Source organism: Pholcus phalangioides, unplaced genomic scaffold (genome assembly GCF_987345545.1).
Source record: "Pholcus phalangioides strain wild (caught in Gottingen) unplaced genomic scaffold, Ppha-v1.0 ptg000004l_1, whole genome shotgun sequence".
Lineage (NCBI taxonomy): Eukaryota > Metazoa > Arthropoda > Arachnida > Araneae > Pholcidae > Pholcus > Pholcus phalangioides.
In genome coordinates, this window is record NW_028301597.1 from 14,358,315 (window position 1) to 14,462,082 (window position 103,768).

At 35.9% G+C, this 103,768-nt stretch overlaps 4 protein-coding genes and 1 pseudogene across 4 annotated transcripts; 2 read left to right on the forward strand and 3 right to left on the reverse strand.

Annotated features, from left to right (window-relative positions):
* Positions 1–13,344: 13,344 nt before the first annotated feature.
* LOC149086582 (uncharacterized) lies at positions 13,345–14,112 on the reverse strand (annotated as a pseudogene).
* Positions 14,113–18,826: 4,714 nt separating this feature from the next.
* On the reverse strand, positions 18,827–43,964 carry LOC149086583 (polyadenylate-binding protein 4-like). The gene is made up of 10 exons (XM_089230948.1): positions 43,466–43,964; positions 41,056–41,249; positions 38,772–38,890; positions 35,820–35,979; positions 35,492–35,566; positions 34,640–34,873; positions 32,758–32,964; positions 31,125–31,284; positions 29,255–29,802; positions 18,827–19,308 (listed from the first exon to the last, which is right to left on the reverse strand). Exons 1-10 carry the CDS (start codon positions 43,656–43,658, stop codon positions 19,231–19,233), a joined length of 1,968 nt encoding a protein of 655 aa, XP_089087074.1. The 5' UTR covers positions 43,659–43,964; the 3' UTR covers positions 18,827–19,230.
* A 284-nt stretch (positions 43,965–44,248) lies between these two features.
* Positions 44,249–56,859, forward strand: LOC149086584 (endoribonuclease LACTB2). Its single transcript, XM_089230950.1, has 7 exons — positions 44,249–44,573; positions 48,374–48,537; positions 48,727–48,844; positions 50,086–50,188; positions 52,228–52,452; positions 53,965–54,046; positions 55,141–56,859. Exons 1-7 carry the CDS (start codon positions 44,452–44,454, stop codon positions 55,185–55,187), a joined length of 861 nt encoding a protein of 286 aa, XP_089087076.1. The 5' UTR covers positions 44,249–44,451; the 3' UTR covers positions 55,188–56,859.
* Positions 56,860–57,294: 435 nt separating this feature from the next.
* On the reverse strand, positions 57,295–59,732 carry LOC149086585 (uncharacterized). The gene has a single exon (XM_089230949.1). The coding sequence runs from the start codon at positions 59,604–59,606 to the stop codon at positions 57,954–57,956; it is 1,653 nt and encodes a 550-aa protein (XP_089087075.1). The 5' UTR covers positions 59,607–59,732; the 3' UTR covers positions 57,295–57,953.
* Positions 59,733–60,234: 502 nt separating this feature from the next.
* LOC149086586 (uncharacterized) lies at positions 60,235–103,008 on the forward strand. Its single transcript, XM_089230952.1, has 9 exons — positions 60,235–60,348; positions 62,241–62,320; positions 65,806–65,971; positions 69,052–69,256; positions 72,408–72,780; positions 73,367–73,608; positions 76,227–76,371; positions 99,020–99,179; positions 100,016–103,008. The coding sequence occupies exons 2-9, from the start codon at positions 62,295–62,297 to the stop codon at positions 100,274–100,276; spliced, it is 1,578 nt and encodes a 525-aa protein (XP_089087078.1). The 5' UTR covers positions 60,235–60,348; positions 62,241–62,294; the 3' UTR covers positions 100,277–103,008.
* The last annotated feature ends 760 nt before the right edge of the window (positions 103,009–103,768 follow it).

The window sequence follows — 103,768 nt, forward strand, 5'->3', positions numbered from 1 at the left end:
GCTCGAACATTTGTCTCAGGATGGGTCTCAAGATTCGGCATCCCGTCTAATATTACCACAGATCAGGGCAGACAGTTCGAGTCCAACCTCTTCAGGGCACTTACAGCTCTCCTTGGTGCCCGGCGCATTAGAACAACTCCATACCATCCGGCATCCAACGGCTTAGTGGAACGGTTTCACCGTTCACTAAAACAGTCTTTAATGTGCCACTCCAACAAGCGTTGGACTGAAACACTACCAATCGTGTTACTAGGTCTCCGCTCTGCCTACAAAACCGATCTTCGCAGTACTTGTGCTGAACTAGTGTATGGCACCACCCTTAGGCTACCAGGTCAACTGTTGTGCTCGTCGACACCGTGCCAAGCTGAAGATCCCAGCAGCTTTGTTAAACAACTGCGCCACACTATGGCCAAGTTGCAGCCAGTACCAACTTCAACTCACTCTACAGGTTCTACTACATGTTTCAAACATCCAGCACTGTCAACCTGCACTCATGTCTTCCTCAGAGTTGACTGCGTCAAACCTCCACTAACTCCACCTTATGATGGCCCGTATCCAGTTGTGTCTCGGACTGACAAACTAATCACCCTGGATGTAAATGGCAAGAGATCAACTGTCAGTCTGGACAGAGTTAAACCATGTTTCTTGGACATTGCAGAAACCAACTCCGACCAAAACCAACCATTAACTCTAACGGCATCAAATCTTCCGAACATGACTGTGAAGAACAAAAAGGACTGCGATGAAAAAAAATCTGGTGTCACGACTCGTTCAGGACGAACTGTTAGATTTAATTTTAAATATCGTGATTGTGTCTAAACATTGTAATCATCCTAATTTCTCTGTACCTCCAGTATACATTGGGGGGGAGTACCTGTGGTGTGCCGGCGCCCTCAGTTCATATTTCACTCGCCAGATGGCGTCGCCATACCATAGTGTACTTCCATACTCAGTACAAATTTTTCCTCCTTGTACGAAGTGTACAACTCCACGATGGCATGTTTTTTTAATCAGTTGTCTACACACGCCAGAGACGGAGACACGTTGTTATCTCGGGTCGCGAAACGATCCTTACGTTGTAAATTATTAAATACGCTTTAATGTAATACTTCTGATTCTCTTGGAGTCGTCAATGTGCCTTACAAGTACTTGTATATGTCAGAGATGTGAAATGCTCAGCAGAAAGAACAGATGCTTGAGTTGGATGCCAAGACTTTCTGTTCATAGCTTTCATGAATTGTTTAAGAACTTCTAGGTTTTGAAGAGACCTTTATTTAAAAAAAAAAGTGTATTCATTACCAGACTTCAAGAAAGCAATAGAAGCAATAAATCATTGTTCGTAATAGTAGCTTAACAATGATAATTGTTTGATAATTATAATACATTGATAATGTTATTAGATATTATAAACATAATTATAACACTTTGATGATTATGATACATTTATGATTTTGCTTATTTCACTTTTAATATTTAAACAAAAACTGATTATGTAAATAATATTAATTGCATTTTACCACGCCTCATTCTAACATTATCTTCCCAAAATTATTTTTACCAGAAATAGAAAAGTTTAGGTCCTTCGTTCCTTTAATTTACGAGGGATTACGGAATGCAATTTTGAATGAAGCATTTATATATTTCGCCAGTTTTTCTGTCATAAAAATTCTAACCCAAATAGTAATAAGCAATTTCTACACGATTAAAAAAAAATGTTTATGAGATTTAAAATTCATGTGAAATTAATTTGTTATTTCGAATTAATGCTTCTCAAACAGAAATTGAATGTGAAATGAAAACTACATGCATTTAATTTTACAATTATAGTATAAAAATGAATGCATCTTTTAATATAAAACCACGTGCACTTACCTATGAAACCGAAGTTTATTTCCATCTTCCTTCAGTTTTCTCCGTCGGTTGGTGCAAATATAGGCAGAACACGATATCAGCATTTGTGTATGTGCAGATGGACGACTATACTAATCAAATAATATGAAAACAACTGAAAAAAATTTCCCCCATTGTTTACATGCTGAAATAAGCAATGTTTTGCCTATTTCGCTCCGTCACGCCCACTTTTGTATTCCTCCGCGTCGGCTCGCGCACGTCTGTGTTATTGTATAGGAAGTCTTCACTCCAGTTTACTTATAGCTCAGTGTTCCAAACAAACATGTGCTGAGCGAGATTATGAAGGAAAACTCCATAGTACGTAGATGAGTCTCTGTTTAAATTATTTTTCTAAGAAAATATGATTAAATAAGATTGTGAGCTCAGGGACGCAGGAACATATCTGCCTGTGTTGCTAAAGCAATACCAATCATACCAATTTGAATCACCAGTTGAACATAGCTATAATATTGCACTGAAAACACATTATTTTAAATTAAAATTTTTGAAGAAATACCCTTTTCTCTCTTGTGAGTAGTTGCATAGCTGTAGCTCTTTTTGTTTGCTAGTCATTTCACGTCCAAAGGAGAATAAAATGAGCATCATAGAATCTGAATACCACAACGGTAGTCACAGCAATAGACTTGAGACAGTACGTTTCATCGCTGATTTCAGACGGATCTGAACCCTTTGAGTGGCATTGACAAGATATCTCGCCTTGTTATTTTAGCACTGGCAAGCCCAAATATTTTGTAAAGTTAATCCCTCTCTCAGTAGAACACTTTTTCCTATACCAATGATTCACAAACTTTTGTCGATCACTGTTCCCTCGCCTAATTCATGATTTGTCAGTGGCTCTTCAGGATAGATTAATAGATATTTTCCCGTAACTTCTTCAAAGCATAAATAGATGCACAAATCAATATCTCAAGCTCGCCGCGACACCTCGCATAAAGGTTGGCGATGCCCCTAGAAACAGCGACACACACTTTGAAAAAGCTGCTCTATATCATAGGCGGAGATAAACTTGGAAGCCTGGGGGGCACGGTCATTATTGCTGGGGTACGATGATAATGATGTCAATTTCTTTTCAAATATATACATTAGATTATATATATATATATAGTCGACTCCACCTTTAATGCTGGGGGGGGGGGGGGGCAACCATGTATCTATATATGTATTTATCTATATATCTATATACTATAATCTCTATATACCCCACGTATCTTCGCCCATGCTCTATACCCATTACTTTTTCATTACTTTATACTCATTTACTGCTGAAAATCATAAGGAAGCTTATTGCTATTATGCCGTGTAAAAGGGATAAAAAACATCAATCAATAGTCTCATCTATGTAGTTAAAAAATAAAAGTCGCTGAGAAAATAAAACTTGTAAAATAAAACAAAAAAAAATAATAAATGTAATAATGACATAGCTTTATTATCTGAAGTTTATACCACAAAAAAAAATCATACAACAGAATTTTTTATTCCAGCACTATTACCAAAATTAAAATTCAAAGCTCAACATATAAGTATAAATAAACAAATACACACAGAAACATGTATTAAAAAACATCTTAGTAAAATGAGATTCTGTATATTAAGATTCAAAGACAAAGGAGAAATGGTTCGACGTTTGTTTTTTCAATTTTTCACGACTTCTGACAGTGTGAGGAAGAATTTGTGATGAAGAAAAAAATACATAAATGACTTCAAATATATATAATATAATATATATAATATAATATATATAATATAATATATATAATATAATATATATAATATATATATATATATATATATAAAAAGAAAAGATACACAATGTTTTAATTATAACCATGAAGTTTGAAGTTATCGTCGAAAACACCAGGAAACCTCTCCGCTACTACTTCCAGAACGCATGGGAATAATCATTTCAGCATTCTATATTTACAGAAGACAAATCTCAACGATGATTCTTGCGCATGAAAGAAAAGATGATTCGATAAACGAGATCAAACACTGATTGCATGCATCATGAAAATTGAGACAAAAATGTCTCGTGCATCTCTTTTCTGGACATACACAAATTATACATCATGTTGTACAATGGAAAAGTGAAGGAAATTTTTTTAAGTAAAGGAAAAAAGTATTCTAATTAAATCACTATATTTATTTTAATTTGCGTGTTTTCTTTTCATTACTTTCCCGCACTGTCAACGGTAAAAGCCACCATCCAACCCCCCCCCCCCACGCAGAACCTATGAATTCATAGCACCAGAATCAGAATTTTAAGGTGATGCCTGGCCCTATTTCGGGCCATAAGTCACCTATTAATTCATGTTTGGGAAGTCTGCACACTTTTCCAGACGTCTGGCTTGCTCATTATCCCCTAGGGTTGACAAAACAGAATTTTGCTTAAAAAAGGACACCATTATCCAAATGTCGTTGTCATTTTCTTCCCACCATTGTGATTTGCGTTGTGGTATTCAAAATCAAATTCGGCACCGATGCCCACGGGTACCACGGGGAAATGGGAATTGCGAACGGATATAGCTTCTTTTTCCCTCGGAACCAAATATTTCTATAGGGAGAGGAAAAAAACTTTTTGCAGACCCATTCAACACATGCGTTCAATTAACAATATTTTAGCTGTCTGTCTTTTTACTACTCAGCGAAGAAAGCCGCTAGTAGTATAAGGCCCGGTATAGAACTGGAAGTGACGTCACACTTCCACACTTCCGGTGGTGAGATATAGTACGAGGTGTCTTATCGCACTTCCGGTGTTTATTAAGTGACATCTGTTGTTCATTAAGTGACTTCCAGTGTTCTCAACGGAACCCAGAGTTCAAAGAATGCCGACATCCGGTCATTAAGTGACATCTGCTGTTAATTAATCGACTTCCGGTTTCTTATCTCTATTGACCTCCAATGCCTTACCGCTATCGACTTCCGGTGTTTAAGTGACATCTGTTGTTCATTAAGTGACTTCCAGTGTTCTCAACGGAACCCAGAGTTCAAAGAATGCCGACATCCGGTCATTAAGTGACATCTGCTGTTAATTAATCGACTTCCGGTTTCTTATCTCTATTGACCTCCAATGCCTTACCGCTATCGACTTCCGGTGTTTAAGTGACATCTGTTGTTCATTAAGTGACTTCCAGTGTTCTCAACGGAACCCAGAGTTCAAAGAATGCCGACATCCGGTCATTAAGTGACATCTGCTGTTAATTAATCGACTTCCGGTTTCTTATCTCTATTGACCTCCAATGCCTTACCGCTATCGACTTCCGGTGTTTAAGTGACATCTGCCGTTCATTAAACGACTTCCGGTGTCTTATCTCTATTAAGAGACTACCGCTGTCTTATCTCTATTGGTTAGGGGTCATTCAAGTATTACGTCAGCATCGGGGGGGGGGGATTTACTGCCAGCGGAAGTGTGTTTCTCGCCAAGCGAGATCAAATCTTGCCAAACATCGGCGGCTTGGCGTGATATACAACAGAGTATCCCCCCCCCCCCCAGCGACTTAGTCACGATAAAAGAAACATTATATAAAAACAATATATATGATACAGCGCAAATAATGTATGAGATATGCGGTATAAACAAAATCTGTGCATGAAATGCTATACATAATGATATTCGTAGCATTTGAGAATGAATTTGCAAATCAATATTAAATGTAAAATGCCTGAATTAGCAGAGAAAAAAAATATATACGAATACAGATATGATTAGCGAATGCAAAAATATGTATACTGAATGCAAAAAATAGATATAATGAATGAGTTGAAAAATTTAAAGCATACAAAACATATTCACTAAATCTCAGTAGTAGTAAGTGAGTCTTTCAGGAAAATGAACTTTTCTTCCTGATCTTGTCACGGTGTTTATGGGTTTTACAATATTGGTGTCAGTTGTTTTGGGAACAACCATTGAGGGACTTGGCAGAGTCGGTGGTCGAATATTCTCGTCAATAACGTAAGCGGGTTTCACTCTGTCGATTGACACTGTCACAGGTTTATCACTTATCTTGATAACGAACTTCTTGTTGTCGCGTTCCATTACCTCATACGGTCCTGAGTAGGAAGGCGTTAGAGAGGGACGGATGTTGTCCACGCGAAGAAAGACATGCGAACAAGACGATAAATCCTTGTGAATGTACACACTTCTTGTGTTGCGACCAGAGGAAGAGAGAGGTGATAGCTTACGCATAATCTCGCGCAAACGCGAAACAAAGTTTCTATATGCCTCGGGAGAAAGTAGGTCAGCTGGAAGACGAAGTGTTGTACCGTAAACAAGCTCGGCGCTTGTGGCTTGAATGTCGTTTTTGTAAGCAACTCGCAATCCTAGCACAACTATTGGTAATGATTCTGTCCATCGAGTGTTGTTGTGGGTTTCAAGGGCACTTTTCAGAGTACGATGAAATCTTTCGATCATACAAATACAAATACAAATACAAATACAAATACAACGCCACAACAGGCAAAATGCCCAACGAGGTGGCTGATAAAAAGATGCCCATAAAAATATGGATGTCATATGTTTCAAAAATACAGCAACCCCATTAAAAATGCAATTAACACAAATTATAAACAATATATACGCATGATAAAATATTATACAATGCCCATAAAGAATACTTATGGTTGTCTTATTCTAAGAATGGATAGCTTCTCGATTTACCCCAACATGTTTATCGTATTTCTTTTTAAACGTGTCAATTGTGTTACAATTTACTACCTCCGAGGGTAAGCTATTCCATTTATTAACCCTATTAGAGAAAAATTCCCTGCGACACCATAACCTTGCATTGTCCCTCACCAATCGATACTGGTGTCCCCTTGTAAAAGCAGTTGATTGGCGGTGTACTAAAAGTTCATGGTCCATCCTATCCATCCCATTGAAAATTTTGAACACTTCGATCATATCTCCTCGACACCTGCGTTCATCCAATGTAAACATATTCAAAAAATGAAGTCTCTCTTCATAACTCAAGCCCTGTGTGCCAATAAGGACACGCGTAGCTCTTCTCTGCACCCCTTCAATCAAGTCTATGTCCCTCTGTAGGTATGGTCTCCAAAACCTTACAGCATACTCCAGTCCAGGACGAACTAAGCCTCGAAAAAGCGGAAGAATGACTTTAGGAGAACGCGAAGAGACTTTTTTGAAAATGAGACCAAGCATTCTATTCGCTTTTTTGACAACCGCTGAACAATGTTCAGAAAACTTAAGTCGCTCGTCAATGAGAATTCCCAAATCGGTGACTCTAGTTGCATCCGGGATAGTGACACCATTCAACTCGTAAGATAACCATGGGTTGTTCGAACCAAAATGAGCGACCATGCACTTATCTACGCTAAACGTCATGCCCCATTCATTTGCCCATGCTGCAATCTTGTTTAAGTTGGTCTGGAGCAAGGGCTATATCTCCCTATCGCTTTCATTCCCGATTACCCCCATTAGCTTCACATCATCTGCGAATTTGCTAGTAATTCCATCGATACCCTGATCGAGTTTGTCGATAAAAAGTGAAAAAAGTATGGGGCCAAGGACACTTCCCTGAGGAACCCCACTTGTGACGTCTGTCCAACCAGAGAATTCCCCGTTCACCATAACTCGTTGCGACCTATCTCTTAACCACGATTCTATCCAATTCAGCAAGTTGCCCCCTATTCCAATCTCGTGTAAACGCTTCAAGAGTTTGCCATGTTGGACCCGATCGAATGCCTTCTGGAAATCAAGGTAAACAACGTCGACATTTTTGCTCTTACCCAAAGCCTTAGTCACGTAATCATAGAAGCAAAGGAGGTTAGTTACACATGACTTCCCCTTCCTGAACCCATGCTGATTATCCGACAATACATTATTCTCGTCTATCCACTTCACAAACTGCCTTTTGATGATAATTTCCAAAATTTTCGAGAGGGAGCTCGTCAAACTCACTGGACGATAATTAGACACCACTTCTCTACTACCCTTCTTAAATATCGGAACAACGTTAGCCAGTTTCCAATCTCTCGGGACGATACCCTCAGCAACACTACTCCTGAATATCTGTGCGACTGGCCCCAACAATTCATTAGCACCTTCCCTGAGAACCCTGGGATAGATATCATCTAGTCCTGGTGCTTTGCTTGCACATACATTTCTTAGAAGATTTAGGACCTCCACGTCTTCTACTTGAATATCGTTGAGGGTTTTATTACCCCATGCAACACCCGTATATCGAATATCATTATCTCCATTAAAAACAGACGCGAAAAAGTCATTGAAAGCACTACACATGCCTACATTGCTCTCTACCTTAGAGCCTCCTATCGAGAGGGGGCCAACTGTCCCCTTACATCCATTATTGACGTATCGAAAAAATGATTTGGGGTCAGAGCCAATGTTATCTGCCAACCTAGATTCAACTTCCTTTTTACTATCCCTTATCGCTTTCTTCAACAGTCTTCTTTTATCAGTAAACAATGATAGGTCACCACGTCCACTTTTATACTCTCTGAATGCTCTTTTCTTTTCAAGATAAAGGTTCCGCACGCTATCCGTGAACCATAGAGGGTGTGATGTACAAACACGCTTTTTCCGAACAAAGGGTATGCGTCGTGCAAAACAGAGGACAGCTTCGTACTAAATTCTTCCCATTGACTTACCACCCCTACTGATTCCAACCGGTCTTTGAAAACTTCCGCTAACCTTCTTCTCAAAACATCAAAGTTAGTTCTCCGAAAACAAGGAACCAGTCTTTTGTTATCAACCTTACCCGAGGAAAAGTTACAGTGAAATCTGACGATACGATGATCACTGGAACTAGTAAGAACTAAATCCAAAATAGCAGTACCCCTAGTGGCTTCTGATACATGCTGATACAAAAAATTTTCGAGCACCAACTTAAGAAAGCCTCTTTCATACTGATTTCCAGATGAAAGGTTCTCCCAATCAATACCCGGGTAATTGAAATCCCCTAGTATGAGAACCCTCTTTTGCTTACACATGTAAGAAATTTCATCATGCATTTTGGCAATGTAGTTTTGATCCCTATTCGGTGGAATGTAACAAACCCCAACAATAAGCTTATGACGTCTTTTGCTCTCAAGTTCAACCCATATGGTTTCAATATCACTTCTCTGCACGTTACACTCTCTAGCCTTCAAACAGGATTTCACGTATATCAACACTCCACCCCCTTTCCTATCAGATCTATTTCTCAAAAAAGTATCGTATCCTGAGATGTGTAAGAAAGATTCATCCCCATCCTTTGCCCAAGATTCTGTAATGGCTATAAGATCCAAGCCCTCCACAACTATCATAGTTTCTAAAAAATATTTCTTATTACCCAAGCTCCTGGCATTTATTAACACACATTTTAATTTGCCCGGTGATTTAGTGTCAATCGAGAAGCCATCCAAGTCAGAGGTGGGTAATTTTCCGTCAGTACTGTTGTGATTATCATTAACTAACCCGCATTCCCGACTACGTGGTCTGGGAGTAAAAAACGTGACCTAAGACTATCGTAAACCTCCCAGACCCCTCTCTTATTTAGATGGATCCCATCCGAACGAAGCCACCTATCGGTAAATGCGGGAAGCTCCAAGAACCTGACCCCAAGTGAGGAGCAAATGTCCTTCAGGCCTATATTGAATTGGTGGATCCTACTCCTATATCCCCTACTACCCCTTGGCAGCACTGGAATCACTGCCACATCTGAACCCCCCTCCCTAGCGGATAATAGTAAATCCCGGTATTCTGACAGAGACTCACTAATATTCGCTCCTACCTGATTTGTTCCCACCCACAGAATCACCCGCAAGGGCAACTTTCGGCGATGAAAAACGTCTCGAACGTTGCCAATCTTCTCCCCAGGAAGACAACAGCGCTCGAAACCCCGAAAATCCCTACACACTCGGTTCCCAAGTTCCCTAACCATAGAATCGCCGATGATTAAACCCCTATCACTATCCCCCTCTACCTCATCCACGACCACCCATTCGCCCTCTAAAATGTCGTTGTTCGTGGAGATTGCTTCTTCATCAACAGGTGGCTCGACGACCAGAGGCTCCGTTATAACCGGGCCCTCTAGCACCCTAACTTTTTCCCGTAAAGCTTCGACCTCGAGTTCCAGCCTTTTCCTAACCAAGCACCCTTTACAATTGAAACTATAATCAGGGTATAAATACCCCTAGACCAGGGAAACCTCCCGTCGCAAGCTCTACACAACACTAGTCGAGGTCGAGGCATACTAACACTATTGCTAAAGCTAGATAATAATAATAATACTTAAAAATAGGAAAATGAGAAACGTTAACTGGAAATTAAAATAATGTAAAATACATTACTATGCAAAATATACGTAAGAGATTATACGAAAAAATTACGTAAAGTAGAATGCTCAGCACTAAATCAAGAAGAATAAAATAAATATGTATATAAAGAATACAACACCCTCTAAAAAAAGTATTAAGTTACGAAGTACAATTTATACTTATTAGAATTAGCTAACTATCTCATCACACTTACACTACAACAATAGGCCCAAATGGAAGGAAAACAAAGTTATTGAGAGTACCCGGGAAAAAGTATACACTGTTTGCTAACACTAACGTCCAAAAACCTACGAACTTATATCAAAGAAGCGAGCGAACCTGGCGAAAAAACAACGAAAATGAAATGCGAACGAGAAAAATAAATTAAAGTCGATCGAAAATACACAACGAAAATTAAAAAAAAATGAGAGCAATATAATAAAAAAAAAACCACTTATCTCACAATCCAACGTGCGCTGAAAAAAAGAAAATCACCGCAGAATATGACCCAAAAATAAACAACACGCTAAGTAAAACTCACGAGAACGAAGAAAAACACAAAGAAAGACACAAAATGGCGCACTGGCGTGACGGTAATCCTTCGGTAATCCCCCGGCAACGGTTTCGGATAAAACTTCTTCTATTGGTCGGTGAGCGGAGCGCGATAATAGCACGTCCGTTCCCAACGACGGCGAAGACGAATATCCATTTGATTGAGGATGGTATGCAGTTGTATGTATTCTGTGAGTGCCGAGGATTGTGTTCAACTCACGGAAAAGTGTGGATTCAAAGTTTCGTCCTTGATCGGTTGTGATGGTAACAGGAGTTCCGAATCTTGACACCCATCCATGAATGAGAGCTTTAGCTGTAGTTTCAGCTGTCATGTCTTGCGTTGGTATACATTCTGTCCATCTGGTAAAGCAATCGATGATGGTCATACAGTATTGGTACCCTTCGGATGGTGGCAGAGGTCCAATGAAGTCGATATGGATATGGGCAAAGCGAGTGTCTGGTATAGCGAATGTTCCCAGAGGAGATTTCGTATGGCGGAAAATTTTGCATTTCTGGCATTTTACGCAACTTCTGACGGCTTCTTTTATAGATCTTTTCATGCCAGGCCAAACAAATCTTGAAGAAATAAGTTGCGTAGTTTCCAAGGCTCCTGGATGTGACAAATCATGTAGGTGATGAAATACTGCTGTTCGAAGACATTGCGGTACAAATGGTCGAGGACTGGTCTTCGACACATCGCAATATAAATGAACATTCTCGATAGGAAAATATTGTTTTACGATTTGCAAAAATGAATTGGTTGATGCCAAAATGTTTTGCAATTCCTCGTCTTGGGTTTGAGCGTCAGAGAGTTCCTTGTAATTCAATGGTGGTAGTTTAGATAGAGCGTCGATCTCGATCCTGGAGAGAGCATCTGCGACAATGTTATCTTTTCCCTGAATATGCTGAATGTCCGTAGAGAATTGCGAGATGAAGTCCAAATGCCTGAGCTGTCTAGGAGAACATTTATCAGGTTTCTGCTGAAATGCAAAAATGAGAGGCTTTTGATCGGTATATATGATGAACTCTCGTCCTTCAAGCTTGTGCCTGAATCGACGGACACATGTGTAGATGGCTAACAACTCTCGGTCATAGGTTGACCACTTTTTCTGACTTGTTGTGAGCTTCGTCGACAAAAATGCAATGGGATTCCATCGATTGTCATGATATTGCACGAGAGATCCACCGATGGCAACGTCAGACGCATCAGTCCACAAACTGATTGGGGCATCTGGATTTGGATGGTGAAGTAGAGTTGCTTCAGCCAATGCAGATTTCGCTTTGTCGAATGCATCTTGGCATGTCTCATCCCACGGAAGAGGTTCTTCACACTTTTTGCGGTGGATGGCGCAGGATATTTTGCGATGGCTTCGACTCGATCTAGAAGAGGCTTGATGCCAGTCGGCGAAACCTGTACTCCAAGAAAGTCAACTGTGGAAAGTCCAAACACACACGTGGAAGGCTTCAGCGAGAGACCATAGTCGTTGAGTCGCTGAAAGAGTGCTCTTAGATGATGAAGGTGCTCCTCAGGTGATGACGATGCAATGAGAATGTCATCAACAAAAGCATACGTGAATGGAAGATCGCGCAACACCTCATCGATAAAACGTTGGAAAGTAGATGCCGCATTGCACAGATCAAAAGGCATTCGTGTGTACTCGAAGAGACCAAATGGTGTTGTGATGGCCGTTTTGTGTATGTGGTCGGGAAAAATTGGAATTTGGTGATATGCGGAAACTAAATCCACGTGAAAAAAAATATTTTTCCCGTGAAGTTCCGCAGTGAAGTCTTGAATGTTCGGGACATTGTATTTATCCTTGATGGTACGAGCATTTAGGGCTCGATAGTCTTCTATTCGCCATTGTGATTTTCCGTAATCTCAACAATATTTGGCAACTTTGTTTGGTTTTGACGTCGTTTTTGGCGATAATTGACGATGTCCCGTATTTTCCCATATTTGGAATCCCGATGTCCCGTATTTCTCTCGAAGAAATATGGTCAGCCTAAATATGACCGAGATTGAGAATTTCTTGAAAAGCTGATTTGGCCAGTTTCATTTTCGCTGGATCCAGCCTGCGAGCTTTAGCAGAGACTGGTACACCAGAAGTTTCAATGTTATGCATGGTATTGTGCTTAATGGGCTGGTCGGGACGCGGTGGCTTCGTGATATCGGGAAATTCAAGCAATTTGTGATAGATGCTATCTTCGGATACCACTTTAACAGAGTGAAGATCCGCGTTATTTAAATGTCCCGAAACTTCCAATTTGGTATTTAAATCAACTAATTTTCTACTTCTAAGATCGGGTAATAAGTTGAAATAATGAAGGAAGTCGGCTCCAATGATCGCACATGACACATCACAAATGAAAAACGAAAACACAAACGGTTTCCTAAGGCCTAATTTAAGGTGAGTAATCTCCGGCCATATACTTTAATTCCGGTGCCGTTTGCAGCTTTGAAATTTTGAATCGGTGCTAATTTGAAATAATTTTTGGTTGCCAGTATGAGGGAACAGTCACTACCAGTATCAATGAGAAAGCGAATGTTCGTTTTACGATCGCGAATGAATAGGCGAAGGGAACTTACCGGCAAGTGGCATGTCGCCGCTACCCCTGGCCGTTGTCGTTTCCCTGATAGGAGCATGGCTTTGTACACTTCCTCGCGTTGGAACGGAACTTGCGATGACACCAACATACGTCAGAAACACTCGCGGGACTTTTCCGTCGAAAACGGGACTGGTTTCGATCACGAGAATGACTCCTGGCTTGTCTCAAGACAGCAACTTCTTTCCGCAGTTGTTGTATTTCCTCCATCAGTTCATCATTCAAGGAAGCTGCACTAGCTTGAGGGACTGATGGCTTCGTAAATTCCTTGATTTCGATCGGCGTTGACTTCAGGATGCGATCCGCGACTTCAGCTGCTTTCTGTGGTGTGAGTGGCTGTATGGCAGCTAGAATCGAAGTAACATTCGGCGGAAGCTGCTGTAGGAACAGTTCCAAGAGAAGAGAGTCGGCAATGTTGTGATTTTCCGCACGACGCTGCATGATTCGGAGAAGTTCGGACGGTTTCCTATCACCTAGCTGTTCCCCGGAGAGAAGACATCGGATTTCTTGCGTTTTCGATTCGCCGCATCGTTCGATGATGATCGCTTTCAGTTCTTCATACGGGCTGACTTTCCCGCTCTGCATGATGAAATCGCGTACCATTGTAGCTATTTCCGGTGGCAGGTGAGAAACGCAGTGGTTTTACACAGTTTTTGAGTCCGTTATCGGCTTCGGTGTTGCGAGTTCGAAGGTAGCTTCGCACATTTCCAACCACAAGGCGGGATCCGACGCGGTAAAAATTGGTATCCTTATCACCGACGCTTCTGCCATGTCGAAAAAGGAAAACGATCCCGTGAAACCACGAGGCGAATGAGAAAACGATGGAGAAATTCTTCACATACCTAAAAGGCTACGTCCGGGTCACCATTATCCTGTTGGTGAGTGATGGAGGTATAATTTATAAACTTAACAAAATTCAGGACGGTTGTTATTGCGTGTTCATTCCGCGGTTACTGCCAGCGGAAGTGTGTTTCTCGCCAAGCGAGATCAAATCTTGCCAAACATCGGCGGCTTGGCGGGATATACGACATACTCGTCTCAAATTAAAAACAATTTTAGAGCGGGAAACACCATACTTCATCCGCGTGTTTCCATGTGACATGTTACCTGTGCATATTCAAACTTATCCGGCGTCTTCAGTTGTGAACGCGGATAAGCATGCAGAACCTGGTTCTCACTGGATGGCGATCAACATTCCGGACAAGACACCTTGGAATTTTTCGATTCTTACGGACAGAAACCAGAGACTTACAGAAAAGAAATTGCATCATTTACAAGAACATATAAAAAAATTTTGTGGGACTGGATCCGCTACAATCACCTACCTCCAATGTATGTGGACAGTATGCTGTGTTCTTCGTGATACAGAGAAGTAGAAATGTAAGTTTAGGAAGTATTGTTAAGAAACTAAACAGAAAAGGAAATGATTTTGCTGTTTATCAATATGTGGAAAAAAATTTTGCTGCACGAATGTTTTTCAAAAAGTAATAAAGGGATTTTGCCGATACATTGTGTTGTCTTTTATTTTTGTCGTTTGAAGTTTTTTATTAAAATATTATGTGTGTGTGTGAATACCTCGCGTGTAGTAAAATGAAACAGACTACAAGTTCATTCAGTTTAAATATTTATTCATATCAAGATATCGATTTCATGCTCGATAAGTTTATACATCTGTCTGGAATTTAAATTAATTCCTTTTATCGTCGGTGCGTTATTAACAAAAACACGAATATAATAAATTGTAATACATCTCGTGAAAAAAAAACACCATCACCAAGAGATTTGGAACGGGAACAGTTCCGAATAAATTTAAAGCTTGGGTCGGCGTACGCAGTCAATGCAACGCTAGATAAAGTGATAATTATAATCACGGACACCACGATGATCCCGATTAAGGCTTTTCCGGTCCTTTCACGGCTAAAAAATTTTCTCTGGGCCGTCACAGCGATATCCGTCTCCTGTTGCATAATGGAACATTCTGTACGGAAAATGAAAAGAAAAATGACGACCGATACAAAAAAGACACCGAAAGTTTGTAGCGATAAGGTAGCAGTAGTCAATAGCGATACGATACCGGAAGTCGTTTAATAAACAACAGAGGTCGCTTATTGACCGGATGCTGGCATTCTGAAGAGATAAAACACCGGAAGTCTCTTAATAGAAAACAGATGTCACTTAATAAACACCCGAAGTCGAAGCGATAAGGCATTGGAGGTCAATAATCGGAAGTTGGTTAATTAATAGCAGATGTCACTTAATGACCATAACACCAAACATGGCCCCCGTTCTGTCCCTTTCACTTAATGACCGGATGTCGGCATTCTTTGAACTCTAGGTTCTGTTGAGAACACCGGAAGTCACTTAATAAACAACACAGATGTCACTTAATAAACAACGCAGATGTCACTTAATAAACAACACAGATGTCACTTAATAAACAACACAGATGTCACTTAATAAACAACACAGATGTCACTTAATAAACACCGGAATAGAGATAAGCACCGGAAGTGCAATAAGACACCTCGTACTATATCTCACCACCGGAAGTCACTTACTGAATGACACCTGTCACTTAATAAACACCGGAAGAAAGATAAGACACCTCGTACTATATCGCACCACCGGAAGTGTGACGTCACTTCCGGCTTTATACCGGGGCCCTATACTACTGCCGCTGATAGCATTCAATTATTTGACGGCCTGGCTGCTCCTTGAATAGATATGCAGTATACCTACCATATGAAGGAAAAAAAATCGTTTCTGCTGTACTTCCTATGGTGTATAATTTTTTTCCCGCTCATCTCTCTGTCGGATGACCAGCTACATGTAGAGAATCGAACCATTCCTTGCCGTTCGTGTAAGATTGAACTATTTATGCCAGATAGTAATAATCACAAATTTTCTCTATTGGAATAATGAAATGCTCCTATGTGAGCAAAAAAAAAGCTTAAGATTTGTTTTTTTCAAAGTTCAAAGGATTTCATAGTGACATATTGATGAACTAGATTCTACCCTACGTAAGTTTTCTTTTATCTAAATTACATTTTTTTTTTTGCTTTATTTTTTGTAATTAGCTGTAGAAAAACCATCCGCTGTCGTTTAAACTGGGAATGTTGCCAATAATTTTCAAGTTGAACTCTTAAATTCGGTAAAATTGTTGTGCAGAGGTTGACGCCCGATTTCCAAGTTCGGCATTGACCCCAGAAGGGAAGGGCTGACATGGGAACAGCCGTGGGGCCTGAAACAATTACCCTAATTTTTTTTGGGTTCTTTTTTCCAAGCTGTAAATTAACTACATAAGGACCCGTGAAAAGTTTTGCTTGGGGCGCAGATGCAGATAAAAGTCAGCTGAGGCCCCGGACGCAAAAGCAAATACTGGACCCCTTAAATTAGAAAAAAGTGTAATGTATGGGTTTTACGCGGCTCAGGATGTGCCCGCCCTTAAATCCACCTCTACTTGGGCCCACCAAAAATCCCAGCCTATGGGATGTGAGGGCATAGCCCAGCCAACAAAATGTAAACAACAGATATTCATTGACTAGCCAAATATCTTTTCACCTTATTCTAACCCCCGTTCCCCAATTCTTGCTTTGCTCCTCAGTGGAGAAAATGGTTGAGGCTGTCAAAGAGAAATGAGGAAAAAGTAATTTTCGCAGTGAAAGTGAGAGCCGAGGAGTGTGCGACAGGAGCGGTCGCACTGGGCACCGTGCTTTATGGGCCCCCGTACTCACGGTAAACTATTGGAGACTCATGAATTCTGAAATTACTTCTTGCATTAATTCTGAAGTTTCAACAATTCTAAAATTCTCCCCCCCCCCTTTTGTTTAGTGCTGGAATTATTTTTGATTCATCAAGTCCAAAATTTTTATCAGTTTCAGGATTTTTTTTCTCTCATTTGTTTACAATTACCTTCAGTGCTGAATTTTTGCGTTAATTTATTGAATTGTGTATTCAACATTTTCTGTATGGGTATTTGACGGCATTCTTGTATATTTTGAAATAATGGATGCCGATTCCTTCACTTCCCCCCCCCCCCAAACAGGGCCGCAACTAGATGTTTGGTTACCCGGGGCAAGTGCGCATTTTGGTGCCCCCTTGCAATGTTGAAGACGTTTGAGAATACAATTTGCGTCCCTTCTGGTCCAGCACCCGGGGCACGAAATCCGCCTGCTCCCAAATATATAAAATCGGGCAAATATTTTTCGTCTCCGAAATTGTTGAGACGCATCGGGCCCCTTAGGTAAGGGCGGGAATGTCAAAAAGAATGGGTCCATCCAGGCACGTCTCGGGGGTCCAAGAGAAGAGGAGTCTCACAAAAATTAGATCTGGTTGAAACTTTCGATTAATTTGCCTAATAGGGCCTCAGAAAAATCACTTGACCTGGGGGCCCGTCAACGATCCTAGCGCAGGCAACGTTGGGGGAAGTGTGTATCACTTTCTGTTTTTAATGTAAGCTTCCCCAATATTCTGAAACACTATACTCAAATTTTCCGCGACTTTACTCTGTGGTGATGGTTATCAATTTAAATTATCGGAGAACTTGAAATGCGAATCCAACTAATTCAACAATCCAATCCAAAAAACTGTAAAATACATACGATAGAATTATTCGATTTCAGAATACGCATTAGAGAGGAGAGAGAGCATGGTTTTAAAGAACTGATGATTAAACCCATTTTCCACCACTTCAGTTTATAATAAAATTTCAGTTTTATGTGAATATCATGAGGGGGTGGGGGCCTTAGGAGAAAAAAAAGCCTCACAAAAATGAGATATGGTTGAAATTTTCGAAAATTTGTTTGGTAGGGCCTCAGAAAAATCACTTGGTTCGGGGCCCCACGATGCCCTGTGCACGGCTCTGGCCCAGAGACATTTAGATTAACAGAAATTGAGAAATTTCTGTATTTTCTTTCAATATTTTAATTCATTGAGAAAAATAATTTTAATTTTTGGTTGTCTTGGGCAGGGCCGTCCTTAGAGCGTCATGCGCCCCCAGGCCAAGTGATTTTTCTGAGATACCACCTGGCAAATTCTCGAAAAATTTTAACTGGATCTTATTTTTGTGAGGCCCCGGACCGTTCCCAGGTGGGCCCATGCGTTAAGACGGCAATGGTCTTGGGGCAGACACGGTACCCCTATACCCCCTCCTGCATAGGTTTGTTACATTTCACTGTGGTAAAACTCTTACCACTACTGCAAAAGTAGGTTGAAGAACGGGTCATCACTGAAATCGAATAGATTCAAAACAAAAAAAACGGGACACTACTTCAAAAAAGGACGCATGGTCAGTGGAAAATATATGTAAATATCGTGGCCTGTATAGAGAAATGTCTCGCATACTTTGAGCAACACCTATCATTTTTGACTTCCGGCGTCCGTCTTGCACAATAAATTGAATAAGCGTATTTAAAAATTGAATTAGCATATTTAAAATTGTGGAATCAATCATATACTAAAGTCACTTTAACGAAACAAGTTTAAAAAAAAGGTATAATTCTTTATTGAGCAGAAAAGAAAACCCAAAGCAAAGAAAGAGATAACACCCAGAAAATAAAACTTAAATGTTACATTCTCGAGCTCGAATGCATAAAGTATATAATATATATATATATATATATATATATATATATATATATATATATATATATATGCATATATATGTTTCAATATCATTTAGAGATACAGGATTTTTCTATTTTGCAATTTTTTTCGCATTTTGTTTTTTTTTCTTTCAAACATTTCACGTGGGTTGTTTTTTTTCATTTGAATTTTTCAACTTTTTTTTGTCCTTTTTCAAACTATATTGATGATAAAAAAAAAACTAAAATTTGAAAATTTCTTTTCCCAACTTAGCATTTCTGACGTTACATATATCTAGATGACACACTATTCTTTTTTCATAGCTCCAGCAGCTAGGGTCTCTTTCGCATGGTGAGCCTGAAGTACAGCAACAGCTTCCTCAACCTGAGCAAATTGAAATAAATGAAAAATATAAGAATTGACAAACAATGTGTGTTCACGTGTGACATGTATACAAGGGCTGGACAAATTTACATGAACAGTCCAGCATGTAACTTAAAAAAATACGTGCCCCAAAAACATTGCTTAGTTTTCCCCTTTGAGCAAATTTTCTTTTTAAGCATTCAAAACGAATGTGCTGCTATGGATGAAAATATGCAAATAGTATTGAAAATTCAGAGCATTGCACTACATCGAAAAAAGTTTCAATCAAATTATTCCTTTGATGAAACACTAAGATTTTCTACAATACTAAGAAATTCCCTACATCAGTGTTTCTCAACCACCGGGCCGCGAGAGATTCATCTTTGGATTATTTTAATTGTTTATTTGCTATGCAAAGTTTTCCTGAACGCAATAACTGCATTATTTCAGGAACGTCTTTTTTTCATAAGCAATACATAATTCAAATCTGTCCACAGAATTCATTACATCCGAATATAAACAAGTGAACGATTTCCGCTGCGACAAGCAGGAATAGTCGGGGGGGGGGGGGGGCGCTTTGTTCAACTCTAAACGCATGTTTACACGCACCGTTTTGGGGAAAAGAGGGAGTGTCTGCGATAAGATGGTGTCGTGTAGACGGAAAAAATCGAAGGTCAAGTGGTTCAAGGTCGCGTCAAAAAAATCTGGTGACCGAACAATAGTTTTCCCGTGAAATCCTACGATAAAAGGGTGCGTGTAGACGCGTTTCCGTTTTGTCGTCAGTTTTTTCCCTCCTCGCACCCTTTTTTATGGAATGAATTTTCGTGTACAGTCGATCCCGGCTACAACGTTCCCATTTATAACGTTTTCCCGCTTGATGCAACTAATTTTGGGGGGTCTAAGTAATTCTAATTGAGATTTCCCGTTAAAAGCGTTTTCCCGCTTACAACGTTTCCTCATGGCGGTTTTTTGAAAAACGTTATAAGCGGGATCCACTGTATTTTATTTTAATTTCCTGAATTTATTTTTCCCAGTCAGACCTATCTATAACGATCGCGGTTTTAATGACAATTTTTCTATAACAACAATTCTTGGCGGAATGACTAATTCCCACACAGAAGAATTTTCATGAACGTTGCTTACAACGTCGAAGAAATTCAACGCCCTCGGTTACAACGATTCATTTTTTTGTCACTCTTTCTTTTGTTTTTATGGCATGTCTTTTTAAGAAAATTCTCAATTTTTCCCAATTTTCGATAATTCTACCTACAATCGGTTATGTTTTTAGCAAAAATTGGTGATGCCTCGTATTTATGATCCCAATTCACCGTACTGTTCTAGATCAATTATGGTCAATGAACACTTTATTTACATTATATTTGATTTCATCTGATTACATTTTTGATCCAAAAAATAAGTACGTCAGCCTCGCTTGTAATGACTAGAGCCCGGAAGTTTAGGCACTAAAGATGGTCGAAATAGGCAGGCAAAAAGGCACTAAAAATGAATAAAATAGGCACAAAAAAAAGACAATTTTAATGAAAAAAAAAAAACTACAAATAATTAAAAATTAAGGTATTAAGGGCCCAAAAAATAGCTGAAAAATCGATTGTACTTAATCCGTCTATTATTTTAATTACAATGTATAATAACTGCATTATTATTTAAGTTAAATGGATTTCAAGTCAAAAATAAAATGTTACTAGACCGTCAGGATTAGGCCAATTCCAGGGCCACGATTACCAGACGCGGGATCTGTAGGATAATAATCTATGGAGCTATCTCGAGTTGCGAATGATTCTCGTTTATTTGTCGTATCATTTTGAATAATCATTATCATTTCTATAGTTGAAACATGGCTATCGTGTTCTATTTTTGTAAAAAGAAAAAAATATTTTTATATTACTACGTATACAAGACTACTTCAAGCGTGGGGCCCTGCATGACCGCATCTGTCACACACCCATGAGGGGGAACTCTAGTCAATTTAATTGATTTTAAATGTGCATGTTCAATAAATAACCATGGTTGTTTGCAGTGCATTTATGGTGCAAAAAATAAAGCCAAACAACATGGGCCCCAGAGCTCTGTTTGCTCCTATTCTGCCTTCCATAAGCCATGTTGCCAATTCAAGACCCTTTCGGACAATCATCGGTCCACTATACACATACAACGCAGTCGAATGCCTGAGCGAGACATATCATATGAAGCCTGTGAGGAGAAACAAATTTCTAACTTTACTCCGCTTTTCTAACACGGACTGCGTTCATCTGAAACAAAATCATTCACGGCTAATATCATCCAGTCAAAGCAAAATTAATACATGCCAACACCAATCTCCCAGATCACTTAGTTGCGTCTAAATGGGGCTGGGGAAGGGGGCTTTCTGACGATAAGTAATACTGAGATTTGTGAAATTTTAAAAAGAGAGATTTTTTTTTTTAAGTTTTCAATGCCCGTAATATTCAAGTTTTACAGATTATGCCTCTGAAATTCACTAATAAACTTAAAACTGGTAAAATAGGCATTTATGGCACAATAATTTCAAAAAAGGCATTTTTACCGGAAAAGTTTAAAAATAAGTAAAAAAAAAAACATTTATGTGGCATTTTGCCTGAACTTCCGGGCTCTACTAAGGACGAATAGTTTGTACCAAAAAAATTTCGCAGAATCTTCGATATCATTTTAACCGTGTTTGGCTGTATAAATAAAGTACTTTTTTTAATTATAACTTTGCGATCTGCAATTGCTGAACTGGTCAAAAACATTTTTTGATCAGTATTGGCACCTAAAACTTTTTTTATGTAGATACGGAATTTCGGGCTGAGGGTAGTACGAAATGTTTTGCAAGCCGTAATCCATTTTGCTTATCGAGAAACTTCTGAAAGTGGTATTTTAACTCAAGTAGAGAGTTACGGCAGTCTCTCGATAATTCAAGGAGGATCGGACAGAGGCCACCTCGGATTAAGTAAACAATTACGAAGAAAACAGTCAAACTTTTTGCACATCTCTCGGCGACCCCCGAAAGTTGAAATGGTCTGCGCCCATTCAAAGGAGTCTATAAAATCCACGTATCAGAAGACATATTTCAGGGCATCTTTTACCTTTTACCGACCTCAGTTGTACGTATTTTTCTTGCCCTGCGCATAGGCGGATATAGACTTGGAAGTCTGGGGGGGAAGGGGCATGATGATAATGTCAATTCATATATACGCATATACATTATATCTGTCGACTTCAATTTTGACGCTGGGGGGGGGGGGGGGGGGTTTGCATCTGACCCAGGCGTACCGCCACCCATGGCAGTGCGCCAACATTTTTTTGTTGGGTAACTTTTGTTTTTTGTGAATAGTGTTTCTTTTTTTTTATTTTGATTTTATATTATGTTCCCTCCACTTCATAGATTCTTTAATATAGTAAATTATGTCTCTGACCTGCGATTTCTTTTATTTTTCTTCCTGCTCTTCTGCAACTGATATAATTGGCAAAGAGTGAATAGCAAGAGTGCCTCTTCCATTGTGGACATCCATCAACAGTCACAAGCTGGATCGCAAGATAAAACGGTTGAAAAATCGTTGCGTGTAGACACCCCCCAAAAAATGACACGATTTTCAGACTGGTTTGGTCCCCCCCAGAACGTACAATAAAACTGTGCGTGTAAACCGGCCTTTAGGCCGGGACATGATTCCTAACCTGGGACCTAAGCACCCTTATTCCAGATGTTATTGAATGGCTTTTAAAGATGTTGCTATTGTCGTTTGAAAAATATTATCTAGAACATGAGGACCCAAGGGAAAAATAAATGTGGATCATGAATCCTTTTCTTGAATACAAAACAGCACCCCCTTTCTTATCAAGAAACCCTTGAGATAATTGAATTGTCATCTGACAAAGAATTGGAAAGTGCTCGTAATTCTACTAGCCTAGCAAAATTCTGGATAAAAGTAAAAAACGAATTCCCAAATTTGCATGAGGCAGTGATGAGACTTATTCTTTGTTTTTTCTACTATGACAGTGCTCATAGTAGAGCACTGCTCTACTTACTGTTCGTGCTCTTCTTTTGAGCACGAACGATGCTGCAGAATGGGCCAAACAGAAAAGTCGGCGGTGGCAGAGCATGCGCTATACGACAACCACAGTGTACAGTTCAGCAAAACACAGGTAATAGCTAATGTTGACCACTTCTTCCCACGAATCTACAGAGAGGCTATTGAAATATACAAGCACAAAAACAGCTATAATAGAAGAGAAGAAACTTTGAAATTGAGCAGATCCTGGACACCAGCTCTCAGAAGAACAAGAACCTTCCCCTTCAAGGTCCAGCAACAGAATGATGACAACAGCCAATCAGATAACTCCACATCTCTCGGCCAATCAGGTTCTACCAGCATAACAACTGTTTACAATACGCTGCCAGCCATAGAATCAACTGACCAATCGCAAAACAATAGTGTAGTTCAAGCCACTTATGTGCATAAATACAACCTGAGACTCCGGAAAACTTGACTTTTTCATAGACCTTCTTGGTCAGTACGTATGCCGACAGTCGTCCCCAAAACGGATGGGAATCGGCTCCAAATTCAATTCTGGTCTGGTCTGTAAAACTTGACTTTGATCCAGTTTATCAATTCTCCTGATGATGCCAACCACTAGTGTTGGGGAAACGTTGAGAACAAACTCAAACGGACGACGGTCTTCGAACCCGAAAAAACAATTTTTATCAAATGAGCATATTGATTGCATTTGTCAAGTTTCGTAAAAGAATTTTCATAAAACTTTTATAATGTGAGTAAAGAAATTTCTCTTTTCATAATATTTTCCCCCACACATTCAAAACAAATGCTTTACCATCTACTAATGAAAATACTTACTGAAGAATTTAATACAGTGGAACTTTGGCAGAACAAATTAAGCTCATTAACCGATGTGCTCATTATACGAATCGCTCGTTATTCAAATCAAACTTGATCATAGGAAATAATGGAACATTTTGTAATTCGTTCCACAATTATTCATTCATATGAAAATTAGAGATGGGAAAAAATTATTCGGCCCTTTTATCGAATATTGATTAGGTATTCGGACAAATATCTATGTAAATCTTAGCACAACAGGCTAATTAAGAAGTTATGTTAATTGAAATTTTTCACATAAATCAACAATTTACAGATTATATTTTATTGTGTGGTGCATACCTATCCCTTTCTGTGCAAGACGTTATGACAGGAAGAATTTCTAGGAAAAGTAAAACATGAAGAGGAAAATAAAATCCTACTGCAATAATGTGGAAGTGAGCATGAAGTACAAATTCACTAACTGAAGGATATACCTAGAGAAAAAACGTATTGAGCTACTGAAAGGGACAAAGAACATCTGGTAGGGGTGGGGGGAAGCAAGTCCTACATTTTATGATGCATTATTACTTGAGTAAAAATAATGGTTCACATTTTCGTAATTAGATGAAAAAAATTTTTTTATTCTCTATAATACCTCGGCTAACGAATGCTTTGGCTTACAAATTCTCCAGCTAATTAAGATTTTTTGTGATTTTTCTGCTTTGGCTAACGAATACAGATTCAGCTAATGAACCTATTTGTGACGATATGTATGCACGCACTAACATAAAATATTTGCATCGTGAGTTGAATTTTTGCACCAATTGTGTCATCAGAATTACTGTCAATAGGGCCCAGTTAACTCATGTGTCCCCCTCAGAATCTTTTTTTTCCTTTCAGATGTGCCTAAGCTTCTCTTTCTGAAATTCTTTGAACCATTTCATATGAAATGAAAGGTTCAGCCAAAATAGAAAGTGTATTGAAATAAAAAAAGGTAACTTATGTTTTCAGAGCATGCATTGCATTCAGTGCGAGACTCATCAAGCTGAACAGTCTAAAAGAAATTCTTTTCCATCTGCACGTAACAGACACAGAAAGAAGTTGACCAAATCACAAATGGATGGGGACACTTGAACTTGATTGGGTTGTGTCAACACCAGCTTTAGTGGATTAAAGCTGGTGTTGGTTGCGTTACATGAAGGAAAATAAAAAGATCAGCATCTCTTATCTCCCTGTATATTTTCATTTATACAATTTTGAAGCTGTTCATTTTAGCCTTCAATCAGTTTTTATAGCATCCCTCAGCGTAGCACTAAGAAAATGAATCACAGTGCATATTTCACAGTCAGCAGCATTCTTAATCTGCGGAGGCATTTTAAATACTCACAAACTTAAACATGGGTGAATGTTTTCGTAATGGCATCTGTAGTTTGCCAACAGATGTAGGTACACAGAGCGCATATGCTGAATGCTGACCACAGTGCTGCAGGATTTCAAAACAGTACTTACTTAAAAACATGCTTCGCAGATACAAATAAATTTCAATATAATATTGCTTTAACAAAACTCGCCTGACTAAGGTTCATACTTTTTAAAAGTAACAAAAACATATTCAAGGGCACTCAAATTTGAATCACAGTCAGTAAAAATAGATTTTTTTTTTCAAAAACTCAAATTAAATTTTTTCTAAAATCTATAATCAACATTTACTCATTTATATTTTAAAGCATGAAATTCTGATTTTGACATGCACACAATATCTAGTTTTAAAGGTCTTTTTAAAAAAACCAGCTGTAGCTTAACAAATGGCATCTAATTATTTAATGTGTGAAATTTATACTCCATAAAAAATCAGAAATCACCAAGTCATACATGCAATAAACATTCATTAATAGGCCAAAATATTTTGAAGCAACATCCCACGTGCAGTGTTTTACTGCCTCCTTTTAACACTCTGATGGTAGTGCTGGATCAGAGAGAGATACGCTTGTATTTTGTTGATATATGCTTGCACTTTGTTCTGCCTCCACAATGAGTTTGGCGGTGTTAAAGCCTCCACCACTTTTATAACAGTTGGTGGAGTTGCATACATCTAATTTATTCTATCACCTTTTCCAGAATATGATAAGTATTTGTGATTGCATGATCAATTTTTCATCATGTATCTCAGATACCATGCTATCATTGATGTTACTCCAGAGGTGCCACCATCGGATGTGAAATGTTAAGCACAGAAATACCTTAAATACACGTGGCTACAAATCCTGCAACTTGTTGTTGCTCGGCTCAATTTCGTCTCTACTGAACAAAGTTTAGGCTGAAGGCAGTGTTATCCAAAAACATAATTTGGAAGTATAATTTCACTCCTCTTCAAAATTTTAAAGGGCATTTTTTAAAAAATAGTTTTTTTTATCGTAAGAAAAAATAAAAAAAGCTTAAAATTTGGAATATTTTCACTCCTCGATGAAATTCGGAGTAAAATTGAATTTTAATTTGTGAATCATGCATCCAGTTGCCCGCTAGAGAACACTGGAGAGAGGGGACAAAAAAACTGATGAAATTCCCTTCCCCCAAGGAATTTTCAAAGAGTACAAATCCTGCTGACTATTTATAGAGAATCTGCAAAAATTAGATTAGGTAGCACACATAGTGAGGCGACCAAGAGGCACGAGAATGTAAAATAGGGATTAGCAACGAAAACAGTTGTATTGTTTTGTTATACACTGCATACACAAGGAGCGAGACAAAAGAGAGAAAAGACAACTTTACAAGATAAACGACTTGAACAAGTTTGTTTTTGTCTCTATCTGCTGATTGGTTCCCCCCCCTTTTTTCCTCTTAAAAAAAATTCTGTGTGACCATCACCCCTTACTTTTCAGAACCCCTCTAGTAATTTTCTCTATCCTCCTGCCTATGTGCAAATATCCCATCCTCCACCCCTATGCATTTTTTCTTCTTCCTAGTCGCAGGGGTGCAAGTGCCCCTCATCAAAAAAGTTTTCCCAAAAAAATGGTTGAGAAACAAATAATTCTAAATAAATTTCCTTCACAAATTAAAATCCATTTAAATTTTTTCTGAATTATCTTATCTCTGTCACTACTAAAACATGCATTACTGAAATGACGAATAAAAATTATTAGACTTTTTTCAAATTAAGCAACATGCATACTAAAAACCTAGGCAGCAAGAATCTCTCTGCTTGAACACCAAAATCTTATTCATCCTGATATAGCAAAAAAAAATTGCGTGCAGAATATAATAAGGGTTTCTGTGAAAAAAAAATTAGCTTCTCACAGAATTTAAAAGGAATTAAATTTAAAAGCAAAATGCAAAATGCAAAAAAAAAAAAAAAAAAAAAAAAAAACCAAAAAAATATAAATAAAAAAATACCTTATTTACTTAAACAATTTTTCAACCTAATATAGCATGTTAATAGATTACGAATCTCGAGTCGCTATCAGAAGTTCAGCATCTCAATGACAATTTTTTTTCAAATTTTTCATGCCCTTCAACATAAGATTTTGTATGTCTTATTCCATTAAAGCATTGGGTGGGCAGATTTTTCCATGTTCGAACAGGCTTTTATTTCTTTGTTAACAATGAACTCTCTTCCACTGTCTGCGTTACCATGTGGTAAAAATAAAAAAGCCTTCACCAAAACTGACAAAATTTTGAACTTTGGGTTGCTTTCAAGGTTACAAAGTTTGAATATGTATGCCCAATATCTATCTATTCTCTTTACTGATTTCACTTCTTGTAATTCTTTGCATTGTAGTGCAACACATTCATCACACATAATAGATAGTTCTGTTGGTGATACAATGTTAAGCAACATCCCAGCAATACTTGAGGGAGTGCGAAAAACAAGAAAGGGTGCAAACGTTTCATTCTCGCCAACAACATGTTTTGGAAAGGAAGGACATTAATATAAAAAAGGTATCTCACAGAAGTTATGTAAAATGGGCATGTTCCTAGTGCAAACTCCTTCCTTTGACTATTGTTAAGCGCATGCCCCTCCCCCACCAATGCAGTAGCGGACAGTGCGGCCATATTGGCGCCACTCTAGGAGGGGTGCCAAATGGAATTGAAAGGGTGAAAAAAGCTTTGTTGACCTAAAAAAAGTTGTCAGTAGCACCAAAAATAGATTCCGCATGGGTAGAAATTTTTTTCCTCGAACCGCTCCTGTTCACCAAATCCGGATTTTTACAATGTGAAATTGTCACGATCGGCAACCGCTGACGATAACCACACGACCGCATAGTGGCTAGATGACAAAACTATGAATATTTTTTGAAATGATGAATATTATATCTATCTCCGCCTATGCGCATAATGGCTAGATGACAAAACTGTGAATATTTTAGCTGGAGTTTTTACAGATCCCATTTTTTCCCAACGATCTTTGAAAAATGTCGGTAATTTAAACGAGTAAACCAATCCCCCTTTTCGATACATGCCGTCTTTGAATGCAGGTTGGCAGTCGCAAAATTACCGTTATTTTCGGTATATAACCCACAGGAGAGAAAATGGTCTCCGAAATCTTAAAATTCGGCATATTCATTGAGGGACTTTGATAGCCCGACGGTTAACCAATAATAGTATAGGACTTTATACTTCAAGGTAGTAGAACTACTTCCCAAGGTCAAGAGATAACGCATTGTGGTAGATGATGGGAAGTGAAAAAAATTGGAGTTTCTCACTCCATATATTTTTTCCGTGTCTCGGAAAAAACGAGTCCGAACTCCTTTGAAGCGTGAACAAAATTTTCACGCTTCTTTTTCCCAAATTCCGGTTATCTGACGCTCTACAGTGCATTAGTGGTACCTCCGCGAACCACAAACAAGAATTGGCTCAATTGCGCAGGGATTCGGCACCTTGTAGCAAGAGAACTGTTTCGGCACAGTTTGGCGCAGCTCTTGCACCCCTGTAGTCACCATTCTCGTACCTCTTCATCCCAGTGTGTGTGGGGGGGGGGGGGGGCCTTACTCAACAGGCAGCTTATCATAGTAATCTAAGTATTCTAAAAGTTCAATGATTGATATCTTTGAGTAATTGTGATCATGTATGCTGAAAGAAATTGAAAATTAGATGTCATGATGAAGGATACCATACAATTTCGTAAATGAACTTGCCTTGGCTTTGAGGGACTCGTGATGTTCCAACATATGTAGCAATTCTGAATTATCAATTTCCAACAGCATGCCTGTGATCTTTCCAGCCAAGTCGGGGTACCAATGATGAATGATAGGGAACAAACGCTCCCCTAGCATTTGCTTCTGCTCCTGGGCATTAGCATCAGCAAGCATTGATGCAGTGAGTGGCTCTTGCCCCTGAATGTGCACAGCTTGTTGCGCAACAGCCTGCTGCACAGCTGCTTGCTGAACTGTTACAGCTTGAGGAGGATTTCTCATATTAGCATTGAATTTGAAAGCTGCAGGGCGAGCTTGAGCAACAGTGCCAGCAGGAATACCAGCAGGTCGAGCTGGTGTGACAGCAGTAGGCCCAAGTGCTGCAACGCGACCTCCAGCAGATGCAGAAGCTGCTGCGGCAGTTGCCTGCTGTCCGGTAATTGGTCGGGCACTCATACTTGCAGCTCGCATGCTTGCATTCTGGGAAGCAGCGACTGTTGGTCGTGCTGCTGCTGCCCTACCAAATGGACCAGACTGCATGGCCTGGAATGCTAAATTGGAGGGAAAAAGAAAAAGAGTAATTATAAATTCATGTAAATCAAATCACTCGGAAAAGTTCAATTTATTTTACAAAATCCCTAAAGTAATCCCCAAATTAAGTTGGGGAACAATCATGATTTTTTGTGATCATGCTACCTCCACATAATTTATTTATTCATCAAAGGATTACTCAATTGCACACAAAATATTAGTCTTGTTTTTGCTGTTCCTTAAATATGCAGGTGCTTCAGGCTTTTTTTTTTTATACAAAAGTGACTACTGCTACCAGACATACCAACATTGGCTTAAAGCTTGTCAGTCGTGATGAAAGTTCAGCTTTGCTTACCATTGGGGGGTTTGTGGGGGGGGGGGGGGAGGAGGAGGAGGAGGAGAGAAGGGGTCCCTCCTAGGACAACATAATCGTAGTACAATAAAAAATAATCACCCAAAAACTTATTTATTTTTTAAATTTTAATTCAAAGTTCATTAGATATAGCACCTCAGTGGCACTAGAACCTAGACGGCTCAGGCCACGAGTCCCCCACCTCTCCCGAAGCAACGTTCCGAGGTCGCAGAGTTCCTTAATAATTCATGAATATTCAATACACTCCCCATCTGCACTTATGGGCCACATATAGACGCCTAGCAACCTTAGATCCCCAATCCCCATTTTCTTCGAATCAGAGCTCTCACGTTACCTACGACGAAACATTCTTTCCAACACAAGTTCCGTGAGCTCGAACCATGCACTATGCAAATGAAGCTGGGTCCGGGCCAGCCATGCTGAACCATTCAAAGACCCATTTTTAGCCCACAGTGTGGGGCAATTTGAACAGAAAACTGGTTTTTGCATGTTTGGGCAAGTAGAGCGGCAGGTTTAGAGGCGGCTTTACAGATTGCCTACCGCACACAGACAAAACAGATCAGCTCCAAGTTTGTCTTCTCTCAAACTCTCTCACATTACGTATATACATTAGTTCAGTAGCCTCCACCTTTGATGCTGGGGGAGGGGCGCATGCCCATGCATATAGATCAATGAATAGCAGTAAAGATCAATGAAATTTTATAAAAACAATAAGTAAAACACAAGACCCAATTTTTTTCCGTAGTATTGAGTGTCTCCCATAACTCTGTAGTTCATTGTGACTGCCCGTAGAAACTACGGACAATCTGTAGCAGTTGGCAACTGTGTACTACTAAACCACATATGCACCCTGTAAACATTTCTCTGAGAAATCTTTTCAATTGAAAATGACTAAATAAAGGCTTGGAGGTTCAACCATTGATTAAAATTACAAAATTCACAATTGGTTTTACATAAAATTTTGATTACCTGGAGCAGGTTGCGCTGCTGGTCTTAAAGGTGGTTGTGCCCATCTAGGTGTAGTTGGACGAAGTTGGGCCATTTGCGGTGGGAAATAACCTCGCTGGGCTTGAGGCATAGTTGGTACAAAATATCCAGCATTAGTCGGATTGAACATCTGTCCAATATGCTGAAGAAAAAAGATACGCGTCAGATTATATTTAACAATTATGATGAAGGAAGCTATTTTTATATAATCACCTTCATTCTAAGATACAGAACCGTTTTCTTTAATGCATATACACTTAAATTTCTTTAAAAGTTGTGCAATTCAGCCCTGTTGGTTTAAATTTCTTACTTTCAAACTTTAATATTGTGGACTACAAACTTCAATATATCCATCTTCTTGACAAGAAGAGAAACGGGGACAGAATATTCTCTCAAAGGACTACTATTATAAATTACTAGAGAATATATTTTCATTAAAAATAATTATTCTCAAGTTATTTATTATAATACATGTTAATAACACATATTCTTGATAATACTCTCTGGAAAGATTTCGTAACTGAAGAATATTCGCATTGAGGGGAATATTCTCTGGAAGGACTATTATTAATAACTTCGGAATAATTCTTATTATTTTGTATAAGAATATTCCCCAGAAATTTATGAAAGTAGTCCTTCCAGAGAATATTCTCAACGATATTATATGTAACTATATTATAAATAACCTAAGAATATTTTCATCAATAACTTATAAGAATATTCTCAACTTATTTATAATAGTAATTATATAAATATATAATATAAAATAAAAATATATAATAAATAAACCAGAGAATATTCACAAATATTCTCCTCGATGAGAATATTCTCAAAAAGATTATTCTTGAGAATTTTACATCTCTAATCAAAACAATCTCTGGAATCCTGGCTAGGCACGGATTCAAAAGGTGGATTATCATCTCTCCCAGAAGTCAAATTATATGGCAAAAAATGGTCTGTGTAAAATATGAGACGATCTAATGAACCTGCACAATAAATCGACCCTCCCAACACATTAACCACTGGGGGCACCTCCATACTTAGCTGGAAGTAACAGCTTATATATGAAAATCATAATACCAGATCTCATATAGTGCAGTGCCTCTGCCTCCATTATAGTCATGAAGACCCAGGTCATGCCCACATAGACCCAAGGGTTAAGATGGCCCTAGTTCTATGGACAGATTTGACAGATTCTGAAAGTAGTAATATTTTTCAACCATGTTTCACTTTTAAAGCTATTTTTCTCTTCACAGCTCTCCATTACTCCCTTCACCACCTGTCGTGGTTCACCTTTCTTCTGATTTTCTCTCTTGGTTCCACTAGAATATCCCAGGACTGCAAGGGAACCATATGGCCCTAGGTTGAGAATCACTGGTTTAGAGGATTGAGTTGAAGGGGGGGGGGACAAAAATTGAAGGAAGAAATTTAAACAAAATAATTTTTTTCAATCACTTATAGGCACTGGAGAATCATTTGTTTAAAAGGACTGCAATGATTTTTCAAGGACTTTTAAGACTTGAAAATAAATTTTTTTTCCAAGGACTGAACGAACCTTGAATTATAAAGAATGCTTCATTGATTCAATATTCAGCAAGCAATTTCAATAACCCACCTGCATACGCATTCCTGCCATTCTTTGCATATACTGTGATGCAAGATGAGCTTTACGATCTTCCTTACGCTGAGCAAGAGCAACATATAATGGTTTAGATACTACTATACGACCATTCATTTCTGTTACTGCCTTTGTAGCTTCCTCTGGTGCACTGAAGCAAACAAATCCAAATCCCTTTGATCGACCATTGCCATCACTCATGACCTGTAATAAAAAATTATATTTTTGCATTGTTTTTAAACATTTTGCTTGCTTATGTTCATATGAATTTAGATATCCAGTTCACGAATAAAATGATAAATGTGTCTACATTATGAAAATCACAACTGCGTGGATTTAAAAATAGCTATTTCATAATTTGCAGCAAACTTTAAGAGAATAATTAATGTAATTTTGCTCTACATAACTTATTGAATTTTAATAAATTTGTTTAATCAGGGTTCATACCCATTTTCGTAAAAAAATTTCCCCGACTTTTCCAGGTTCTCCAGTCAAATTTTCAAAAAATTCCAGGTTTTTTTTTAAAATCAAAAAATTGATATAAATTAATAAAAATTTAGAAAAAATGAATTATATTATAAAATTATTTATATTAATTATAAAATAAATAATTTTAATTACAATATCATAATGACATCATAATTGTAGATTTTTTTACACGCATTTATGCTTTTCAAATACACCTGATGGAGAAGAAAAATGGAACACAATTAAGAAATGAAAGATTTCCCTTTTCGGCAATTTCAATGCCCACAAGATTTAAACCTTTACAGTTGTTTCCTTTGTGACATAATTATCAAAGATGTAGTTGGTTTCACTGCATCAAAATTCTTTACAGTTGGTTTCACTGCATCAAAATTCTTTACAGTTGGCTTGCACTCGCGTAAGCGCTAAAACCGAGAAGCTACACAATCGGGGGTTGTTCACTGAACTCTGATTTCACATGCTTGGCATAGTTCTGGATAACTTATCTGCCCATGTTGCGAGTTTTACCGCAAAGCTGCCACCATGCTTTATACGGGTCATTTTTGACTGCTTCGATCCAATCAGCCTACTGACGATCCTCTCAGACAAGTTTTCTTACAACATATTGTTTTTCAAATAAAAATACCCACGTGGAAAATCAAAACATACCCGTGCGTCATCTGTCCCCCTTCCTAACTGAAGTCAACTTACGAAATTATCGCAACTGAGCTTTGTACCCATGGCTTTCTACGATGCGTAGTTATGATGTTTTTGGGGAAGCACTAGAAAAGTTACGATAAAGTCGTAGCAATACGCTTTTCCAAGCGGACTTACGAAATCCTCGTTCCTCCTTGGCAGTATTTAACGTTTTTTGCGCTATATCGCAATATTTTACGGATTATCAATATTTACGATGTTATCGGAATTCCCTTTTTCATCCCGATGGATTTTTTTTTCCTTATTATTCTTTTTGATCAATCTTTTTTCCCGATCAGACGACAATCGTGACGATTTTCCAGGTCGTTGTCTGAAATTTCCAGGTTTTAAAGCAAAAATGGGCCATTTTCCCTGACCCGTACGAACCCTGTTAATGCAAAGAGGACTCTCAATAATCCAGCAGTTCAATTATCCCATGTTTTCAAGTGCATTTTCTTTAAAAATAAAACAAAAAAACATGCCACTACATGTCTGTATGTATAAGTTCATGTCATTTTAACGGGATTTTTCAATTAACTTCCAGCAATCTGGCACACACTGGTCTGAGATGTGCCAGATCAGCGAGAGTCTACTGTACGATGTAAACTGCATATTGAATTGGTTTGGAAAAACTTTTAAAATTAGAAAATTGAGATGTTTGTAAATTGAATTCTCTCGCACACATCTGATATTAAATAAAGGAAATGAGGTGTTTCACCTTAGCACTAGTGATTGTTCCATATGGAGCAAATTCTTTTCTCAACCTATCATCATCGATTGCATCATCTAAGTTCTTCACATAAAGATTTATTCCTTGGTAACGATTTAGGCGTTCAATTTTCTGCAGTTCAAAACGACGCTTCAATTCAGCAAGCCTTTCAGACTTTTTCTGAGCTCTCCCAACGTACAAAGTTCTTCCATTCACTTCTTTTCCATTCAAATCATCTACAGCCTATGATGGGAATTAAAATTCATTCAATAATTTAAAAAAAGGTCTGATTATCACAACATTACAAACAAGAAATATTACCACACTTATTGAGCAAGATCTCAAGGTAGGTTGAAGTTGACATAGCTTATCAATTTGATCATAAAATACTCCATGCAGAGCTTGACAAAGGCAAGGTTACCCTGGCAACTAAAACATTGGTATTCTGAATGGGATTGCTAAATTGAGATACAAGGATGATAAAATTTTCTGATTTCATGACAGCATCTTTCAATCGGGGATAGGGTCATTAAGCCCTGGAGAAATATAGAACGCATTATCAAGTTTCACTTGACAGAAACCATGCTTGAATCCCAAGAAATATATATATGGCTGGCAATTAATTTTTTTTTCTATCTGTCAAGCCCTGCTGAACTGTTCTTATTGAAACCCACAAATGTATAAATGATAGAAGCTTGCTGAAATTCATGCAAATGTTTTGCTTAATAAAATAATTTTTCTCGATCACAAGAATACACCAGCATTAAAAATTAGAATGATTTTCATGTGAACAAAAAACATGAAATTATTTTACACTTGTAAAGAAAAATACAATTATGAAATACATAAAACAACATTAACCTTTTCAGCAGCTTCTGGATCCTCAAAGCTAACAAAACCAAAACCTTTGGATTTACCGCAGTCATCAGACATCACCTGAAGTGACAAAAATTCCAATACATATAATTTTTTAAATTAGATTGTTGTGCTTATATTTACACATATGCTCGGCTGAATACGTAAGCATTATTATTACTCATACTCAAATTTTTTTTTTGTTGCTTCTACTTTGTCTCAATGAGGTTCAACTGTAACAATACCTTTCCTGCACATATTATATTAGCATTGAAAATAACATTATAGATAAAACTACCTCACTAGATCTAAATATTTAAAAATTTAGAGATACCTTGGCACTTGTTATTTTGCCATATTTTTCAAACATTTCTTTCAGCTTATCATCATCCAGCTCATCACCAAAATTTTTGATGTACACATTCATAAACAGACGAGCTTTTTCTCCAAGCATCTTTTCACGTTCTTTACGTGGGATGAATTTACCTACATACCTATATAATGAAAATTGAAAAAAAATTTATAAGGGACTGGAATGTTTATTCATATTGAATCAAAATACACATCTAACTCGGCCCAGGGTCCCAAAGCAGAATGTTTTGCATTCAGATGTGCCAACTTTTGGAATCCAGAAATATGGAGATTCTCCCGAGGGGGAGGGCCTCCGGCACTTATAGGCTCGATCAAAAAAAATTTTTTTTAAAAATCGATTAAGAAAAAGTTTCATTCCCCCCCAAAGGTTCTGCGTTGCCCCTGAGCAGAATATAATTCCATATCAGTCTTTCCATGCAGAATAGAGAAATCACATCTACGTACTGTTCATAAAACATAAGTGTTTCCTTTTGTGGATGCTATCAGTGCTTGATAATCTTGGGCATATGAACTCTTAAAAGCAGTTTTATATTTTCTTTCTGAAGACATATTTAATCAGAGGAAACAAAAAACTTCAAAACACGCAGCTGCTGAAAAAAAAAAAAACTTGTGTTTACAGCATGGCTGTTAATGGAATACAATAACAATTGTACAGGAATTTCAGCAACCAAGGGTATCCCACTGATAAATGATTGCCGAAAAATACTACGTAAACCAATTTGTGTGGCCGCAATTTTTGCCGCTGTGGTGGTCGAGTGGTTATAGTGCCGGACTCGTGATGCGAGGATCCGGGTTCGAACCCCACAGCGGTGGTCGGCTGAAGTTGGTTTTCTGTGGTTCCCAACTTCAAGGCGCAAATGCGAGCCGATCTCCCCGTTAAAAAGTCTCGCCACAGAGAGCAACAGTCCTACAACGGTAAATAATTCAACCATAACACTTCACTCATAGTTAGAAAAACTGGGGGCAGATGACAGCACTACACATAACAAGCATTACACCGAAACAAACTTTACGTCAGGTTGCACTACACGTACACGCACATTCCCGCATGTACCGATTTGTTGGGGGGTTCCGCGGGGGGGGGGGGGGGGGGGGTGCATGTGTGGTGTAGCAGTAGTAGGTAGGGCCTCCAAAAAATGCCTCGGGGATCCATGATGTTCTTAAGTCAGCCACCTCGTTGGGCAATTTGCCTGTTGTGGCGTTGTATTTGTATTTGTGTCTTTGCCAGTTGCGGTCACCAAGACTTTTTTATAGCTGCTCAATGAAAATGGCTACGGCTGTTTTCCCTAACAACGACGGTGGTCATCGACGGCATGACAACGCGAAAGCTCGCAGAAAATCTAATTTTCTGCTGAAATCCAGAGAGCAGGAGGAAGGGTGAAAAATCCAGAGTTGGCAAGTCTGTGCATTGTTCTGCAATGATCCCTCAACTGACTGGAAATATTCTGTGGAAACAATTCCCATAATAGTGTTTCCTACACTTTTCTTAGAATTAATCCAGATTATTTTACAGTAGCATTAATTGCTCTGTTCAACTGCTTCAGGTACCCAGGGTTTGCTAAGTTCTGGAATGAAATTACCATATTTACTGTTCTGCCATAAACCCCCTCCTTATAACTATATATGCAAAAATAATATGTATAAAAATAGTTATAACCAAATAAAAAATTATGAAATCACAAATAATGTTTTTGTGAACAGTTATACGACTGATATTTTATTATACAACTTTCAGCATTAAGTCATCACCTTGATGAAATAGCTATCTACCTTTAAACAACTTTAGAATACGGCTGTACAGAAAAAAAAAAAATGTTAGAAAACTATAATTTTAACTGTATATTTTTTGCAATTAGGACTACAAACTCATTTTGGAGCAATGTCATGAAATGAATAATAAATACCGTAAGTACTAAAAGGGAAAATGTAGGGAAATCACATTTTTGTAGCCAGTAGGGGCATTCACACATTTGTGACTTCTTTACATACTCTTTTGAACCACAAGAATACCGGGTACTTTTCACGTTTATAATATAAAAGCATTGCTGATTTGACACTTTAACATGGAAAACAGTTTGAATTTTTTTTGGTACTTATAGCACATTTACCATTTTTACCCTTCAAATATTCTTAAACAAAATTCTCTGAAAGAACCATTGGCAAGCTTGTGCCTTATCCTATTTGCATAGGTGCCAATTCACAGCTTATTCAGCGTGATGGCACATTCCGCAAAAAAAACACAAAACAACAACACAGGGACTTTGTTTTTAATTTCAACGGGTAACCATATATAAAAATTCTGTTTTTCCGGGACAGATTTTTTACTGTCCAGATTTTTTAGCAATAATTGGCCAATATGCATGTTTTTGGCATCATATTTGACGACAATACAGATTTTTTTACACTTGAAATCCTGATTCCCCATATTTTCCCTGAGATACCAGAGTCAGTTTGAAATTGTAAGGACTGGAAGAATATTTTCTTGAGGGATTTTTTATTCAAGCAAAGCACAATTTGAGGACTTACGGATTTTTCTATGAGGATATGAGAAATCAAAAGAATCTGATTTCTGACCGGAAGATTTCAATAAGGCTGAAAAATTGGAAAGCTTCTGGGTATATCAGAAAAATTGGCACCTATATATTTGGGAATCTGATAAATAAGTGTGACATAGGGTTTTAAATTAGTCTATTTACTGCTTAGTTATACAGAAACTTGAACAGTTCGAGCACAATTTGCAATAAAAACTTTATTCGAATAAAACTAAACCTGTTAGAAAGATTACAAACCCCTTTTCTTCTAATAGTGTATTTTGCCCCATCTCTCTTGTTAAATATGTATTATGTTAGAGTATTTTTTCCGTGATTTTCAAGAAGAAAAAAAGGCCATTGCATAAATACAAACAAATACTCACACTTTCCTTCCATTGAGTAACATGCCATTTACTTTTTGTATGGCATTATTAGCAGCTTCTTCAGTCTCAAAATGTACGAAGCCATACCTTTTTGAACTATTCTCATCATCAGTTGCAACCTAAAAAAAAACCAAACAATTCAATCACCCACGAAATCACCCAGAAACTTTATATATAAATATTTTCTGTTTGTCTTTATTCATAAACAACATTATAGAAGTATGGTAAGGTCACAATATCTGAAAAAGTGGACCATCGCATCTTTCTAGATACAGTGAAGAACAAACAGCTTTTGCACACAATGTGACAACCTTTTGTGAATATACAAAAGCATGGGTGAACAAAATTAGACCTGATGGACAAATTTTTCCTATTTGAGACTTTCACTGGGCTTGCAATAAAATTTAAAATATGACATAGGATGCAAATTTAAATCTAATGCTGTATGCATGAGACATATGATTAGGTGAACTTTGAACATTAACTGAGGGCCTGACCAACTTTCTCTAGCCACTATGCTGACCCAGGATTTGTTAAACCCTGAAGGAGATGATATTTTTATGTCGATTGCAAGGCTACTGGATTACTCACTACTGACCCATTTTTGTATATGAGCAACTTCAGGAGTTGATGATGCTCGGCACTAGAGTGAGTCAAACTTCCATCCACAATGACCTTGCAGCCAAAAAAAGTGATAACTTCACCAATGTTGCTAATTTTTATACACATCTCATTTCTCTAGGACTATAACAGTTCCTGTATTTTCAGAGACAATGAATGAATGCCAGAACTTTGCCACTGGACTTATCCCATTGCCGAGATCTCTTCCAGCCCAGCTTTGTGACAGACTCTTTCAAAGAGGCAAAAAACAAATATTAAATGTCCAGCTCTTAAGTGGTTGGCAGCTTGCTGGATGTCCTAAAGCCTAAAACTTTTCACTTTGGTTTGGAAAATATACTTGAAAGACAATTAGTGACATCTTGTCTAACTGCGAGAAGGGGAACCATACCCCATATTACTCATTTTCGGTTTGATCTCACAACATGGACTTTGGACATTCCTGCAATGAGCTTTACTGACAATCATGCATGCGTGCTATGACTTTTGTATGATACATTTCTTTCTGTTGTTAACTGTGTATTTGTACCAAATTTCATTAAAATCTGTCTACTAGTTTTTCAGAAATTCGACATAATGTGATAATTCTCTTAATTTTGCACACGAGTGTACGACTCCGGATAGAGCATTTGTTGTGACCAACTTGGTAGAATGCACAACTGCCAGTACAAAGGTTGATAGTCAAATTGCGCTTGTAACTTTGGTATTTTTTCTCCTCCCTTACTTTTTATCAATTTTTTTTGAATGATTTCGGCCTTATTTCTCACTTATACTTCATTTTTCTGGGATTCATTGCAATTCATTTTTGTTGTGCCTTCACATATCTCGCAAAATTCTATTGATTATCCCATAATGCTGCATAAAAGGTCAATGTCATAAGTTACAATTTTGGTGCAATTGCACGTGTTCTTTGTCTGCCATCTCAAATCAATTTATAAATATAGTCGAATCTGGTTTTAACAAATACTGCTATAGCAAAAATCTTGTTTTAATGAAAACCTTTCTAATCTCCCAGATAAGTTTACACAGAAACTTCAAAAACCTGGAATTCCTTTACAATGAAATTTAATTATAACAAATAATTCCTCCAGTCTCTTGGAGTTTGTTATAATAGTATTCGACTGTATGTCACATCCATATTTGTTATAGGAATCTTTTTCTTAACGACCTTATTGGGCATTTTGCCTCTTGTGGCCTTGTATTTGGAACATAAAAATAGATGCAACGTTGGTGCAGGCCATACAAAATTAGGGGTTGTAAGCAGTAAATTGTGCAGCAATAGGTCTGAATGTTTGTTTTTTATATCAGGGCTTGACAAATCACAAAAAAATCTAAAAGCCAGAAAAAAAATTTTAGGAGCCCTTTTTTTAAAAAAGTATAATTACAGGTTCAAAAAAACATTTCTTTCAACTTTTCCAGGACATAGTGCTTTCCCCCCCCCCCCCATGTTGATAAATACACTGGTACGAATTCCAAAAATTTTGTGTCGTCCTGTTTCCAATTTAGTGACCACATATGGGAAATTTTAGGTGCCAATCAAGTCGCCATGGCAACCCGAAACTTGTCCAGCCCTGCTTTATTCCACATACTCTTTTGCCCCCTCTAGTTCTGGCCTTGTGCTGACACATACATCAATATAAAGCAATGCGCAGTTAGGTCTACCTACCTTGCAAGACAGAATGTTACCAAATGCTGAGAAAGTATCATACATGGCCTTGTTATCAATGCTCTTATCCAAGTTCTTGATAAAGATGTTTCCGACACCAGATTTACGCAAAGATGGATCACGCTGGGACCACATTATACGAATGGGACGACCCTTGATATTGTCAAAATTCATGGTGTCCAGGGCTCTCTCAGCTGAAAAGAAATTAGCTCATTAATGTTTGAATGTTAATTTCTGAAAATCACGGTTGAAAGTGACTGAAATAATTCAATATCAAAACTATTTATCAATTAGACAACAAATAGACAGCACATTGTCAAAATTTGATCGTGCACAGTAAATGTCATAACCTGGATTTCTTAATAGGGATGGGGCGAATTGCGATTTGGCAGAATATTCAGCTGTTTTGGCAGAATACCGAATATTCAGCAGCCGAATATCAATTTTCCTAAAATTCATCACTATTATAAATAAAATTACAGTCTTTAATTGAAAATAAAATTATTGCAGGGGTGGGAAGTGACTAAGTCCATTTTGGAGCAGCAAAATTCAGGATTCGGAGCAGTTTTGGAGCAGCAAAATATAGGAATCAGAGCAGATATTTATAAATTGGAGCAGTGAAATTAACAAGAATATTTTCGTTAACCCTCACCCCTTTTCAAAATAAAACTGCACTGTCTTTTGTTATCAAACATCTTTTCGTCAGCTTGATTTTTGTTTTTGGTGTTTTAGGCTTTTGACACCGTGTTTGAAAGAGCGGCTGTCATAAAACTTTTTGCACCCGTCTATTTAAGATGATTTTTACTTACTGAGGGCGCTATTTGCTGCCTTGAACAGCACTTCTTGAAATGAGCTAAAAAAAATTTATAAGTTTTTAATTTCTTTATACTTGGAAAGAAATTGTTGCAAAATGGGAGAGAATTTCGGAAGAACCAACTTGATGTTTGGCGATTCAGCACACATTATCTGGCGGGATTGGCGATCTGACACTCGTTATTTGACGAGATTGGCGATTTAACGCTCATTATTCTGCAAAGTTTCTCAACTAACATTCGTAATTCGGCGGACATGCGCTTTTTACTCCCGGAATGAAAATTTTTTTCACAAAACATCAGGATTTAACACAATGACGATCGACTATAGTAATTTCTGCTGCTTCCAGTGGCGACTTTTTTTTTTTAAACGTAAACACACGCATTTGTACTTTGAGGTGCTGATAGTTTAAGTATAGTGGAATAAAACACGCTCTTCTCGGAAAGAATCGTTTCGTGGCTAGCAGGAACAAAAATTTTTTGGCGTCCTTTCCGAAATTCCGGGCATACTGAAGCAAAATTTGCTATTTGGCACAGAAAAATACGAAAATACGCTATTGGAGCAAGATGGCGCAAGATATTCGTTTTGGCGCAGAGTTCCCACCCCTGTTATAGGTAATTTCAAATTATTGATATGTAATTTCAATTACGCAATTTATAATTTAAATGAATATTAAAAAACTGGCAACAAAGATTTTTATTGCTATGATACTGACAATCAAATTTAAGGAAATATATGAAACTATATTATAGGCCTATATATAATTAAACTATATTCTATATGTGATATATATAAAACTAAGATATTTTAATATTACAGTGATACCTCAGCTAATGAAGATAATTCATTCCAGAATCACATTCATTAGCCGAAACATGATCCCCAATAGGTTTTTGTGGAAAATCTTTTGATTTATTCCAGCTTCTGCCCAAAATGTAAAGATAAGTTTTTTAAAACACCAAGCGGTGCTATAAAAAAAGACAAAAACCAATAAAGGCTAAAATGAACAGATGTTTCTTGTTGGAGTATCCAATTTTTAACCTTTATCTCAAATTCAGTCTTTGTTTGAGATTGTTTTTGTCGTTCCTCGACAAGCCTTCCGGAAACACAGCTCCATTTCACTGTTAGGGACTTCTTATCACGCGTTTGGGCATTTTTCTTGCCAAAGGAAAAAAATTAGGCAAAAGGGATTATGCAATAGCTGTTCCTGTATCTTTGTTTGTCTTGTACTAGTGTTTATCCCAATGAAGGTACCCTTCTAAAGGCATTTAGTTTAATTAATATGCCTATAACTTCGCAATGCTTAAAAGTGAATGCTATTTGAACTTTTAGCAAATTTTGTTGCTGTAACCATAACCTTGAGAGCTACTTTCTCTTTCTCATTTCATTCTGGTGCAGATACCCTGCAACACCTGTATCTCGAATTTCTATCACATTCATTGAGTTTTGCGGCCACTAGATGATCGTTTGCCCACAGTTACTTGATGACCACCCTGTTATGATGAACGGAAATGCATGAATATTTATTTGGAAATGTGTAACAAGATCACATCAGCGAAATAGTTATGAAACTATGTCGAAGATGATGAAAACTTACCATCACCAGGCTGCTGGAAGTTGACGTAGGCGTAACCCAAGGATCGACGAGTGACCATGTCCCTGCAAACTCGGATGGAAAGGACTGGTCCAGCTGTTGAGAATTTCTCGAACAGCATGGCCTCAGTGACATCAGCGTGAAGATCCCCGACATAAAGTGAAGCGATTGGGTAATTGGGACCACTTGGATTCATTCTGTTGCTCGATTAATTAATTTTCTTGACGATTAAAACGAGATTCTTACGATTTTTCACCGTTTTCGGAAATTTGGCTGCTCCTAGGCATGTAACGTATGTCACCCTCGAAGTTTTCTTCCACACTTTTAATATTTTTGAGAACTTTTTAAGAGATTTTTCGATTTTTTTTGTCTTTTTTTTACGTATTTTTTTAATTTTTTTTGGCGCTAAATAGCGTTACTTTGTCCTTTATATTTAAAAAAAATTATTTTACCATCCCACGTGAAACGTATACCGTTTCCCCTGATGAAGAGAAAGAACGGTGAACTCCACAAACCTGACCACATCATTTTATTCCTACGCGATAAAAACAATCATTTGTTTTCAATTCTTTTTACGCTGGAAATAGAAAGAATATTATAATTTATTCGGAAATTTTACTTTTTTGACAGGAAAAATGATCATTTTGATGCGATTTGAAACGACAAATACAGAACTCTATTTTGTTAGCGGAAGCACATTTACTCCAAGCTGTGTTAAAAGGTAGATTATTAGTGGGGGCTACAAAACTAGGGAAACGTATTCATTACTTGTTGCCAAACGAGCTGAAAAAAAGAAATTTATCTGATAGCAAAAAAGGCATATCGCGTACCTCAAACTGTTTGACTGTTTTTTATTACTGTTGAGATATCTTCATATATGAAATAAATCTCGGTGCATTGTTTTCAATACATTCTTTTTCAAAATTTTATCTGACATCGATTGACGTGGGTCAAGAACGACCCGACCAACTTCACAACAAAACTTGGTCATGACCACTGTCCTTCCCAACGTTTCTAGGATCTCTAGTAGGGTTATCAGGGTTTTGGGATGCAACCCTGGACCTATGACCCTTCAAGGCACAAACACTTATGTCATAGGAACTGGTAGAAAGTATGTTTGGTAGATCTCATTAATAATTTGTGCGTCTATTAAATTACTAAAATAAAAAGATACTCATAGTGGTTTATTTCTACTCGCACCTACGGGCGGCGTAGAAAGGATGAACCCAAAGCAATTAGAGGGAAAGCGTGAACTCAATGTTAAAAGAAGAGATGCTGAATTGATAGCACCATCTGTCAAAAAAAGAGGGGCGAACTAGCATATAATGACACACACACACACACATATATATATATGTATATTTTTTTTTGATTGACAGTTTGTGTTTTGGTGAGATTTCCCCCCCCCCCTTCATCATTTAACACATCTATTTTGTGCTACCTGTGCAGAACAGATGCAGTATAATCCAGATCCTCTTGGTGACTTTTTTTTTTCTGGTGCCAAACAGGTCTGATGGCCCAACGAATAGTCACCAAGGCCGTAACTAACTGCGGACACCAAAAAAAAAAAAAAATCACCAGCATAGAAAATAGCAAAAGTGGAAACCAAAAATATTAATATAAATAATAGTATAAATATTCTCAGTATATAAATATGAAACCTGGACTTGCTTTGAAATAATAAACTGATCAGAGCATAAGTCAATGGGTATCCAGACTTTTTAAAATGTGTAATAATAAACTAAAAATGATATATACGAGACAAAATGAAAGGTATGACCAAAAAAAAGGCTGATGTTACAAAAAATGTGAACAAATATATCGAAAAAATACAACCTCTGAAACAGTATGCAATTATAATCCAGATAATATCCTAGTGAGGAGACAACGAGGCATTGGAAAACGAAATGATGCTATTTCAAAGTATTACACAAAGGGAGAAGACGCTGATTGCATTGCGCATGCTACTAGCACCACCTGGAGTGTTATTCTAGAAGGGAGAGAGAAGTTACTGCAACCCAGCACCATTATGTCGACCTTGGCAACTTATGGTGTCCTTGGCGATTGGGATTATACTGCTTTAACGATCTGGATTACACTGCATCTATACCCAATTTACTTTTGATCTATCCTGCATAAATTTTAACGTCCTGTTCTGAAGATTGGTATGAAACAAGATTAGAACTCTATGCCTCGTTATTTGAACTAATGATAAAAAATGAATAATGATGAACAAAACATAAATAATGCAAAAAAAAAAGTGACTCTATAAGCTCACTCTGCCAGTAGTAACGCTTATTAGTGACCAGTTTTCCCATGGAAGTGACTGCGCTTATTTTGACATAAAGATCTCTTCCAGAAAAATTTTGAGTTCAAGGTTCTCCCAATGACTTGGATCCATTCAGAATCAATGAAAGAAGTAATTCCAGAATTGATGAAAACTCAAGATTAATGAAATTAATGATTCTGCAAAATTGATGAAAATTAAGAATTAACTCCAAAAAAATTTCCAGAATTGATGAAAGTTTGTAATTAATGCAAGAAATTATTTAAGAATTGGTGAAAGCCAATAATTTACAGTGAGTGCGGGACCTCACAAAGCACAAGATCTGGTGTGACCACACCTATCGCACACCCTAAGGGCAGCTCTGGGCGGAGGAATATTTACAGGGGGGGGGGGGAAATTAGCAGGCCAAGGCGGCAAGTTTGAGAAATGAGTTGAGAAATTAAGAAAAAATGTAAAATGGGAGAAGGGTGTTAAAATTTTAAAAACTTGCTGGTGGTAAAACTAAATGCCCCTTTGCCAAGAGACCAGGCCAGTGAGTGATCTAGAGAGTTTGCAAGCACGTGTAACCAAAAGAGTGACCTATAGCCGTATTCACAGATAGCTGTTAACATGCAAGCGCATGCTAAAACGATGATTATTTGGAAAATGGTATTCTCAGTGCTCCACAGACACGTTAGCAACCGGTTTTTTCGTGAAAATGTAGCCACTTTTATTTGGGCTGTTAAAAAATAACAGGCATGTTAACGCATGTGCGATAAGTGTGTTTTTCGACTTATTTTTTTTTTACTTTTCTTTAATTTTTATTTCGTGGACTTTGATTTATATATATACCATTTTTAGTGCCCCCCCCCCCGAAATGACGGGTCTGAGCTCTGAATTTATCTCGTTTTTTCCTTCTTTCTCTTGGTAATTCAAAGTTAGTTTTGCGGACTAAAAAAATTTTTTTTCTATCATTCTAATAGTCGATCCCATTTTGACAAATACCATTATAGCAAAAAAAAAAAAAAAATGTTTTAACGAACACTTTTCTAATCCCTAGCTACGTTTACATAGGAACAATGCAAAAACCTGGAATTACCTTATAGCAAAATTTTGTTGTAATGAAGTGATTTCTCCGGTATTTTGGAGTTCGTTATAACGGGATTCAACTACAATTTCACGGACTTGGATAATTTTTTTTGGTAATTTCTTTTGCAGAATTTCAATTCCTTTTTTTCGGTTTCTTTCTCGGATACTTCATAGTTTCATGAACTCTGAAATGCATATTGTTTTTGGGAAATTCAAAGTTAATTTCGCGGACGTTGAATTACCAAATATATATATAAATAGGGGATACGCCTTGTCTATATCATTTTTCATAAACCATGATGAGAAAACACTTAAAATGGAAAATCTTATTGAGAATGAACAGAGGTGGGACCATGGCTCCTACAAGGGCGGGGCTGACAGGGCTCCAGTCCCAGGACAATTACCATAATTTTTTTCATGCTATAAATGCACTATAGAAGGGCCCGCCAAAGATCCCAGCCTAGGGGGCCCTGATCCAGGATGTGGGGGGGGGGGACATGAAAATAACTTGTCTTAATAAGCGAGAAAATGTTGTGGGGACGTTAAAAGCTCATCGGCTGTATATGTAATAATAATAATAAAAAGCGCATCGGCTGTATATGTAATATTAATAATAAAAAGCGCATTGGCTGTATATATAATATTAATAATAATAAAGACATTCAAGGGTTCCAGTGATTAAAAAACAGGAATTATTTTTAAATAAAACCTTGAATCCTATGCCCTGATTGCTAGTTCAAAATAATAATAGATGTTGTACCAACATATCATTGGGCTTTCGACTTTACTTTTCGGATTAAAATTTGGTATTTGTTTTTTTACCAAAACTCCTTAAATCTGTCAAAGAATGAAAATGTGTAAACTATTAAGCAACGTCACGCAAGTCGGAAACATCCATTCATTGTGCAAGAAGCAATCCTGGGAATAGAATTTGTTTTGTTTAGATGATGCCGAATGGCTCTTTGTAGATCGAGTGAATTGACATGTCTGCACCAGATGTGTGATACTGAGATGCTATCACTCATTCACTTTAATGGGGGGGGGGGGAGATTCATGAATAAAAACACTTTTCTCTACAAAAAAAAATTTAATCCATGAAGTTAATTGGGGCTCAATGACCTTTCATTTCACATAAACACAGATTTTTGGTGTTTGTATTATTTGCTTGCAGTTTATTCATTAATGCTTAAATTCGAGCAATTAGGAGAAGAAAGCAGCTAGATGATATAAAAATATGCATTCTTAATAATTAACAAGATTTGTTTCAACTAATAAGCAGTTAGTTAATTTCAGTAAAAGACTGATTTAAATTTAAAAAACAATCAGACTTAATTATTTTTTTGATTTTTTTATACCCTGGTGCCACGGCATGCCACAGGTTGGCCACCACTAGACTAAAATGGAAAATGGGCAGAAACATTTGTGTGGCTCACGGATGGCAAAAACCATAAATCCGAATCTGTGATCAAATATATTGTGCTGAGTATACTGTGGAAAAATATATCCTGTTTGTTTTGATGTGTGTTCACTTTTATGATTATAATTTTTACTTACAGAAGAGTATTGCTGGATACTGGAGACAGCGGGAAAGAAGAATATATATCTCTTCTACAAAACGTGCTCAAAGAACACAATTGTATGATACAGCAGATCATTATTAGTCATTGGCATCATGACCATATTGGTGGTGTATCTGATATTTTGAGGGAAATTGATTCAAGTTGAGTATCATAATGTTCTATTCTATCTTAATATTATACTTTCTCAATGAAACCGATTTGGTGCACAAATCACCTTTTCCCCCTCTATTTACTAAGGTATATTTTTCACAAAAGCTGAACATGTATTAAGTCAGTTATGAACTATTTTATTTATAGATATTTTAATAACATTATTCCCTCTGTGGCAGGCTGTGAAATTTCAAAGTTACCACGAGCTTCACCAACCCTTGTAGATGAAGAGAAAGAAAAACATTGCAGCTACCTCAAAGATGGAGACATTATCAATATCGAAGGCGCTACTCTTCAGTTAGTTTTGTGAAAAATTTTATGAAGGTTTTATTTCATTGACATATAAATTGATTTTTGAGTTTAAAAGTGAAAATTTTTAGTTGAATTGCTGCCAAAAAAAAAAAAAAAAAAACTTCTCTGGCCGATTTGAAGTTATTGTTGAAATGAATCAAAAGCTTAAAGTTGTGATTTTACAGGATTTTTATTTATTTATTTATTTTTCAAACTGTTATACACAAGTTTAAGATTAGTAAGGAGACATAAAAGTTAGTAGGAAAAGGCAACTCTAAATGCACATAGTTATGCATTAAACAATTTGTCATTGGCTTCAACTAATATTTTTGATAAGCTGGTTTGTTATATTGTACCAACCTTCAGTTCAGGTCTGGGTTCAAATCTCAGGTAAATATGAGGTATAATGATTAACCTGATTAATTTCCAAACTAAGTCTAATCATGTCTCATGCTTACAAAGTGACATGGCAGAATCAATCAAAAAAATATTTTTAATGATGTAATTTTGAGGTATTAAGAATAGTGTAATCTTCAGAATATAAAGTTGAATAGCATGAATAGTAATAGCATATATAGTGAATACAACTTGGAATCCTGGTACCTACCAAATATTTCTGTGGTACCTGGAGAATAACTAACAATTTTTTGAGATATGAAGCAATCACACATTTATGATAATTAATTTTGAATGCACCTCCTAGCACATAAATGGGTTTGTGGTAACTGGGGGGGGGGGGGGGCACTGAAATTATGATGTTTTCTTGCCCTAAAAATATACCCCTACCCCCCTGAGAAAATCCTCCATACACAACTGACCAGATGCCCCGGTTCAAAAGAGTTGTCCTGGTTGTGAACATAATAACACAGTTCGGTGGTGGAAAATAAAAATTATTCAGTGTGATGTTTGAATTATCCAGATGTCCCAGTTTTGTAGTGTTGAAACCAAGTCACTCTAATTATAACAATTGCCCAAGATGGCAATTGCTATAATTAGAGTGGAGTTGAAAGAGAGTTTAAAGTTTCGTTTAGTTTACTTGTTTTTATATGTTACACTGATCAATATAAATGTATATAAGAGGCTTTAATTTACTATTGATGCATGTGCCTTGATTTTGAAGTGTTAGATTGCTTGATTCAACTTTTTTTGCTAAATGCATGTATACTTGAAAAAAGTGTCTTGATGAGTATGGTTGCAGATCGATAACATTTAGTGAGACTGATATTTATTTCATTGTATTTAATAAGGGTTATTGCAACACCTGGACATGCAGACGATCATATTGTTGTTCTGCTGGAGGAAGAAAAGTCCGTCTTTAGTGGTGATTGTATTTTAGGGGAAGGAACAGCTGTATGTGACATTTTATGTAAAAATCAATATTTATAGTATATTTTTTTATATTTGGAATCAAGGTCAATGCATTTTTGTGAATTATCTTCAACAGAGGACTTTTGTGAATATTTCAGTAATATACTCAAATGTTTGCAAAAAGTTTCAATAAATTGAAGCAAAGTGGAAAATATAATCTTTTGTAATTTATACTTTCCAGATCTGTAATATACATGTTGATCCATTGCCATAAATGTAAGCTTTTGGTTCCCAAGAACATGAGAATGTAAATTTAAATATAGACGTGTGAAGCACATAAAAAGACAAAAGTTATTTAATACAGTCAAGTCCCACCAAGTCAATTGAAGCTGCAACAAATTGGCCGATTACTGAAAACTGGGAATAAGCAGATACATCTTGTGGAACCGGTCTTAGTACACTATACAGTCGCCCCCCCCCCCCCATATTCGCGGGGATTACGTTCCGGGTGACCGCGAATACAGGAAATCTGCGAATAACCAAAACCATAGTTTTCCCCCTTGTATATCTTATTTACTGAACGAACAGCAGGAGAAGAGCAGGGTAATGCTGAGGTATAAGGGAATGTAAAAGAGGGTGCAGCGATTGTTGGCAATGTTCTCTGAAAGAACATTGTGACTTTTGTTTGCCATTTCTTCTTCATATCATCAAGTATGTTGGAATATGACGACAAGGCTTCCTCTACCAATTTTTCTATATGTGAAGAGCATACCACAGAGGGATTTATGCCAGGAAAACAATCTATTGCTGATTTGAATGTGCGAAGCCCTTCCGATATGTCACTCAATCACACACTCATGGTGAACTTGTCTTCCACTTATTTATCTTGATCTTCTTCATCTGGTACCGCTTCAGTTTCAGGAGCAGTCAACTGCATTAATTCCTTCTTGGTCAATACCTCTGAATTGCTATTAATTAGCTGTTTGACTTCCTCTATATCCATATCATTGAACCCGTCTCCACCCACTTGTTTTGCTAACGTGACAATGTCTTTTATAGTCTTTTCAGTTGGAAAAATAGAAATGGTTGTGTTCTTTAGTGCACATTTTGCCCAAAGGTTAATCCAATCCGAGGTGACTGTTTCTCTCTTGAGAGCTGCCACGGCTGTAGTGATAACAGTCGTGTCATTAGCAAGCCATCCTAAACATGCACAACTCAAATTTTGTAAACAAAACACGTAAGTGATGATTTCTGAGTGTTGCAAAAAAAAAAAATTCAAATAAAGGAAACAAAAAGTCTGGGGAGGGGGCACGATGATGATGTCAATTCATATATAGATATGTACATTAGATCAGTGGACTCCGCCTTTGATGCGGGGGTATGCCCCCCCCCCCGTATCTCCGCCCATGGGCATAACCATGTTGTTGAAATCATCTTTCATGGTTATTATCTTAAGACCCAAGGAGGTGAATCACATTTAATATCTTCAGTGTCTGAAAATGACACCCATTGGTTGGTCATTGAAACCCATCAGGAATTTCATGGTTTTCCTTTTGTGGATTCCTTCTGAGATTATATCAGGCAACAGATTATTTATTATTCCAAATGCTATTCAAATGGTGTGTTTTTATTTTATCCTCATGATTTTTCAGAGCCTTGCACGTATGAATTATTTTGTGTGTGTGTGAACAGAATCCAAAAGTTAAATAAAACCATGAATTTTTTTTTGATTTTTTGAGCAAAGTGTAGAAGGGGGTGGGGAAGGTTGTTCCACTCTAATTTAAAACTGAGTTTTACAGTTGTGCAACTTTCACACTTTAAAATGAAATCTTGATATGACTTCTGGAATTTCCTATAAATGTGGTTCCACTGTAGCATAAAATATCTGTTCTATTGCAGACATTGATGTATAGACATTACATAATTTTACAATCTACTTAGTTCTGATTGTATTAGATGAGCTGTCCTGAACTTGAAGCAGAGCTGATAATTAAAAAAAACCTTAAGACTGTGTGTGTGTGTTAATATATCCTTTTTTAGGTTGAAAAAGAATCTGATAATATTTCATGTTATGCTTTCAGGTTTTTGAGGACCTATACACTTATATGAACTCCCTGCATAAACTGCTAGAGCTGAAACCATCTGTGATTTATCCTGGACATGGTCCTGTAGTTGAAGAGCCAGCTGAAAAAATAAATGATTATATTCAGCATCGCTTGCAGCGTGAAACTCAAATTCTTGCAGAACTTGAAAAAGTTAAACCAGCTGGACTGAGAGTAGAAGAATTAGTTTCCAGAATATACACTGTGAGCAAAATTCATACTTATGTTGCAATTGAATCATATGAAAAAAATGTTTGGGTCAAATGCAGTCAAAGTGGCCTGAGAAAAAATTAAATCACTTGTTCACTTACACAAGCGCAGAAGAAAGAGGTGCAGATAAAAGTAAAAAACTGAAACTGAACCCTTTTAAGATTTGTACTAAAACAATTACAAAATCACATTTTGAAGTGGTGCAGTGTTATGCTTACAGGCGTTCGGTAAATTTGTGTAGTCATTACTCAAGAAACATATCAGGCTTTCATTATTATTTAGTGAAATAAAGGCAGTTTAAGTCTTAGAATGTTTATGGGTGAAGGTATAGATTCCAAAAGCACAATTTATTAAATAAATTTTGTGCTTTAAAGATCTGTTAGCATTCTTTTCCCCTTAACCAGAGCTGCTAGAAATGAAAATTTACTGTCCCCTGGGACCATCATTCATTATGCTATCCTATTATTTTGAATGGAAAAAGTTTTTCTGTGGCCTTCCTGGTCGAGCACCCGGAGCACCAGATCCCTCTTCTAGTTGTAGCCCTGCCCCCAACAGGTGATATATTTGTTTCCTCTTCTACTTTACTTATGATTCTATATATTCAATGAATTTTTCAATATAAATTTTTTTATCCTTAGAATACTAATTAAAATAAAAACTGCATGCTATCGACTATGTTTCTGTGATTTAAAATTAGTATTCTAGGGTTAAAGAGGAAAACAGATACTAAAATTAAATTAAAAATAACTATTCGCTCATGTATTCAAAAATATCGTTATACCATTGCAAATGTTTGATGAAAAATTTGATGCTTATGCACTGCTATCTGAGGAACGTTTGTTCGTAATATAATTTTCTGTTATTTCTCAATCACACATTCGAATACACTGATGCCTTGATCCATGAGTGTGATAGATAAGAAGGCAGCACTTTGAAGACATAATATGTATAACTTGGACAACATCATGCTAGGGAACAAAGGGAACAAATATATACAGCAGTATCTGGCACGTACAAATTTGTTAGAAATCTTTCAGAGGAATGTATATAAGAGGTGTATGTCTATATAATTCCATAAAGAAAGATGATGTTGAAGAATTTTGTATACAATTTCTTTGGGTAATTCAAATGCAGTACACTATTTTTTTAAGCACGGGACTATTTAGCATTGTATAATACTGCTTTGCTTTCTATCTTTAAATGTTTTTTGATAATGTTGTTTGGTGACTTGAGAAGTTTCTCGGTCCCACAAAAGGGATTTAAATCTTGGCAAAATTAAAATTCACCAAATTGGTATTCACTTATGAAATTTCAATAGCCTTATTGGGTCTATTCTGTCAAATCAATGTGTATGCACATAAATAAAATATTTTTAATGACAAAAAAATATATATGTTTCATGATTAGCCTTTTATTTCATTCTAGTTTTGACGTTATGATGCTATTTTATCAAAAATTCACTTTTTAGTAGCACAATGTAATCAAAATTTATATTTTTTCCCCCAGGAAACACCGAAGCATCTGTATGCTGCTGCTGGAATAAATGTTTTACATCATCTCAGCAAACTCTTGAAGGAAAATAAAATTTGTAAGTATCGAACATATTCATTAAGTTCTGTGATTTCTTATTCTTTTCCCTTAAATTTGCAAATTTCAGAGCTTAAATTTACATACATCAATAAAAGCTTGTTAAAAATTACTTATAATAATAAAAGCACCATAGGACTGTATCATCCCTCTCATGCTTAGAAGCATGAATGTGCAGATTTCTGAAATGTGGGAAATGACATTTGAACGTTTGTGTTTAAATGACTCTACCCATGTTACTCTAGGAGTGTCATTTCCCTAAATGCTTTGTAACATGCATTTCAATAGGGGTTAAACACATTCACCTTTCTGACAAAAGTTAGCAGTATGAGGGAGCCAACCAGCTGATAAATCAAAAAGTGAAAATATGCACATTCATGCTTCTGGCATGAGGGGATCTGATATTATCACTATTATATACATTCTCCAAACACACTTCAAGATATTATTTGAATCTATATTTCATTTAAATTACCATATTTCTTGGATTATCCAATGCATGAGTGTAAGTGCACAGTTGCAAAAAAAACAAACATTTGATGTGTTGCATCTGCCACACCTTTTCATGAACATTATTCATTTTGTTGTCTTGTAGTCTACAAGCAAATATTTGTCAGAAATACTTGCTAATGTTCAGAACCAATCTTGAATGGTTGAAATGCTATTCAATTGTTTGAATGCTATATTATAATTTTGATAGACACTTTGTTGATGATTATGTTTTTGAAACAAATATAACATCATATCAGTGGAAGCTTTCAAAATTGTTTTTTTTTAAACGTAAGCTCTGCTCCATGGAAGATAGGCCAAGAATTATGGTGCTTTATTCTAGTGAATTATGAATGTTAATCTATATTTTTGTATATGCAATGAAAACGCCTACATAGCAATACTCAAGGAATGAGAGAAATGTATCATTATAAATGAAGTATATTAACTATAGAAAGTGTCTGGACCAGAGAGTAATATCATTATTGGTGATTGTTGTTATAGAGGGCATTATTATACAAGATTTTCACTGTATTTATTTGTTAAAATTATGACACAATTTTAACAAATTCATTGTATCAATCATATTCACTTTTATCTTTGTAGATGAATTTAAAAATGAGACACAAGGAACATCGTATGTCTTGAAGTGATATACATCCAATCGAGTTTAAGTCAACTTTGACGTGAAGAAATGGGGTGAACAATTATTGCCAACGTCCACTTTGTTTCAAATACAAGATGAGAGTTTATTTTTTCTTTAATACATTCAGACCCACTTATAACGAAGTTGGAAAAACAGAGAAGTTCATTATACACAAACTTCATTATATCTGTACTGGCTTGGAAAATGGTAAGATTAAGCAGAATGAGAAACATTAGTTACACAAGCACATGCCCATTTTTTTTAAAAATATAAGTACTTTAAAAATAGATTTTTATAAAAATTAATCCTGTATATTTAAAAAAAATTGAAATGTTCCATAATTAAATACATGAACAAAAATATGTTAATCGTTACTAATTTATTTTTCTTTGATATGATTTTCAATGTTGAATGTTTTGTGTTAAAAACATATTTGCCTTAATAAGCATGCCCAATATGAAGGCTTTTCTTTTAGTAAAGTCAGTGGAACATATGTGCAGTGTTTCCTTCTCACTTTTTTTTGAACGATGAGAGAGCTGCCTCCATATTAGCGTGAGCTCCTTCTCTGAATTTCTTACATATGTTCAGATAACCATCAGATTCTTCTCTCTCAATTGGAATTTCTCTTCAATTCCTTTTTGCTCCTAAAAATCGCAAATTAAAAACTTCAATCAATCTCAAATTTCTTTGATACTTCACTTTTTTGTCCGTTTTGGGCTTTAAGCCAACCGTATAGCTTCAATTTTAAAAGCTATAGAAAGTGCTTTGCTCTTGGACATTCTGAAAATTTACTCGCATGCGATAACACCACCATGACAGGGTTTAAGCTATGGTTGCATTTTGCGAAAGAAAATTGTAGAATGCAAAAAAAGTAGCATCCACTTTTGCAAAAATGCATACAGGAGGCACAAAATGAGTAGACATCCAACCATCAATCATTACATTAGCATTGCAGCATTTTCGCTTTTTTGTGAAAGGAATTTTTTTATCCAGCTTAAACACCTGCACCACGACCAACATCCAAAATTTGGTGGCGAAAGAAAAGTGGCAAACAGTGTGTCAAAAGTGTTTTAGACTTGTGGGTGCTCGAATTGTGCTTTGATTTCTGAATAAATTCTGGGGCTGCTCTGATACGTGATAAAAAATACTGTGGGGAGCACCCACAGCACCTGGCTCTGACGCCGCTGGTAGCAAATGCAACAAAGGCGTTTGAGGTTACAGTCTTAAAAATAAAGATTTTACAATAAATACCAAAAAAATGTTTTCCAGGGGAAAAAAAGATTTTCAGCTGTAAATAAGCATTATAAAAATGTAAATTTTCAGATAAAAATACAAAGAATTTCTCGGAAATTCTTGTTTGAAAACTGGTTGAAAATTTGTTATAGGTGTACTTTGCTAAAATTGATGTTCGTTATAAGCAATACAAAATTCACAGGACATGGAAAAACTGTGTGAACATGGAAAAAATAAGTGAAAATTCATAATATCTGTGTTCGTTAAAACTGGGTCCGACTGTATCATGAAGTCATGATTCCAAATTATTTCGTTTGTTATAAATATTTACCCGGAAATCAAGCATCTGAATTATGTATTGATGAATTAATGTTATAGGTTTTTTTATGCAAAAACATTTTTTTTGTTGTTTACTTCTAATATATGAATGTAACATTTTTCTTTCCTATAAGTGTTACAACCTTTTTTTGTTGCTGAAACAAAACTTTCTCTCAAAAAGAAATTTCTTTTTATTTAAGCAAAAAGTAAAAGCTTTAAGAATTTCAATGCAACATCATTTTATCCAGGAAGAAATTATGTGTCGCTACATAGGGATACCAAAAAGTAACTGGATAAAATTCTGGATCTGAAAAATGGACAATTCACAAAATAGGCCTAAATGAAATTATAAATTTGGAATTTTATTTTTTTTGTGATAGAATAACTAGATTATTTCGCTTCCCACAAAATTAATGACCCTTTTCATAAAAATAAAGAAAATTTTGACAAAAACAAAGATCCTACAATAAAAGTTTGGACAGACATCTCGGCACTTCATATTTAAGCATAAAAATTCCAAGCATGAATCAATGTCCGACCCGTCAATTTTTTTTTTTGCTTTCTGTCTAAAATAAGTTAGCATTTTTGAAATTTTCACGAAGGGGGGGGGGGGGGTATGTGCCCCCTTCAAGCTACATCCATGACAACTACAATAATTTTCAGCATATGACCTGTGTTTTAAAGTTGGGAATTTGCCAAAAATGCAGATTATCTCCAAATTTTGATTCTGTGCACTTTTGCTAAATACAACTCTCTTACAGTGAAAAAAATGTATGGGTAACAATATTATTACTGTAAATACTTGTGTATAAGCCACTCTCCTTCTTCCAAAATTGAATAAAAGATGGGAGTTGAAGACACTGCCGTTCTTCTCCCATAGGAATTTTTCATACTGGAAAAATGTAATGAACGAAATAAAATGATTATACTGAAACACTCAGTGAATTTTTCTGAACAAATATAGCAAAAACAAGAATTGATACGTTATAATAAATGTGAAATGATTGGTTTACCTATTACGCACAACAGATATATAGAACAAAAACAACTCAATAATTCTCATCAATTTTAATTTGCAGTCTTTTATTTTAAATTTCATTCAATCAGACCGTGACAAATTTTTCATTGAAGCAAATTGCATGAAAAATCTACAATATCATTTCCAAGCTTGATTAAATGATTCTAGTTATTATAAAAATGCTGCCTTCATAGCACAAATTGGTTATAAAGAAGTTTGCTGAAGAAAAATTCCCATGTTTCCTGAACCCTTTCTTCGTTTTTTAAAACCCCTCTTTTTATGGACTTTGAGTAATTGCACTAATTCGTTGTCTTCTTGAGGCATTTCTGATTTCGGTGTCCTTTGGAAATTAGAGGTTTTAGAAAATTTACTAACTTTATTTCTCTGTTCGACCATTTTCTTTCTCAAAGACTTTCCTTCCCATGACGCTGGCTTGGACTGTGTTCTCATGAGCTTATTTGGATCTTTGTAACTAATGATATATGGTAGACATGCTACACTTTCACGACACAGCCTTGGCATACGACACTCATGTCCAAAATGTCCATCAATACCACAGTTGTAACAATAGACGGGCCCTTGTTCAGGATTTCCTTGACTTTTTTGGATGAACGAAGGTGACGTTGTTACATGATATCTGCGCCAAATGTCTGGGCATCGGCGGGCCATATGTCCAACAATTTTACAATTTCCACAAGTGACAGAATGCATCGGATAGGAACACTGAGTTCGGTCATGTCCAATAGAATAACATAGTCCACATACTTTTTTGCTACAATTTGATGACTTATGTGGACCACCACACAAGTAACACTTTGTATCCCTACTATAAGAACATTGATATTGATTATGTCCAGTACTTTTACACCACTTACAGGTAGAACCCCACTTCCGCTTTCGGGATTTCTTATTTAAGTAATTAGCCATCCTATCTTCGACATCTATATACCAAGATTTGCAAGATTGTCTTGCCACATTGCTTTCAGAACTATCTGTGTTTGCCATATTTATGCTATCAGAACCACTTGAACTATAATTATGTACCGAATATGTTTCAGAATCGCTTCTTAGGTTGGTCATCAAATCATCTCCAGAGCCAGTGGAATCAATGCATATCATTTCATCCAAGCTATCACCACTGCTATCACTCATGGATACAACACAATTCTTTTTCATGCACGAACGCTTAGGTGTTTTGATTCGGGGATCACGTGCTCGAAAATCAGGTGCATTAGAGCAGCTTTGATTCTGCTTTTCTGTGAGATCCACAGCGCTGATAAAGACAACTTCATCATCAGAACTTGCATCGCCACTGCCACCTTCTGTTTTGGAGCTACAGTCAGGTTTTTTGCTGCTACCTGATATTGGAGTAGATGCTTGACCATTGCGGTATTTTTTATTGTCTTTCTTCAGACGTTTGTGTGGCGAGTTGGCCTTCGACTTCTTCTGCGACGAGGGTCTGCGTGACAGAATCGAAGCGTCAAACCTTGTCTCACGCCCCGAAAAATCACATTTTCCATCATTAAGTAGGGGTCGAGGACTTCTCTTCGAGAAACTCCGATTTTCATACACCGAGTCACGTCGCGACACATTCTTCGTTTGGTTGAAATACCGATTATTTAACGAGTTGTTCTTACCACTGTCATCGCCATCATCGTCCGGCAAATGCGAATTTAGACTCATCGAGTGGTGGATTTTCCCATACATACGTTCCTCCACATCACTGCTCCATCGGTCGCTGTACGCAGGGCTCATCCTCGCATCATCATCGCTGACGCTTTTGTCTTCGGCGTTGGCATTAATGGGATCATCATCTTCATCATCGAACGTGCAGTCTAGTCCCCAGCCTTCGAACATCGTAATTGCTTGGTGTGTTGATTGACTAGCTCTGGATAAATATATTAATTCAAATCACACCATTCAATTTTTTTACTGTTTACACTGTAATTACATGCTCAGCTCTCATGACCGCGTGGAAAAACGGACCACGATAGATGTTGGGTCCTTACATCCAAACTACGGGGGAATTTTTTTTTTTTGAACTTTTGTCGTGCAGACCTTATTTGTAATCAGGCAGCACTGCTCAGTGTCCAGGCACTTACCGAATATCAGAAAAAATGAGAAATCAATCTTTCCATCATTTGAATCATTTATCAAATAAAACGAAAATATAAATGATATATCAAATTTCACTTGACCAAATTTTGGCGACTCAACAACAGGACATTAGGGAAAAATGAGAAAAATTTCATCACTAATCACAGAAAATTTGAAATATACTACAAAGTTTATAATTCAAGATACAATAACAATGCAAATTGCTTATGTCTATGATTTCAATAAAAGCTCTATTGAAAATAAGAATGTTGTCTTTTGAGATGTTGGAAAAATGGAAAACCAAGTCCCACAAAAAAAACGGGTCATATGGTCAAAATATTCTCACAGTTTACATCAATCTGGCATCATAAATGAATGGAGGCGTGACGATTTTTGTTTACAACCATCTACCTGATATATATATACGTCCAAAAGTTCATTCAACATTAATTCTTCATTAGTAGTATTCCCAACCGTTTCTTTTGAAATGTTTTTTAAAAAAGTAACATTGCTTTATGTTTATTGAGCTTCTCAAACGTATACTATAGTTATTTGTATGAGAAAAAAATTTCCTATAAAACATTTTACTGTTACATAATTAAAACTTAATTTACCAACTACCTCCAACCAAATAAAATAGCGAAAAAATCCCTGATGAAATTACGCCTGTTTTGAATATATATCCACATGTGTGAAAATGTTGAATGACTGTTAAATAGAATCTTTATAATGTTTTTTAAGATTTAGTATTGATATATATATTTATTTTTTATATTATAAACCCTGACCCCAGGGACACATGAAATTCGTTTTGCCTTCATAACTAAGTTGTGAACCACGATTATTGAGTGTTTCAATCCATCATTGATTGACAGTGGGAAATAGTAATAACAACGTAAGTAAACCCAGAATATGAAGAAAGACAACAGCGATTTGGGGTAGATAGTGTACTTGGCTATTAGCGAGTAACTATATGGGATTTTTCCCATTTTGTCTTTTTGTTAGCTGCTGAAGAAGGAACTTTATGCAGTTGCTAAGTGTATCACTGTTGCTTATCTTCATATTTTGGATTTAATTGCAATCCCAAACTAGGAGGCATGAATGTCAGCCGAAAAATATCCTTATTAAAAAGCCTCACCACATAGAAACAATGGTATAATTTTCAGTCATTAAACTTCACTCATAGTTTGAAACATAGAAGGCAACACTATACCAAGCATTGCACAGAAACAAACTTTAGGTTAGGTTCACGACGCATACACTCACAGCTTCTAGCATGGCCTAAGTCTTCGACTACCTGCTTCATTGATACAGAGCTGAGGACTATGATCTTGTTAGAAGATTTACTTATGTCGCTATTATTACTTCTACTGTCTCACCTAAAAGGTAATTTATTTATATTGATTAATGGCTTCACATATAACCATAAGCTTGACAAGCATGCATGTTTAATTTTTTTTCTATATAAGCATGCTTGAGTGTCTACGAGAATTTTGCACAAGCATTTTGATAGTACGAGTGGCTTGGAGAATGAATGAATTTTGATTCTGCAGTCTTGTGCAAGCGAAAGTGAAGGTATTTACCACGTAGGGGTAGGACTTATCCATCTTCATGTTTTAGTTACAATTGTTTAGTGTTGGTATTTTCTGTTGGCATTTTGCTTCTGCAGCTTGCAGTTGCATGTGTAGACACCTTTAAATTCATTTGAAGCTATGTATTTTTAAATCATGCAATTATCACAAGGGCAGCAACTAGATAATTTATTCGACCGAGGCAAGCACACAATTTTTTACTCTGTGTAGAAGGAGCAGTTGAAGGGTACATTCGGCACCCCCTTCTGGTCCAACGTCCTGAGGCACCAGACCCACCTGTCTTTTCCTAGTTGCAATTTTGATTATCATATTAAATTAGAGCTTTGATGTGTAGATGGCACTTCGTATACCTTGATGCATATCAGCATATATTTTTTCTAAACTGTTCAAGCACATGCACACATAATTCTAAATTTGTAGAAATGTTTTTTTTGTTGTACCTGTGGGATATTTGGTTTGAAAAATTCTAGGTTTACATGAATAACCAAGAAAGATGCACAATACTAAGGTGAACAAGTGATGTTCATGTACATGATGGTATTCATGAAAAAAATCTTTTTATATAATGAGATGTGTTCCCATATATCTTTCTTCCTCAGTGTGTATTTATTCATATTTATATGCTCAAGATGACCCCTTTATAAGCAGCAAATTGCAGCCATACCATAAAATTAGGCATTCACATTTTAAAAACTGTTCTCAAAGCAAGCTTCAGGAATGTTTTTGTTTGAAACAAATGTGTATATCGCTATTCAGTCATTTTTTTTTATAAAAAAAAAGATATTTACCTTTTTTCTTTTAGATGCTGTATTTACATTCAAGTTTGAAATGAAAGATTAGTAAATGACCCACCAAAATGCTTGTTGCTGATAAATCTCTCAGGTTAGATTTTGAATGTAGTATTATAGCAATATATATTGTATGTGTGAAAATTACATGAAATTACTATAAATTTACATGATTGAATATGATTAAAATTTGAATTAGTGGTTTTCAAACAGTGAGCCGCGGCATCATAGGATGCTGTGAGATTGGTTAAGGGCGTCATGAGACGTTTTGAGCAAAAAATTATCTTAAATGAAAAAATAATGGTGGCTGTGACTCCTCAGAGTGCTTCTAGAGTGCCTTAACATATTGTATACAGTTTTTTAAGCATTCACCACACTGGTTACATTTGAGTATGAAATATTGGTTACAATGAGCAAAGCACACACACTGCTCCCCCATGTGAACTGCCATGACAAAATAAAAGCGAAATCTCATCATGCTAATTATAATATAGTTGCGATAATCCTTTGTTCTATTTATTTTCAAAAGGTGCAGCAAGTCCATGTACACTAAGCCTGGTACTTCATCAAATCTGCTGTACATTGTATAAATGTCCAGTGTCACATCGTAGCTGGTCAATTTGTTGCGTCTCAATTTGACGTGGTACAAATTTGTCGCGGTATGAACTTATCGCAGCTCCTATTTGCCGCGGTACAAATTTGTCGCCGCGTCAATAGGTCATGATGTCAATTTATATATTACATACCAGAATCAATTCGTCAAACCGTCGATTCTTCACTGTACATGTTCCACGCGAGCTTGTATGTATGTTTTTGTCTTACACTTGAAATAAAAAACATAATATAAACATAACGAAAGTGTATACGCAGTTAACTGAAAATAATTATTTTTCGTCAATGCAGAAAGGCAATTAAAATTACAATATCAATTATATTTAAAAATTTAACTATTGTAATCACCAATAAGAAAGACGACTATGGATCAGTTGCATAGATATAATATAACCATTAATCTTATGTTTATAATCAATCACATATCTTTGGCTGGCTTGTTTGAATATTTTCACAGTTTTCATTAGCGTGTAAGCGTTTGGTACAAGGTTGGTGAGCTTGGTCTACATATTTCTGTTGGCAAAAACATGGAATATTGCCAAACCGAACGTGGAAATGATATGTTGGTTTGCGTGTGTGTTTAAAAGTTTTTCTCCCATAATTCATGTTCTGAAATTAGAAAAACTTTTAATGCAATTGAATGAATTAGCCTATAATTAAATTTCTTTATTTGAGTTTCTTGCTCATTGCTAGAGATAAAGATTATATGGATGACAAAATAATGTATTACTTTTTAAATTAAATTGTTTGAATTCAATTTAAATTGCAATAAATTGAAATCCATGTATCATTAAAAAAAAAAAAAAAAATTATGGTAGTTTAAAATAGCATCACTTATTCTTCTAATAATCATCATCAGGCTTTTTATTGCGATATTCACGTTAGATAAGTGTTCAAATTAAAATGTTACTCAAAAGGCACTGAAAATAAACATAGGTTTAGATATTGTGGAGTGTTTATATGTACGATATGAATTGTTTTTAAAATTAAAATTATCCTAATAAATGTAGGCTATAATCAGAGGCAATTGTCAATTGAAAGGAAGTGAATTGATAGTCAATCTAAATGACCAAGTAGTACAAGTGAGACCTCCTGAAACCTCTCTAAGGGATGCATTGCCGACTTGAAGCATGCAAAGCAAACGGTTGGAAATTCGAAACAGCCTGCAGTCGCTGCGAATCAACAACCTGATGCTAGAAGAAGCAAGAGACTAAGAAGACCTGCAAGTTTTTATGGGAATCCAGTGTCTTAAAAAGCTGTCAATGAAGCACACTTTAATGCTAATATTTGGATTGAGGTTCCCACCACTGTCAAAGAATCGATGAAACGATGAAATCATCTGATGCAAAAATGTGGAAAGCAGCTATAAAGGAAATAGCAGAAAAAGTGGCTATTGAAAAAAGTTGGCAAGGAGAGTGACGCTGCCATTGAAGACCAACCAGCAATCAGGAAACGTTGTCGGGCAGCTAGATCAGCTAAGAAGACGACAGATAACGATGATAACTCTAGTCGGAAAAGGCGTGAGAGACACGCTAAAGCAGCTGCCAAGGAAAGCAACCAAGGCGATGACTCCGACAAGGATGGTACTGTCGACATGAAAGCCAGTCAGAAAAATCACGAGCAGAAGGTGGCGATGGCAAAAGCTAAAGATGATGAGCAAAAAGGTTTCGAACATGAGGAGGAGGACAGTGATGATGGCACCGGTTTGGATTCAGGTTACGAATCGAAGTTACAGAAGCGAAAGGCCGTAGGGCGGCAGACAAAAAAAGAGAAAGGATGAAGAAATGGTAGTGCAGAGAAAGAAGAGGATGAAGTTAGGCTGTCCAAAAACGCGGTGATGGTCACTAAGCAAAGTTGAAGGATGAGTCTGATGTTGGTAGCGGTGCCGAAGACGATGAGAAGGAAGAGAATGAGTCAAAAACTATTAAGTCCAGCAACAGCAAACCAGTCACAGGCAAGGAGGATGAAGTGCATCAATGTTATTTTTCCTTTCGTCATGCTTTGCAAGGAGGAGTGTTACAATATAAAAGTGAAGCTTTTATAATGGCTCGTTACGCCAAAAACCATGAAGAGTATTGTAGTTGACCTCTTGGCAACATGTTAAGTAGAATGGTTAATGTAAATAAAAACTGTGATGATGAAGGACGTGCGTTTCCTTGTGTGATTAGTGTCTTCCACTTATAATCGATGCATCCAGTCCACCCACCCCATTGTTTCACAACACGTGTAAGAGTTCCAGTTTTAAAAAACTGAGATATTTACCCGTAGATTAAGACAACAGATTTAGAAACTCATATTTAATTTTAAGAGACCAAAAATTTGGTTTATTATATCCGATCTAATAACATATTGTATGGGGAGGTATAAAAATTTCATTTGCTATGTCTGGGCATTCGTTATAAGCTGGGTATGCTATAGTAAGGTTAAATTTTATATAAATAGAAAATGCAAATATTATGGAAATCGGCAAATGCATGATGATATTGAAAAATGAATACATGTCTGAGAAAAAAAAAGTATAAAAAAAATTATTAGTAGTATAATATGAAATAAAATGTGTGTGTCGGATAATATGGAATGGGGACGGACTGACTCAAAACAAGGAAAAATAGCATGGCACAATGAAATAATGAAATGCAACTTTATGATGTGCATTGTGCTTAGTTTCAGATTATTAGGCACTCTTTTAATCATTTATAAATACTTTTCAAACTTGCCAGAGTAGATTTCAAGCAAATCATTTTCTATACCAGCCATTCCCCCCCACCATGCTGGAGCAGTCCCCCCCCCCCAAGTTGGGATCTTTGGCAGGCTTTTCTATAGTGAATGTATTGCTTAAAAAAATGAAAAATGATGGTAAATGTCCAGTGGCCCCAGGCTAATAAATACACATTTTTGTGTTTATTGTTTCACATATGTTCTTAAGTTAAAAATTATGTAAAGAAATCAAATAATTATTTTTTATAGGTCTTTAAAAAATCCAGATACTGGATTAGACGTAAGTGTTCCAAGCGTTCGTGAAATTGAAGCACCTCTTGGAGGAACATCTATTGAATATGAAATTTTAGTTTTAACCAAATTGCCTATTTACAAGAGCCAGTTTCACAAAGAAAATGATGTAGTTCGTTATACTGTGAGTAATAAACTTTTTGTATAATTATACTTATGTTCAACTTCAAAGAGGATCAACTTGTAAAATTCTAGCTCCATGGTTTATTGTGCATTCAATTTAAAATTTTAATACTGTATGTATACAGTGGTGTATATATCTATATATAAAATTGATTTTCGGTGTGTGTATATGTTCTCTATACAAATCTAAAATTTTAGATAGATCGTCGTCAAATTTTGCATATATATCAAACGGGACCTGACTTGAACAATAGGCTACTTTAAAAGTTTGTCATACCTGGACAAATGCCTGAAATGGGTGAAAAACTGTAGGGCAACAATGGTTTCTCTTCCTCAAATCTCTTTCGAAATGTTTACTTTGGTTACCGTGGTTCCCAAGCAATGCGTTTTGGACATGCAGATGCCTTTATAATGGTTTGTCACTTTTTTAATGCTGCCAGTATTATGCATAATAGCTTATGCCTTTATAATGGTTTGTCACTTTTTCTATCCTCCCAGTAAAGTTTGAAGAAAACCCGGGCACGGCGGGTTTTATAGCCCACATTTATATGCCTTTACAATGGTTTGCTACTTCAATAATGCCTGGTATTATAGCTAGCACTATATATTTGGTAGTCATCTATAATCATTTTAAGATATTTCTTCATAAATTAGATCAGTGTTTCCCAAAATGGGCGCAATATTGCTCCCTGGGGGGGGGGGGGAATCGAGGGGAACTTGGGGTTTAGTCTGGGATCCTATCAGTTGGCTAGAATGGAAAGTCAATGAGAATAACAAAATTTTGAAAAATGGGAGATGGAATGAAAAGTTTGAGAAACTTAGATTATAAGCCATTTCGACTTCACAAGTAACAATCAAACATGTATTAACATGAAACACAGATACTCTCACTGAGACTGTGTGACTTATAAAACAAGTTTTTCTTTTTAAAGGTGTAGGGTGAAATATTCAAAAAAATACTCATAAAATTGAGGGTGAAATAGTTGAGTTGAATCATGCATTTCACTTTAAAGGGGGGTTCCTCATAAGTGACCAGGGTGTGTACCAGTTTCTGATTCTTAACTGCGGATTTGATCTTTAGTTAAGAATCAAGAGAGAATTTTGCTACCATGTTCCTAACTAAAAATAATTTTCCTTCCATATTTAAGAATCGAGTGGCTCCACTTCTTGATTCTTAATAGACAATTTTTTGCTTCCATGCGAGATGACATAAATTCTTTTTTTTAATAGAAGTTTTTTTTAATTCATATTTATGATCATATTTAAAAAAATGAAAAAAATATTTTACAGATATTTTTACTGCCGAATAAGGGGTCATACAAGTATTACGTCAGCATCGAAGGAGGAGGGGTTTCCGATTTGCTGACTTTTGATGACGAGGGGGGTTTGGATGATGTTTACGTCATCAACGAACCTTTATGAAGATATGAAATATTCTTAATGGCATCTTATTTGATGAGCCAAAAACGAAAAAAAACCTTTCGATAGTTATTGGGCACCTGAACTAATATTCTACCTATTGATAAGTCCCCTACAGAGCCACTTTAGTGATCTCTAAATGTTTCATGGATGTTCTTGTTCATGTGCTCTGGAAATGTTTCCGGGCCGCTTAAGTGCTCTGGAACTTTGCTACACATCACTCAAGTGATCCGTAATTATACCACAGATCACTTAAGTAATCTTGAAATGTTTTGTGGGTAATTTTAGTGATGTAGAACCCCACTGGGGGCCGCTTAAGTGCTCTGAAACTGCGCCACATGTCACTCAAGGGATCTCTAAATGTGTCACGGATCGTTTAAGTGTTCTGTAAATGTGTTGTGGGTTATTTAGGTGATCTTTGTATGTGAAAGTGATTGTTGAGGCCTACTTCTGTAATCTGAAAATATGCCATGGGCCACTTAAATGCTCTGGAATTGTGCCATGGGTCATTTAAGTGATTGTAAATGTGCGCTTAGTCACAGCTGTCATTTTTACAAAATTAGGTTTGAGTAGGGGCAAGCCACATCAGGTTATCTTTCAGGGCCATGTTTTGCCCATGGGTCAAGGGTTTACCATGTATGGCTTGGAGGGTGGGTCGCAATGAATTTCTGAAAGAGAAATTTTGAGTTTTTACCCTTCAAATATCAGACATTAACAGAAATTGATTCTGACATATTAAGGCATTTTCGTTCGAAATTTTAATTTTTTTTAAAAATGTTTTTGAGATTAAAAAATAAATAGAAATTTTTTTATTTTGATACTTTCTGCAATAAAGATTTAGGTTTCCTGCTTTCAATAACATCATTTTGATTAATCATTATATTTTCTGATTTCCTTGTTTTTGTCATACTTTGATAAACTCAAACGACTGTTTTCAAACAATAACGCTTCTGAGATTTTCTCTACAGTGAAGTCAGTATCATAGACAGTATACAATCTTTGTACAACACTATTGAGTCCTTCTCAATTACAAAACGGCAGTACCTTAATTCTAATGAAAGCCAATTTATTGCTGTAGCAAAATGATTCACAATACTCGATCATTATAATTGACATCACGTAAAAATAGCAAGATCATATAACATGCAGTGATTGACATGCATTGAAAAAACATCAAACTATAACTACTTTTTATAGCAATAAAAAATAATACCATCTGGTGACATATATCTAATTTGCATGTCTACGAATTTGACAGGTGCTCGATTCTTAATGTGCTTATGAATCAATTGTTATGTATATATGATTGGTTATTAAAAGAATCGGAAGGTGGTATACCCCCTGGTCTGTATAAGGCTCACTGTGAGTTCTTGCGGGTTTAAAATTAATGAATTAATTGGAGTAGCCTTATTTCTTGCTCTTATTTTTAGTTTCACACAATATTGTTAAATGTTAAGTGTGACCAAGTTATTTTCTTTTTAATAATTTTTCAACACCTGTTTTAGCATACAAATTCAGGGCCATAACAAGCAAATTTGAAAGTTGGCCAATAGATGCCTTTAGACATCTATAGATGTTGGTATAATTACATTATAGTGAAATAAAAATCTGTTGCAGTTTATTTGCCATCTTTTAGTTTTCTCTCTCGTCTCATGAAAACAGATTCAAAGAGCTTACAGAGAAATTGAAGATTTCTATGAGAAAGTGGAAAAAAAGTTTAAAGATATTTCAATTCCAATAATTCCGAAAGGACGGGAAGCTTCAAAGTTTAGCACAGAAGATAAACGGGCTATACTTGATGAATTTATGCGACACATATCAAAGCACAAAGTAATATGTCAATCAACAATTTTCTCAAATTTTATAGGTAATTACATATATTTAACTTTGTTTTCATTTGAGCTTTGCTTGTGCATAAAAAAATTCTATTGTATGTATCAACTTAAAAAGGGGGGGGGGGAAGAAGAAGATGTTGATATAAATTGCATATAGGAGGATGCTGTAACAGAAAGTCTCCACACCAACCAGTTGGTGCTCTAAACTTCCCGTGGAAGGCATGAAAGAATAGTTATTCAGAATCAGCCATAAACCTATGTCCCACTCAAGTTTACTAGTAGGGCTGAGAGAATCTTTTAAAATTTTTAACTGGCTACTCAAATTTTTTTATTTATTAATAGATTGATTAATTGAATTTTAATGAAATTTTCAAGTGCTAACCATTCATATTAAACGTAGTACTGTATTTATATATCGTCTCATACCTGAAATGTTATGTATAGGAACATAATTCAAGACATCTAATCGGTTTTATCAAATAAATCAAAATAAATTATAAATGTAAATCAGCTTTTAATGATAATTTTAATTGAATGGGTCAAGTTGATTAACTCAAAATTTTTAACTGATTAATAATTGGTAGATTAACCAACCTGATTAATCAATTAGGCAGACCAACCCTAGTTACTAGGTATCCATCCATTTCTTAGTGGCTTCTTGTAAATGGGGTGATGAGTTCTGAGCATGAGTGGAGACTTTCAGTTCTCACCAAATTGTGACAAGTATTGAATTTGACGAGTTACAAAACCATCAGGTACAGAGGTATAATCATATGTAATGATTATTTGTTCTTTCTCATCATGGGAAATTAACTTTCAATCAATCTGAAACACATAAATTCAATGAATTGTCTGCATTTTAAAGGTTTTCATATATATTCAGCATCAATGACATTTTTGAAAATTGACAGAAGAAATTTGGATATAAAAGAGAGATCTGTAAAAGTCAAATTCTCTTCTAATTCATTTGGTAGACCATCAGAAATTAACACATGTGAATATATGTAGTATACTAATTAAATGCTATAATGACATCAATGCATACATGACATACCAAGAACTGAAATACCCAAAATGATGCAGATTTTTCCAGAAATGTTGTGTGATATTGCATTGAAAATTTTTTATTTATGAAGTTTGTTCAAAGCTTAAAAAAAATTAGCATAATTAAAAATACAAGATAGGTGAAGCTTTGCCCTCATTAAACTACTAAACAATAAACCAAACAAAAAATAGAATGTTTTTGATTTTCCAATCTTTTTTTTTATTTTTAAAAGTTTAAAAATGAGTAAAATGTACAAGATTAACAAGCAGTATCACAAGATTGTATGGTCGAGGTAGATGCTTTAGGTTTAACAAGGTAGATGCTTTGTTGAGGTGAAATAAAGATAATCTGCTTGTAATTGTCTTCTATATCAGGAAGATTGAGATTATAGGTGGAAGATAATTGAAGCACTTATTTTGGAAACCCATAACTGACAAAAAATTTAAAAATGAGTGAATTAATTGATGCTTTGTTTGGTGTAGGAACCCACAGAAAAAACTTTCTGCATGCCCCCATTTACACCCTTGAAATATTTGTTTGCAGAACCCCCGCAAGCGACATCACTTGGGGGATTTTTGCACTAAAAACTTGTTGCACTGACATCACTGGCTGGTTTATGCGATATAAAAAGGGTCATTTTTAATTATTTTGTTTGAAAGTTTGTTTTGAGGGTTATAGTGATTATTTTCTGTTATCTGTTTTCAAAGTTTGAAAAAAAGTATCTAGTGAATCATAATCAGATGTGGAAACTCTGAAGAAAAGGAGAAAGGGCATTGTTAATTCAGGCACGTACAAACATAATATAATATACAAATCACAAGTTTATGGCAAAGAATATGCCACTTACAAATTTAAGACTATCACTCAAAAACTCTTCTTGACATAATCAATTGCAAATGTTCCTCTAAGTGTTTCAGACTTGGCAGCAAAGAAGTTCTGAGTGAAATTTCGAATAATTTCTACATTCAATGTGTAGAAAGTAAACATCCAAGATAAGTATCTTTGAAAAGTGGTGACCATATTCATACAAGAAAACCGTCAACTCTGATGAAACATCAGGAAGGAGCATTCGAAAGGAGAAAAGAGTCCCATTTAAAATAACTATGTACGAACACTTTGTCTTCAGCCATGGTTTACCACAGAAAAAGTGAAGGCCAAGACAATTGTTAATGGCTTGACTATGTCAACATTTTCTTTATGAAAGATCACTTGCCCTCCTGACCCCTCAACTACAAAAGCCCCTGCTTTATCCTTCCAATTTCATTGATTGATTGTGTTGTGCATGTAGGGAAGTCAGATCCCACTTTCATAGGTTTGTATTCTACATTTAAAAAAAAAATCTGTGAAAGCTTGCTGAATATGACACAGTATGCTGAATTCTAAACATGATTTTGAGTGGGCCGACGTCTGAAGTTGAAATAAGATAAGAGATTCTGACACTATTCTGCACGCATATATATAAAGACATTACATATGATTATTTTATTTCTACAAAATATGTAATTGATCAAAATAAAATCCAGTGTTAGTAAAAAAGCCAACATTTTTCATTTTTACCCCTAACTAAACTTATTAATATCATAAAAATAGTAAAACAGTATTGTAAATTTATTTTATTGCAGAAACCCCATAACTGCAGAGGCTGGTGATTTTTTCATTCCCCCTCCCCGAACTTTAATGAATATATCACGTTTCCATTTTATGCCCAGAACCATCCTTCACATTCAGGAATTTTTTTGTAAAAAATATGTGCTGTTTATTTAAGTTAGAAGGTTTTTCTTGAATATCTCAAAATTAGAAATTCTGCACTTATGGGGTTTTTGAAATAAGTGCTTCAATTTCACCAGCTCATTTTTTCATTTTTGTTTTGATCTAAGCATCTGACGTTAACAGACACATACTATCATTTTGTCCGCTTCTCTACAACCTGTAGAAAAGTGTCATAGTCTTGATGAGAGCCACAGGGGTTAGCAAGTTTATATAGTTCATTCATAATCAGCTACTCTCATTCTTAAACAAAACAAACAGTTTTTGTATACCAAACCAGCAATTCTGTCATTTCTTATTTATTGAAAACTAACTGAATGTGCTGAGTAGTGTATTTATTTTGTGATGTTTTTGGACTTTCACATTTTTAGGTATTGATAAATTGAAATCTCAAAGAACACCAGTTTTATCTGAAGAGGTAGCTTTGACTAGTATCGATACAAGCTTGGATGACAAAAATAAAATCAGTAAAAAAAGCTGTTCAAATAAAGTTGATAGTTCAGGTGAAAACTTAGAGGATGCAAACATATCTGAGCTCTTCCCAAAAATGAAAATGAGAAAATCAAGTAAGCCAGAAACTGCTTTGACTTCAGTTAATAACATTTTGAATACAGATTCTGCTCTCTTCCCTATGGGTGGAAAAGATAAATATTTAGATCATGATGAGGATTTAGATCTTTTTGAGGAGGCAAAAAAAGTTCCTAAATTTATAAACAAGGAAGAAAAACACTTTGGTTCTGACAGGTAGGTTAGCTAAAGCAATACTTTATTTTTGTATCTTTTCATTTATTCTATATCTTAATTTAGAGTAATTTTTTGCATCTCAACAATATTCATACCTGCAATATTAATATAAAAATCATGAAACAATACAATGTATCTACATAGAATAAAAGAACTGTAATTTTCTGTGTAATATCTGAGCGAGGATTTTATGTTTAAAAAAATCAGAATATCTCTTGGTGTGGATTATCTGCAGCTTTCTTTCTTAGAAGTTGGAATAAATACAGATGTTTTATAAAAACCAATTTTTTTTAAAAAGAAATATAGGTGACATATAAATGAGAGTAGACAAATAAAAAATATTTGCTAAAGAAAACGACCTATAACCATATACTAAGAAGATTTAAGATTCTTCTTTTAAGATTTCTTTATTGGTGAATGAAGTTTGCATATGCAGATTCGTAAGTTATATGAACACATGTTAGCCAAGAGATGAATCTAATTTATTTATCATTGGTACTTTACATAAGAAAGATCTACTGAAAGAGATGTTAACTGTCATGTATTTTGTCTATATGGTCTCTCTATTGTCTTCTTTTTCCCATAGGAAAGCTGAAAATGATCCATTTGATGACAGCAAAAAACTTTTCACTTCTGCCCCTTCGAAGCACTTGGGAAGTGAAGAAATAAAGAGCATCGGAAAAGAAAACAGAGCTAAGCCTCAAAATGAAAAAAATAGTTTGATTCCGGATAATCCCTCAGTAGATAGAAAAGAAATTTCCATTGATTCTGAAGAGATAAATAATCTTAATTTATCCAGTGAAGTGGTCATTAGCAAAAATAAGAAAGGTAAAAAAAAAAGAATTTTTTTTAGTTCATTCTCTGCATAGTGATGCGATTGCTTACAAATTTTTTGGCTAACAATTTTTCTTTTTGCAATATTTCTACCTTGGCTTACGAATATGGATTCAGCTAATAAACATTTTAGTTGATATGGATGTGCATGCAAACGTAACATAGCCACTTTGTGAACTGAATTTTTCAGCCAATTACCATTGAAATAGCTAACTCAATCCTAATTAGTAGAAGAAGTTCCTTAAAAGCTCTTCTTCTGATGTACCTACACTTCTCTTTCAGAAGGTTTTTGAACTATTTCATGTAAAATGAAAGGTGGAGCTAAGAGGAAGTGCATAAAAAAAGGAGCCTAGAATTGTGTGTGTGAATGTTTTAATTGCACACATTCTTTTAGTGTAAGACTCTTAGCAACAAAATGACCGGTCTAGACATTCTAGGAGCTTGTCTTTTCCATATGTGTGTATCAAGATAGAGAAATGAGCTGACATCACATAAGGAGATACCTACAAATTTGACTGGCTTTGCACATAGTGAGATAGATGGCTTTTTCTTAGCCCAAGATATCAAGAAAACAGTTATTTTCCGGATATTTTTGCTGAGGTGAACTCTTAAGAGAGGTTACTAATGCCTCTACTTCAGCGCCTCATGCCACAGTGAGTGAAATAAGGAAGGCAGGGTCATGTCTCCAGTGGTGTAGATGGAGACATGACCTGCAAGAGGGCCTGAGTTCGAGTCCCGGCAGAGACGTGGTGACTTTTCTTTCCGAGTTCACCTCAGCAAAAATATCTGGATGATTCTCGACGTTCTAAAATTTCTTCAACTGCTTATATATGTGCATTGATATAAACCACGTGCTGTACTCTATTCATAACAAATAGGTGTTTAAAAATGTCAGATATGTAATGTTGATTTCTGTTATTATTAAATCATCTAGATAATCACTGTGATATTTAAAAGAATATCTTTATTGTGCATAACAGTAAAATATACTAGCAATTAAAGTACTAAATTGTAGGACTTTAAAATGTCTTTTAATTTAGAGTTCTGGCTTACATATAGTGCTTAAGAAACTCCTGTAACGTATTCTTAGTGCAAAAGTAAGAATAAGTTTGACTATGATACGACATATTTACTGGCATCTATATAGTGCAATGTTTTTCTAATTGAAGCTGTATTTAAATGTGCAAAACAATGCTTTTGGTATATTAAGTCCTGCCAGCTCTGCTTTGACTGAAAATACTCTTTAAAACTTCATCTGAATTTATACAACCTAAGCTAAGAAATTTTTAGGTGAGAATAAATTAGTTTAATTAGTGTATTGATGCTGCATGAAAACTTTCAATATAGAATAAAATTTTAGGCAGATCAGAAAATTTAAAATATTGAAATATATATTTTATCACAGCAATTAAAATATAATACACTTTAATTTACTGAAAGTGTTTTTTATTTAATAACTAAGATAAAAACTATTTGACAATATTGACAATAAGTTTTTCACTGTTACAATACTGTGTTTCTGAGGTCAAAACCTCTTATCACACATATTTTGAATAAACAGCTCTATTTGACTTAGTAAATTGAACAAAGATAATCAATAGTTTAGATAAAATGAACCATAAAATTATGTATTATCTGTTCTAGAAAAAATTCAAAATTGCAAACTATAATTGGTATTTGTTTTAATTATTGCAATAAATCAGTGTTTAAAAATAAAGTATTGTAATATGCAAAAAGGTGTCTTCATCATGTTATATACCTATTGTGTTCAAAACATTATCCAAAAGCATTCATTTAGGTTTTTGACAGTTTAAACCAGTTTTAGATGCTTGTCATGTCGTGTCAAAACCCAACCCTGTCATAGACGTCATGTGTCTCTGGAAAAATAAGAAAACCTTTAAGCAAAGCAGTCAAGTTAAGGCTCCTAACTCTTATCAAGTTCATGGAGACAAATTTTTATTTTTCCTTGAAATTATTCACATAGTTTGATTAATTTAATTAATAGTAGTAATATAGTAGATTCTGGAAGTCTACTATTACTGCTATTTAGTTGTATATGCAACTCATAAACATTCTTCTGGAGAATTTCTCTAATGAATTGGAGCATGCTGGAACATGCAATCCTAATAATGCTAATAATGCAGGGTTGTGTACGTTTCTTTTTTCTAGTGGTGCTGTTATCAGTTTTCCATACTTTGAAGTGACAATAGCAGATGTGCTAATTTTCGTATTATGCCATGTTGAAGGTCTACTTGCTCTCTGCGGAGAGATTTTTTCAAATAGGAGACCAGGTATAAAGTCTACTGCAGGTGCATATAAAATACCAGATGATGTTTTGATCTTTAAATCATTAGCAAACAGTGTTTGAGATGACTATCTGTCCACTGACAACATTTTTCTGTTGCAGTCGTTATTCATTAAAAGTTTGTCAATACTCAAAGAGAACTATGTTTGAGGGGAAAAAAATGAAATAGGCTGCAGCTTTGAATTAGCTTCAAGAGTCAAAAATTAACTTTTAAACTATATTAGCCAGCTGGAAATTATGGTATGAATGATTCATTTCAATTTTCATTATACATAAAACTGATCTGAATTTTTTTATTCATTCAAAGTTGGAGTTTCATTGTTTGAAGAGCTAGATTTTGGTGTTGCCATCACCAAAGAGGATGAAAATTTGTTTGTTGTGGAAAAAAAAGAAGAAAGGAAAAATTTGCTTGTGAACCCTTTTCTCTCACCAACAAGAGACAATGATTCAGGGTATGTGGTACAGTGTTTTATAAAATACTGACAGCAGTATTAATAAAACTGCTGATTATAATACTGTACGAGTGAAGTTATATGCATTCTTATGCTCTTTTGATCAATATTATACATACTTTCATAACTTTGCATTTCAAAAAATTTTTAATCACACAAAAAGGGTCTAAAACCGAAATTTGTGGTTTTCCTGAAAAATATGAAAATATGCAGCAGCTTGAGTTCTTATTATTGGTTACTACTTTACCACCCCCAGTTATTATCAGCTGGCCTTATTATGGCCCCCAAATCTATATACATAAAATTGATTTTCTGTGTATGTGTTCTCTATATAAATCTACAATTTTAGATCGATCGGAACCAAATTTTGCATATATACCAAACAGGACCCGACTTGAACGATAGGCTACTTTAAAAGTTCGTCAGAGCTGTTCACAAATGCCCAAAATGGGCAACAATGGTTCCTGGGCCTCAACAATCACTTTCAGAATGCCTACTTTGGTTACCATGGTTCCCTAGCAATGCGTTTCAGACATGAATATGTCTTTACAATGCTTTGCCACTTTAATGCTGCCAGTATTATATATAATGGTTTGTCGTTTTTTCAATCCTCGTAGTAATTGAAGAAAACCCTGGCAGTGCCAGGTATTATAACCTATTCTAGAGGTTTAGAAGAGACGTTTCTCTCCAAATGTTGAGGCAGCATTTAATCATCAGTGACAACATCACCAAATAGCAAACTGTTCAAAGTTAAAATTATCGTTTTAATAAGAAGAAAGATCATTCTTATTAAAAAGGATAAAATTATCAGTTTGCTCAAGTCTTTTACAAGAAAACTGCCATCTCTTTAGCTTTATTGTGTATTGCAGCTGAGATAACTCAGAAATTAGATTTTGATGACATTATCAATGATTTTGCGCATAGGAGAGTGCGAAAAAAGCATTTAAGATATTTCACAGAGAATTTTTCATTACATTTCTTATTTAAAATAGTGCATATTTTTTTTGATCTGTGTACAAACAACATGTATTGTATTCACTGATGTACCAAATCTCTTCAACCACAGTCGAGGAAGGGGGTCCCCCAATATACCACTTTTGCCCAGGGCCCCCATCAAGTCAAGGTCAGGCCCTGATCTCCCGTCGGGATGCATTAAAAATCAGAGAAGGATAGAAGCTACAGTATGGGATCCTGCAGGTTGGCATTATAAGGGTAACACATAGAACTTATTTTAGGGGGTGGGGGATGCGACAAATAAGTTCGGAAGACTAAAATGTATCTCCTTTATTTACTCACAAGTGCTGCTGTTATTAGATAGACAAAAAGTGGAAAACCATGGATAGAGTTCTCATATGTGTTAGGGGGGAGAACCTGAAATTTTCAGGTAATTCAATTGCTAGAAAGATGGGAAATAAGGGAAAATTACACGTATTTGCTATAAAACATGGGTATTTAGGGGAAGGAGTCTAGAAAATTGTCACGTTACTGGAACTCCCGTAAAATTTTAAATAGATGTGCCTTTGATCAAAGCGCAGGAGTGGAAAATCTGCTACAGTTGCTACAAACTGCTACAATTTCAGACGTCTGTTACATTCTGCTACAATTTTGACAATTTCCCCTCATTTGTTACATTCTGCTACAAAAATGCCAAAATTCTTCAATTCTGCACCATCTTGCACCAAAAACAAAATTTTCAGACATGGGATCATACTATGCAAATTGCAGCTCATCCACAAAACAACAACAAAAACCCTTCAATCGCTGTTTCCAACTATTTTTTCGAAAAAAAAGTCAACCCATTTGATTCATTTTCAAAAAAATTCAATCCGAGTACATCTGCTTTCACTCCCTATTTTTAACAGATTTGTGATTGCTCTATGTACGGGGTGATTATAAAAAAACTATCCCGACATATGGGCCCCTAACTATCATACCATTCACAGAAACTGAATGAAATTTTGGCATAAGGTATTTTGAGGTATGCGCTCAAGAATGATATGGAAAACAACAGTGTCACTCTAACAGTTACGGTTACAGTGAGAAAATTTCGAAAATATCAAACGGCAACACCAAGTTTTTTGTATTGGAATGCGATCTCCATACTGAAAAACACTAAATAGCGTTGGAATGGCACCTGTAGCACGAAAATCCCCGGAGCTAGGCAAGGAAAAAGTAAAAAGGACTTTGCCGTGCACCAGAGCATTAATGTTCGTTTCATTCGTCACACCGTTTCTTCGGCTGAGATCCCAGCCTGATTAGTCCTCCACAAGGTCATGTGGAAAATTTGTGAAACACAATAAAATGCTTTATTTTATGCTGCTTTTCTGTTCTTATTGGTTGTCCTCACTTTTAGCCTATCTACCGTCGGTGATTTTCATGCTACAGTTGCCGTTCGAACGCTATTTAGGGTTTTTCACAATGGAGATCACATTCTAATACAATAAACTTGGTGTTGCCATTTGATATTTTCGAAATTTTCTCACTGTAACCGTAACTGTTAGAGTGACACTGTTGTTTTCCATATCATTCTTGAGCGCATACATCAAAATACCTTATGCCAAAATTTAATTCAATTTCTGTGAATGGTATGATAGTTAGGGGCCCATATGTCGGGATAGTTTTTTTTATAATCACCCTGTATTTTATTTTCCAGCATCTTTAAAAGATTTTCAGTCTCTTGTTTTGCTTCCAACTTTCTATTATTAATTTTCTACTATTCATTCTTTTGATATGCCATTTCCTTTTATGCCATTCACCAGCATGGTTTAGTGTTCAATGGAAAATGGTTTCCAGTTGCGCATTAATTAAAATTACTTTGTGTAGACCATGGTCGTGGTTGGTTTGAAAGGTATTTGATGTAAGATTCCAGCAAAGCTTATTTAGGCAGACAAGCAGAGGCCAACAAAAATTCACATAACTTTTCTATGGGCATGTGGTAGACACTCTGATAATGAAAATAATAAGGTAACAAGCTAGCATCCCTCACCGCTACAGTGACCATTTTTGTCACATCATTATCATATTCTGCATACCAGGGCTATTGTATTGGGATCTACAGTTTATATTCAATTCCAAAACAGACACAGTTCCAGAGGACGGCATTCGCCCATTCCAAGATCTGAATATTATGAGAAACATTGGTCTGTATCATAAAATACGAGATCTAACAAACCTATGTAATAAATCATCCTGACCTGTCTTTTTTTAACGGTCATCCCAATCAAGCTTTGAGATAGAGCAGGGTGTCTGGGAAATAAGGAGAAACAATGCTTTGAGATAGAGCAGTTATACCGACAGATATAGGGGCTCCCACATCTAAGAATGTGGTTTGCCGAGGTCATTATTTTCTATGCACACCCGAGTCACAATTTTTCACATCCTTTTATTAAAAAATATATATAATAGCCCCTGTGCAATCATGTGAAGGAGCAGGGAAGGCTTGAGACAAAATTCTCACCTGTACAAGACATCATTTTGGTGCCTCTCTGGTATATTTAGACCGTCGTGAGACAGGTTAGATTTATCCTACTGATAGTAGTAGTTTATGAGTTTTAAGCGAGAGGTGTCAGAAAAGTTACCGTGGTCGGCTGAAGTTGGTTTTCTGTGGTTCCCAACTTCAAGGCGCAAATGCGAGCTGATCTCCCCGTTAAAAAGTCTCGCCACAGAGAGCAACAGTCCTACAACGGTAAATCATTCAACCATAACACTTCACTCATAGTTAGTAAAATTGGGGGCAGATGACAGCACTACACATAACAAGCATTACACAGAAACAAACTTTACGTCAGGTTGCACTACACGTACACGCACATTCCCGCATGTACCGATTCGTTGGGGGGTTCCGGGGGGGGGGTGCATGTGGGGTGTAGTAGGTAGGGGCTCGGGGATCCATGATGTTCTTAAGTCAGCCACCTCGTTGGGCAATTTGCCTGTTGTGGCGTTGTATTTGTATTTGTATTTGTATAAGCTGCATGAGTAAAATTATCTGGGGGGGGGGGGAAGAACTCACAGATTTGTATACGAGCAATATGGTGAGAGATAACATAGGTAGTTTAGTCATTAAAGCTCTTATCCTGGGCTTTATATTCACATACTTCATAAACCTACACATATTTATTGTATACTATCTGAGTTTTGTTCCAGCTAGATAAAATGAATCAGAAATTACAATGGTTTATAAAAATTATTCCATCCAACACAGTCATAGTTTGAAATTTGCAGAAAAAATTTCATTTTCACTCTCATTTTTGATTTGGAAGATAGATGGCAAACACATAACAAGCGCAACACTTACATGAATTATCTTTTCATTTCTTTGAAACCAAGCACACCCATGGTCTAGACCAGTTATTCCCACTGTGGGCGATGGAATGTTCTGGGGCGGCTGTAGAAACTACAGGTATAACATAGAATCCTATGGGCTAGATTGCATTGGGGGACGATGGGAGAAATTTTTTTTTGAAGAGGGTGATATGGGACAGAAAAGGTTGGGAAACTATGGTCTAGACCAGTGATTCCCAACGTGGGCGATGGAATGTTCCAGGGGGCAGTAGAAGCTACGGGTATAACATGGGATCTATGGGTTCGATTGTGTTGGGGGCGATGGGAGAAAAAATTTCTGAAGAAGGGGGCGGTTCGACAAAAAAGGTTGGGAAACTATGGGTTAGACCTTGTCTCTTTTCGTTCCTTTGAAACCAAGTACACCCATGGTCTAGACCAGTGATTCCCAACGTGGGCGTTAATGCCCCCGTTGGCGATGGAATGTTCTGGTGGGGGGGGGGGGGCAGTAGAAGCTATGGGTAAAGTAACATAGAATTCTATAGGTTAGATTGCATTGGGGGCGATGGAAGAAAATATTTTTTGAAGAAGAGGGCAATGGGACAGAAAAGGTTTGGAAAAACTATGGTCTAAACCTTGTCCCATCGCCCCTTCTTCAGAAATTTTTTTCTCCCATCGCCTCCCAATGCAATCTAACCCCCCCCCCCCGTAACATTCCATTGCCTCCAAGGTGGCGTTAATGCCCACGTTGGGAATCACTGGTCTAGACGAAGTAATATTTTAATTAATGTGCAACTGGAAACCATTTTCCATTGAACACTAAACATGCCGATAAATGGCATATCAAGAGAATGAATAGTAAAAAATTAATAATAGAAAAATTTAAGCAAAACGAGAGACTGGAAATCTGTTGAAGATGCTGGAAAATAAAATACATGGAGCAATCATAAATCAGTGAAAAATAGGTAGTGAAAACAGATGTCAACAACAAAACAACTCGGATTGAATTTGTTATGGAAATAGAATCATTCTATTAAATTTCTAATAGTTTAATCATTATTCCATAGTTTTATTTCTATAGTTTAAGTCAAAAATAATTTAATTCTATAGTTTTTAATCATTATATTTAAATTTCTGAGAATTTCAAATAAATATTCTAAGAATGACTCAGGAAAAGAAGTCATCTCAAAGTATGTTGAATCAAACTAAGGTAATGATCAAGAGCAAACTCAAAAAGAAACACTTATCATTTTAAATATGAGATGGATAAATTCTGGTAAATAAAGCAAGATCAAACGTTCAAAAATGCTTGAAATTGAAGAGAACAAAAGCACAATTTAGACTTTCATGAGCGTTAAAAACAAGAAAAATAATTACTTTTTTAATGAGTGTTCCAAGTCTCTCCAGTTGTGATTTTTTTAAATTAGTGATTACCAGGTCTACAAGCTAAATCTAAAAACAATCATTTTCAAATTGTTTCGGAAATCTGTAATGCCATATGTTAGCCTCTCATTTGTTGATATTGTAGAGAATGAAAAAATATGTATATAAATATCAAGCAGTCTCTCAAAATTTTTTTATGATTTAAAAAAAAAAAAAAAATTTCTTCTAGAGGAAATTCCTATGCATTTGTACCTTGTTGGGGGGAGGGGACACCCCCTTCTGAGTTGAGGTAACACTGTTTTCTGAAGTAAAAAGTAATCCTGTGTACGCTACCGCCTATATGTATATAAAAACTTTTTATTTTATTAACTGTCAGAATTTTAAAAAGTGCTACAAAACTGATAAATGCTGCTAAAACACAACATTTTTGCTGCTGTGAAAATAATATTTTCTGCTACAAAAATCAGATTTTCATTTTCCACCCATGCAAATGGAACAAAAACCATGATGCCATTGTTATTAGTATTCTGAGAGATGTTTCATGAGAAATCAGGTCATAAAACAAAAATATATATACATCCGTTTTGAAGGTGAAAATTTTCAAAATAACAAAAGAGTAATTTTCACTGTTTTTAGAATGAACTTCTTTTTTGTTTCGCTCATTAGTCTAACCCAGTGATGTATTCATACGGTTTCTATGAGTTATATAATGCTGGCATTGTCAACCGATTGTGCAAAAAACAAATTTTCTTCGTTTTTCACTCAAATTGCAATAGAATTGAAATACAGTCGGCCCCCCGTATTCATGGGGGTCACATTCTGGGGGTGACCGCGAATACGGAAATCCGCGAATAACCGAAACCATAGGGTTTTTTTTTGTTTATCTTGTTTATTGAACAGCATAAGAGTAGGGTAACACAGAGGTATAAGGGAATGTAAAAGATGCTGCAGGGATTGTTAGCAATGTTTTCTGAAAGAACATTATGATTTCTGTTTGCCGTTTCTTCTTTATATCATCAAGTATGTTGGAATATGTTGACAAGGCTTCCTCTACTGATTTTCCTACATGTGAAGAACGTACGTATGTCATGAAAATAATCTATTGCTGATTTGTACTTGCGAAGCCCTTTTGATATGTTACTCACAGTGAACTTGTCTTCTACTTAAGAGCTGCCACAGCTCTAGTTATGACAGTAATGACATTAGTGATAGTGTAATTCTTCCATACCTTCAAGACATTTTATGCATTGGCATCTTCTATTTCGTGTACAGTCATCTCCATTGAGTGGCGTGTATAGTGAGCCTTGAATGTTCGCTTTACTCCCTGATAAAGGGGCTGATTGATAGATGTAGATTAGGAGGCATATAAAGGACTTCCACACCATCGTCTTTGAACACATTGACATCTTGTTGTCCAGGAGCATTATCCAGCATCAAAAGAACTTAGAATGACATGGCTTCACTCTCAAGGTACCTCCTGACTTCCAGAACGAAACACAGTTTAAACCAATCCAGGAAAAGTGTTTTTAGCAGATTGCAGAATGCTCGCGGATTTGCCGATTCGAAAATTTGAGAGAGAGTAAAGGTTTATTTGTATGAATAAACTACATATACAACAACATAACAAAAAACAACACAACACATGAACTACACACAAACTGTATACAAGGGTATGATCTCCCAAGTTAAACACCTGCTGAGGTAAATATCCCATCTCTTCAATAACTTTCTGCAGAGTCTTTGGAAATTTTCTAGCTGCCTTCTGGTTGGCAGAGGCTTCATCGCCAGTGATTTTTACATTGCGTAATCCGAATCGTTTCTTAAACCTATGAAACCAACCTCTACTTGCATAAAATTCTGATGAAATAGGCGTTTCACCAGCCCTTCGCTTTATAAAAGTGTAAAATGTTATCGAATTCTCCATTATAATATTACAATCAATTGGAATACTTTTTTTTGTAGTAGTCTTGTACCCACAAAAAATAGCATTTTTAGTACAAGAAACACGTGGATCCCGTACGCGATGCAAAGTTTTCGCTGCCACAGGTGCAGCTACAGCCTCGGTTGAACGAATTTCAGATTCCTTTTTCTTGATACATTTCACCATAGATTCGGTGATTCCGTAATGGCGGGTCACAGCAGCAATTGACTTACTTTCTCCAAGTATAGTCAATATATCTAATTTTTCTTCTAAACCTTTCACTTTTTTTTGTCGTTCCGAAGCATTATCAGTAGCACTAGAAAAATGAGCTATGCTAAACACACAACTCAAATTTTGTAAACAAAACACGTGAATGAAGATTGCTCTGAGTTTTTCCAAAAAACATTTTCCAGTGAAGGAAAAAACTGCGAATATGGAGGGGCAGACTGTATATCCATTCAACTATATTTTAAGACAATGTGATACATTTTTTGCAACTTATTTTGACAAATGTTAAAAGAGCTGCTGTAAGTTATTAGTGTGGTTCTCCACCAGTGCCACATTAGGCATCTCCAGAATCAGGTTTATCAATAATAAGGTGGGATAAGCTTTGGAAAATCTTTCATGAGGCATTACTTATGACTAGCTCTCTGTGCAGCATGATATGGTCAAATGAAGCAGTTACCAAGAAATATTACTTCTGAAATGTCAATTTATAGTTAGTAATTATCTTACTTTTTTTGGAAAGCAAATATAAAAGAGAAAAGAAAAGCTGAGTGTAGACAAACTAAGAGCACAAAATCAGATTATTTTAGAAGAGACAAAGCTCTGTTTAAATGCTGAAAACCAAGAAATTAAAGAAAAAGTTATCTATATAAAAAATGTGTAATTGTACTGAGGGTTCATAAAAATTTCAGTTTAGATGAATTACAAATTATTTGGTACTAAAAATGCTCGACAAGCTTGTGATTCAAAAACTACAGTGCCTGGAAGTTTTTTAGAATTTGATTGGAAAACCTGGAAAAGTCCGAAATTTATTCATGAATGTGGGTATGAACCCTGATTGAACATTTTTTGCAATTAGTCATTTGCTCATAAAATTTTTCAAGGCAAAAAATCTTAATGCAGTGAAATCTGTCTTCAATGGAATTGCAAGAACTGAGGTTTCCGCTTAATAGAGGTTCAATTGACATAATGCGTGAAATTATGTAACGATCTCGCATGTAATTGAAGTACAGTATAATAAAAATAAACTAATTAATTCAAATATACATAAAATAATGTATATTATTTAATCTATAATTGCTAAATATTTAGGTTTTCACAGCATCTGTATGAAACTTCACCCCACACTGCTCTTCATCAGAAATGACTACATTTACGTTCCTCTTTACTTTCTCTGAAACTTTTAATGAGGGTGTTAGTATCTGTCGTGTCAACATCAGGGCTGTAACTAGGATTTTTGTGGGGGTGGGGGGGGGGGGGGCAACATGATTTCTCTGCCCCGACCACCATAAAATTCAATGATTTTCCCACTTAAAATTTTCCACCAGAGCAATTCCCCACCCCCTTCACCTTCCTCTAATTCTGGCCTTCTAATCACGGTGAAAGCAGCTTGCATACAATTTTGTAAGTCATATATCTAACTATTACACCAATTTCTTCCATAGCAAAGCCTGCTTTACCGAAATTTTTTTTTACATTTTCAGAAAACAGTGTTTCACTACATGTGGCTTTTCACAAACCACAGCATCAAGTATGGTAATGTAAGGTGCAAATCTAAGGGTGGGTGAAGTAGAGCTCACATTGGCAAGTAGTCATTGCATTAAAAATTTTGATAGAATACTAATATTTTGTATGCTCCTTTGGTTAATTGGTCGTGAAACATTGAAGTGTTTGTGTGAAATTTTCTGTTAAACGCGCTGTAAGATTTTCCTTTCCGTTTCCACATTAGACAGGTTCAGTTTAATCCAGGTTTTTTAATGTGTATTTTGGCATTGAAATCACAGGACTATGATTTTTTTCCCGGGAAAGACAGGTTTCCACTTAATATAGGTTCCATTGAAGACAGGTTTTACTATAATATAACAAAATTTTATATCATTTTAATGTTTGAATATGAGATGAAACACGAGTTGGTGGTAAACACGAACATACATTTGTGCCTGTGCATTTATTATTGAATTAATGACAAAAAAAGATATGTATATTATAATGATATATGTATATATGTAATATACATGTATCATTTTTTGTTCGAATCCCACCGTCACCACAGTGGCAGTTGGCTGAAGTTGGTTTTCTGTGGTTACCAACTTCAAGGCGCAAATGCGAGTCGATCTCCCCTTTAAAAAGTTTTGCCACAGAGAGCAACAGACCTACAAACAGTATAAATGTAATTCAATCATAACACATCACTCACTTCACTTTTGAATTATAGATGGCAGCACTGAAAAATCAAACACAATACTACATTACACACTCAGACTGTTAGGTTGTAATGAATGTTGTCGAAGAAAACATTTAGTTATGCATATACTTTTTTGTTGTCTATCATTTGGACAGCTTTTATATAAAAGGAACCAAGCGCCATTTGTAACATTTTTGAGATATACTGACTTCTGAACTATTGAAAGAGGTGGGATTTTTTTTTATCTAAATAGAACCAATTATCATATATGCTGTGATCCCATCTGTGTGCATTTGAACCAACTACCAAACTGAAGGGATAACCAAATTGAAAATATTTTTAAATTAATTTTTCTTAGTTTTTAGTAGCACTTGGTTCCTTTTACAGAGTGTTTCAAAATGAATCACCCGATTTGAAATGCGTATATTATGAAAAATATTGAACATGAGACACTTAAGATTAATTTTGTATTACATGGCTAATCATAAAGTTTTTTACAAACCAAATTAAAGGTGCTCAATATGTCCACATTGGGATGCATGGCATATGTCTATACAGTAGTCATTCGTGCCAAACTTTTGCGAGCAGGTTTGCATCCACTATGAGTGGATTTCTGTGGATGTGTGAAACTCTGCTGGATGCGCTCCACATTTTGCCTGACATGTGGGGACGGCTAGGGGATTTCCCTTTACACAGACAACCAGTGTCTCGGAATTCTTTATACCATCGCCAAATGCTCTTGAGCGGTAGGAAGTTCAACACCAGAGTATTGTCGATGAAAAGCAGATGAACAGTTGTTACCAACTCACACTTTGCAAAGCTTAGAACACAAAACAATTTCTATTGTGCAGTCACCATCTTGACAAACACTGAAGTGGCTGCCGAAAGAAGAGCGCTAGCGGTACCTGTTGGCAACTGCATGAAACTCGAGATTCGCCTCTTTTTACCCATACATTATTCAATCAAAATGGATTAAAAATCTGAATAGTTTTTTTAAATCAGATGATTCTTTTTGAAACACACTGTATATAAAAACCGTCCATTTGCGAAAGAGGTTTGAGTGTCACATGACTGTTGGGCATGAAAATTATTACTATAATTATATATTTACCTTTTAATATGAAAGACAGAAGTATCCCTGAATTTTTTTATGTGGAAGAGATATTCATCATATTTTTTTTTTCATTCAAACACTAAAAATGAAATCATTTATTAATAATGATAGATACATACTAGCAAACATTTTATTTCAGAGAGGGTTAGTATAGATTACCATACAATGTTAAAGTTATGAATTATACGTTTGTTATAATCAATAAATGAATGTTTTTTTTAATGGTTTTCATCATTATACATGTCCAAACCATCTTCTCTTAAGAGATGTTTGTGACAACTAGTGCAAAAACTAGTGTGTACTTTCTAATGACAGTGTAAGAAGTAATTTTCTATGGCCGATTTCCCGCATTGCCTCCTATGACAAGTTTGGTTGCCGCAATTCGTTTGTAAAACAGGTTTCATGAGTACAGTGCAAGAAATAATTATAAGACACTCTTAAATTTTAGTAAAATCACAAGAAGCAGGAAAGTAAAAAATATCAAAAATTTCAAGCTGTTTTATGATGGCAAAAAATAACTTTATACCAAATATTGGAAATTTAAAAAATATTTTCACGTTACGTTATGGAAAAACAGAAAATGTAGTATGGACAGAATTATAAGACACCTACTGATTTTTGAGGGAAAAATAAAATGAAATTCAAAGAAATTACATATAAATTTACCAAAATCAATATTTTGTGCAACCACCTGTTGCTAATCAAAGCAAAAATGCAATTTGGCATGGATTCAACCAAATCAATGAGAGTGTCACAAGAGACATCATTTCAAGCCTGTTACATGGCGGCTTTTAGATGTTTGATGGAAGAAAATTGCCTCCTACCTGCATATACCGATCTGCAAAATATGCCCCACAAGTTTTCCATGGGGTTGAGGTTAAGCAAAAATGCAGGTCATGAAAGAACATTGATGTTTACTTGCTTGACCCACTGCTTTGTGTGACCTGACACATGAATTTGGCCCATTATCTAATTGGAATATGCAATATTTGTCACAAAGAACTTATATATATATACACACACACACCAAGTTGCTCCTGCAAAAGTTCTATGTAGCTTTTTGAATTCATCCTTGAGGGTACAAAATGCTCCCCAAACCATCACTGAACCACCACCCATTCGACAGCTCATTAATTGCGGTGTTGCAGACCTCAAAACATGCCAATATGAATGGAAACTACCTGGACTATCAAGATTGATTTTTTTCCATCAGAGAACAGAGCAGCATACCACTGTTGAGTCCAAGGCATGGTACATTTTGCGAGAGTCAAATGATCCTGTCTGTGTTTCAAAGTTAATGGAGGTTTTTTGTTGATTTTCATGAATTTGATGTTACTTGTAGAACTAAAAACTCTAGAAATTGTTTGCTGTGAGCACTACAGTTGTAAGGCAGATTTTATATTTCTAGATGACATTTTGCTCCTTAATGCTAGAGTGCAAACATTGCGCAGACAAGCATGGGGGGTGCTCCCAGATAGTTTTTCTACAAAATCACATATTCCACGGTTTAAAGCACTTGTGACGGCACATCGAGAACATCCAATTTTATTTTCTATATATGTTTTCAAAACACCGGTGCCATGCAATGGCTAAATTTCACGAATTTCACTGTTTTGCAACATTACCCCGTGGTATTTTTTCTACTGATGAGGTACTTGTAAAAAGGGAATATTATTATTAGTTTCTTATCCAGTGACGTAAACAAAAAAATTTGTGAATCATTTGATCATTTTTGTCGCACCACGGTCATTTTCTGCACACGAAGGCTAATTAGACCGGGATCTACAATTTATTGCCGAATCCGAACGGCAGGCTTGTTTTTTTATACTCATCGAGAGGTTGGTGCGCTGACACCTCGATGGAGGGACTCCCTGCGGTAGCAATTTTTTCTGCGGTCGTCGCCGTTTCTGTTGTACCCCTATGTCAGGAAAGTTTTCTGACAACGACGAACCTGGTATCGAACTCGCGACACCTCTAAACATCCTTTGGTACTTTAGGCGAGTATCTTATCGACCTGGGCTACCGCGCCCCAATGATTTGCATAAAGTAACGCAGTGCTACACTATTGTAAAACGGTGGAAATGGAAATGTCTTATATTTCTGTCCCACTAATTTCTTACTGGAATTCACAGATATTAAAATATAAAAAACTATTTCTCGGACGTCCTTGTAATTTCATTAACAATTGTACACAACATGAACGATACATGCAATTGAGTTTCATTATTATGGAAATAATATTTCCGTTTATTTTTGCGAATATTCGTAGCGTCTTATAATTATGTCTCGCACTGTATGTGCAATGAAAGAAGGTTCACAGCTAAAAAACAGCCATTTTCTTATTGTCATTTTATTCCATAATGAGTCCCTGGGCAAGGCGCTGAACACATAAAAGTCAGCTACAATCGATGTTCCTTGTAGTGCACGCATCTTCAATCCGTTGCTCGCGAGCACCGCGGTGCTCCCCGAAGCACCCATAGTGATTCATGCCCGTGCCCGATTTCGTGCTCGCAAGTGGGTAATTAACGTCCTGATTAAAATACCTTGTACAAATGGTATTCAAGTATTGAAAGCATCCTGATTTCATGCATTCGTATGTCAAACTTGTCTCTCTCGTAAGAGTAATCTCCATTTGATGATGGTTACAAGCAGTGCTCGCAACTAGAAGAAGGGTGAAGACCTCTGTTGTAGTGTAAGGTTATCATGGGACCATTCATACGTGTGACCAAGTTGCTAGACGGCCTTACTTACAATATTTTATGAGCAGGCATAGGTGTGTGTCGCACAAAATGTGTACATAGCAGTGTGTAGTTGCAGAGTAATCATAAAAAAGTAATCTATTGCAGAGCATCCTAATCAAGCCTTTGATTACGATCTTTTCTTTTGTTTTATATATCGATGTCCAAAGTTCATATCCTTTCACACTTGCTTATTCTAGACGGGAAAATATTCGATGACATATTAGAATCGATGCTCTGGCTCCCCATTTATAACAAAATGTTTTCAGTAGATACGTAGCTATGTTGAGAAATGAGGTGATAGTTCGTGTATCTGAGTCAAAGGAAGAATCTAGAGAAGAAATGGCCGCTGAAGGAGAGAAAGCGAACGAAAGAAATCGCTTTCCTGATTGCTTAGGAGAAGTCATACTTCACGTGTGTGACAACAGATATCTCCTTGATTGAATTGAGAAGCAACAGGCGCAAGCAACCAAACTGCATGTACGTAGTGGAGCAGGCATTGCGACCTTCTTCCCCACCTCTTGAGCATTATTAACGGTTTGTTTTAACGTTGATTCGACGAACGCTTTCTTTTTGTCAGCAGTTTTTATCTACGAAAACTGAGCCATGAAATCATGTTCCTTGACAGTGAGAAAAAGAGGAAAACCACTAGCATTCTATAGCTCGAAATGGGAACACTCCTAACCAGTCAACGCGATTCGACTTTGCCCGCTGATGTTTCTAATTTTCCATTCAACCTCAGTGTATTTTCATCTGGTCGGGGAATTGGTACATCTCAAAACTTAATTACGTGTGCATAAAAAAAAGGAGAAAAATGTTTTTCCCAACTTAGATACTTTCGATGTCATGTTCAAATGCTAAGCTGTATTTCCTATATAGTATTCAGCAATGGAAAAAGTGCATTTTTGCTTTATATTTTCTAATATATGTTCTAACTATAGAGTGCTAAAATACAGTGGGTTCCTCTCAATAACGGACGTCTATGGCAGTGGTGCGCAACTTTTTGAAGCGCAACCCCATTTGGACCAAAAATTTTATCGGCGTCCCCCCTTCACAGGCTGACCATATGTCCCACGAAAGACCCCCCCCCACCCCCCTATATAAACTGAACATGTGTCTCGGTTTTTCGGGACATCCCGATTTTTTGCCAGCAAATATGGTGTCCGGAAAAGCCCGATTTTTATTAGGTGATATTGTCTTCCAAAGATATTAAATTTTTTTAATATCATAAGAAATATTTACTTTGTTTTTGATGTACTTAGTGTCCCTGGTGCAAGATGGAAGTGTAGCCGAGGTGTATGTTCCTTGATTTCGTATATAGGGTGATATAGAAAGAATCATCCGATTTCTCTCAAAATGATTCTACACTTGAAATCAACCAATAAAAAAATTGTTCATAAAATGTATAGACACATTTCCCCCCGTATATTCACATATTACTTAACATTCTATTCTGGGTTTTTAATTTTCAAGAAATATAAAATTTTGAAATCGGGTGATTCTCTCCAAGTCACCCTGTCAAAATACTAACTTGATATCGTCTGCCGCATGTCAGAAGCACGAATGTACAAATTTTTTTATCAGCTGTTTGCAGGGCCGTCTTAAGAGCAACATGGGCCCCCGGGCTAAGTGATTTTTCTGAGGCCCTATCTGGTAAATTTTCAAAAATTTCAACCGGCTCTCATTTTTGTGAGGCTCTTCTTCTCTTGAGGTTGTGCCGTTAAGACGGCACTGGTAGCTTGAATACCTTGTTTTGCTATCTAAGGGCCCTTTCACACGGAGCGGATGCGGGTCCGGAAGAAGTTTTAACAATTGGAATATACTGCGCCTTTCAGACGAGCCGAAAAATCTCCGCACCTAGGAAATGTTCATGCGGGTCCGGACGTCGTCCGCATGTGTCAAAACCTAAGTGCGGGCTCCGCATCCGCACATAGAAGTTTTGACAATAGGTTTATTCGGAGCTATTCACACGATGCGGAGCGAATTCGTCCGCATCTTTGGCTACTTTTTGAAGGTGATTTTTCACGGAATTTTTTTAATTATTTGCCATAAATACCCTTAAAAACACCATATGATGGTCCCTGCTCATTAATATAATGTACCTACATACGTCTATCCCTCCGTTTCCTTCTGAGATGGAGATATAGCAACTTCAACTGCCTTTTGTCCATATTTTACAATTTTATATAATAAAACCTGCCAACAACGGCCACTGACGGGACCAAAATTATAAGCCGTTCTGTTCATTACGAATATTTAATTGACTACATACTTTAATAACTTTTAAATTTAATTTAAAAATTTTAATTTTTTTCTTTTTAAGTTTTTAAAATTATTTAAAAATATAAATATCTGAAATATTATTTTAAATATTTGTTATTTTTTAAAATTTTTAATCTGTTAATTTTTTTAAACTTTAAAAAAAATACTTTTATTAAAGAACGTTATCCACGTACGGTGCTCACTCAGGGCCGTTTGAAGACCCTAGCACTTGAATATTTTTGGTGGTTCCCCGATACCTACAAGTATATTTTACTCAATATTTAGTCTGTAAACTTAAAAAAATGAAATTTTATATTTCAGAAGTGACTAATCTAAGGATGGGATTTCACTCTAAAAGGTTTATGAAAGTTATTTCATAAAACTTGAAAAAAGCAACTAATAAATTGCAAGTGCAACCGATAAATTTATTAGTTGCTTTTTTAAAAGAATTATTATAAAATGTTTATAGTGTAATCCGTACTTGAGGCCGGGATTATACTATAAAGTTTTGTAAAAGATCTTTTATAAAAGTTAAAAAATTCAACCAATAGGCGCATCGGTTGCATTCAAGCAAATGCAACCGGTGATCTTAATGGTTGAATTTTTCACGTTTTATCAAAGAGCTTTTACAAAACTTTTATAGTGTAATCCCGGCCTAAGACAGAATTGTGATGTGAATATTTCTAAGCACAGACATTTTGAAAGTCCCAACCCCTCCCTTTTTTTATACTTGCAAATTCTTTGATATTTGCTGAATTTTTTTTTTTTTTTTTTTTGGAACATCGATGTTTTGGATGTTTTTGGATTGGATTTTACGAACATTGGATGTGTTTTTGGAATTTTCTTTCATATTTTTCCGAAAAGACAGATTTTTTTTCAAAATTTTTTGAAAATATTTTAAGATATTTTCTCCCATCGACTACTTGTGAGGATCGGAATGGAGGCATCTTTAGGCTCAATGATAAAAACCACCAAAGAATGCCTCTAGGCTGCCTATGGCCACTGAATCAGGGGTGAAGGGGGAAAAATAATTACAAAAATTGCGAAAAAACAGTTTTTATGCACGAATTTCGAACTAAAGCGCTCGTTTGAAAGGGTATGCGGACCCGGGTCCGCATCCGCTCCGTGTGAAAGGGGCCTAAGTTGTGACTGAAAAGCGAATGTGTATCCCTATTGAAACACACACATTACAGAACATTTTTGAGAAAATAACTTCCATAGAATAAAACATGGTAGAGTAAACATTCAAACGTCATTTCCCACGTTCTTTTTTGCAAGGACATTTCACATTCGGGATTCTTGCATAACGGAGCCGATATATTGATTATTGTACTAGTAGAATTTGATAAAATTGCATTGTATGATACATGGTAATTAGCTCAGCTGAATAAAGGCATTCTTTGACATATTTTGAAATAAAAATTAATTTCTTATTTTTTTTTAAATTGTATTTTTATTTTGGAGAATCGTGACCCCTCTAGTTCATTGACCCAGAGGAGGGGGGGGGGGGGGTGTCGCCACTCACGGTTTGCGCAACACTGGTCTATGGGACCGGAATGTTTGCTCTTTCAACGGGGAGTGTTCGTTAATATACAAGGTGTTAAGTATCGACCGGATTTTTTGATCGGACGAACATTAAGGAAGTTTTATATAAAGTTTTGAATTTTTGTGACGTGACATTTTTCTAACGGTCGTGCATGCACCCAGCGAAAGAAAATTTCTCCCAGAAGCGAGTTTGCCACTTCTTGAGAATGAATTGAAGTATACAATCCCGTTACAATCCAAGCTCAGCCTTCTTTCACGATTGGCGCTTTTTTTTCTTCATGTAGTGTGATATTATAATCTTGTTATTACGTGTAATGGCTTCGTCTACTTTATTGGAAATTTATCGCCAGATTTGTAAAGTGTTAGCCAAGTGAGATCTATTTGAATTTTTTTAAAACTAAATCAGCACTTTTTTGTGAAAATGTAGTAATTTGCTCTCCTTCACTGTTTAGTGAAAAGTTTTGAAGGGAGATGCATACAGTGCATAGTGTTTACTGCGCTATCATTTTTTTTACCCTGTCGTTTGAATTAGATCACATGTTAGTCAATAAAACAGGGCAATATTTTTTGAGCAATTTTGAACTTTCATCGCTTAAAAAAGCTTCAATGAAGATGTAAAAATGGTAGCTTGACGAAGGTGAATGGTGGGAACACTAAAATAATAACGATTCAATCAGAAATTTTTCAAACTAATTATTTTATTCATTCTATTCCATTCAATATAATTAGTGGTTTTGTATTTTTGTTTTTCGACTTTTCATCGTGCCACGTCTTCATACCGATTTATTCATGTTGCAGTGAAGATTTTTACATTCCTTATGACTGTAGCTGATTTTTATCGCGCTGAAATGTTAATAAATCTACTTTAACTTTTTACAAGGAAGATTTTGATACAGCTTCGAAATTTATTCTATCTTGCATGATTCGCGCAGAACTTGGTCATTTTTTCAGATGAAGTTTCATTCAGCTGCGTATTTATGGGTTTAGCAGAGACGGACTTCAGGTTCTCACTGCCCTAGGCACTACTAATTTTGTCGCCCCCTTCAGATACTCTTATGTTTTGTTAATTTTTTTCCCCGAAAAATCATGTATTTCCTCTCCTTAGCTTTGAATTTTCAAAACGAATGCCATCTCTTTACTGTACTGTTTATTCTTCTAAATATGGTTTTGAGTACTGTTTCATACACGCACAACATAAATGAGATGCCATAAAAATTTAAAACTGTAATTGTTAGACTTCATCCGGACAATTTTTAACTAATCGATTTTATTCAACAAGCTTATTGTGTTAATCTTCCAAAACTTCTGAATTGGAACTGGGAAAAAAACAAAACTTATTTCGAAATTGTTTGTGATACTTTATTCATTTAAGGGGTGTCACGAAACTTGAAGTCGATTTTTCAAACATTACATTATAAAAATTATATCATTCAATTGTGAAAAAAATGAATCTCAAACTTCGTTATCGGATCATTCGTTAGAATTTTATGAATTTTTAAAGTTTGGAAAATATATAAATTTCAAAAATCGGAAAATTCAACATTTTCAAAAAACAAACTTCCCATGGTTTAATTTCTAAATCTGAGGTTCATTTCACTAATACATGCGAGTAAACATTTCTGCAAAATTCCGGAATTTTTGGGATGTAGTTTTTTTTATTTCACGGATAAACTCAAAAACTGCAATCCGAGAAAATCATAACCACGTTAAAATTTGAAAAGTGGACACACACGAGTGGAAGAAAAACTGGCGTGTTTTTTTTTCTCGATTTATTTTTAGGCTTATACATTTTAGGGCTTATCAGTCCAAAACCTCCAAGTTATGCGTGTACGTTCTGTGAATTTGGCAGGATTATGAAGTGACGTACCGTAATTTCACACAACTACGGTCCAAACACCCGTGTTCACTAAAACATCGTTAATCGAAATGCTAACAACATCTAGTGAACTATTTAATTACTGAAGCAAAGAGCATAGATAGTGTGATATGGAGATGTGGTTAGGACACGCCCTCTCTCCAATACTTTCCCGCGAATCAGCTGTTAGTTGGGGGTTATGGGTTTCACGTTATCTTGTCAGCTGCAAACTTTCTCGGCTACAAGTTACTACAACAAGCTGTTCTGCGCTATTGATGTTCTGTATTACAGGTAATTTACTCAGGGCCTTGGAAGGCCTTTTCGAGAGCCGGGGCAGACTTTTTCTTGGGGCCCTTCTTGAAAGCGTTATAATGCAAAATAAGTGTAATTTTTTTGGTGTCCCCCTATTCGGCTCGGGGACCTGGGGCAGTGCCCCGGTTGCCCCAGCCTAGTTATGGCCCTGAATTAAGTATTTACATGTGTTTCATAAACATTTTTACTGTTGTGTGCGTATAAAAATAATTATAGGAAAAATAATAGAAAATTGCATTTTTCTCGGAACTATGGTCTAACCATTTTTATGGACCATCGCTCGCGTGGATTTGGTAATCTGAAAATTACTGGTCGATGATTCCCCCATGTAGCATTTGAATCCCTCATGACCCCGTTGGGGGATAAATTTTCAGAAATCCCGTCTTAGTGGGTATTTACATTATAAAATGCAATATTGACTAAATTTCATATTTATGGCTTCAGAGATTTCGGCTCAGTGAGGATTGCCCCATATAACCTTTGAATTTTGGAAAATCTCTTCTCAGTGAATCTCTGCATTGCAATATAAAAATACTGACCAAATTAATACGACCCCGCTCCCCTATTCAACCCTTTATGACCCCCTTAGCTGTCGAATTTCGAAAAACCCTCTCATAGTCATGAAACTTCTAACCAAATTTCATGATGAGCTTCAGCGATTTTGGCTCGGCGTGATTGCTCTATGAACCCCCCCCCCTTTTTTTGACCACCTTAGGGGGGGGGGGGTCGAATTTAGAAAAACCCCTTAATTTTCTAGCAAAGAAGATAAAGATGGATATATGATATAGTTGAATCTACTTTAACTAAATCATATATAGTTGAAGTAGATTCAACTATGGTTCGTAAGCAATTTATAACACGAAATATATGATGGACTATAATTGGGACTTTATAACACAACTATGGTCGAAAATTTAATTTTCAAAAAATCCATATTTGAGCTTCATAAGGAATAAAAAAAAAAAGTTTAATATTAATGCTTGATCTTTCTACAGGCAATATTAGCAAAAAAAAAATAATAAAAAATTGAATATCTTGAATACATGTTATATATATATATATATATATATATATATATATATGATGATTAATCTAGAAAATAGTGTTATTTTTGACCATAAATTTGTGTGAAATTACGGTAGTCAATTTTTAAAGTGTTATAACTCATTAATTATGAGTCAAATCAAAAAAATTGAAAACACTTTTCCGTATCAGTTTTTCACTAGGAATCACGTGTGTAGTTATTGGGTAGTCGATAGTTAACACCCTGTATAGCAGAAATCTAGAGGCCCTTTTCCACGGGCTTCAAAAGTGTCCGCTAACGGGCAGCGCCCACTATAGAAGGTTATACTGAATTAAGCTGAATGATGAAACAGTATTTCTAATGTTTTTTAAAAGAAAAAAACCATATATAATATATGTATATTTAATTACAGTCGAATCACGTTTTAACGAACTCCAGGAAACTGGAAAAATCACTTCGTTAAAACTAAATTTCGTTATAAAGGAATTTCCGATTTTACAAATTTTAACATTCGTTAACAAATTTCATTGTAGCGGAATTTGGTTAAATTTAAAAAAAAAAACAAAAAAAAAACTCACACCATTAACTTACTTACGGGACAAGTTTTACCTAATCAACATATATTTTAGACGAATAATCGGCGTTGTTTTTTTAAATAATCGATGAATAATCGAGTAATTTTTTTTTGTAAAAGTATTTGAAAGCCGAGGAAACAACAAATGACTCTGAAGTATACGCGTGCTCAAAAAAGTGCTTGAAAAATTTCGCATCCAAAAGCACATGCAAATTCGTCTTTTCTCATATGAATGGGCGGGTAATACTACTACTGCACCACACACCAACTCCGGTCATATATCGCCATACGGCAATTTCCAACCAGTGGAGTTGGATGGGAAATGAAGGCTCCATCCATCGGTGGTCGCCCTAGGCTCAGTAGGTAAAGAACTTGCTTCTAATGTTCTATGCCAGGATTCGAACCCATGGACCTTGATGGTAACCTTCATAGTGGAAGACGAGCATCTTTACCACTGCGCCACTCGGGCTGGTAATACTGGCACATTTCGGAAACGAATGTCCTGAAATCAAGTATGTTCCGGGAAGATGTCTTGAACGAAAGTCCTGTAGAAACAGTTGCTTCCACATCTTAAACATTGGAGAAAGTCTAGTATTTTTTCTATGGGGAACTATGACTGCCCTTTGAATTTTTAATTCGAACTTAGTCCGACTTATGAAAAATGTTGAAAGGGTAGATGGAGATATACTGTATTTAATGCTATATTCTTTCTATTTACTCTAGCATTAATTTCAGAAATGATCGTGAGCTTTTTTAAATTGAAACCGTTTTCTTTCGAAACTACTCATTTTGAAACAGAAATATGAAACATTCCTAATGCGTAGCACTGGTTTACCACAGATTTTATTTTTTTTTTCACGCACCTTATTGGTTAAAATTGACTTCACAAGCCATAAAAAAACAACCCTTCTTCCTCAACAGTTCAGCAAGTTAATTCTCTGAAATCGCGCGCGCGCGCGCGATTTTACAGGATCATTTTTGGAACGTTCTGTACTCTTTTGTTAATTTTCAGAAACTTGTTTTTGAATTCGTTATAACAGATTTTTCATATCGGAATTCACAATACATTGTTCCTATGTTAACTCATTTAAAGATTAGAAAAGTTTTTGTTACAACGGGATTTTCGCTATAACGGAATTCGTTAGAATGGGATTCGTCTATATATTTAAATCGTAATAGTAGATATATATATGTATAGGGTACAAAATGATTGTGAACGATTTTATTTTTAGTGTTTCTGAATCTTTGGAAGATCTGATGAACCTGCAGCAACCGTCTCTTTCGTTAAGCAAACCACAGAAACATTCAGCTCAAGAGTCTGATAATGAAGCAGCTATAAGTTCTAAACCCGTTGTTCCTCCACCACGGAAAACCGCTCAAGAAAAGCCACAGGTGATTGTTTGATGCTTTCAAGCGTACTGATTTGAATTTTCGAAAAGCTGTTCCAATGATGTCGGAACCTGTATGCTATTGTTGCTGAAACAACATTAATCATTAAATCATTTATGGCCAGTTTATACGGACAATTGTAACGAGAAAATTTGTACATTGTCCAAATTCGTTGCCAAAAACTCATCAAAAAAGTTAAAAGTTCCAATTTTTAGTTAGCTTTGAATTTTTTTTAATTGAATCAAAACGTTTTCCTTTTTCATTAACCTCTTGAAAACGGTTTGGGAAATCCAAAGCGGCTCGAGATCTTTATACAGCTTTGGGGGAATCGGTCAAAGCCGTCCAAGGAGAGAAGGTCGTCAAGGATATATAGTTGATTTTGGAACGCGCAAGATGAATCGCCGCGCTTGTTGAGAGAGGAAAGTTTTTATATTAATTTACTATGTAGTCCTGCCTCATACATTTTAAATAAATATAAACGGATCAAAATGGATTATTGATTAACGAATTAAAAATGAAATAATTTAACCTTCGTAATTTGAGATTTTCGTTCAGTTTTATTCAATAAATTAATAATCAGAGCTATCATGTATGAGTTTGGTGTGAAATAACGCAAATTGTGTGTTAACAAATGTGGATGAAAATTATATTATGGATCGTAACTTCATTCTTGATCTTTGAAAAAAAGTTTTAAAATATGAAAAACAGTTATATAAAAAATAATTTTTCTGAAATCACACGCATTCCCGTTCAAATTCGGTTGATAATCGTGTATAGGCCTACCTGCGTATGCATAAATTTTTAATTTAAAACTATGTATGAATTTTTCGCTATTTCAGATTGCACCAAAGAAAGTGTCTATGACTGCTAAACCAACTGTGCCACAGAAACCCTCGCTGCCCCCAAAGCCTAAAGTTTTGAAAAAATCAAGTATTTCAGAGACGGCCGCCAAGAGTGAGATACAAGAAGAAGAGAATGCGTCGACAGATAAACAGCAACAACAGAGCAAACTGTTCGACGATCTGTCCGATTTCGACATCATGAAGTACATTGAACAAGAAGAGAAGGTGGCGAGTGCAGGAGCCAGTCTATTTGATTGATGATCAGACTAATTTTTCATATTTCAGACGTGCCTGAATTCGGGATACTATTTTTGAATTAGATAGCAATCGCGCATTATTATAAGTGGTATTTTCTAATAATCGGCTGCTGTGTTTTCTGTGAATTTCTGTCTCGTGATATATTGATTTGTCATTTTATGACGAAAGGTAAACTTGCAGTGGAACATAAGTTTGTGTGTTGTGTTGTAGAAATTGATTTAGATGGTCTTTTTTGGATGCTGTGATTGAAAAAAATAATCTTTTCTTGTTTTTGAATGAATCATTTCATGCAATACATTTAAATCGCATGTTTTTTTTTACCAACAAGAAAGTGTTCTTTGTCTTATAAAATTTAATGGTATTAGAGTATTAGATGATTACACCGGTTGAAATTCGCATTTTTGGTTTGTTACAAATACGTAATATCGATGTGTTGGTATTAACTCAAACCGTTAGTTATTGTAACAGTTTTGTTGAATCTTTCTTAATTTTGCTGATGCTTATCTTCAACCCTACAGTGTGTAGGTTGAACAGCAGTTGCCGATCAGTAACATCTACATTAAACATGTTTCTTTTCCCGTTGCCAATTAGCAACTCATGTTTGAAACATTCATTATTCCCATTTTTCATTTTCTTTCGAAAGCCATTCATAGATGGCAGTAAAACTTCTTAATTAAAAAAAGAAATGTAAATATTCTGTAACCTGTCAAAAAAGAAAATCATGCACACTGTAAGGTCGAAATGATTTATTTGCATTTCTTTCTTTTTTTTTACGTTGAAGTTTGCAACCAAATTTTTTTTTTCTTTCTATAGTTTGAATCACAAAGAAGGTAGTTATGTATTTGGAAAGTAATAATACTTCAATACATCTATTTTATATGCTATTTTACGTCCTCCGTACGTCCTCTTTAAGACCCAGTATAAGGAGTACAATTCGGAATAGATTTTTTTAAACATTTTTCCAGCTTTTTATAGGCTTCGTTAATTATGGAAAAAATTATCAGCTCAAAATAAAAAATCATGCATTATAGGGCTAAGCACTTAAAAGAAATATTCAGCTCAATGAAGGGGGGGGGGGGGGAGAAATTTGATTTGCTCATCGCCTATGAATTTTAATTTAATGTTTATTGCCAAAAAATTATAGGCTAAATAGCATTTCTATTGCGCGTTTGTGTATTACCCGTACTATTTTGAAACTTCTCCCATCAAGAGATAACCGTACAAAATGACGTAATATCCGATGAATATTTTAATGAAACTGTAGGGTCTTCGGGAATTTCTTATTTTTATTATATCTTCCTATTTTGTAATATTTAACCCTTTAACTGCTCAAATAGTCGGAGCTATACCTTTCTGTACACGCTTGTGTCGTAAATTATCAGAAATCGATTTAGCAGTCTACTATTCACCATTATTCATTTACGATGAAAGCAGTTTAAAGGGTGAATATGCTGACGTACACGCACCTAAAGCAAGACTATTTCTCTTCCGAACCAGCAATATTATGTTACGCGTAAGTACTCGTCTAATCAATATTGGTTGTGCTTCGAATTTCTTTCGTAAATAATTTCGTTTATTTTCTTTGAAATCTTCGCGGCATTTCAGATGCTGTAAGTAAGGAAAAACCCTTACTCCATCTTATATCAATATCTCTTAATAGTATCGCCTGGCCTGTAATGAAATTTCTTTGCATGTTGACAACTAATGCAATGGAAACAACTTCTAGGTCATGGTATATGATAAAAATCGCAAGCCAATCGCTTGCTACATTAGAAAGAAAATATTCCTTCAAGAGGTTTATGTTAAAGCTGCTTATATACATACATAATGAGAGATAAGAGTCCTTTTGACCCGCTTAAGGGATTTTTGCTTTTTGAATTGTAGAAAATCTAAAAAATTTTTATATGTAGTCCTTTTATAAGTACCGGTACCCTTGATTACATCATCTAAACCTCCATACCAACCGTAGCCCCCGCTGTGTCCCCCTAGGGGATATAAGCTGATTCGCCTCAGGAGACGTAGGCCACGGTGGAAAACATCATCTAAACCGTATAGTGACCAAGTAGTATCGAAAAAAAAGAAGAAACCTTCCCTACATTCTTTATAAAAAAATGTTCGCTCTTCCTCCCTCACATTAAATATAATTTCACGAGGTGCATTTTTCACTTCCGCATATCGTGCGTTTTATTTTTTGATTTATCGTCTAACATTGCTGAATCGAAACAGGGGGAAATAAATGCTTTTTAATTTAGAAATTGAGATTTTGTAGTTTTATGCCGTTTATTATGTGAAATCACACGAATAACTTTTTATGTTAGAACATATATCCCAATGAGTCTCGTGAGCTTCACAGCAATATGCAAACTTCAACTTGATTGTAAGGGTGTTTGATTCTTTTAAAATCCATCCTAAAGCTCTGATAATTTAATTTTCAGTCGTGAAGTTGTATGATTTTTTGGTTTGAAAGTTCTGCCAAATAAGTATTAAGAAAAAATGCTTGTATCTCATACATCCTTCTCGAGAAACTTTTCGAACTTTTTGTTGTTACCATTTTTTCGTACCGACTGAATCTCTTATAATTGAAATCAAAGGTTTTTGTATTAATTCTGTGTATAATTAGTTTCTCTTGTGAATTATTTGTTGTTGAAATGTAACGCATATGTATTAATTTATTGCAATCGGAACAAAATTTTACATGTTCCGTTTAATAAAATTTACTTCGTTGCGTTGAATTTGGCCTTTTCTTTTTAAAGTATTTATTTTCAAGTATGTAGATCATAATAAACCGTGTTTACAGAGCACCGCACTGAACGCCCTCAAACCTTTTATATTACAGTAGAACCTCTCGATAACAGACACCCATGGGACCAAAACTTTTGTCCGCTATTGGGGAGGTACGATATACAATACAACCACATTTATACGACGTTTGACTTTGGTCGAAATTGGCTCCTATATATTACTGTGTGTAAAAGTGATGCACCGGTGGTTACGCATAATCATTTGTAAAAAAATCGCCAAAAATAAAATTTTTTCAGTTGTATTTTACCCCATTTATCCCGTTTCTTCCCAAATTTTCTCCGTTTTGGAATTCAAATATCGGTGAATATTGCACCCTACATACAGTACTGTATAAAAAATGGACACTTAGCGTAAAAAATTATATGCTATTGGCACCTTTTTACATTTTTGGGTTTGCCGCAGAATTTTAGCAGAATCTTGCCTTAAAAAATTATATATGTATGTGTATAAATATGCTTTAATTATATGTTAATTATTTTACATTTTGAATAAAAAAACAGTAATTCCTTGTCTTCTGGCCAACACATTTAAAGCTAATGCAATACTTATCAAAATACGGTAGTATTCAGAGAGAAAAGTTTTTTCTGCCCCAAAAAATGCTCTCATATTATGCTTAAATATTTACTGAATTTATGAGTGAAAATAGTTGCTTATGAATTAGTGTGACAATTGAGACGTGGATATTATTTA

Excerpts from the sequence above, each read along its gene's own strand:
- LOC149086583 (XM_089230948.1), bottom strand. The coding sequence starts at position 43,658 with ATGAATCCAAGTGGTCCCAATTACCCAATCGCTTCACTTTATGTCGGG. Across the intron at positions 38,891-41,055 it reads GTAACATTCTGTCTTGCAAG|GTTGCAACTGATGATGAGAA; the intron begins GTAGGTAGACCT and ends GTTTTTTTTTAG. Across the intron at positions 35,980-38,771 it reads TTACTCAATGGAAGGAAAGT|GTATGTAGGTAAATTCATCC; the intron begins GTGAGTATTTGT and ends TTCATTATATAG.
- LOC149086584 (XM_089230950.1), top strand. The coding sequence starts at position 44,452 with ATGACCACTGTCCTTCCCAACGTTTCTAGGATCTCTAGTAGGGTTATC. Across the intron at positions 48,845-50,085 it reads ATCGAAGGCGCTACTCTTCA|GGTTATTGCAACACCTGGAC; the intron begins GTTAGTTTTGTG and ends GTATTTAATAAG. Across the intron at positions 50,189-52,227 it reads TTTTAGGGGAAGGAACAGCT|GTTTTTGAGGACCTATACAC; the intron begins GTATGTGACATT and ends TTATGCTTTCAG.
- LOC149086585 (XM_089230949.1), bottom strand. The coding sequence starts at position 59,606 with ATGTTCGAAGGCTGGGGACTAGACTGCACGTTCGATGATGAAGATGAT.
- LOC149086586 (XM_089230952.1), top strand. The coding sequence starts at position 62,295 with ATGCTTGTTGCTGATAAATCTCTCAG. Across the intron at positions 65,972-69,051 it reads ATGATGTAGTTCGTTATACT|ATTCAAAGAGCTTACAGAGA; the intron begins GTGAGTAATAAA and ends TCATGAAAACAG. Across the intron at positions 99,180-100,015 it reads CCGCTCAAGAAAAGCCACAG|ATTGCACCAAAGAAAGTGTC; the intron begins GTGATTGTTTGA and ends TCGCTATTTCAG.